Genomic DNA, 144,179 nt, shown 5'->3' with positions numbered 1-144,179 from the left:
CTTTGTGTTACTGTTCTTTCTTTGGAAACTGGTTTTTGTGCTCTACTGTGTGAGATATCACTTTTCTGTTGTCCTCTCAAGCTAGTTAAAGATGCAAGATGTATGTGTTTTAGTTCACAATGCTGTCCTTTGCATTTCTTTTCTTTCATTGGAAACGGGTTAATTTGCTCTTTAATGTGTGAGTTGTCACTTTTCTGTTTTCCTCTCAAGCTAGTTAAGCAGGCGAGACATATTTGTTTTAGTTCACAACGCTATGCTATGAATTTCTCTTCTTACCTTGGAAAAGCATTCATGTGTTCTTCTCTACTTTGTCTGATATATCGTTTTTTTTCTTCTTTTCTTATCTTAATTCAGTAACATTGTTATGTGTTTTCATGTACTTCACATCACTGTGCTTTGATGTTACGTTCTTATCTTGGAAACACATTCATGTGCTCTTATCTACTACCTTAGATGTATCACTTTTTGTTTTCTAAGAACATTGTACTTAATTCCCAATGATCAATTTTCAGTTTTCTTCTCAACTTAGTTCAATAACACTGTTATGTGTTTTCATGTACTTAGTTCACAATACTGTGGTGTGACTTTCTCTTCTTACCTTAGAAACACATTCATGTGCTCTTCTCTACTATGCTAGATATATCCCTGGTTTTTTTTTTTCCTTTTCAACACAGCTCACTAACATTGTTATGTGTTTTCATGTAGTTAGTTCACAAAACTGTGCTTTGACTTTCTGTTCTTACCTTGGAAACAGGTTCCTGTGCTCTTTTCTAACTACGCTAGATATATCACTTTTCTGTTGTCATCTCAACTTAGTTCAGAAACACTGTTATATATTTTCATGTACTTAGTTCACAACAATATGGTTTGACTTTCTGTTCTTACCTTGGAAACATATTCATGTGCTCTTCTCTACCACGCTAGACATATCACTTTTCTGTTTTCATCTAAACTTAGTTCAGTAACACGGTTATGTGTTTTCATATACTTAGTACACAACGCAGTGCTTTGATTTTCAGTTCTTACCTGGGAAACATGTTCATGTGCTCTTCTCTACTGTGCTATATATATCACTCTTCTGTTTTCTTCTCAACTTTGTTCAGTAACACTTTTACGTGTTTTCATGCTGTTGTTTAACTTTCTCTTCTTACCTTGGAAACACATTCATGTGCTCTTCTCTACTATGCTAGATATATTACTTTTTTGTTTTCATCTCAACTTAGTTCAGTAACACTATTACGTGTTCTCATATACTTTGTTCACAACGCTGTGCTTGGAATTTTTCTTCCTACCTTAGAAAGGCATTCATGTGCTCTTTTCTACTTTGCCTGATACATCATTTTTCTCTTTTCTTCTCAACTTAGTTCCGTAACATTGTTACATGTTTTCATGTACTTACTCCACAATGCTGTGATTTGTTCTTACCTTGGAAACATGTTAATGTGCTCTTCTCTATTACCCTAGATATATCAATTTTCAGTTTTCTTCTCAACTTAGTTTAGTAACACTGTTATGTGTTTTCATGTACTTAGTTCACAAAACAGTGCTTTGACTTTCTGTTCTTAACTTGGAAACAGGTTCCTGTGCTCTTTTCTAACTACACTAGATATATCACTTTTTTGTTGTCATCTCAACTTAGTTCAGAAACACTGTTATGTATTTTCATGTACTTAGTTCACAACACTATGCTTTGACTTTCTGTTCTTACCCTGGAAATACGTTCATGGTCTCTTCTCTCCTATGCTAGATTTATCACTTACCTGTTTTCTTATCAACTGCTTTCAGAAACACTGCTACATAGTTTTCTGTACTTAGTTTACAACACTGTCCCTTAGGTTTCTGTTCTTACCTTAGAAACAGGTTCATGTGCTTTTCTCTACTCTGCTAGATATATCACTTTTCTCTTTTCTCCTCAACTTACTTCTGTAAGAATGTTACTTGTTTTCCTGTATTTAGTTCACAACGCTGTCCTTTCCTTTTCTGTTCTTACCTTAGAAACACATTCATGTGCTTTTCTCTACTATGCTAGATATATCCCTTTTTATTTTTCTTCTCAACTGAGTTCAGTAACATTGTTTCGTGTTTTCATGTACTTAGTTCACAAAACTGGGCTTTGACTTTCTGTTCTCACCTTGGAAACATATTCATGTGCTCTTCTCTACCACTCTAGATATATCACTTTTCTGTTTTCATCTCAACTTAGTTCAGAAACACTGTTACATATTTTCATGTACTTAGTCCACAACACTGTCCTTTCTGTTTCTGGTCTTACCTTGGAAACACATTCATATGCTCTTCCCTACCATGCTAGATATATCACTTTTTTGTTGTCATCTCCAATTAGTTCTGTAACACTGTTACGTGTTTTCATGTACTTACTTCACAAAGCTGTGCTTTGACTTTCTCTTCTTACCTTGGAAACACATTCATGTGCTCTTCTATATCTACTATACTAGATATATCCCCCCCTTTTTTTGCTTATCAACTTTGTTCAGTAACATCGTTACATGTTTTAATGTAATTACGTCCCAACACTGTGCTTTGACTCTCTGTTCTTACCTTGGAAACAAGTTCATGTGCTCTTCTCTACTACGCTAGGTATATCGCTTTTCTGTTTTCATATCAACTTAGCTCAGTAACACTGTTAAGTGTTTTCATGTACTTAGTTCACAATGCTGTGCTTTAACGTTCTCTTCTTACTGGAAGACATCTTCCCCAGGTTCAGGATTCCACAGGTAATAGGGTCAGATAACGGGCCTGCTTTTACCACCCAGGTAAGTCACGACTTAGCTAAAGTGTTAGGGACCAATTGGAAATTACATTGTGCTTATCATCCCCAAAGTTCAGGACAGGTAGAAAGAATGAATAGAACCATAAAAGAGACCCTGACTAAATTGACCTTGGAGACTGGCTTAGACTGGGTGGTGCTCCTTCCCTTAACCCTGTTTCGAGCCCGGAACACTCCTTATAGGCTTAAACTAACTCCTTTTGAAATCATGTATGAGTCCTCAGCCCCCTTGGTGGCCACGGGACCTGATTTAGACTTGACTTTGGAATTAGACTGGGCAATTGCTGCGCTACAGACTACACAGAGAATATCTGGTCTCAACTAGCCCTTTATGCTCCAGGCACCACTGACGTTCCCCACCAGTTCCAGCCCAGGGACACTGTCTATGAGCAAAGGCATCGAACCCATTTCCTGGAACCTCACTGGAAGGGGCCATACACTGTGCTCCTGACCACCCCAACTGTGCTAAAGGTGGATGGAGTAACTGCCTGGATGCACACATCCCACATCAAACCAGCTCCCCCTGCCACAGAAGACTACAATGCCTGGAGAGCCATAAAGACCAACAGCCCCCTGAAGCTGAGGCTCCGGAAGGAACAGCCATGATCTGGATCCCTGCAATCAGTGCTCTCCTGACCGTGTGTACCTCAGACTACCACCCCCTTATTCCCCGCACATGCCACAACATCTCAGATGGGAACTTAGAGATCAATACAGGATGACCCTCTCTCACAATTCCAAAATAGCTACTCCCGGAACCTGGTTCCCGGAACTCAGATTAGAACTCTCACGAGTTATATACATATGGATTGGGGAAAAAAATGACAACCACCTATAGGGTAGAGGGTTACAAAGTAGACTTCTATGTATGCCCCAGCAATGTTAGAGGGCCCCCTTGGCAAAAACGTGATTGTGGCACAGTAAATGATTTCTACTGTGGTGCCTGGGGCTGTGAAACTCAGGGCCCATGGTTTGATAAGCCAAAACCAGAGGCCTTAATACATATCAAAAGAGATCCCAGGTATAAGAACATTTGCAGCACAAGGCTTGAGAATGGTCACCTCCCTTAAAGTGTTGTTCTTGATTCCCGGAGGAATGAATTGGCTCCTAGTAACCTTTACTGAATTAGGAAAAACTTAGGATTGGACAAAAGGCCATGATTTTGGCATCAGAGTAAGAGATTCTGGGATCTTGGGCGGGAGCTCTAGAGATCAGGGAGGGATCCTCAGAATTCAATTAGAAGTAACTCCTTTGTCCCTTCAAGGAATGGGACCTGACATAGTCTTAGTATCTCGTAAAGCTTCTCCATGGCCCATCCCTGTACAACCTACCGCTCAGAGGGCAGCTTGCATGTGACTTACTCAGGTTCCTCTAATTCAAGGTACACAGCTGGCTCCAACTAGTACCCCAACCACTGAAGAGGATCCCCTCTGGGACATAATGAAGGGAGCCTATGAGGCTCTAAACAATACAAATTCTAATATGACAAAGTCCTGCTGGCTTTGTTATGGAGTTAATCCTCCTTTCTATGAAGGGGTTGCTCTCAACACATCCCACCTAATCAATTTCACTAGTCCAGATGGCTGGTGCTGGCATCCATCAAAAACCCAGTTGTCCCTACAGTCAGTCGTGGGATCAGGAAATTGTATCGGAAAGGCAGCACCCAGCCACCAGACTCTCTGTTCCTCCTTCTTACATGTCCCAGGTGTTCTAGTGGTTAGGATTCAGCGCTTTCACCACCGGGGCCCAGGTTTGATTCCCGGTCAGGGAACCAAGATGTTAGTCCCAGCAGGAGCCTAATGGGCTCATCAAGGGCTTAACTACCAAAAGAAACACTTAAAAGAGACTCTCAGAGATGGACCAATGCAAATGCATGAGGTTTATTTTGACCATGGTGCAATGGGGTCACCCCTGCTGGTCAGCAAGGAGTGGCACTGGGAGACAAAGGACTTAAGACAAGGCGCAGGAGTTTTCAGGGGTTGCAGTCTTGGCAATTCAGGATTGGATGGGGTATTTAACTTTTAAAATAATTGGTTGGTTCTGGGCACCCTTAGGTCCAGTCAGACCTGTCGTAAATATATATCTGGGGAATATCTGATCTTTAAGTCAGTTTGGAATTTACTGCCACATGAGATATAGCTGCAGTTAAAGGTGGGAGAGTAATTAACTCATCTCGTGTCTGTTCTGAGGAGTGGGGGCTACAGGCTTTGGATCAAAGGTCAGGAGCTATTCAGGAGAAGGATTGAGGCCATTTGGCCCAGTTTCCAAACAAAGTTTATCTGACAGGCACCAGCCGGTGTTTTCTCTCCACTTAGTAGAGATCTCTGCTTGTTCTCTTTCTTATCTCTGCCCTCACTAATGTCAGGAACTTTTACGTTCTTTGGCTCTCTGGGGAAGCACTAAGAGGCTTTAATTAACATGGGCTTAAAACTTGAAAACATAAGTTATAAGGCAATTAAAAGAAACATAGGTTACAAAGTCTGATTCTTTCAGAAACCACTCAACATGTCATTTTCAAGTTCAGAAATATTAGGGATTGAGGGGAAGGTACTTGAAAAAGAGCTGCCTCTTCCTTGGGTGACATGAGATATGCCCTACCTTCAGCACAGAGCTGTATACATGAAGAGGTGTTCATAACTCATCTGAAGTGGGCTGCATTGGTGTTTTCTTTTCTTTTCCTTTTTCTGGGAGTGGTGGTAGAGGGTGGTTTGCTATATAGCCCAGGTTTGGTCTCAGAGTCTCAGTCATTAGCTTCTGATTTTTTTCCATCTCAAACCAAGCAACAGGAAGGTAAGATTTTTCTGCTTTGCATATAAATCACCCCAGTTTTCCATAAGCAAGAGATTCAAGGCAATGAAGTTGGATGAGGTAACCTGCATGTTTTATGAAGGAGACAGGCTCTAGGAACCCATTGGTTTGGAGCTGGGAAAAGCTTTTAACTTTCTCCTTTATGTGACCAGGACCTGAATATACACAGAGTGGCTGGGTCTTTCAAGCCAGACTCTAGAGTCTGGGGCCAGATGCTCAAGCAGGTGGATTCCTTCAGCCATCCCGACAAGGGAAAGAAAACCCAGGCTGTGTTCTTCACCTCCTGTAAGATGGTGGTGAGAGTAGTGGCTTAGCCGTGCTAAACAATAGTCTACATAAACTTTTGAGAAAAGGCCTGAGTATCCAGCTGTGGTCTTTTGAATTAGAATGGTCCCCATAGGTTTGTAGATTTGAATGCTTAGTCATCAGGAGTGGCACTATTAGAAGGTGGGTTAAGTGTCCTCTTGTTGGAAGAAGTGTGTACCTGCAGGTGGGCCCAAGGTAGACAGGCCAGTGTCTGTCCTTCCTGCTGCCTGTAAACAACCAGCTCCTCCAGCACCACGTCTGCCTGTGTGCTGCCATGCTTCCCGCCATGCTGACAATGGTCTAAGCACCCAAAACTGTAACCAGCCCCAGTCAAATGCTTTCCTTTATAAGAACTGCTGTGGGCATGCTGTCTCTTCACTGCAATAGAACACTGACTATGATATTTACAAGGAAATATCATATTTAACCATCATTCACTGACAGCTGTAAAGCTATGGTTGAGCAAAAGGAGCATATGCTAAGAAATTAGCTTTATGACTGGCTTGAAGCTTACTAATAGATCCTACCTTTCAATGTTAGAAGACTGTGAGGAAGCAAGATTGGAAATAATTGTCGAGAGGGTGGGGCCACCAGAGACAATACAGACAGCAGAGCTAAGTCTCCCATAGCTGACGTGTTTGAAACAATAAATGTTTTCAGATGGGGGAGGGAAAAGGGAGAGGAATACTTGCATATACATAATGAGAAAACTAGAAACGGCACCCATATCTAAACAGAAGGTGTGCTTGTTTTGTCCATAGCTTTTGCACTCAGCTTGAAGGCACACACATGCAGTGTCCTCCCTGTGCTGAGGGTTAGACTGTGCTCTGCCATGCAGTGCCTGTGTGGGATTTTCCATTTGTCACTGATGTCATGTTCATGTCAACAAGTTTTGGGTTTTAGATTTTTGGGTTACAGATTCTCAACCTTTACAATAATAGACACAAGAAATTCAGTTTGTATCTGCCTCTAACTGTACGAGAATGGTTGCAAGTAGCTTGATCATCATTAGATATTTTGCAAATGCCAGTTGTCTTTGTAATTAAGAAATTCCAATTAGTTTAGAAAAGAGGAACTCAAGCCTGCCCCTTCACGGGGTTTCTAGGTGCTCTCTGCTCACTGCTGACATCTAGAGTAGCACAGTAATAGCTAATTTTCAAGGGCTGACGAAGCCACTCTTCCTAGTTTCTAAAGGAGTAGATATTATGGGTAACTATGTTTATAAATAAAATTTTAGAGGCTGGAGAGCTGCCTCAGAGGTTAAGAGAGCTCACCGCTCTACTAGAGGGCCCATGTCAGCAGCTCACAGCCATCTATAACCCAAGCTCCAGAACATCTGGCGCCCTCTTCTGGCCATCACAGGGAGCTGCGCATGCCTACAGACATGTTCATTTTAGAAAACCAGATGTCTGCCTGTTAGACTAAGTTATTTGCTGTTGTGTTAGGTGTTGCTTTTTCCATAGCTATGAAAGTAACTGTAAAAAGTTCTGGCTGTGAGTTTTCTTCGGCGGTCTTGAAAATCCTTTCGGGTCAGCACAGGGGCTATTCTCGGGCCCTTTAGAGCCTGCCGGTTTCCTTTTCAGCTTTGAGGCTCTGCTGCCCTCTGGTGTCTCTGTGTGACTCTGTAGGTTCTTCTCTTGGTAAAAATATCCAAAGAATGCAGAGATAACAACACTCTAAGTAAGATGGCAAATACCAGTCCTTTGAGAGCCCCTGCAATGCCAGACCCGTTCTGATTAGAAGTTTTCATTATCCTGAATTTCTTGTTTTTAACTTTTAATTGATTCTTTGTGAATTTCATATCATACTCCCCAATCCCACTCATCTCCCTGGTCCCTCCGTATCCGCCCTCCACCCTTGTAAACCACCCCCCAAAAAAAATAGAAAAGAAAAGAAAATCATGAAAGAAAAAGAATCTTGTCGTGGAAGCTGTAGTGTGGCACACAGCACACCATTCTGTCCACACATCTTTCCTTGCAAATGTTTGTTGCAAGGAATCCTTGGTCTGTTTCAAGGCCTCTGGCTTCTGCTACACTGTCTATACTGGATCTTGACTGGGACTCCTCTCAAATGTCCTGTTGTTGCCCTGTGTCACTGAGATCCTTCCTTGCTCTTCCATCTCTCCATTGCGTACTCTTAGCTTTCCCATCTCTCCATCACACATTTGTCCATCACAGTGGCACCTGTGCAGGTGCTTAATTTTCTTTCTTCTGGCCTCTCCAGGCTGGTGTGGCTGGGGTAGGCACTTGGGTGTCTTTCTTCTGGCCTACGCCTATACTGAATTTCTTATCAGAAGAAACCCTAGAGGCCAAGAAGAGAAAAGAAAAGGTAATGGACTAACACTAGAATGCTTTCTCCTCCTTGTATTCCCCAAGAAAGAAAGGACCAGACTTCCCCTCTCATTTGCTCCAAGCTGGCCTCCTTGGTACTGAGCACCCTCTGGGTCACTGCAAGCTACCTTAGTCTCTTTTGCTCTCATCGGTCTCGCACAGCAGAACCGTGCCAGGTGTAACAGTGGCCTGATGGACGAAACAGACAGAATCACCTGGGAATCCCTCGAAAGGGCAGAATGAAGCACGCTGAACTGCCATCCACAAGCTAGGGAGAGGTGGCCTCTGGCAAAGTGAAATAATTCCTAAGCTCTCCGTGCAGCTATGTGCTGCCTGAGTTCACTCTGGGCACTGCACTTATAGGGCTGGTTTTGGAGTTTTCAAAAATTCCTTGCACTTTTGCCCAGTGTCTTTGCAGAAGGGCCAGAGTTCTACATGGGAGTTTTGTCTTCACACCGTAAATGAGAAAGTCAACGTAATTACCATTCTTTTTGCCCTGTGGGTTTGCTTAGCTTTGGCTCCTTTTGAGTTTTTTCTTTCTTCCCTGTAGTCTGAATGTGACTTCATGAGGCAGGCTTCTCAGCGCTTCTAGTTGGCTTTCTTTTACTGCTGCTGTAGCTTAAATCTGAAATGTTCTCCTGTGCGCTAATAATTTGAACACCTTTTCTCCTCCTCCCTCTGTTCTCCCCCCAATTATCATTTAAAGGATTCTTGTAGTGGTTTAAATAAAAGGAGCCTCCACAGACTCATATATTTGAATTCTTAGTCACAGGGGAGTGACATTACTTGAGAAAGATCTTCTAACCTTCTAGTATGGCCTTGTTGGAGTGCCTGTGGCCCTTGTGGAAAAAAGTGTGTCAATGGGAGCAGACTTTGAGGCTTCAAAGCCCAAGCCAGGCCCAGTGGCTCACTCTCTTTTCCAGCTGCCTGTGGATCCAGATGTAGAACTCTGAAACTGACTGGAAATCTCTGTGATGCATTTCAAGATATAGCAAGGGCTTTGCAAGGAAACCAGCAGCTCAGAAAGTACAAAGTAATAGCAAGAATTGACAGATGTGATTACATGAAACTAAAAATCTTCTCAGAGCAAGGGAAAACATCAGCAGAGAGAAGCAACAGCTGGATGAATGGGAGTGCATCTTCTCAACTGCACATCTGGCAAGGGATTTGTATCTAGACTACATGAAGAAGCTTAAGATCTCAACCACAAGTGGCAGGGGAGACAGCTCAGTTGGTAAAGTGTTTGTACAGCGAGCACAAGGACCTCAAGTAGATGCCCCCAAACCATGTAAAACTCTCCAGGCATGGTGGAATACATTTGCAACACCAGTTCAGGGAAGGGGGCTCACCAGCCAGCCAACCTAGTTCATTAGCAAGCCCAGGCCAGTGAGAGACTCTACATCCAAAATCAAGGTAGACAGCACCCAAGGAATGAAAGCAGAGGTTGACCTATGTTTCCCGGTTATAAGCTCACACATATGTACCTACATACATGTGCAACTCCACATATGTGAACACACATACACATATACACTCTCATATACATATGCGCACTCACACATGCGTGTACACACTCACACAAAATACCACCTCAGATCAATAAACAGACAACTGAACAGAAGACTCCCAAAGGAAAATAAAAATAATTGAATTGTAAATTCTTACGCTTACTTACCAGGCCAAAGTCACATGATATGGCTTTAAGAAATTAAATCAGGCCAGACTGGAGGAGCCACAGCACAACTGAGGCTGTGACAATTTTATTGAGAGCAATCAGATTTTTTTGTACCTTTACCAGAAACAGAATATAATGGCAATTGTCAGGATCAATACAAGTTATAGTTGCCAGGACAGAAAGATGTTCACAAGCTATCCAGAGTAATGTCTAAGACCACACAAGTTGTCCTGCCAAGTTTCCATGCTTCCTTGACCACTGAGGGAACCCACAGAGAGATACAAAGTGGCCTGAATGTGTCACTGCCTGACAGAGGGCATCAGTCTCTCAGGAACTGGAAGGTATTGTGGACTCTAACCTGAAAAACCTATGATACAAGCCTCTCAAGGCAGCTAGGCCAGGACAACTCCATGGTTCCCTGCACTGAATAACATGAAAAATGATCAAAATCCCTAGCAATCAAGGAAATGCTGCTTTAAGACTCCATCTCATGGCAATGGGAAAGGTTATTACTGAGAAAACAAAGGACAGGGGGTGCTGTGAGGCTGTGGACCGCAGAGAACCCTCACACACTGCTGGTGGGAGTGTAAACTGGCGCAGCAACTACACAAATGGGTGTGGAGATTCCTCAAACTAAAAATAGAGCTATCGTATGAGCCAGCTATACCACTCCTGGGAGCTGACAGGCAGAATTCAAGTCAGTAGACATAGGTGTTTGCAGATCCAGCTAGCTTCAGCACGATTCACAACAACTAATACAGTAAACGCCCTCAATGACCATCTGTAGACCAATATGCTCTTTAATTTGGTATCTATAACCAATGAGGTTTTATTCGGATTTAAAGAAAAATGTAATCAGGACATTTTCAGGAAAGCAGATGAACTAGAAACTGTGGTTTAAATAAAATAACCCAGACACTGGAAGACAAGCAATGTGTGTTTTCTCCCTCATACAGACTCACATTTCAGGTGACAAGAAAGGGGCTGTGTGGAGGAGGGATTTCTAAAGGTGGGGTGCAGAAATGAGAGAGTATCGGGAGAGAAATACTCTCTTACACATGGACTTTTCTTTAACACACACACACACACACACACACACACACACACACACACACGAAAGCCAAGGGGGATTATTGCAAGGATGAAGTTAGCCAAAGCAAGGCACAGTGAAAAATGCCACAACAAAGACAATATTATATACCCTGACCAAAAATGTTAACTGAGAAAGTGAATAAAAACATAGCTAAAAGTTAAGAAAATAAAATATTTGAGGAAGCACTAAATCAGTTTTCTCCACATGAAGTGGCCAAAGGATAAGAGTCAGCCTGTTGCGAGACTCCACATTGTGTTAACAAATAGTTCAAATAGTCTGTGTGGAAAGAGACAAAAACTGGAGTGTATTTGAAGCAGCCGACTGCGCTGGGCCAGGAGAGCACTCAATCTGTTCATTCAGGAGACCTGAAGCTTAACCCCTGTGGTAAGCTACAAGTAGTTGATAGGTTTTTTAAGCTGTAGCTAGTACGTCTCGCTGCAGCTCTGTCTGCATACACATGTGCTCTGATCACACTTTGGTTAGGTTCTAGAACCCACTGTATTTCCAGGAAGAGACCTGTTATAACATGTTTGTCTTTCAAGTTTTGTTTTGGTGCCATAACTTCTGCTTGACATTATTGGCTTAAAGGGTTTTGCTTTTTTTTTTTTTTTTACAATGTTAGTAATGATTCAGTGAACATATTTCAAAACCTGAAACTAAATTGCTAACAGACTGGAAATATTATTTCCTCTTTTGTAATCAAACATGAGTAAATCAGCCCAGTAACAAGCTTTTTTTTTTTAATTGGAAAAAAAAGCTAGCCATTTGTATTTATACATTCTACACACACTAATTCAACAAAATCACAAATAAAAAAAATGATTTTTAAAATTATCATTGGGTCTGTGAGATTTCTCAGTGGGTAAAGGTGTCTGTCGACAAGCCTGATGCCTGAGTTCAATCCCTGGAGCCCAGATAGTGGAAGGAGAGAATCCACTCCTGAAAATCACCCTCTGACCTCCACACAGGTATTATGGTATGTGTATACCCACTCACCCACACATAAATACTAAATAAATAACTTTAAAACATTTAAAAACCTATAATTACATGTGATATGAACATGTACAATTTTTTTTTAGTCAGTATTTCTTGAACAGCACAGTACAGAACACCTTTTACACAGTTTCTCCATTGTGTTATATACTTTATCTGGAATTTTATATTTTAAATGAGGAAGCCTGTAACGAGGATGATAACATTCTGTGTAAGGGGCTTGACCAAGCACAGACTCTGCTATCCGCCAGAGGCCTGGAACCAAAACACACAAGTAACAGGGGCAGACTAAGCTTACAAAATAATCTAACCTTTCAGAGGAAAATGAGATCATATTTTAATGAGAACCACAGTTTTAATCATGCAGCAAGCAAAAGACCATATTTAATGCTGATAGTACTCCTGTGAGCTCCAGTTTGCTTCCTAGTGAACCTTCATCTGTTGTGTAAGACAGAGGGTATTTTATTCCAGCTCTCTAGAGCTCCAAGGCTGTCTGCTTTGTTTGTGGCAGAGCTGCGGGAGCAGTAACATAGAACATAGCACAAGAGAACTGGATATGCAGGTTAAAATGGCTGCCTTAACACTTCCTGAGAGATGATAGCTGTAGCTTTGGTAAAGTGTGTAGAGGAAATGTTTTGGTTTAGACATGTAGTCTACACTGTTTTTACAACTATGAGGGGAAAAGTCACCAATTTCATATTTGCCCTCATGGCCAGAAGGACAGAGCCTATCTCCAATGATTAAGGTCTGGCACTTCACCTGCAAATCTAAGATGTTCCTATTTTATTTGGGGGGAGTTTTATGGCTCCTTTTTTAATGATTGGGTTTCAAAACTGGCTTCTTATTGTAGAAACTAGCTATGATCTGAAGTTCTGTCCTCCCTTAACCAAAGTCACAATTCTTTACAAATTCTGGAAGACCTGAGTGTCTGTTATCCATTTGGATTAAACATGTTGCAGTTTCCTATCTGTTACTGTGATTAAAACACCGACAAAAAAGTGTAGAGGAGGAAGGGGTTTCTTTCCATTTCTGTCACAGAGGGAAGTCAGAGCAGCAGGAGCGTGAAGCAGAAATCATGGAGGAACACTGTTTTCTAGCTCACTTGCAGGGCCATGCCTAACTAGTTTTCTTATGCTCCAGGACCAAATGCCTAGGGGATGGTGCCACCCACAGTTGGGCTGGGCCCTTCTACAACAACAAACAACCAAGAAAATCCCCTACAGACATGCCCATAGGCCAATGTGATCTGGGCAATCCTCCCAGTTAGGACTCTCATCTGAGATGAATCTAGACCTTTTCACATTGGCAGTTAATTCTCTGGGTGACAGTCTTCGACAGCGAAGGGCTGAAACTAGCACTTGTTTCCTGGGGACTTACACAAGGGCATCAGGGCTGTGTTTCCCAGGGTCTGCCCCGGCCTGTGTGGACTCAGCACTGAGGCTGAGGCTGGAACAGGTGGAATACAGTCTCCAAGTTGTCTGCATGGTGTTCCACTGTACTCTACATCTCACACCGCCTCTCTACAACATGCCTGGCTCTTGTAGAATTTCCTCATAAACTTGGGGGCTGGTCTCATCTGTCAGTCTTGCAACAAGACCAAGCTAATGGTCAGAAAAGGTAGTTTGGGATGGAGACAAGATATTTGGTTTAAACATGGGCAAATACCAACACTGATTAAAGAGATCAAGTAGTATAGACAGTAATAACTTGGCAATAAGGCAGAAGAAACGTTAGCATCAGTAAGAAATTCAAAACATTGGGAGGAGAGGGGTACTGTAGTGATCATTCCAACTTTCACGTGCATAATTCCAAGCCTAATACTGTTGGCTTGTATATGTGTGTGTTTGTGTCTGTCTGTGTATAAAACAGACACTTAGGTGTATATATTGTAAGGAAAATACATGAACAAATACGTGTAAAAATCATTAGAGTAAAACTCAACACAATTAACCTCCAAATTAATGGGAAAGGAATGAAAAGGGGAAAATAGTACATGAATAAATACCAAAAAGATATAAAAACAAAGCATAAACTGGTGAAAGGAGGAGGATGAATAGTCAGTACTAGGCATTTGCTTCTTTGCATCTTTCTCCTCAAAAGAAAAAACTTCTAGTTTTGTTGACTCCCCTCAATTAATGCATGGAATTTATTTCATTGATTTCTGATAGTATTTATGGTATTTCATATTTTCTAACTTATTTTCCCCTAGGCTAAGTCATGTGCTCAGCCCCAGGAAACCATTCCATCTTTTCTAGTGTAATTGGGAAGAAGCGAACATTTCCCTTGAACTCCTCTACAGAAGTCCCTAGCATTTGTTGGCGATGCAGCACATGAGATGTGTGAACAGACACGTTGGTATATATATTCAGATTGCTGTCCTACGATCAAATAGAACTCTACTGTGACGGGCCACACATTCGTCTTTGCCTTGGCTGTCATTCAGAACACATGAATGACTGACAACAATGGTCTATTTTTCACTCCTGCTGCCTTCCCCTGAGAGTTCCGTAATTCTCACATTCTCAATTTGAGGGTCACAGGACAGAGGTGTCATAAGACAGTTTCCCACAGGGAGCCAGATGCTGCTGCAATCAACGGCATTTCTGTGGGCGCTTCACCCTTCCCACAAAGACTCCATGGAAACAGCTGACAGAGACCCATTTAGATGGCCCCTTCAACATGGCTCCTATTTTTCTTGCTTTAGCCATTAGAACATGAATGAACCTGTAGCAAATAAAACTTAATTTATTCAGATTAGATTCTGTCAGATGGAATCCATTTAAGATTCGCCGGCTATTCCTAAAATGGAGATAAAGAGGGAAGGGAGGCATCAGAATGGAGGAGGACTTCAGGAGTGAAGCAGTCCGTGACTTCCCGACCCGCTGATTCATCTAAATGTCTCAAGTCTTCTTACTGATGCTGTCGAGGATTGTCATCGAGAGCCTGTGGACCATGACGTTAATGTAGGCTGTGCCTATCACAGCTGTTTTCTGTTTTCTCCCTGCATCCACCAAAAGAGACCACAGTCTGGTACAAGTCATCGATCCATCACCATGTGACCAAGCTCCCTTTCTCTACTGGGAAAAGGAGAACGCTGACAAGAGGCTTCAGGGCCGCAACTGGGAGGAAAGTAGTGAATGAGAAGAGGGAAGAGTCCAAAGGCAAAATGTCGGCCTGTTAGTTGGCCTCAGCCTGAGCACTCCTTCCCCCTCAGCTCCATGCCAGCTCCCCCACTCTCACTGTACCTAGCCCTCCCGTTAGCTTATGCAGTTAAGTGTAACATGCCCTTTCACCTCACAGGTAACATCCGATGGTGCCCTCAAATTCTCCTAACAGCGTAGACAGCTGTAACAACCGGCTCTGGTGCTTTGCATGTGACTGTCAACCATCTTAATCCCCAAGATCTGCTTGCTGTCTTTACAAGCATCCACTCACCCGCCCCAAGCGTTGCTGTGCAACCTTGCCTCCCTGATTGGCTGGAGAAAAGGCCTACACATGGGCAGGGCAGAGTGAGGAACGGACCTAAGGTCTGTGCGCTTTGGAGACAGAAAGACAGAGAAGGAAAAAGGAAGGGGCAGAGGGAGAGCCACCGTGGGATCAGTAAAGAATCATGTGGGCTGGCAGAGGTGAGAACGGCATGAAGCGAAGCAGCATGGAGGTGAAGAGCGTGGCCAAATGTTTATGGAGATACTGCATGGGAAATACAGACAGGAATAATTAAAGCAAATGTCATGGGATGTTTGGCTGAGAGATAACAAGGTAATAGTTTGCCCAGTCCCAGGTAAAATAAGGCTTGTTTAAATACAACAGGTATCTGTGTCTTTTATTTGATCTGGTATTGGCTTAATAATAACCACTGTAATAATCATAGGCTTTTAATAATAAAAATTATTAGCTATTTTTATTTATTTTTTACAACAGAAAGCTTTTAAAATTTTTTCTATTTATTCTTCTCTCATATATAACATCCCAACTGCAGTTTCCTCTCCTTCCCCTCCCCCATCCTCTCTCCCCACTTCTATATTTCCTTGGGTCCACCCTCCCCTTCACCTCCCCTCAGAAAAGATCAGGCCTTCCCAGGACATCATCTAAATATGGAGTAAGAAGCTACAATATTCTCACATCGAGGCTGGAGAGGCAACCCAGTAGGAGGAAGGGTTCCAAAGGCAGGCAAAGAGTCAGAGACAGCCCCTGCTCCCCCCATTAGGGACACCAAGATACACAACCATTATCATGTATAAACCTAGGTCAGACCCCACAGGGTCTCTGATCTCCGTGAGCACACTTGAGTCTCAATCAGTCAATTCTGTGGGCCATGACCTTGTGCAAAGCCTCCTCAGTCGCTAGCACACATGTGGCATGTACACACATACAAGTTCCAGCATGGATTTGGAAAGGGCCTCCTGAGGCCCCACCCGCAGCTGAGGAGCTGTGATTAGCAGTTGGGGCAGGAGCGTGAGCACTGGTGGGTCCCCACGGGCTGTGGTTACTCCCTGGCAGGCCCACACGCCAGTGGGAGAACTCACCCACACTGCTACATGTCTGCGACAGTGAGTGGACTCTGGAGCTTAAAAATAAATATAAAATAAGGACATAAAGTTGGGGAAAAGATGTGATGGGCAGGGTGGGAATAACTGGGGAGGAAGAGCGGGGGTGGTTGTGAACAAGATCATTGTATACATATATGAATTTTTCAGAGAACATGACTGCCTAAACACGAGCTGAACAAAGAAAACACCAGCAGAAATGCGAACATGAATAAGAGAAAAAGCATGAGACCTCGGCCATTCACATAGAACGAAAGTAAGGAATGCTGAGGGAATGAGAAGGAGACTTTCCCAGTGAAGGCCGCCCTAACTGGTCATCCAATACCAAACGGCTATCCCCCAAAACACACATATATGTGAGTAGCATTAAATAGGCTGAGAAGGTTTGTATGTACTTATTTATGTATTTAGGAATATATATGTATACACATATATGTGTATAACAACAATTAATGAATTTGCAAGAGAGCAAGGAGAAGTTTATGGGAGGGCTGAAGGAAGTGAATGTGGTGTGATTAAATCATAATCTCAAACAATAAGAGGTAATTTTTTGAAGCTATATGTTAACAACATTATGAAGGAATTAATAAGTGAATAGTATAGTTATTGTTCCTAGACCTAATAAATAAAAGTTTCTAGGAAAAAATATTAACAACAAGGTATTGGGTTGTGCACAATGCTGTTTGCGGTTATGGTGAAAAAGTATTTCTCTCTCTCCGTGTGTGTGTGTGTGCGTGTGTGTGTGTACTCAGGACTTTCTATTATGACTTTCTACCTCGTCACTAGGCAGGTCCATGCCCCCACGAAAACAACTCCCAGAGAACTTGGTAAATAGCGTTAACTAACTTTCCTAGGAGGAGCTGGAAACAGACCTAGAATCATGGTGCGATCAGAAGCCACGGCCCCCTCCCAGCTGCCCGGACGTCACGTTACCAACCAGCGCCGCTGCTGGGCATCTGCCTATTCGTATTCCGCTGCGAACCACATGTGCTCCAAAGCTGCCGGACTTTAACCAGTGTTTTACCCGAACTGCTTCAGCATGGCCACAGACTCTGACAATACCTTTCCCTGGCGTTTCTTTCCTGAGACATCACCAAGGTAATCTTGTTTCTTTTTAAAGTTGACTGAATAAACGTATAAGTACTAGGTAGACTGAGTTGTTTCTTGCTGCAACAAAATCCCCAGCCTAAGCAAACTGCAAATGAAGGCAGTCAACTCTTGCTTGCCCTTCCAGGGCATCGCTCCACCAAGACGGAGATGTCACAGCAGCAGGCGCAGAGAACCACTGCCAGTCGGGGAGGCATGAAGCAGGGTAGAGAGTCTCAGGCCCTCACTCAGGGAGCGGAGTGAACACAAACAGGGACTCAGGAGCACGCATGGGTACACACATCCCCGTGCCCCCAAAGCACACACGCCAGTGTGACCCACTCCTAAGGAGCACATTCGTACACACCCCCCACATCGTCCAAGAGCATTACGTCACTACTGTGAAACCATCTTAGGGTGCAAAGAAAAAAAACAAGGGTGGTGCTAGTGTAAGATTAAACGGTGGCGGGCAGACATCTTCGCACCACCAGGGTCTGAGTGCGCGTGCATGCCCGTGTGTGCGCGTAAGGTTATGGCTCTGGCAGAGTCTTTTATAAATATTCTTATCAGCAATGCATATTGAAATCACTTCCTTTATTCCCTTATTTTTCATTGATTCGCTGTTTCCTCATTTGGGGGCTTGCCAACCGACTCCATTTTGATTCTGACAAGCTTCAGAGTCTTGCAAATCAAAGAACCTCCAGCCAGCAGAAAAGCGTGTGCTGGAAGGCCTGTGTTTCAGAATCCCCAGGGAGATCACAGGAGTCAGGCAAAGCACGGGGAAGCAGCCGAAGGGGGCACAGCTCTGCGCTTTGCAGTCCCCTCGGGCCTCGGCGCTGGTCTGCTGGAAAGGAGATCTGGTGCTGTGCTGGGATCTACCGACAACCGGAGAGCTGAAATGTCTCAAGACATCCCCAAATTCAGAGGATGCCCGCCCCAAGCACTTGAGAAAGGAAGCAGGAAAAGGACAAGTTGCAACAGCCACTGCACTTCCTTCATGCCTCCGTCTGGGGACCAGCAGAAAGCAGCTTGCCTGGGAGAAGAGCCCTGGCAGAGGGAGACGCTTGCCTCAGCCCAGACGCACACAGAGGTAACCTTATTGCTTGCTCTCTCTTTCCACTGCAGGCGTGAACACGGCTTCTCACTTCCCTTCAGTGTTACTGGATGCACACTCCTAGGAGTGCTTTGTGCCTTCTCCTGCCTCTCCCTAGGCTGTAGACAGTTCTTAGGCCTTAAGGTCAGAATTCTAAAAAAATAAAAAACAAAAACCAAAAACCACTCGGGGTGTTCTAGAGGCCTTTTGGATGGTATAGGATACTTCTTGGTTCTGACTCAAATTTGCCCTAGCCAGCAGTGATTATCAATAGACAGCAGAGAGGCCTGGGTCTGCTCCTGGGAGGAGTTCCAAGAAGCTGCCCTGGCCTCCCCACTCCGCCTGGAATGCGGTGTGCTGCCACTTCTGGGTTTAGGCTCTGGGAAGAAAACAAGAGGGTCAGAGGCCTCGGGTTGTGTGTTGACGAAGCCTTTCTGAAGCCTCTTCTGAATGGGGGTCTGGAGGCAGCTTCATCTGGCCTCTGCTTTAGGAAGGACGCCTGAGTTCTCTATCTCCAGGCAGTCCTTCAGCCCAGCCGGAGAACAGTCAGCTGCTGGCGACTCACCCTCCCTCACATCCTGGACCTTTCAAATGGTCGGTTCTGGGTCTGAAACCCTTCCCTGAAATGATGTGTTTTGTTCTAGGGCGCTCAGTCTGTACGTGTGGCTTTGCACTTCCTCAGAAAGGGATAGCTTTCCCCAGCTTTTCTGCAGAAGGATTTATCGGGGGGGGGGGTACCATGGGCTCTGTGAATTCCAGAGGTCACAAGGCAGAAGCACAGGTGGTCATGATGGGCCTCGACTCCGCCGGCAAGACCACCATCCTGTACAAACTGAAAGGAAACCCACTGGTGGAGACCCTACCCACTGTTGGTTTCAATGTAGAGCCTCTTGAGGTTCCTGGACATGTGCCACTGATTCTCTGGGACATTGGGGGACAAACCCAGCTCAGGGCTACCTGGAAGAACTACCTGGAAGGCACGGACATCCTCGTGTATGTGCTAGACAGCACAGATGAAGCCCGCTTGCCTGAGGCAGTGGCTGAGCTCACAGAAGTCTTGGAAGACCCCAACATGGCCAGCATCCCTTTCCTGGTACTGGCCAACAAGCAGGAGGTGCCCAATGCTCTACCGTTGCTTGAAATCAGAAATAGGCTGGGCCTGGAGAGGTTCCAAGACCGTTCCTGGGAGCTCCACGCCTGCAGTGCTCTCACGGGCCAGGGGCTGCAGGAAGCCCTACAGAGCTTGTTGCACTTGCCGCGATCCTGCTGAAATGCAGGATCTGTGACTGCGGGCAGGAGCAGGCAGAAAGGCTTACCCCTGCTGCTATGAACAGCAAGAGCCAACCGATCCTCGGGAAAGTGAAGCTCAAGTTACCACACTAGAAATCATTCTTCTCTTGGACAGAATATTTTCTTCTCAGGACTTATGGCAGTTATGCTGAAAACCAACTGTTCTTCAAGGGAATATAATTATCCTCAAATATACTTCATGTAGCAAGGCCATACCAAGCAACAACGTAACAAAGTTGGTGACATAATAATTGAGAATCAAATGTACAAACTAAAAGAGGTTTTAAAACTGTATCTGAGGGTCACCTGGACCTACTGCTGTCACCAGGAGCGATTCTCCTGCTGGCTTTTGGACAGGAGCCAGTATCACTCTCACAGTATCTGAGCTGGCAGCAGAGAGGGGCTGGTCTGCTCCCACAATGTTACAGAAGTCCACAGGGCCCTGGAGCCTTCTAGAATTTATCCTGCTCTCCAATTCTGTCCAACTCTTCCCTGCCCTACATCCATCTCATGTTGTAAAGATAAATAAATAAGCTAGCACTCCAAGTGGTAGTTTGTCTTTTGTAGCATACATCTTTTCTTAAAGATTAGAAAACCATGCCTGGAAGATGGCTTAGCAGGTAATGCAGATGGCTGCTGAGTCTAAAGACCTGGGTCTGATCCCCAGAGGGAACTGATTCCTGCAAATTGTCCTTTACCTCCACAATGTGCTGTGGTATACATGTTGCGTGTGTGTGTGTGTGTGTGTGTGTGTGTGTGTGTGTGTGTGAGAGAGAGAGAGAGAGAGATACTAGGGCAAGCATGTATCTCTCACCCCAAATGAATAAATATATTTTTAAATGTCTTCAACAGATCAACTTGGGATACAGCTCAGTGCCTGGAATGCACGTGGTTTCGGCTTTTATCTCCAGCATTGGACTGGGGGTGCAGGAACTGTAAAGATCATTGGTACCTGTCTATAATCCCAATGTGTGGGAGTCAGAGATGTGAGGAATACCATGAGTTGAAGTCCAGCAGGAGCTGCAAATAAAAGAACAAAAAGGAGGAGGAGGAGAAAATAGATTAGAAGAGTTGATTTTGATGAAAAACATGTAGAGAGTAAGATTAAATCACATGTGTGTCTCTGTGAGAGTATATCACGTGTGTCTCTGTGAGGGTATCAAATCCCCTGGGACTGGAGTTAACAGACAGTTGTAAGCTACCATGTGGGTGATGGGAATTGAACCCAGGTCTTTTGGAAGAGCAGCCAGTGCTCTAAATGGCTGAGCCTCCTCTTCTATCCAGTCTTAAAACTGATAGTAACTTCAGCCACACATTATTCTCTCTCTCTCTCTCTCTCTGTGTGTGTGTGTGTGTGTGTGTGTGTGAAAAACAAAAATAAACCATTCTCTTTTGTGGAGGCCACACAGCACTGTGGAAAAGACAGTTGAAGCTCTGTGAGTTCCAGGTCAGCCTGGTCTAGAGAGTGAGGCCCTGAGAAAGAAACAGAGGGGGGTGAAAAAGAAATCAAGGAAGAAAGAAGGAAGGAAGAAGGTCAGAAAGATGGCTTGGTGGTTAGAAACACTGGCTGCTCTTCCAGAGGATCCCTGTTCAATTCCCAGCACCTATATGGCAGCTCACAACTTCCTGTAACTCCAGTTCCAGGGAATCTGACACTCTCACACAAACATACATGCAGGCAAAACACCAATGCATTTAAAATAAAAATAAATAATTTTTTTAAAGAAAGAAAGAATGAGAAAGAGAAATGGAAAAAGAAGGATTGATGAAGGAAGAAAGTGAAGAAACAGGACCCGACCAGCAAATAACTGTTCCCTATGGGTTACGGGTTGTAGGTGAGTTGTGATCTGAGGATCCTGGTGACAGCAACAATTCTGTTTCACTACCACAGGGGGACAGGAGGGACAGATTGGGTGTTGCTGCGATGTGTATTATAAAGGCACATTTGTGCGCCATATTGTGAAAAGGAGCCCGGTGTGTGCGTGTTATTAATAGCGTGGCATCTACAAGTTAGAAACGGTTTCTTGTTCTGAGTTAGCCCTCCCAGGCCAAATGCTCCTGAAGGAGTACAAGTTAGATACTGGCAGAAGAGAAGTAGGGTCAACATTTTAGGAAGTGGCAGGGCCCAGGCATTACAAAATGGGGGAAGGGTACAAGGAATGGCAAGAGATACAAAAAGTCTCAGAGATGCTGGCCACCAGACCAGACAGGCAAAACAGACCTCTGGAGTGACTGACTGACGACCTGTCTTTACCCACCTCGCCATCCCCTAACCATAAAGACTGTTGGTAGAGGGATGGTGAAAAGCAGATTTTAGGGTGTTAAACAGCTTCCTTGTCTCTCTGAATAAAGTACTAATTGGCCTTTGTGGTGAGGGATCCACGAAGCTCCACATCTTGCTTGCAAAATGTTTCAGATCATTTTTCTACAGTGTAGGATCTCATGAGTTTTGATCAAACTCTGCAAGACATGAGTGATTCCCAAAAGCTCAGTCCTATTGCAGAACACCGGAGTCCTGAGCTTTTCCACAACAAATAGCTCACATGCAGCCCTCGGGTGAGGAGACAGCCTTGTGTCCCATCCTGCTAACAGTCTACAGCTCCTGGGGTGGCACTGGTAAGACAGGCCCCAGAGCAAGCAATGTCAAAAGCATAAACAAACACATTTGTGGTTTTTTGCAATCTCAGAATTTACCGAGGAAGTTCATAACTGACTGCATCTGTTTCATTGGCTGTAATTTGCCAAGTAGTCCTGATTGCCCTTAATAGCTAATGGCTATTGGCAAACACAGATTCTTCTATGTTTTTTTAAATGTGCATTGATGTCTTGTCTGCATGTGTGTCTGTGTGAGGTTGTCAAATACGCTAGAGCTAGAGTTAACGGACAGTTGTGAGCTACTGGGAATTGAACCCAGGTCTTCCAGAAGAGCAGCCAGCGCTCCTAATGGCTGAGCCTCCTCTTCTATCCAGTCTTAAAGATTGACATTAATTTCAGCCACACATTATATTCTTATGTGCGCACACACACATAACAGCACTGCTACAAAAAGGCTGAAGATGCCTCCAAGAGAAAGCAGAGGCAGAGAGCTGACAAGACAAAAAGAGCCACAGTAGGCTGTTAGGTAAGATATTAAGGCATCCGGGTATGAAGGTTCGAGGTGAGGCACAGGACCTTCAGGCCAGACAACAGTTGGACTGGACTGATGAACTAAGCCCCGAGGAAGCATGTGGAGCTGAAGCGCCAGGCTGGCTGATGTCCTCTGTCTGTCGGTCCTCAGTTTTGTAGCACTCACCCTTCCTTGGTCTGATATGTGCAGCAAGTTCTTGGGTCTGGTTTTTCTGAAAAGGTTTAAATCTCTCCATGTACTCATATGGTTTCAATTTTCATTTTGCCTGTTCGAGACAGAATCTCACTATGCAGCCATCACTGGCATGGAATTCACCGTGTAAATGAGGCTAGCCTTGAACTCTGCCTGCCTCTGCCTCATGAGTGCTGAAATTAAAGGCCACCACAACCAACCCAGATGATTTCAATTCACTTTGAGTTTAGAGCCAGTACTTGTCTCTGCATCTGCAATCAAAGTACAGCCTATAGCTGCTTGTAAATGGAGTCACCCAGGGCAAGGCATGGCTAGAAGCCACACAGTGCGAAGTCCCTTAGAGCAGGTTCTGGGTTCAGTACCTAACACTAACACTGTCTTTTTTTTTTTTTAAATGTGGAGAGAGAAGCCAGGTGATGGTGGTGGACATTTTTAATCTCAGCACTTGAGAGGCAGAGGCAGGTGCATCTCTGAGTTCCAGGCCAGCCTGGGCTGCAGAGTGAATTCTAGGACAGTCAGGGCTACACAGACAAACCCTTTCTTAAAAAAAAAAAGTGTGAAGGAGTGGTGGGAGAGGATTGATTCTCTCTGTTGAATATAAGATACTTCACTCTCCTTATCCTTATTTTTCATACAATATTTATTGGCTTGTCATTTTAAGTTCTTTCTTCGTTCCCTTTTATATTTATACGAATCTTTATAAAAAGCAATGTAGGTGAGCATCCATGTAGCTTTGAGCTGTGGGGGTGTAATTAAGGAAGAAGGGGGACGCCCGGTTTCTATGGAGGAGAGGGAGCCTGACTTAGGTTTCAGCTGCAAACCATCCCTGTCCTCAAGATAGAAGTTTGTTTTCCTTTGAGTAAAGTTCTTTAAGGTCACAGTGGTGGTACCCTCATGTGCCTGAGGAGTCCAGGGTGAACTCTGAATGACAAATGGGTTTCATCAGGCTCTTCTTCTGGGGAACTGACATCATTGCCTTGAGGACACTGTCTTCCTGTCCACCACTGCTAACTCTAGGCCTACTGTGAGCCCAGGCCTAGCTGAATGCTTACTCAAACTTAACAAATTGTCTTGCTCAGTGGGAGTCTTACTCCCATTATGCTAACCCTCCCCGCCACCCCCAGCAACAGCGTCTAGATCTGCAAGCTTTTCCTTTCACTCACAAGGGAAAGAAGGGTGCAAGGCCACAGAGTGTCCTAGAGAACCAAGGAAGGTTTAGAAGGGCTCTGTGTTAGGAAGACCAAGCGTGTTCAGTGGGTGATCAGCAAGTTCTAGGAGTTCTAGGAGTTGCCCTGACCTCAGCCAAGGAAGGCATTCACAGGCACTAAGGCCTGACCCTGGATTCTCTTCCTACAGGGCTCATAAATGCAAAACCAGTGACACTCCCCGCCAGCTAGGTACCCCAGGAAGATTGCTTAGCCCATTTCAGCAGCTATTGGCTCATGGGAAGCTAACAGAAGGTTACTGGGAAGGTTCTTGTGAGAACTGAGAAAATATATTCATCTCATTAACCTGTATTCTTTTAAAGATTTTAAAATGTTTCTATGTACATGTCCATGACTGTGTGTGTATACACGTCATGTGTGTGCAGCTGCCCATGGAGACCTAACGAGGGCTTTCAGACCCTCTGGAGCTGGAGTTATAGGCCACTGTGAGCTGCCAGAAGTGGGTGCTGGGAACCAAACTCAAGTCCTCTGTAAGAACAGCACCAGCTCTTAAGTCATGAGCCATCTCTCCAGCTCACCAATTTATATTCCATGAGCATCTATGTACAAATAATCCCGTTACATACAAAGGACATAAGGATGAAGACACTTAAGCATTTAAAATTCTAGCTCTGAATAATTAACTGCTATTACTCGTGTGATATTACAACGCATTAGAAATGAAAAGTAAAGGATCAGTAAGATGGCTCAGTAGGAAGAATTGCTTAGCACCTCAGGCTGAGCTTCAGAAGCCATGGTAGGAAGGTGAGAACAGCAAGAGTGCCAACACTCAGGCGCACACACTGATGACGATGATGAGTATCATCATCATCTGGTAATCCAACCTTTCCTTGTGAATCACCCCCCTCAACCTTGGAACTCTCTAGAACCCAACTTGTTTTAGAATAAATATGATAAGCTGGAGAGCGGCAGGCATCGTGATCTTATGAGGCACACTGTAAGATTTAGGGGTGAGAGAGAAGTGTTAATGCCATACAACTCAAGGTTACAAACATTTCAGCCCTACATAAGCAGAGGGTATTCTGTTTTCTTTTTTAAACATAGTCTCCATGTAGCTCAGGCTAGCCTCAAACTTGATGTGCTGTCAGTCTTTGTCCTTTTTTTTTAGCATCTTTATCTAGGATGTCTTTAGGGACTTACACATTGTCTCTGAAAGTCATTTTTGCTTTCTCCAGTTGAGTGGAAGTTACTAAGCTTTCAGTCAGCCCTGAAAGGTCTGCCTACTAAGACCCTCTTACTTCCCCTATTTTTTTTTCTTCCTCCCACGGCCCAGACAGAAGAATGGGCATACCACAGAGCGCTCCTATTAGGCAAGATGGGGGTGAAATTCTCCAGGGCAGTCAGATGATGGCTGCTGGAGGGCGTCTGCTGGTTGTTCAGCCACAGCTGGGTCACAAGGCTCTTACACAAGTATGTGGCCTCAACTTGGGCCTGGTTTCATTTAAGCCAGGGATGACTCAGCAGGACACTCCTGTGCAGCTCCACCTCCGGCTCTTTGAAATCAGCCACGTAGATAGTAGCAGAAAAAGGGGCCAGATCTCACTCTGAGGCTGCCATGCCTCTGCGAAGACAAGCACACGGTTATTCATGCCTAACCTAATTTGGGATGGGGGTGGGTTGGGGATGGGTTGTCTTCAAGGAAGTCAAAGAAAGAAAGCTACTGAGGTTTAGCCTAAGTAGTGACATGAATACACACATTTGATTGTGTTCTCTCCCCGAACTTTATTAGTCAGGCAAGAAGGGGAAAGAAAAAGAAAAGAAACAAAATGTCATAAGAGCCAAAAAAGCAGAAGAGGGAAATGATCAGTGAAATCTTGGTGTGTGGAAACAGTTCACAGGACAAAAAAGCCAACACTCAGATGCCCTAAGGCGCGCACACTGCGTCTGTATGTGGGGCTCAGCAGACTTCCCCTGTGGCACACATCGGTGTAAGGGGAGGCAGCATTACCCATCTAATGTGCCCAAACTCGAGAAGTTTCCACCCTGGTTTTGGAGACAGGACACAGAGACATTTAGCAACTTGAGTGAGTCCCACACATCATTTGAACTTCAGAGGCATGTTTCCAGAGACCACACTCTCATACGACACAGAATTTAGATTCCAAAGTTAGGAGCTCTCAGGACTTGCCACAGGAAGAACCAAAGTGTGGTCTGAAAACAGAACTGGTGGAAAGTCTCAATGGAGAGTGGCTGCAGGCCATCCTCTCAACTCATTCTGGCCACAACTGCTCCTCTGTTGCTAAGCAGAATGTTGGTGGTTTCCTCTCTGCCCAGGTGAGCAAAGAGGAAGCACATAGGAAACTGGAGACATAAGAGGAAGTTTGAGAACTGATCAGAGGCTGCTAGGACCTTTCCTACTTAGCCCTCGTGTGTGATGAAAGCACCTGTGCCGCACACCAGGCGTGAGATCCGGACTAGATGAAGGTCGACACTGGCATTTGAAGGTCCCAAGATACTAAGCCCTGAACATATCCATAGAGAGCACACAGTACTGTTCCCTTCTCCCATTTTCATTTTTTTCATACAGAAAAATATATACCTATCAAAATAACATCAAAATTCCCAATAACAATAACATTGAACTCCAACGGATAATATGAGAAGCCCTTTAAAATCCTAGTGACAATGTGAACAGCAAGCCTGAATTATAATCCACATGATAAAATACAGATAAATTCCAAGTCAATACTGACATGGCAATAATTGAGTGGCTAAGCCCATGAAGTTCTACTTCAAGGAAGGCTCTACCTTTCATGAGAATGCCAATTCCTAAGTATAAAAGGAGGGAGAATGGTAACAGAAAATCATCCTGAAATATCCTAGTAATAACTGTTGCAGGTAAGATTCCTCAATGGTGAAAGTTCGTAGATAAACTGGATACCTGTACAATCTCAAAGTTTATTCAACAATACCTACTGTTTGTAGAAATAATTTAGGCCAGGTATTTAGTCTCATCATTTGGGAGGAGAAGGTATGAGGATGAGGAGTTCAAGATATCATCCTTGGCTACATAGCAAGTTTGAGGCTAGCTTAGGCCATGAGGCCTTGTCTAAAAAGCAAGCAAACAAACAACTCCCCAAAACTGTTGCTTTAGGAAATCCACAGACATGACCACTTAGACGCAGTCTGTAACCAATCGGGTATTCAGCATCCAAGTGTAGTGCCAGATGTTTAGTGTAAAAGAGTTTTTAAAAACAACAACAACAACAACAAAAACACATCCTGGCATCGCACTCAACAACTTCAGGGTTTTGCTCAAACAAGCAGTTTAATGGAAGTTAAGAGAAGCAGTTAGGAGGCTGGAGAGATGGCTCAGCAGTTGGGAGCACTGGCTGCTCTTCCAGAGGACCTGGGTTCAATTCCCAGTACCCACTTGGTAGTTTATAACTGTCTGTAACCCCAGTTCCAAGGAATCTGACACCCCAACACAGACATGGATGCAGGAAAAACACCAGTGTACATAAAATAATAATTTTAAAGAGAGAGAAAGAAAGAAGCAGCTAGCTGCAGGGGGCGGGGTTCTGCTGCCCAAGAGGCAGTTCAGCAGAAGCTAAGTTAGCTGTGGCATTTGACCTCCGGGTTTCAAGAATTGAATCCACAGGATTCTCCATTGAGGAGATGAAACTCTAATTAAAACCTAAATTGGCCTCAGCAAGAATACAAGAACACAAAATCTGCACTGTCTTGTCCTGTCACAATGTTATAGTGAGAAAAATGCAGAAACTACTTCAACCATGTGGTTAAGGTCAGAACCACCAGCATCAATAAAAGAAACAGTTTTTACCTCAAAGGAATGAAAGACATGGTTTATTCTGGTGCCAAATATGAGTGACCATGGTCCAAAAACATAAATTTCGGTCTCCCAAAATGCCATGCTCTAGTGAGGTAGCAACTTCATGAACTTCATGATAACAGAACAAAGCCATAAACCAAGACAGTTTTCAAATACATTGATGGATACATCAAATTAGGTGGGTGATAGCAAGCTGGGAAAACTGTTATAGATTTTGGATACACCCTTAGCCCTTCAGCTGGTGGGAAACTAAGTTTTCCTAATACATTTTAAAGGTTTTTATCTGTCAAGATAGTAGGTTTGGATTTATCTGCTAAATCTAAAACAGAACAGAGTAAGGAATGGCTATTTAGTCAGTTAGAGATGGCCCAAAAGAAACTATGGTTAGGTTCTAGACCCATAATATTCAACCTCTCCATCGTGCTGAGGTTCTAATTAGCCAGCTGGCCTCTGTAAACACAGCACCTATCCAGGAATTTTGATTCACTCCAGTAACAAGTCTCATAGGCTTCATACTTCCCTCGTTTGATGTACAGAGAAAGTCACAATGCCTTGGCTGTGTCCTTGCCCCAAATCCAATTTACTCTAACCATGAGGAAAACCTCAGAAAAAAATCCACATGTCATTTTACAGAATGTCAAAGACATGAGAAAGAAAGAAACAAAGACTGAGAACCTTGACCAGATTAGAGGACTCAACAGCTGCACACAATGTAGACTCCTGGAAAAGCAGAGTGACATTTTTGGAGACACTAGTTTGTAGCGTAGGAAAGCACTGGTTTGTAGTGTAGGAAAGCACATGGGAATTAATTTCCTGCTTTGGACAATACACTGTGGCTGTGTGAGATGTCAGCACAAAGGGAGCTGAGTAAAGCCATTGGGCATAACTCTGCACAACCTGATTCTTTCTCTATGAGTCTAATGTCATTTCAAAATAAGAGCACACACACAGCCTAAGGAGAATGATTTTCAGACTACAATTTTATACCCAATCAAAATACGAATCCACTGTGAAGACAGACAGTGACAATTTTCAGATGTGAAAGGTCACTGATGAACCAGCCTGCTTCAATCTTAGCCTTAAACACCATATTATGGTAAAGATAAACTAGGTTTATTCTTGCTTATGATTAAACCTCTGCTTCTCAAGGATTGGGCTATGCTCTACCTTAACCACAAATGGTTCTGTAGTGCCTGTTCCAGGAAATGACAACCATGTCTTTGTTTCAAAAAGTTATAACCATCTTGAAACTGTACCTTTGTTTTAAAGGTTGTTATGACTACATGACCATCTTGCAATCATGTCTTTGTTTCAGGATGTCATTATGACTAACCTGCTTATGTTCTGCTCCTGTAACCCTGCCTATTTCCAAATCTCCCCCATTTGGAACCCCCCTACCCCTTGTCTTCCTCCCTTCCAATGCTGATCTCTTGAACCCCTCCTTAGGAGGAGGCAGCCCAAATTTTAAAACAACAACAACAAAAAAACCTTGTTTTAATTATTTTAGCATGACAATTTGGGTTGTGGCCCTTCTCCTCCCATCTTTGGGGTTAAGAGTCACATGCTCCCATACTTCCTCAGACAAATAAACTAAGGTGAAGAAAGCAATCCAGCTAACACCAAAGTCAATACTAGAGAAAGTCAATGGATTTTCAGAACAATGCTGTGCAGTGATCCAAGGCAATTAGTGTGGATGGAACAGGAGAACTATTGTTTCCTAAATGGCTTCTAATCTATCAAACCCTTACTTATTGAATTATATCAGTACATTTTTCAGTTTGATTTATTTTTAATTTATTTAACTTAATGTAGGTGTGTTTGCTCCCATGTATGGTTGTCTAGCACATGGCTTGTGCCTGCAGAGGCTGGAAGAGGCATCAGGTCCCCTGGAACTGGAGTTGCATATGGTTGATGAGCTGCCACATGGGTGCTGGGAGCCAAACCTGGATCCTGACCAAGATGAGTAGCCAGTTCTCTTCACCATGGAGCCATCGCCCCGGCCACTTTGATTTTTGAGACAGAGTTTCATTCTACAGCACATTCTGTCTCAGTACCCCAAGAGCTGGGACTGTGACTATGAGGCATCAACTAACTCAGGTGACTTTTTTCCAATCCTGGGAATGAACCAAGGGCCTGATACATGTCCCAAGGTTTCAGTTTTGATAGAGTTTGGAGTGAATTATTGATACATAGGTAGAAAACTAAGCAGGAAAAAAAGAGAGGAAATTGTAACCTGTTTTGGAGAAGGTATTGCACTAAAAAGGAGATATAACCCTAAAGCCCTAAGTAGTCGGTTGTTAACATCTGCATAGTCATAAGAAGGTAAACACTAAGTTCTCATTTAACCAAAAACCTATTTTGGGAGGAGGGAAGGGGAGGAGCAAAGTATGTGTAACAGGAGGATGAGGCTTTTCCAGGTAAGAAGTGAGAAGTCACTGCGGTGGCGGGGGTGGGGTGCGTGGAGGAATGGGATGAGGAGTGGGAGTGTTATCCTCAGCTGCAGGGTAAGCAGGGTCTCAGGGTGTCACTCTGGAGTGACAGGATGATGGCTATAAATGTGACCATCTAAGGGGTTCTAATTCCCTTGCAGCCATAGCAAACCGGTAGGGACCAAATGACAGCCAGTGTGAAGAGGGTACAGGCTGAGCAGATGGCCCAGATGGGGCTGGCTCAGGAAGAGATGGGCTCGAGTTCCATATCGGCAGGAGTCAGTCCAACTCCATGCCATTTGGGGTAGAGTGCAGCCACGAGTCAAAGCAGCTGACACCATGATGAGCTAGCAGTGGCCTGGTTTCGTGAAATCTGTGAAGCAGTGCCGACAGATGTGAGTGACTTGGGGCTCCAGGCTTCTGCAAGCTTAGGAGATGCTGGGTGTACTGAGAGAAAGCAGATTTCTCCACCGCAGGACGTATCAGAGCCTTTGGTGTGAGGATGGTCACAGCCACTGCAAGACATGGCTGTAAGTCAGGGGAAATGCTGCTGTGTGGGGCATGACTATGACACTCCATAGGGAACAGGACACTGGCCCAGAGAACGGACAATGCTTTCTAGATGAGGGATGAGGCACTTTAGCAGGATAGGAATCTGGGCTTTTGTTCTGTTTTGCTCCGGTACCAAGCAAGTGCTCTGCCAGCCACTGAGCTGCATCCCCAGATCTGGCTCTTGTATTTTGATGCCCTCACCACAAATCACCAGTGCTTTCTACAGCTAGTGGAGTCTAATTCAGGCGTCAATGTCAACAGACAAATGAGATGAGGTCTGAGACAAGACGAGGGAAATACTACAGAACTACAAACAGAGGCACTTGTGTAAATCTTCGGCCATACGGAAGGGAGGTGGGATCCAGGGACTTCACAGAGCTTTGGTGCTCATGGGCCCACACAAAAGCAAGATCAAACCCACAAGAGGGCTTCATCAGCCTGGAAATGATGGGGACAGCTGTTAGAAAGGGCTATGAAATGCAGGGGTGACTGCCTGTCTCCCACTCACTTTCTTCAAGAGTTCCCTTCAGTTCCCAGGTTCTATGGGACTCTAATGGGGTTTTCTGGGACTGACTCCATCCAGCTGAGGAGGTCCGGCTTGCCTGAAGCAAACACAGACTCCTCGAAGACACTGACCAAGGAGGCGGGCAAGACAGCTCAGTGGGTAAGATCCCAGTCCCAGAAGCCTGAGTGTGGACCCCAGCACACACGCAGAAGAGCAGCCGTGTTTAACAGAAGCAGAATGTGCTCCTAGCAATGGCGCATCTCTGCAGACACACAGGTCTCCTGTTCTCGTCCTCTGCTTCCTAATGTGGCCCCCTCTGAAGGGGCAACTTCCACCCTAACCCTGGGAAACCAGCATGCTTTCATTCCATACTACCGAAATGCGCTGTCCTTCTGACCTTATCCCTCAGTAAAAATTTTAGCCTTGTCCCTTATATTTTCCCTCAATCTTAGCTTCCTAGCCTGGCACAGGAGCCCAAGATCCATGCCCATCAGCCACTTGGTGTACTTATTGGACAGAAATGTGGAAGCCACCCAGGTATTTTGTGGGCAGCACAAAGTGGGAAAGGGAGTCACTGAGACCCTTCAGGGCCTCCAACGCTTGATCATGAGCCAGCTCTTTCTCCCATTTTCTGAACAGGAAAAGGCAAATTCTTCGAGGCTCTGGCCCGGTGTTTCATGAGCACCACTTACCTAGTGTCATTTTGGCAGCAGGTTGCAGTCAGCTGGGATAAGCTGATTGTCATCTGAAATGTTCTTGAAAGATGTCCCCATTTTCAGCACTGGCCTCATCCACTTCCTCTGGGAAGAGGGAAGGTGTCTGAAAATTTGAGGGCCTTCAGCAGCCCCTCTAGATGGTCACTGAGCACTGGGTTTCAATTCTTGATGTAGACATATGATTTGACAAATATGTCCGGTCCATCTGTGTCGGAGCCTGGGTTCTGGGAAGGCAGCTCTGAGCACCTGAGAGGGCACCAGAAGTTCCTTAGTCTTGCTAGTGTCTGTCTGTACTTCAGGGCCGCACAGCAGAAATGGGAGACATCTGCCTGGGCACAGCTCTGCCTCTTGGTGCCCACAGAAGTGATGATGAAGGTGACTCCACTGGGCCAGAGCACCAGAAAGCCTCCGGGAGATAGGTCCCCCTCTTGGTCCCATCACTGCCAGTTTCTATGAACTATGTGGCCTGTGGCTGTTCTTCAGATACAGTTATGCTGGTGAGCCCAGCTAGGGAAACTCAGAGGAGCCAGGTTCCAGGAGGAAGGCTCCCACAGTTAGGAATTCCTCCTCCAGACCAAGTCCCTTGGTCTTCTCCTGGCTGAAACAGGGAGCCACTGTCCCCTCTCCTCCTTGTGGCTGCTCTGAGATATCCCTGCTCACACAGTGAAGATGGAGTATAGTCACGCCTGCTCCATGGGCATGACTGCATGAGCCAGAACAGGCAAGCCCAGTGTGGTAAGGGGTTTTCAAAGTGCTCATCCTCACAGGAGCACATGCTAAGCACTGTACCAGCCATTTTGGAGGACGCTGAGAGCCAGGGAACACAGCTCTTGCAGGGTCTCCCTGGCAGAGCAGTTCCAACCTGGTCCTGATGAGCACACAGCTAGGCTCCAGCTCTGGAAAGCAAAGCTTCAGATCCCATCTTTAATGCCCATGGCATCTGGCAGGTATCTCAGCTCTCACTGACAAGTTCTTTGGCAGGATAAGATAATCGTCCCTGGGGTTCATGGGATTAATTGAGGGCTAGACAATGCAGTGAACAGACGTGCTTTAAAGAGGACTAGCTCTGTGCCTAGCACTAACGACGGTCAGTCTTTCCTTAGATGCCTGCTAGCTTGGCATCCCAAAGCTACCACTTCCTCCCACCCCCCATTTACGAACTACAGAAGAAATGGAAAAGGCAAATGAACAGATGAGTGTGTGGCTTTTATAATGGACACACAAACTCAAACCCAACAGCCCACAGGGTGTGGGGCAAAAGGCCCATCATCTGGAGATTTTTGAACTCAGACCTTGCAAGAACCAATGTCCTCAGATCTTGCTGTTCTTCCCCCTCCCCAGCCTTGCCTTTAAAACCCCAGATGCTAAAAATACCCTGGCCACCTGCTGCCCTAGGAGACAGTAAATCATTGGCCTTCTAGCACTAGAATCCCAGCCAGGCCTGGTTCAAGGTGGCCTCAGGCACAAACCCATGGGGTTAAGTTTCCTTTTTTCCCACCCAGGCTGCTACCAGCAGCTTTCCCTACTGCCTAGGAGGCTAGAAGCGGGAGGGCAATGCACAAAGCCAGCAGGACCAGCTTGAACTTTCTGGAGCCAAGATGCCAACTGGGTGTGGGGTAATCTGGGTAGGGCTGCGGGGGGAGGGGAGGGGAGGCTCCAGGGAAAGAGAGCGGATGGGGCCTCAAAAGCAACAGCTCTACTATATTAGAATAAAGCCAGTACAACCACAACTTGGCACTCCATGCTGTCTTGTTATGCCGCAGCCACCAGATGTCGCTGTAAACAAGCGACACAAGTCTATGTGGTGCCGGCCCTGGACAGGAAGTGAATTAATGGAGACAGCTCTTGCTTGCACTGGGCACTCAGCGGCACGTGGGAGAATGTGCTAACTGCTTCCAGTTCTAATTAAATCTCTCCCCCACCTTCCCCTCCCTCCGCCCCCAACCCTAAACCAAAACACAACCAAGAAATGTCAAAAGATCAAGTAACTTTCATTCTTAACACAGGACCACAGGTAAGAAATGAGAGGCAAAGAGAACTTTTAATGGACTTGACAGCAAAAGGCTTGATCAACAAAGATACTTGCGGGGCATGAGAAAGCAAGCGCAGATTATATTTCACCATGTGGGGTCGCCTGAGAGCTTTCTGGAAAGCCGCGTCCTTATGAATCACCGCTGTCACAGCAAGCGCTGGGGTATGCTCTGATCCTAGCAGTCCCGAGCCAGAGACTGCAGATCCCTGATCTCAAGGCCAGCCTGGCCTACAGAGCAAGTTCCAGGACAGCCAGGGCTACACAGAGAAAGCCTGTCTCAAAAACCAGCAACAATAAAAACACAAGTAGCTGCTATCACTCAACGGCATGGTCCAATCAGTAAAATATAAAAATAGAACAGTGTATAAGCACCAAGCAAGTGATGAAGTTAGGTGCTATTTAAGTGTAATGAGTAGATCCACACGATTAGAAATTACTTGCTGTGGTTTGAATGAGAATAGCCCCCACGGGCTCATCTGTTTGAATGCTTGGTCTCTAGTTGGTGGAACTATTTGGGTTAGGTGTGGAGGAGCTAGGTCACTGGAGCTGGCTTTAAGGTTTCAAAAGTCCAGGCTATTCCCGGTGTTTTCTTTCCGCCTCATCTGGACCAAGATGCAAGCTCTCAACTCCTGCCCCAGCACCAGGCCCGCCTCCCTGCCTCTCACCAAGTTTCCAAGCATAATGATCATGGACCGGGAGCCCCCAACTAAGTGCTTCCTTTTATACTTTGGCTTGGTCATGGTGTTTTGTCATGGCGATAGAAAAGCAGCTGAGGCACACAGGTTAACTTTTTTTTTTTAATGCATAGCGCCCCTCCCCCCTTCAACTGTGTGATTTACAAGAACTTTCATGCTCTTGGGAACACACCTAATGTTTGTGCAAGACCCACTGTTGGAGTAGAACGATCACATTGTTTTTATTTCGGTTCTGGAGGCACAGTCCTGTTTTGTGGCCCAGTTGGAGCCTTAATGGCACGGGCGTTTTACCACATCTTGCTGAGAGGAACACTTTTTAGTGGACTTTGGCCTAGTTCACTGGTCCTCTAATCCTCGAGTGCCTGTTTCCTTGTAGATAAACAGGACTTCTTAAGATCCCTTTAAGCAAAACAAATCTAGTATTCCATGTGTGGCCTTGGAAGGCTCTTGGGTAGCTGGAAAGGTAGGTATACAAAAATTACTACTGAATGCTACCCAGGGCCATGTAAGCGACAGAGACAAAGGCTTGAGAAGTGGACAAGGTATGGCTTCAGGGGGAGAAGGGCTTGAACCAGGACCTAACTTTGCCACATGATGGGCATGGCTGGAGCCTCTCTTTCAAGGTTGGAAAGAGGCCATCTAAATTCTTTAAAGTAAAGCCTGCCTGCTCTGCATTGCATAAACATCCGAGGAAATGGGCCTCACAAGTCAAGGACAACTGCTACCAACCAGCCTCTGCTGTGGGCACACACTCCTCAAGAGTGAAGGCCTTTACATCCTAGCCACAGTTATATCATGTGAAACCTGAAGGGCTGTGGCCTGCAAAACTGAAAACTGTTGACAAAGGAGAGAGAATGGTAAAGTCCCAAAACCCACACAGGAAAATCTCTAGGAAACTGAAAGCAAGTTTGTCATAGTGATTCTGACCAGCCATAGCCTCTCCGCTCTGTCTTCACTGAGGCAGGGACTTGCTGTGTTACCCATCTGCTCCCAAAATACTGGGCTCAAAAGATGCTTCTGACTCAGCCTCTTGAGGAGTTGAAACCACAGACATGTGTTACTAATACCCAGATTTTTTTTTTCTTTTGGCTCTTTCAATTTTCCATTCTCAGCTTTGCACATCTATCAATTTTAGTTACGGGTTAGGGCTGGAAACGAGAGTTTGAGACCCATTAGGGCAGTGCTCTACCACTATGATCAAGAGCTCATCCATGAAGCATAATACACTAAACTGGCTTGACTATTACCGTCTAAGAATTAACCAATAGATGTGACTGTTTCCTCCAGGGAAGCGGGGGATTTGGGGAAATGAATTATGTCTGGGAACTGCAGGGATGTTCAGGTGTACTTCATGAAGAAGAGGCAGACTCTCCGAGAAAGAGTGGGTGGGGGAGGCCAGTGCACTTGTCCACTTATGCCTGGAAGGCTCTGCCTACTGCTTTAGGGCATTTAGAGTCAAGGAAGTTGGCAGTTCACCTGTTCATTCCAGTACTGCCCAATATTGGAGCCTTGTCCAATATTTCTTTATAAATTATTTCTTGTTAGAGCCTTTGTTACAAACCCAAAACAGGCACATGTATTTTAATGACAACTTTGTGGTTGTTTTTGAAACTGTGTTCCACACTGTAGCACAGGCTGACCCCAAACTTCTGGAGATACTCGTGCCTGTTTCTTCCAGAGGGCTGAGATTACAGGTGCCACTACACCACAGTTATAATGAAAAACACCGGGTTATTTTTCAAGCCTTGTATTAGCCAGGGCTCTCTAGAGGAAAAGAACCAACACAGAGAATCAATTGATAAGTCCATCGTTTATATAAATTAATCAATTCAGTAAATCAGCTAGTGTTAAAACAGCAACACTCAGTCCTTGAGGCCAGGTGCCTCAGCAGATCCAGCCTGGTGCTGAGAACCTAAAAGATTCCCGGAGAGCTGCTGGTGCTTTGTTGATGGAAACCTGGAACCACTGGTTCTGGTATCAGTGAAGAATCAGCAGCAGTAACAGGGGATCAACCAGTACAGACAGAAGGCTAGGCTGAAAGGCCAGTGACCTTCCCTCTGCCAGAAAGTGCTGCTGCTATTCAGGGGTGGGTCTTCACATGTTAGTCAAGGCAATCAGGCCAAGTCTTCAGGTGAGGCCCCCTACCCAGGTGATTCGAATTTCTGGCGAGCTCACAGTCAACCAGTTACAACAAACTTTTGTGTTTGCATTCTGGTCTCTCAGCAAGGTTTTATAATTTTCACACCTCAACGTGTAAGCTGTTTTTAGAATACAGGTATTATTGCCACTCAGAATTAGTGGAGCCAAGGCAAATACAAGGGCATGGTACCACCTGGATTCTTAGATGAATCATGAAGGCATCTGCTCAAGGCTTTCTGGAAGGAAGGAGTTTACAAGAGAAATTTAGAGTCCTAATAATGGCAGGCAGGAGCAGCCTCTTTCTGGATTCCTAACACCATTCATGAATTCAGTCTGAGTAGCCTTAATCTAACAGGTGAATTCAGTCTGAGTAGCCTTAATCTAACAGGTGGCTCATCCTAGGTTTTCAGATTAGGATGTGTGCTGTGCAGCCCCAGGCACTATCCCTAAGCATTTCTGGTCAAGGATCCTTACATGTTTCATGTAAGTTTCACTTACATGTTAGTGAAATTGAGACATAAAATCACCCACTGAATTCTCTCAGCATGGTCTTTCCTCCTGCGGTGTTTTAAGGAGCAGGTTTATTTTCTCTGGCTTTAGCAGGGAACTGTATGTATTCACCATAGTGTGAACCTTTGTTTCCAAACATTCATGCTGAAAAATAGCCGCCATTTCTGGTGTCCGTATCAGACATTTTGTGAGGTTTGTGTCTAGGGTCAAATGTCTGGGTTACAAGGTACAGCTTTTAGGGATGACTTCCAAACCAGAGTGAACTCTGCCAGGGAGGCGTGGCATGCTCCACAAGCCGCCGCTGGAACCACTCTCACTTAGTCTGTCTTCTGGCTGACCCCTGCACAAGTGCCTCCCAAAGCAGCAGAAAGCCACCTTTGAGGAACTGGTGAGATGGCTAAGTGGGTAAAGGTTCCTGCCACCAAGCCTGATGCCAGGGGTTCAATTCCTGGGACCCACACAGGGGACAGAACTGAATCCAGCAAGTTGGCTGACCTCTGCGCATATGTGCGCACGCACGCACGCGCGCGCGCGCACACACACACACACACACACACACACACACACACACACAGTGTACAGTATCACTCCAGGTGCCACCATTGTTTCCTGCTGGGTCCACAAATTTGAAAAAAATCTGTCAAACAGAATCAATTCCTTTACTTCTAGGTCTACAACACTAACCCAAAGAGACCACTGAGAAGAAGAAAAGCTGAAGCAACATGTTTCTTTTCTTTTCGATAAGAACTTATACTACTCCTTAGCGTGCGTGGCCCACACCACTCATTTAGCTACATGGCATAACAAGTACGCGCGCCTGCGAGCGTCTAATTAAATATGATCTTATTATAAGTGAAAACTTACCCACCACCCTCCTGTAGGGTCGAGGGTGCAATTCAGGGCCTTGTGAATGCTGGGCAAGCACCCCACTAACGAATCACACCCAACTTCTCGATTTTTATTAACATTTACTCAACAAAAACAAACAGCAAAGTTTGGTACCTTCCAGCCCATCCGTAATGGCTGTTTGAAAACTCTGTAAAAAGGAAGCTTAGATGGAAATGTGATGTCAATCCTGACGGGTAGAGCAGAGCCTCAGAATGGATTGTTCCGAGACTTTACTCACACTTTTTCTCTAAAGCAGCCCCTTGGTAAAGTGCCTTCTTCAGTTCTATCCACGACTGCCACAGTAGTACTCCTGGGATCAGAACCCACAGGCCATTGAAAAACACCAAATAGACCCAAAAGTAGAGCCAGCTCTTGGTGTTGAGGTTGGGACTTCCAACAAGCCACTCAGGGAAGAAGGTCATCCAGCCACCATAGAGTTCACACACGCACAGGGAGATCTGTACGAAATGCCTGTGGAGAGAAGAGATGACATGACACAGGTGCAGCCTGGGACTCTGAATTATGGCATCTTCTCTTTAGGGCAGCACCCACAGTCTCTACTACAGAAACTTGTGGGCTCCTGTGTGGTGCTTCTTTGATGTGTCAACTCAGCCTGGACAGTGAAGACGCCATCTTTCACAGCAGAAGCAACACTGCTCTTTCTAGCAGCGTTCTAACAGTGTTCCATAAGGATGCTGGGTACCTGCACTATTCTCAGCAGGACTTAGTGAGGTCCCCTCTCACCTGAAAAGAGACTTGGGAATGAATCTTGTCCCAGCCTGTTTTCTTAAAGGGTACTGTGGAGAGAAACCGAAACACACAGACAAAGGGTCACTGCTCCTACCTCTCACAGTCACGCAAAGGGCATCAAAATTTGAGACCATATACATGTAACTCTGTAATGTGGCTGCTATTGTGGCCATAGAGGCAAAGCAATGTCAAAGAAGTTAAAAACATGCTTACTGCTAATTCCCTTTAAAAGTGATGGAGGGAGGGGATTAAAGCTGGCAGGGCTCCCTTGTCTGAGGATTCAGGAAAGAGCTTTAGAACCTGTCCTGAAATTTGACACGAAGCGTTTATCTTGAGGGTAAATGTGCCTGCAGCCACATCCAAACGTCACTCCGGGCGCTGGGCAGCTGCTGTCTCCCCTTTCCCACTAGACAGGAATGGACTTACCTGTAATATTTCTCCTTGACTATGGCATAAATGAGGACCAGTGCCAGAAACCCGTCCAGGACAACAGTCAGGATTTCCAAAGACACGATGGTTGGATCAAAATACAGCCATCTCGCGTCAGCCTTGCCATATTCTTTCCCTAAAGACAAAATACGCATGCTTCGTCTCTCAACTGGCAAACATTTTCTGTTGTTAAGATTTTAGGCAGTGTAGAAACTAATGAGCAGCATTATGACAACTTCAGACAACCATATCAGTGTATTCTGGTCATGCTCACCATCCATTATCTTTCCAGTCCCCTTTTCTGCTGCTGCTCTCTCTCTCTTTTTTTTTCACTAAATAGCAACTTTTTACTTTCATGCCATATATATAGCTTTCAATCTATATTAAAATCTGTATCAGAAATGTGTATTTTGCCATTTATTGGTTGAATGATTTAGTTCTGGAATTTGTCATTTTTTAGTTCATTACTATTATCTAATCTTTTTATTGATTCTTTGTGAGTTTCATACACACCTGGATCCCCTCATCTCCTTTATATGTGCCCTCCACCCTACAATCTTCCCAGTGCCTGTGAAGGGCAGAGGGAAGCCTAGGACTAATGTGTGCCGTGCCCTTGAAATAAGACAGAACAGCTGTTCTACTTGCCAAACACAGTTTCCAAACACAGCCACGCATGTGCACCCCACGCTTGGCGCTCTTCACTACAAGCTGCAGGATTTTAAAGTAGTTCAACATTGTCAAATTTTGCAAATACAATATCTAATAATGACTGTTGAAGAGCCTGGGGAGATAGCTTAGTTGGTAAAACTCTGGCTCTGCTAGCAGGAGGACCTGAGTTCAATCCCAGGCCCTCATGTAAACCGTCAGGCTGGAAACACACATTTGCAGTCTCAGCACTGGTAAGAAGGGAACATGAGGACACCTGAAGTTGGCTGGCTCAAAAATTAGCCTAATTGGTGAGTTCCAGGCCAGTGAGAGACCTCAAATGGCAGGAGCTAGATGCCATTCCTGAGGACACCTGAGGTTGTCCTCCACACACACACACACACACCCTCACATGTGATGGGAGTGTTAACTGTCTACTTGACACGATATAGGATCACCTGGGAGACAGGCTTTTGGGCATGTCTTGAGTGGGTGGGGGGTCTGTTTTGCTATCGCTAGTTGATGTGGGAAGGCCTGCCCACTGTGGGTGGCACCATTCCCTGGGTAGGCAACCCTGGGCCGTATGGGAGCTGAGAGCAAACTAAGCATCTGGATGCACGCACCCGCTGCTCTCTGCTCCCAAGGATGGTTGTGATGGGACCAGCTCTTGAGAACTCATCCCACAGCGACTTCCCTGTCACAATGGACTGTCCCCTTCAACTGTGAACTGGAACAAACCCTTTCTCTTTAGATTACTTTTGTCAGGACATTTTATCCCAGAAACAGGAAAATAAAATAAAATATACATGTATAAAAACAAACAGGGGGAAAAAAGGTAGGAAAGATGGCTCAGTGGGTAAAGGAACCTATTGCCAAGCCCCAGATCTGTGTTCCATCCCAAGGACCCACATGATGAAGAAAACTGACCTCCCACAGGTGGTTCACACGTGCGCGCGCGAGCGCGCACACACACACTCACACACACACTTAATTTTTAAAAATTAATGATCTTTTTGAATGCATTATACCTCTTTACGTAAACATTCTCTATGTGTAATTTAGATGTGGAAAATTAAGAAGATATTCCCTAAAAATTCCTTTTGTGGGACTGGAGAGATGGCTCAGTGGCTAAAGGCCCTTGCCACTATTCAGATCACCCAGCATCAACGTGGTAGCTCACAACCATCCGGAGCTCTTGTCCCACATGATCTGATGACCATGCAGTACACATGCATGCACTCAGAAAAAAACATTCATCCGCATGAAAATTAATCAATCTGAAAACACATTTTGTGGCTGGGCATAGTGGCACCCACCTCTAATCCCAGCAACTCAGGAGGAAGGGGAAGGCAGCTCTCTGAGAGACCCTGTCTCAAAACAAAACAAAACAAACCCACCATATTTTGTGATTTTTTTTTAAATGTTTGTTTCACCTTACTAGAGAGAAGACATTTGTCACATTGCCCAGGCCAGCCTTGAACTTCAGCTATTCCTGACTTTGCCTCCTGAAAGCCCTCAATGTGCTTACTGAGGACAGCTGAAGGTCTAGGATGGTGCATCCTGGACTTCAAGTAAACAGCACGGGCAGTGTTGGCAGCATTAGCGGCCCGCCCCTGCAGGTAAAAACTGGACAGCAGTGTACCCAAGAACCTTTCCAGAGCCACCTCAGAATGTTTCCTCTAGAATAAGCCACGAGTCAGGAAGACTTTCCCTAGAAAGTCGTCCATCCACTTAGAGGCCATTTTTATTCCATTACTTTAAAAAGATTTACTTGGGTGGGGGGAGGGGAGAGAGAGAGAAAGAGAGAGAGCATATATGTAGATAACCCCAAATGTGGGCTGGGTACACTGGAACTGGAGGTATGGGTAATTGTGAACTGCCTAGTAGAAGCGCTGGGAACTGAACTCGGGTCCTCAGTAAGTGCAGCGAGTGCTCTGAAACACTGATCTATCCCTCCAACCCCTAATTATTTTATTAAGTTTTATGGAATGCCTTCTGAATTCGTATGTGACCCTGAAACAGTGGCCAGGGTACTCTATATGGTTTCTATTTTAGTGTAAGTGCTGCCAAAGTGAGGACCCTGGTTATTTTTTTTTTTTAACTCATAAAAGTAGTACATGCTGATCTCAAACTCTCAAACGATGAGGGTAAGAGAGTGGACACTCCTTCCCCTCTGTCCTTTCAAATGTGCTCTTGTGTTATATGAGAAGGTGCAACTGTTTAGAAATGAACCCTAATGCCTAACTGGAAGCTCTTGTCTCACGGTGGCCAGAGAAAGGATCCCTTGGGACTAGTGACTAAGATCTCTCTAGAGAGGCTATCCTGAGAGAAAGGCCACACAGGGGAAGACTCTCCTTGCAAGGCCACACACACCATTCGACTTTGGCAAGTCACCTGCCATCTTTAGACATAACTATAGTAATTGAAAAGTAAGGCAATACTGAAAAGAAAAATTCCCTAATTATAAATGTATAATCGAGGTAAAATGAACCAACTGAGCTATCCAAAATCTAGGGAAATCATTTACATAAAATGTCAGTTCTTTAGGAGGAAAGAGGTTAGTGAATTCTTAGACATTAGAAACAGGACTAACCCCATGCCACCACCTCTCTTCATTTTTTAAAAAAAGGATTATTTTTTTATTTTATGTGTCTATCAGGAGGGGAGCATCCAGTTTAAACTCCTGTGGTGTGCTTTCTTTGTTTTACAGTGTTGCATGGGGGCTCACACACGTTAAACAAGTGCTCCTCCACTGGGCCACACCCCGCTGTATGCACACTGGCTAATATATAGCTTTGCTGAGACATAATTCACCTGGCATACAATTCCAATTTTAGTACATTCACAGATTTGAATAGACACAATCTAACTGAGAACTTTTCAAAAGAGAAACCCATACCCATCAGCAGTCATCCACTTTCCCTTCCACATCCCCGTTCCCATCCCCAGCCCTAGGCAACCACTAATTTGTTCTCTGTCTCTCTAGATTCGCCTGTTCTGGACAGGACATGTAAATGGAATCACACAATATGTGATGTAGACATTCAGCTAATTGACAGCCATTTTTGCAATTAATCTCCCCAGACATTTCAAATGCAAATAGTTTTTAATTACTTACATAAAGATGCAATCCAGCCTCGGGAATCTGCAACATTTCCTACTACAGACAAGTAGACAAAAGCGCCTTCCTAGAGAACAGAAAGGGAGACAGGCTGCGCTTAGCCTCAACACCACAGGGTGGCATGGCAGACCTGAGGCACTGCACAGCAGCAGCCCCCATTTGCCCCTGTAAGCTGTCCACATTTCGGCCAGTGGCCTAGAGGACCATACCGCCTTTCCCAGAATGGGAAACACATGGCCAAACCTTATAATAAAGATTATTTTTTGAGAATTGGCATTAGAAAATCAGAGGTGTGTTCTTATATAGAAAAATAAAGTGAGTTAAAATGTTGTTCTAGGAGAGTAATAGACTGTTGTACAGAATAAAATGTATCTCTAGATTATCCCAAAGATCTTAAATTTTGGAGAAGAACCTCAAAGCAGTTTATTCTTTTAACCTTAAAAATAAAACACAGTAAAGGTCTACAGCAGAGTTGAGCCCCTTTCTAGGCTGCATAAGGGCAGATTTAGGAAGGCTTTAACCACTTATAGGCTTTGTTTTGGCATTTAGTGATGAAAATGTCTGCAGGTATCTTAGTTTTCCCCCATTATGGAAGTGTTTCTTTGCCTAAACTTCCAAAAATCAGACAGCTAGAACTCATGGTATGTCTGAGGTGACACTGGTTCCCTTGACTAATTTTTACTATAGGTCAATAGCTTTTCTTCTCCACCACCCCACAACAGCTTCATACGACCCTAAAGCTCTCTGCCTCCGTTCTCCTCACCTTGGTACTATGTTTCACCACTTCTGGGGGTTCCCTACTTCTTTACATTGTTCACTCTGTGACACTATTCATTTGTACCAGTCCTACCAGCAGTAAATCTGGGGCTTACTCTATGAAGCTCTCTTCTTGTGCAGATACACACACACACACACACACACACACACACACACACAAAACTGAGAGGCCTAGAGATGATTAGTAGACTAGCTGGGGGAGGCAGGGAATGCATTAGGATAGCAGTTCTCAACCTGTGGGTCACACTCCTTTGGGGCCAAATATCCCTTTCATAGGGGTTGCTCAAGATCTCCAGAAAACACAGATATTTACATTACAATTCCCAACAGTAGCAAAATCACAGTTTGGAGTACCAAGAAGATAACTATGGTTGGGGCGGCTACACTGCGAGGGGCCATAGGAGGGCTCCAGCATTGGGGAGGCTGAGAACCACCGAATCAGAAGGCAGAGGCGAGAGGACCAGGGTGGCAGCCCAGCCACATCTATGTGCTGAGCTTTAGGGGAGTCTGGGACGCATGAGATCTGTCTCCAATAACCAAAGATTAGCAGACTCCATCAACTCCTACAGCCAGGCTGTGACAGTATACTGTCATGAAGCGGCCACTGAGGCCAAGGGAAATGCCTACAGAAGCCACTGCGGCTGCTCTGCCAGCAAGCCCTCCACGTGCTAGGTAACAGCTGCTATTGTTATTGCTGCTGCTGTTTTACAATAGTCATTTTGTGGGTGCGAAGCGGCATCTTGTGGACTTTGACTTGCAATTCCATAATGACTGGTAACGCTGAATCTCTCTGCATATGCTGCCTGACCATCTGGAGATTTTTTTTCACAGAGATGTCTATCCCTTGTCCATCTTCGAATCATTTCAACTTTTTGTTAATGTAAAAGCATACATATTGCTGCTTGGCACTCATCTTAGCCAGCTTTCTGTTCCTGTAACCGAATAAGCTGGGTGCTTTGTGAAGGAGGTTTATTTAGCTCACCGTCAGTTCTGGAGGTTCAAGAACACCACTTGGGCTCTGACAGTCTTCTGGCTACAGCTCAGCACAACGATGGGAGCATGCATGAAGCAGGGAGATCACATGGGGAGACAGGAGGCCAGAGTGGAGAGGGGTCAGGAGTCGGGTGCTCTTTGAAAACAACTCTTCTCAGTAGAGCTACTCCACATCCTTGAGAGCATGAGCTCCTTCCTCAGCCATGTGGCTGAATGCCTTGAAACAGAACAAAACTTGCATCTCAAGTTGCCCTCATCTTAATATGGCCATGAGACCACAGTACCAACAGCAAGGCTTGGGGGACACACACTCAGAACACATAAGGGCCGTAATGGGCAGGATGAACAAGCGGTTATGACAAATTGAGAGCTTTTGGTAAAGTAAGAGAGGGCTCACTACCATAAGAACAAAATGCCAGCCCATACTGGGAGAGGGGGTCTTCAGCAAATCTTGAGTTCCTTATTGCCCAGGAATGCTATCTTTGCTATTTAAAACCCTAGTGCTCAGGACTCCGTCTTCTCTGCTCAGGACTCCGTCTAGACCCCAGTGCATCCTCCCACCCCCCGCCGTGGCCCCTCCAGACCTGTGCAGAGTCTGTCAGCTACACAGCAACTTGTTCTCCATTCATGTCCCCCACTAGTAAAGCTCCGTTAGGGAGAACCATACACACTTGGCGAGCTCCACAGACAGCTGCAGGCTGCACCTCCTGACTGTGTGCAATCATTGTTTTTGTGGGTTTGTTGCTTTTCCATAGCAGACTTGGAATGGGTCCAGAGGCACGGTAAGGGCTGACCACTGGCTACATGGAGGCTATGCCTGTGTGGAGCTGCTGACATGGGGAGGTCTGATGGGTCAGTGTAGACTTGCCGCTGTCTCAACAGCAACTCTTATTCTGGTGGTAAAATGGGTTTTTAGAGGGACACGGGTCTGTGCTAACTTGTCACTGCTGTGACAAGATACCAGCCATTAACAGAAAGAGTGAATGGGCTCATGGTTCCTGAGTTACTACTTTAACTGCGCAAGGAAGGAAGCTCCCATCAGTGTGGCCAGAAGTTCAGGAAGAGGGCGGCTGAGCTTTTTTCCTTGCTTCTTTCCCTCTCTATTCAGCTGGGCTCCATCTACTGGATGGAGCTACCCACATGCAGGCTGGGTCTTTCACCCTCAGGCAATCCCTTCTGTAAACCTCTCACCCAGAGGCCTGTTTTGCTGATCCCCAGGCCTTTCTCAATCTAATCAAATTGACACTTGGGATGAAATAGCCGGAGCCTTGCACCTGGTCTGAAAGAGGCAACAAAGCAGATCCACAGACACCTGACTTCTCTCTTCACACAGAATTCAGACTATTAGTAACTGTGTGGGTCTTCCCTCAGAGCCACAGTGAGAGCCATAGGCCCGCTATTACCTCAAAGCAACTCTAAGGGCTGGCAACCCTTCCATGCAACCACACACTTGGCCCCCAACCCATTAGCCAGCTTTTCATTACCACAGCAGCACATCTGAGAAGGGCTGACTTCAGAGAAAAAAAAAAAAAGAGTTATTCAGCACACCATTTCAGATGGCTTGGCCTATGGTGGATGGAGAATGGTGGGCTGTATGTGGAGAAAGAATCACATCTCAAACCAGGCGTGGTCCTTCTATAGCAATCCTCTTGCATGAACTGTCAAGAAGGTCCCATGAGGGCTACACTAGCCAATGGCCCAAGAACTTCCCATTAGATGTCACCTCTTCCAGATGGTATCTCTGGAAGATTCCGTGACTTGAGCCTGGCCTATTCTGACCCTGAAAGAACTTGGAAGAAACACAAATAAGTAGACACTGTCCCACTGGCAGCAGTTATCCTAATGACTACATGATAAATTTGGCAAGACTCAGAAGACCAGTGACCCTGCTTCTAAAGAGCCCTGGGGGACCCTGAACCAAGTCTGCTCTAACCATGCTGGAACGACAACAGAAACCATCTAGTGTTATTTCCCAGCGGTCAACACTGTCTGTTAAAGGAAACCTACCGTGTTCCTGACATGAATTCACTCTGTGGTAAGGAACCGTGAAGTTCATTTTCTCTTACCCTTTTAAGTTTCTTTAGGCTCTGAAGCATGAATTTTTACACGGACCTTCTCATAACCAACAGACACATGGCCCATATCCACCCTTCCGGATTAATATCCAGGGTATATGGAGAACTTAAAAATAACCACAAGACTAAACACAATTTTAACACCAAAACCAAAACCAACCAACCAGCAACAACAACAAAAACAAGTTAATAAATCAGTCAGCAAGTGGACAAATGAGTTGAACATTTCTCAAAGAAAGTACAAAGGGCCATACTCATGAAGAAATTTTCAGCACCTTTAGCCAGCAGGGATAAGGAGATCCAAACTACACTGAAATTCTCTATCACATCAGTTGGTATAGCTAGCACACTAAAAACAGGCTGGAGAGAAGGTCAGAGGTTAAGAGCGCTGGCTGCTCTTCCAGAGGTCCTGAGTTCAATTCCCAGCCAGCACATGGTGGCTCCCAGCCATCTGTGATGAGATCTGGCGCCCTCTTCTCTGTGTAGGCATGTGCAGGAAAAGCACCCATGTACATGAAATACATTTTAAAAATAGAGAACACAGGTGGACACGGTGGTGGAACACATGACCGCAGAACCTGGGAGGCTGAGGCAGGCAGGAGGATCGCCAACTCCTGGCCAGTCTGCACCACATAATACAGCCTGTCCCAGAAAGCAGGCTGACACAATGACTTACCAGGTCAAGGCGTTTTCTGAATGAGCCGGGTGACCTGTTTTACTCCCAGAACCCAATCAAAACAGAAAGAGAACCAGGCCCACAAAGTTGTCCTCAGACTTCAAAACAAGCACCTCGGTACATGCAGCAATAATAATGAGACACAAATGGGAACAATAACGAAAACTCCAAATGAAAAACTACTACTGTAGAAGCTTCTTAAAACATAAATATATAAAAGAAATTTAAATGGAGTCGGCATATAATGCAGAAGACAATATCCCAATAAGACATCATATGCTACCACGTAAAAACCTAGTAGTAGAAATAGGGGACTCACAGAGTCATCAAGCTCTCCAGGCCACCGCCAGTGCGTTGGCCACCACCTGCAACCTTATAGTAAGGTCTTATTCAGGAGATGCCACAAACTTATGGCACAGAACACGAAGACATGTAGCTGGTGCCCAGCTGGAAGATTCACCCCACTAGCTAGTGTGCAAAATGCACACTACCGAAGGAGAAAAGCATTCCATGTCACCATCGATAAAACCAGGGAGAAGGCACATCAAGTTGAGTGGGTAGAGTTGGGGGCTGGAGGATACAGGAGGACTTGGGGGACAGGAAAGAATATTATAAAAATATAGTGTGTGAAACTCCCAAAGGGAGAGAAACAGAACCCAAACCAAACCAGACCAGACCACATCACCCATGCCCGCCACACCCTGCACAGCGTAGTCCTATAAGCAGGACTGGAGCAATGAGGGAATGAAGAAAGAACAGACACTCACATCCGGGAGTATGATGCTTTCTGCACACTCCGTCAACATTCACACATGGACCACAGGAAGGCTCTGCTAATTCCCTGAGCCTGACCAGGGAGGACTTTGCCATGGGCCTGGGGCATTGGAGTCCTCGACACAGCCATGCCAGTAATATACATTCACTTCCTCTACTCCCCATACGTGCCCATGTGTGGAAATGTTCATCCTGTCTCTGGCTCTCGATGGTACATGGTAGACAAGTTTTCCCTTTATGTCTAATAAGGTCTGGAGAAAGTTACCAAGACATTTATTCCAAATTTGCTTATTTAAAAAAAAAAAATGAAGGTTCTGGATTATCAAGTTATTTGGCCTGAAAAATAGGATATTTCCTATTGCAAGGTTACAACAGGAGTGAGCTAACTCCATCTAACAGAGCAGCTAGCAAAGTCACTTTAAAAATGACCATGTACAGGGCAGATGAAATCATGACGTCCCATTTCACTTTTCTCTTCAGGTATTCCAGACTTGTGGGGTTTAACAATGTATTTTATAGATTTCTAGAGACTTTCCCTGACCAAGTCACTGTGATCTAGGATTAAGTAACAATTTTACAGGAAATGATGCATGTACTCCTTTCAATCCTCAAAGAGACAATTAGCAGGGGAAATGGCTTTACAGAAACTATAAAAACAAGTAGCACAAAATGAGGCTAACCTCTATGTAAATGCATTTTGGACTTTAAAGTATTTGAGGAAGACTCAGAAAACAATGTAGCCCTGAGTATTGAGAGTGGCGACTGAGGAGAGGTGAGAGTGGACCCACGTGGGAGTGAACCCTACCGACACGTTACTAGTTTCTGGTCTGAGCCATGTGTCTCAGTCTGACCATGCTGGGGTTTTCCCTGTTGTGGCAACAGCTTGCACTGCTAGGCAGCCCCTCCTCCCAGGCTCTGCTGACTTTGGGTAGGTCCACTGCCAGCCGCCTCTCTCTGCTGATGTGATCACCCTCCTTTGATGTAGCCATTCCCAGCTCCAGCAGAGGGATGTCATGCGGCATTCCCAGTGGATCTCGATAGTTCCTGTGGAGCCACAGTGCCACTCACACTAGTTCTGCTGTACCGACAACACTGGATTAGCACTGGATTTAGGTCGTGAGAACATCTGTCCATTGGAGGGAAATCCTCATTTCTGCTGAGACAGCTGACAGGTTAAGGACAGGTTAAGGACTAGGGGCCAAGCCTTGGGCTCACTGTGATTGGACATGGAGCTTACGGCTGTCTGGTGCAAGAACAGAATAAAAAGGGCGGAGGGGAGTTGTTGAGGGATGCAGGCAGAGGGCACTGCAATCTTTGAGGCTGGAGAAGTGCCAGGCACCCTATGTCCTTGCAGCCCTGCTCCAAGAATCTGGGAATCATCTTGAAGCTTGTCACCAAGCAGACTCTCAGTTAACCCCAGGGTGATTTGTGTGCATGATCAAGTTCAAGAAACACTGTAATCACAGATGGTATTTAATTCTTATAACAGTTTGTTGTTTAGAGGCAGGGTTTTGACTTGCGGCTGGAGTTAGCCTCTCCAAATCTTCCTGTCTCAGCCAAGCACTGAGATTTTAAGTGTGAGCCACAGCACTCCTGGGTTCACAGCAACCCTCTGACGAGAACAACTTCCTGAATGAGCTAGTTAGCTCCAACTATCTACATGATGGAGCCCTTAGTCATCTAAAGGAGGAACTGCCCAGATAAGTTTGGCCTGTGAACATGCCTGTAAGGCACTGTCTTGACTGGTGGCTGATGCGGAAAAAGCCCAGCAATAAGCAGGAGGTGCCGTCCTGCCCGGCAGGAGGTGCCGTCCTGCCCGGCAGGCGGGGAAGATGTATCGGAAAGCTAGCTGACCACGTGCCCCCTGTGAGCTAGCACAGCAGCCTTCCACCATGGTTCTTACTTTTTGTTCCTGCTTGACTTGCCTCAACGATGGCCTGTGGCCTGGAGGCAGAAGGTGAAATAAGCCCTTTCCTCTCCTTCTGCTTTCTGTCAGAGTAACACAGCAGCAAACTAAGACAATGGATAAGGAAACTGAGGCAGGACTTTCCATCCTTCCTTCTCTTCCTCATGACAGGAAGGGTTTACTGTGGGAGGCTCCTGCCTATGGCTTCCTAGTGGGGGAGGGCAGCGTGGGGATTCAAGTGTACCTCTGTTGTACCCCACACCTCGTATCACATTCTTCCCTCCACCCCTAGAGAGTGCCCACTCAAAGAGTGAAGGAATAGTTAGTAACTGACTCTGGGTTTATTTTATGTTTTGGTTTTTTATTTCAATACAGAGTCTCACTTTGTAGCTCTGACTATCTTGGAACTCACTATGTAGCCCAGGCTGGCCTTGAACTCACAGAGATCTATCTGCCCGTGCTTCCCAAGTGCTGGGACTAAATGTATATGCCACTAAACCCAGCTGACCCTGTGTTTAAAGAGGAAGCTGCAGCAGGCAGGAGGGGGAGGATGACAAGAGTGACAGCTAGCAACCTTCAAGCACAGGCTCTCACTGCCCTTACCAAGGCATCCTGGGTGATGAGAAGCCATCAGAGGCCGACTGCAACTTCACATCACAAGGACTTCTTCAAAGAGTGCTGCTCCGGCCAGGGGAGGTGGTGCTGACTGAATGCTGTCAAGCAAATGAAGGGACCCTGTGTCTGTATGGGCAGTCAGGAAGATTTTTGTTTCCAGAGCCAATGGGCCCACTAGGAACTTGACTATTCCTTATCGCCAGCTGCTATCCCCTTCTTCGTTCATTACATTTAATTATGTGTTCTTTGCATGTGTGCCACAGTATACCTGGGAAGTCAGAGGGCAATTTGTGGAAGGTGATTATCTCCTTCTACCATGTGGGTCCTGGGGAGTAAACTCAGTCTTCAAGCTTGGTAGCCAGTGCCTTTACCTGCTAAGCCATCTTAGCAGGCCCCGGCTATCACTGTCCGCGCAGCAGCTGGCACTCCGGACGCACATCTGTGTGGTGTACGCTATGCCTGCCATGGGCACCCACGTTGTCCTATGACAGCTTTCCTAGTTCCTTTTCCATCGCCATGACAAAACAACATGACCAAGGCAACTTATAAAAGAAGGCATTTAATCTGGGGGTTTGCAGTGCCAGAGGGTTAGAGTCCATGTCCCTCATGGTGGGGGGCATGGCAGCAGACAGGCATGGTGCCTGAGCAGTAGCTGAGAGATTACATCTGGACCCATAAGCACAAGGCAGACAGAGAGCTAACTGAAAATGATGTGGGTTTTTGAAACTTAAAACCCTCCAGTGACACACCTCCAACAAGGCCACACCTCCTAATCCTTTCTAAACAGTTCTTCCAAATGAGGACCAAATATTCAGATATATGAGCCTATGGGGGCTAATCTCAGTCAAACCACAACAGCTATGGGAGGCCACACCTTTGGCTAAGGATGATAGGACCAGAGACGGGAATAGAACATACCAACTTTAGAGGTGGTAAATCCCAGACTGGCCGCCATATGGAAGCAGCCACCTCTAAGAATTAGCGGGTCAATGACATTTTCGCCCTCTGCAATAGAGACTGAGAAGCAGGGGGAAGACGTCATAGGTATCCAGGGAGGTGGCTGAGTGGGTAAACGCATTTGCTGCCAAGCCTGAATAGTTTGCTCCCTTGGTTCGCATGGTAAAAGAAGAGAACTCACTCTTGCACACTGTCCTCTGACCCCCACCTGCCCACTGTGGCATGCACACACCCTTCCAAATAGTGAATGAGTGAATATAATAACAAAGAAAAAGAAGCCGTGGCTAGCTAAGATCCAATCAGCATGAGCACAAGCGTGCTCATGCACACACCAATAATAAAACGAAATGAATAAAATAAATTTGGTTTAACGTTATGAAGAATCAAAGAGGGATTGAGATATTTCACTCATATCGTCTCCATTACGAGAGACAGATGAAAAACACTGTGGCATTACAAGTTTGGGAAGCTGCATGTTGTGGAATGGTCTATAAACAGCACACAGGCTGAGGCAGGGGCAAATGAGTTTGACGCTAACCCGGGCTGCACAGCTGGCTACAGAGCCAGGGCCCACCATGTCTGAAAACAAAACCACAGGGATACTATTGTTTGCTTTGTTGTTGTTTGTGTGTTTTCTTCCTGTGAAGATGTGTCTCCTAGGAATGTCAGAAGCTGTACCTATAGTCTCATCAGCATGACTACCTAACCGTGAGATGATTAAATACAAGGACATGCTTATGTGGACAGGGAAAGCCCACACAGCCTCAACCCCGCACAAAGATCAGGCAACTGAGAAATGCTGAGAGGGGGAGAAATCACCTTCCCCAGGAAAGAGCACACACCAAGTGGTCAGCCCCAAAATCATCCACAAAAGGAAATGTATTTAGTAATTATATGTATGTATGTGCACAGATATGCCGGTAACAACAGCTAATAAAAAGGAGACCATGAATTTAGCGATATATGGGATGGTTTGAGGGCAGGAAAGGGAAGGTGGTAATGATGTAATTATAAATTTCTAAGACAAACAAAACAAAACAAAACAGTAAAAGCCATTATTTTATCCTTACGTCTATGGTGTTTTGCCTGCATGTCTGTATACCTCGTGCCTGGTGCACAGAGAGGCTGAGAGAAGGCATCGAATCCTTTCAAACTGGAGTTAAAATGGTTGTGAGCTGCCATGTGGGTGCTGAGAATTGAACCTGGGTTGTCAGCTCAACAAGTGCTCTTAATTGCTGAGCCATCTTTCTAGCTTGTTTATTTTGGCAGAGACAGGGTTTCATGTAGCCAAGAGTGGCCTCGAACTTGCTGTGTAGCAGAAGGATGGCCTTGAACCTCTGATCCTCATGCTTCAGCTTCCCACCTGCTCAGATTGCAGATTGGCACCACGCCCAGCAGAGCAAGCAACATTTCTGAAGAACTTATACTTCGTTGTATAAAAAAGGCTAGATATGAGGTGTATTCATTTGGTCCCAGCACTCAGGAGGCAGAGGCAGGTAGAGCCCTGTGAGTTCAAGGCCAGGCTGCCCTACATAGCAAGTTCTAGGCCAACCAGGACTACATAGTGAGATCCTGCCTCAAATTAAAAAAAAGGGGGGGGAGGGGGATTTTGGGTCAGTGACAGCAAAAAGACTGAAATGAGTTTTAAAATGGTTGTGATAGCAGGGGCCACGGGAGTGGATCTAGCTCAGAGGTCCGAGAGAACCATCTGTGCAGATACCTTCTGCTGTTGGGAGCTTTAGTGTGGGTCTAAGGCTCCCAGCAACCAGTGTGAAAATAGAAACCCATGCTGTTTTTCCTACCAGAGGGCCATGTAAGCTATTTTGGAGGGAGAAACTAAGATTTTCTTAACATTTACCTGTGAGAGATTTTTCATGAGTGTCACCCAGTGAGTAGCACTACTAGTCACTGTTCACAAACTCTGCTACTTCGTAAGCTCTGAGAGGACCAGGGCCATGCACTGTGTCTGTCCAGGACAGCACAGGACACCCACAGTATTTGTGCATTAAAAGAACAGCATTCTGATACTTGACAGCAGAGAGCCATTGCTAGGTGACACAGTCTTGTTCATGATGTTGGAGACAGCTAAATTCTAGTTGGCCAAAGGGCTGCCAGGCTAGACAATAAAATCTGACAGAATCACTGAGTGCTCTCCTCGGAGCTGGCAACTTAGCAGCTGTGCTTTACAGCCAAAGCCTTGCACCAACCAGGCCGCCCAATACCATAAGGCACGCAGAGTCATTTATTAGACCTTGCTATCTAAACGGGAAAAAGATGGCAGTGCAGAAAAGTTCAGGGGAGACAGACGCCAGTGACAGACTGAGGAAAAAGGCAACCTAGGGAGCCAATCATTTATCAATGGGTAGAAGAACAAAGTTTAGTCTAACAAAGCTTAGACTAACATTCCAGCAGCAGGTGAGAGAGAGCTGCTGGTGGCAACTTTAAAATGTAAAACCTAAGCACGCAGACAGACGTTAAGGAGTATACACATTGCAAATGAAACCCAGGCTCCCTGTGACAAGCGTCCTTTATCCCGAAGAACAAGTCTAAACAGAGCATTGCAGGAATATTTATACTAGTTACGAAAGCCGTGGACTCTGATCAAAGGACAAGAGGTGAGATCTGAGTCAATCCCCGGGATGGGTGGGTGCCAAGCAGACAGCAAGGGCTCTCCCCACTTTGTGCTTGTCCTCACCCTTCCCTTTTCCTCTTGCTCACACCTCCCAACTCCAACAGACTTAGCCCTTTTCTGTCTTTGCTCTACCTTACTCCTGTACTCCTCCTCCAACTCTGCTGCTCTTTTCTCTTGCTTCTGTTGCTTCTCACCCGCACCCTTCAATCCCATTCTCACCCCCCAATCCCACACTCACCCCTCAGTTCCACATCGCCCCCCAACCCCACACTCAGTCCTCAACCCCATACTAACCTTTCAGTCCCACCTTACCCGTCAGGCCCATACTCTTACACAGCCCAGGCCACGCCCACAATTGAGAGCTGCCTCCCACACCACCCCCCACATTCATGCCCGGAGGCTCCTCTCCCATGTGATTCCAGGCTTTGTGACAGAGGACGCTCACACTACCAAAGTCTCTCTACCTATCCTCCTTGGCTGGCCTGGAACTCACTACGCAGATAACTCTGGCCTTGACCTTGGGCCAATCATCCTGCGTCTGGCTCCGAAGTGCTGGGACTCCAGGTGTACACTATCACATCTGGTTTCGATGTGGTATGGGGGATGAGCTCAGGGCTTCATGCATGATAGGGAAGCATTCTGCTAACTAAGTTTCTAGCTCACGGGGACTTCATAGCACAGGTGCAAATGAAGCACAGAAAATCAGTGGCAACTGGTGACACCCAGCAAGGCCTATCTGTAGACTTGTCCTGGCCTCTCTTCCCACTTCCTTTCTGAACCAGAGCTCTCATCTGCTATCAGAGGCAGAGGCCAGACCAGAGCTTGATGGTCAGCTTCAAGACAGAGAGGCCAGGCAACGGTAGGTATGCTCACTCGGCTTCTCTGGCCCAGCTTAGAGAAGAGAATCTCTAGTTTCTAATTCATGCCATGGAGAGAAAAAGGAGCCTGTGGACTGAGGGCAGAAGGTCAGAAAGATAGACATTGCTTCTGGGGCCTCAGGACCCCACCACTACAATTTCTCATTTTTCTCATGTTTATCTTTCCTGCTCTGAAGCCATTCCCAAGCTGCTTTGGGGACAAGGCAAAAGCCCTGATTGTTCCAGTCATTAGGAAATAGTAAAAGCAAAGGGAGTTATAAGCCTGAACGAATGGCCAAAACCCAAAACATGGTATATGTCACAATATCAGCCACACCGCCCTTCTGCAAATCCTTCCCACTACATCACGACCTGCCACCGCGCACCTCATATTCCCTCCGCCCTCAGAGCCTGCCCAGATCACCCACAGCTTCCTTGTCCGACCCGTTAGACTCTCCCCATACCTAGGCAGGAACTACTGCCGCAGCTTCTGGCCTTCTTCAGAAAGCTGTGCTTAGGCTGCAGGACACCCTGTGCCCACCCCGCCCGCGGTGACAGGAGAAAGTCAGGGGCCAAGGCAAAATATTCACGCATGCAGCCATGCCCTGTGGAAAGCCCACTGCTGGGACCCAAGGTGACCAACTTGTATTAGCCTTTCCATGACTGTGACACATATCTTGGGCCACTTGAGAAAGCTTTCTCTTTAGTTCCCAATGTTGGGCAGGGTGTGGCTGAGCAGAGCAGATCAGAGCACGGGCAGGTGGCTAAGAAGCAGAGAATGTGCCTGTGAATGCTGGCACTCCAGCTTCTTCCTGTGTGCCCTCTTACTCCAGTCCCCAACCTCTGGGATGGCACCACCTCATTCAGGGCAGGCCTTTCCTAGTTATCCCCTCCAGAGATGCTGTCATAGACACACACAAAGGTGAACTCTACTCCAGACACTTCCAAATCCAGTCAGGCAGACCACCAAGATAGCTTAGCACACTCTGGTTGAACCCTGGAGGTGACTTGCCTGTGGAAATGGATGAAACCATTTGGATGGGTGGATCCAATGGATGGATCTTTAAGGTGAGTTGCTCTTGGGGGTGCATGGTTTGAACTTCTGTCCAAAGGCAAGCTCTGAGTTTGGTGGCAGAGAGCAAACTTGGAAGGTTTAGAGACGTAATAAAGGCAGGTCAGGTGCTGAGCGTGCGGGACTGTCAGCACTCCTCAAGGCTATACTCTGCAGTGTCAACTCAGCCAGTAGTTTTGGATACCCTTGCAGCAAACTGCTAACCAAAGGTAAGTCAGGCACATCTGTTCCTTACAGGCCTCACTGCTAATTCAAGTGTACCCCCTCCCCAACCCCGATCTCTGAGGCTGGTGTCCAAAGACACTGGTGAAAGCAGTTAGTAACAGAGAGAGAGAGAAAAAAAAGTTCATCAATGTGGGCTCATTAGAGCTTGTAGGATATAGCCAATTTCTGAGAGGTTAAAGTGTCAACCAAGTGGCTTGTGGTGCTTGTCAGTGGTCATTTCCATGTATGGAGAAAAGTACACCTTAATAGGAGATCACAAAGGAGCTTGGCACAGCAGGCAAGCAAAGGCTCTTAACAGGCATGTCCTTCAGATCAGAAGCAGGGGTAAGAGCAATTCCTCACATCAGACCAGGGCCTTAGGGTACTATTGAATGGAGACATGTGCATGCTCCCTGTATCTGTGCTTGAAAACTCAACTTAAACTGGGTGGTGGACGTACAAATACATGTTTTGAGGATTTTATATTTCTGGAATGTTATGGCTAGATATTTTCCGTTAAGTGGGACCTCGGTTTGACTTGCTTTTGAGACAGGGCCTCATGTAGCCCAGGTTTGCCTTGAATCACTATGTAACCAAAGAGGGCTTTGAATTTCTCATCTTTCTGCCCCTCCCTCCCAAGTGCTGGGGTGACAGATCCATACACAGTGCCTGCCTGTTTTACTGCCCTTGTTCTTTGGGGGATTACAAACTTAAGTGGGAGCTTAAAAAATCAAGTCTTTAAACAGAGGCTTTGAGGGAAATGGCCTTGCTCTCCTGCCTCCATACACTAACTGTTAGGAAATAAGGGCTCTCATTTGGGGCAGACACCTGGCATTGGCACTCATTTAACTGGCAATACTCACAAACCTAAACGAGTGACAAACATCGTGTTTTCTTTTTATTTCAAGATCATGCACATTAATTGGCTGAAGGTATGTTCAGATGTAGGGTAGGTCAGATTTTATCAAAAAAGTATTTAAGAATATTTTTTTAAAAGCCAGGGAAGGGAGTAGACATCAGGAGAACTGCCTATTTGTAGTCACACTGGCTATACATAAAGCAAGGTGAGAGGCCGGGGGAACGGCTCAGGGATAAAGGCACTTCTGCCAAATCCAAGGACCTGATTTGATCCCCCAAAGCTAGTGAGTTTGGGGGAAGGACAGAATGGATTCTGCAAGATGTCCACTAATGTCCATTCGCAGTGCTATGGCAGATGCATGCCTGCCCACTGCCAAGTAAATAAAAAAATTAAAATTATTCACTTTATTTTTATGTAAATTTTAAGGCCAGGTCATGGTCAACCTTGACCGTCAACTATCAAGCACCATGGAAACAAATCCCAGTCAGGGATTATCTGTACCAGGTTAACTGAGGTAAAAAGACTTTCTCCAGATGTGGGTGGTATCATTCCATCAGCTGGGGCCGTGTGGACTAAAGGAGAAAGTATCTATGCTTTCTCCTTCCTGACTGTAGACCCTGTGTACAGCTGCCTCCTGCTCTTGTCACTTCTTCCCCGCCACAATGGAATACAGCCCCTTCACCATGAGTCTGAGCAAACCTTTCCTTTCTCACGTTTCTTTCGTTGGGATTTGGCTGCAGCAATAATTCAAGTAACTAAACAGAATCTTGGTAAACGTGACTGTTCTTGGGCCTTTGGAATTAAATTTTAACAATGTGAACAGTTTGAAACTTTGGGTTAGAAAAGCCCTAGAATATTCTAAGAAAAGTTTAGCAGGACATTCCGGTAAAAGTTTGGAAGATAAGGATACTGAGAAAAATGAAGACAATGGAAACCTGGCTCAAGAGATTCAAGAGGAGAAGAAGACCTCTACTGAGAACTGGGCTAGAGGCCCTAACAGTCTGGCATAGAATCTGGTAAAACTATAGCTCTTCGCGCCTATATTATAAAAAAAGGAAAGTCAGAAATAGCTTAAATAAATAACTTAATGATGCACCTCAAGAGTCTGAAAAAAAATAGGAATAAACCAAAATTCAAAACAGTAGGTGAGGAGACGGAATTAAAACCTGGACAGAAATTAATAAAAAGAACAATAATAACAACAACAAAAAATCAAAACAGAAAATTGATCCTTAGAAAAGATTAACATGATTGACAAACCTTTTGCCAAATTAATCAAAAGATAGAAGACCTAAATTAATAAAATTAAAGATGAAAAGGAAGATAACAGACATCAAAGAATACTGTGTGGGCATATCTTAAAAATAATACTCTACAAAATTAGGAAACCAGAAGAAATGGATTTGTAGATCTGTCTGGCCCACCCAAGTTAAACCAAGATGAGGAGGGCGGGCGGACGTGAGGAAGAGAGGGAGCAAAGTCCTCCAGCAGTTCTCAGGGGAGGCATATTCCAGAAGACCAGGCAGCACCGGCAGGGCGCTTGCTTTGAACGGGGGAGTCAGCCAGTGCCCAAGGCTACGCTACGTTCTCCCCTCCGCAGGCCTCCAGCCCTTCTCTCCCTGAGGGATACCGAGGCGGGCGGCGACCCTTACCAGCACGAAGTGTACCAGCGTGTCGTAGCAGAGCCAGGCGAGCACGGCACGCTCTACCGCGCTCCGCCCACGGCCCAGGCGCAGACCCAGGGCGCATCCCGCGGCCAGCAGAGCCGAGCACAGAAAAAGCAAGGAGCAGGCCGCAGGACCCAGGCGCCAAGGCTCGCCCATGGCTCCAGCACACCCTGGCGAGCCGGTAGTCGGCTCCAGCCTCCCGGGGGCGGGGCTTCCTGGGGGCGGGGCCTCCCGGGGACGGGGCCTCCTGGGGGCGGGGCACAGATCTTCATAGTTACTACGGACCTTTCGACCCTTGTCTCCCGCTTGAGACTGCCTAGCCATGTAGCTCAGACTAAAATGGGAATCAGTACGAAGCCCACGCTGGTCGAATTCAAGGTTATCCTCCTGCCTTGACCGCCTGAGGGTAGCGACCATAGGCAGGCTTACAATGGCCCCACACCTCGGGGCTTTTAAATCCTACGCAGTTGATTGACCCTACTTGTAATACTTAACTTTCAAAAGTCAAATTCTGTTTTCCTCTCCGGGGACGTGCTCAAAAGCACAGCACTTGCCTAACAAGCACTAGATTCCTAGGTTCCGAGTCTGCGGGGTTGGGGGTAGATTCTGGGAAAGGGAAAGGCAGTTGTTTAATGGCATTCCAACTTTGTAACAGATATTTCTGCAGGTTGGCTTCATGGCAGTGTAACACGCTGAGAACTGCTGAGCTATGGTTGGCTAGGATGAATTTTGTTAGGTGCACCTTACCGACACGGAAAAGATTGCTGGTACAAGTTCAAAACACTCCCCTCAGTCACTCCTGTTATTTGTGGCAGATAACACCTGCAGAAATCATCTCTTCGCTCCCTTGCTGTAGAATATAACTGCAGAAGAGCAGGGGCTGTGACGGGCCTGTTTGGTGTGGGATCCTTGGCACCTATTACAAGACCTGGCATAGAACAACTGTCCAAGCCAAGAACTGCTGACTAAGGGCGCAGAGCCAATCCTGCCAGTCCAGTAACACGAAACTACAGTGTATTTCTCCACCACATTTCTCAATTCTTTTTGTGAATTTGGCACGATCCAAAATGAGCTAAGACTGCCCTCCAAGCGTGCCTATGAAGGGTTCTCTAGATTAGGTTAGTTAAGATGGGAAGGCATGCCTTACCTGTGGACTTCTCCCATAGCGTGGGTCCTGGGCTGAAGGAGAGAAGCAAGGCCTCACTCTGCCTTCTGTGGATGAATGTCCCTAGATGCCACCCGCTTCTGCCACCATGACTGCCCTGCCATTGTGGTCCGTACCCACCAACTGGGCGCTAAAGCAACCCCCTTCTCTCTCAGATTGCCTCTGTGCGTGTACTTTTATCACAGCAACAAGAAAAGCAATATGCTCTTGCTAACTAAGCTGTCCTCCACTAGATGAAAAGCTTAGATGATGGGGCTCAAGAGATGGCTCCTGCCTTTTCAGAGGGTCTAAGCTCAGTTCCCACCTCATCAGCCACCTGTAACTCCTGCTTCAAGGGATCCCACACCATAGCACTCACATACATATGTACACGGTGTAAAAAAAATAAAAAAAATTAATAGATTAAGTCTTCGTTAGACACCCTGCCCCTGCTCTTTCATACTTTCTGGCTCTGCCTTCACCATCACACTGCAATAGCTCCTTCTGATGACTTCCTAATCAGTTCTTCTGATGTTTCAAACCAGCCTAGCTGACTTTGCGTATCTAGGTGTGATTCTTTCTGGTGTCTCATGTTAATTCCATTCTCTCAGATTTAGAATCACCCAGAAACCCCACATCTGCCTCAATTCTTCACTGTACCAGGCATCAGCAACCTAGTTTGTCTAGTTGCCATGCACTTCATCTTTTACCTGAGTGTTACACCCTCTATCGTGACCAATAACCTTACCAGTTGTCCTTATTACACATTAGCCTTTTTCTGTGTGAACATCTTGCATGCATCTATGTGAGTGGGTTAGGGTTAGGTATCTGTCTTGTCACTCTGGGAGGCCAGAAAAGGGCACTGGATGCACTGGAGATGGAGTTAATAACAGCTATAAACTGGCAATTGAGTTCTGGCAAACAAACCAGGTCTTCTGCAAGAGTAGTAATTGTGCTTAACTCTGAGCCATCGAAGACTCCAGTTCCAAATACCAATCTTCTACCATGCTTCTTGTGCGCCAATTTCCCATTGCTCACAGAACGCCAAAATACTATGGGTGACTACCAGGCTGTGGCATCTGCCCCTAGCTTTCAGTCTCTCCTTAGATGTATTCATCCTTCTCTCCACTAGTCGTCTTTGATCACAGCCTTTCACTCCCTTCTATGCTTCCCACAATGCCTGCATAAATACTTTTAACACCTCCAGGCTTTTCAACCAACTTGCCCAATTAATCCCTGCTTTTGCAGCACCATCAGCTTCATGGTTTGGAGAAAATACAGCCTAAAGGATGCTTCTTCACCAGGCCAACAGGACTACACAGTAGCAAAAGCACAGCTGCTGCGTGGGAACACTCGTGAGCACCAGCACTTTTCTGAGCACGCCCATACCTGCCATTTCTCCTATGCCCTAACAATATCTGCCAACGGATGCTCAATAAACATTTCAATGGTTCGAAAGGCTTAGTCAAAACTATTCATAAAAAAGACAAATGACAAGACACAGAGGAAAACTGAAAGTTTCGAGGAAAACTGACAGTTTCGAGGAAAACTGGACTGAGATAAAATGCTTTATTTAACGGTTCTAGAATTTGTACTCAGGACACAGAGATTACTACTTAAGCTCTCTACTTCTCTCCTGCATTGCTTAATAAACTTGTAAGCTTTCTGAGGGAAATAATTCCTCATGTACCTTAGGATGTGAAGAACATGAAAACATTTTCAAAACTATACTCTCACTTTTGGGGCCAACATTAACTCAACTAAAATTGCCAAAAAAGCACTGAGAATAGCCTACAGTTGACACAACAAATGGGAGAGCACTGCCTCAGCTGGGCCTTTTCTACAGGAGTGAATTTAGGTGTATGGTGTATGGTGATGAAGTCTGGTCCCCCAGCAGACATTGAGAATTTGTATAGGAGTGTTCAGCTGTCTGGACTGGAAGAGGATGAGATTCTACTACAATCTAGTGAGCACAACTCACAGATGAAGCTAACCATCTCACAGTACACAGGAAATGGCCTGCAGAACAGTCGATTACCCAACACCTAGAAACAGGCCAATGATTTGCGGTATCTGTTGAACAAATCAACCATGGGGACAGACTGTATCCCACATCCCTTTTCCCGAATAACCCTCTTCTCTATACACTTCTGAGAGTCATCCTGTCCCAGTCTTTTGCTTACATGAAAAATCTCCTTTCAAGCTTCAAGGTCCATGAGCACTCTCTTGATCAGTTATCTTTAAGAATCAGCTTAACAAATAGAAATTATACTCGCCCCCATCACAAGTGTTAAAAGTTTTCCAGAGGGTTAAAAACCTAATCATAGGTCAAAAAGAGTGTTAAAAAATGAGCTATCATGGAGAGGACAATGCCACCCGAATCCAGGTACTCTTAGCTTACCTGTAGCGATGAACGCCCTGAAAAGGGCGCACATCTGAGGGAAATAATGCACTGATTTCTTCAACACTGACTTCTTTGTTCACTTTTTGAGACAGGCTTCTCTGTGTAGACTTGGCTGGCCTAGAACTCACAGATATCTACCTGCCTCTGCCTCTCAAGTACTAAAAGTAAAGGCTTGCACCACTGCCATCTAAATGACTACTAAATGACTACTACTATTACTTTGTTTTTTGTTTTTTCAAGACAGGGATTCTCTATATAACCACTCTGGCTGTCCTGGAAACTACTTTGTAGACCAAGCTGGCCTCAAACTCATAGAGAACCCCTGGCTCTGCCTCCAGCGTGCTGGGATTAAAGGCCTGGGCCACCACACATGGCTACAATGACATTTTTCTAAAAAGTAATTTGAAGTGGCAGTATACAGAAGAATTATTTCCATACTCAAAAATCTGGCTGTTCCTTTGCTCTTCCAATTAATCCAAGATTTCACTCAAAGCTACAGGTCCACGTTGAAAGCAAAGGCTTTCAGGTTTACTTCAATTACTAATTTCTGTTACAATTACATGCTTTCAAAGACTAGGCAGACCTTAAAATCTGAATGGCTGCTTCATTTCATCAAAATATAATCACACCATGTTGTCAAATAACTGCTTGGTTTTGTTTTTTAAATTACAGTATTTCAGTACACAGAGATTAGCAGAAATGGAGTGATGAACCTATGAGCTGACGATTGCCAGGCACCACCAGAAACCAGGAAGGAATCCTTTCCAGGCCGAGGAGAAAGCCCAGAGCAGGCAGCCCCTCAACTTGACTTCTGAAGCCTCTAGTTTACTGGGCCTGTCATGACAGCTTAGGAAATTACACGCATGATGGTACATCTTACTTGCCACAAAACATTTTCTAGAGTAGCTACTGCTTAGTCATTGTTTGTTATGGAAGAAAGGAAGCAGCAAAACAGTTGACAGTCAAACATGCTTTCCCACCACAGTGGCTGGCACCTCCAGCTAATTCCAAACTTATATTTAACCACACAAAAACAAACCTAAACAATTATTTTCAGAAAGAAGTCTTCAATGTTTTATCATATTTGATAGCAGCTTTTTTTTATTGGTTACAAAACCTAAGCCCATATACAAAATTAGGAACACGTTTAGATGCCTCTTTTGAAAGAACATTTTAGTCTTTTTTAAACTGAGTTTTTTAAAAAATAAAAATAAAAACAATGCAATTTTAAAACACTGTTTTGAAAACTTAAAAGTGCAGCAATACACTCAGTTTCCTTTATCTACGAAATGGTGTGATTCCAATTCAAAACTGGTAAGGTCACAGCAAACCGAATCAAGCAGATGCACATGAGTCTGCACTACTTGACAGTAACGTTACTTAAAGGTTAGTTTGCACTTAAGACTCAAGGAAATAGGAATCATCACAGTAGAGGCCCAATTTTAATCTTAATATGTGCAAATTTTAGAAGGTAACTGTCAGTTAAGTAGGGAGAGTCCAGAAGAAACTAAACTGAAAGGGGGACAATTCACAATATCAAGAAGATTTGGACTTTAAGGGTTTCACCAAAGTTTGTGACCTTAATTCATTCTGACTTTGTTATTCCTACTTTTAGTGAACACTACACGGTTTCAAAATTTAGACAAGTGTTTGAACAGGATGCAGTTACCATATGAAGCTTTAACTCAAAATTTGGGTAAAGAAAAAAGGCACAATGAACTTCAACTCAATTTTATGTGCACAAGAGTTGAAAAATCTGAGCCACCTTAAAGAGAAATTGATTCTAAAATTTATAAAACCTATAAATAATCAGAGGCCAAACCACTATATTAAAACAGATTCTCTAGCAAGTAAAAATCTTGCAGTTTAAACATACGCTTGTATGCACTGTAGATACAAGCCGACACTCACTCTTTAAAGTGGCTCCTCCTGGCGAACACACATATTTGTAATGAAGCACACCGGCATGTGCTGTCTATCGGTGAAAACACCCCAGCTGATTCAAAGCTCTGATGGCATCTGTCTCATCTTCATCACAGTGAACACCCCATCTGAAAACTAGCTTAGTTTACATTTCTATCCCTTCACGTCAATGCATTGGGAAATTATACCCAGGGAACAAGAGCAACAAAACCATTTCTGTGACAGCACAAATTAGTTTAAAAAATTTCAAATCCATATTCATTCACTAATAACTGGGTCAGACAATTTGCCAAAAGCAATGACTCTACATAGTAATAGCAGATTTTGCAGAGCTAAAGATCACTGCAAATCAGGCTGAGTTAAATAACTGCAGATCGTTCCTCTACACAGACCCTTGGTCTTATCTTTTAACATGTGCGGATGCTCTGAGTGGGATCTGAACAGTCCCAGTGCTCAAGAATGAAGTCTTGTAACACTTCTAAATAGTTGCTGGTTGGTTGCCGCCCCATTATCAAAAGTACTGGTTACTAAGTAAAAAATGTCTTAAGACTAAATTACAGTAAACATGAACGCTCCACAGTTCAAACCCAGTATAAATCAACCATATCCAATTATCAAATTAAACCAAAAAATAAAATTAACCCCTGGAAGCTGAAAGCAAGACTTAGTCTTAAAACATCACTAATGAGTATTTCAGACCTTTTCCATTCTTGTTTTGACTTATTTATTTACGTAGTTTTTTTGTGTTTTTTTTTTTTTAGTCAGGGACTCTTGCTTTCAACTTAACAGAAGTTCAAGTCTGTAACAGGTTGCAGCTCAGGTAGAGACCATGCACAGCATTTGATTATTCAAAACAGCAGGAACACACAGGCTGAAGTGAGTGGTCAAACAGGATTTGCTGTTCTCAAAAATTAAGTATAATGGCAAAAGCATTACCACTGATATCTAAAGCTCTTCCTCCAACCCTGGCTTCTGAGGCAGATAATAAACACATCAATTAATGGTAGGTAAAGTACAGTTTTAAAAAACTTATCTTTTTAATGAACAACCAAGTTTCTTGTTTCTAAGTTACTTTTTTTCGTGTCAGTTTCACCAATGAAAATCATTTGGTTTGTACTTTAATTCTTCCACATAAGAATATGAAAATATGTTTATGGAGGACAATGATGGAGGCTCAGGTCACACTGCACCTCTGTAGTCTTCCAACATGAATATGCATCATACCAAAGTGTCTTGATCCACAGCGCACCTTTTTCCAAAGGAGTATCAGTGGGCAGCTGATACACCACCACTATGGAATATGCTAACTGGAGACTGCAGTTGTCAGCATGTGGCACCAGGGAACATGGAAAAAATAGGGTAGTTGAGATTGTTAAGGAGAATTCTAAAACAGTTTAGGAAATCATGCATATGCATTTACAGTCCATGTGAGAGTGACTTTTGGCAACTGCAAAATGACTGAGACATGGCTTGCTTTAGAAGCATCAAAACGAAGAGGCAAGAGTGCTGGGAGCCTTCTGTTGCTTGCTGTCTTATCGCTTGGTGGCCATCTGGTGGTGTTTCATATTGAAGAAAAGATGCTGCACTTAATTGACCTTAGAAATTAAATTCTTTTGTTTGAAGGTTGGCTGTTGGGTCAAAATTGTAAGTACCGCCTTGTGTTGCTTCAGGAATGAGGCTAGGATCTTCATCAATCTATAAAAATAAAGAAAAAATTCTGAATGAATGCTTTACTGTACTAGCTAAAATACCTAGGTAAATCAGTAACAATTTTGTAGAGAAATTAAACAAATACAATTGAATATGCATTTAAAAAAACTACCTCTTAGGTTCCTGTATCTGCAGATGTACTTAACCTCTCTGAACACCATTTCTACAATTATTTTTTTCTTCCCAGTTAACAGATTTAAAATGTAACATGAATGGTTTTATAACTTTCCTTACACCGAAGTTCTGAATTAAGTATTTAAGAAAAGTCATTAATGGAGTATCTAACAAACAAACAAACAAAAAAAAAAAAAAAACAGTACAAACTCAATGCACATTAATAATGGGAAAACTCTTGGTAAATGGCCATTATATACAAAAGTTTCAATCTACATTCAGACATCTGTATTTTAGTATTTACTTACATCATCACCAGAGAAATACTGATCTATGATTTCAAATGCTAATTTATATATATCTTCATTTTCATGTTGCTGCAAAACTTCAATTTTCTCCAAACCTGACAAAATATGAAAATAATTAAGGTGCTATTAATCTGCACAATCTAATTATAGAAACACTCTATGAACCTCAGAATATGCTCTATCTTCTCTCAAAGATGGCAGTCTAAAAAAGCAGATAAAAACTTAACCAGCAGCCCATTAATTCCTTTCTCCTTAAAAATATTTGAGATTCCCCTAGTCTCTGAAGTAACAGCAAAACCCAAACACAAACAACTACCAAAACATTCCATCTGACAGAGACGGGATAGAGTTTGTTTCTGGATGCATGACAAGTTAGTGCCAGTACAAGACCTGAAAACCTTCCAGAATGTTTCATTGTAGTCATAATAGCTCATATGGTATCTTTTATCTTCTACTGTTCTCTAAGTGTTATTTCACATGACTGTGAAACTTAAGTTTTTAGAACTTAATGGAAGCTTTACATAAAAAAAACCATTGTATTTGAAAAACGAATAGGTTATGTTGTATAGGTTTAAGGAGCAGACAAAGCGAGTTTCAGAGCACTAATCACTGGTGTGCGTTCCAGTTTTATGAAGCAAGGCCTAGTTTAAGGAGCAGACAAAGCGAGTTTCAGAGCACTAATCACTGGTGTGCGTTCCAGTTTTATGAAGCAAGCCTAGGTGGTCAAGTCGGACTTGAACTTGCAATCCTCTGGCTTTATTGAGTGCTGCACATAGGTGCACACACTTGGGCTCAATTCAGAGTATCTTTTATATTTCCAATGTGCCATGTACTTCATGTACCAGATGTACAAGTTTTAAATCTTAGTATTCAATCTGAAGATATCTTTCTAAAAAACGTGTGAAAGTTGATTTTTTTAAAACATAACATACAAATCAGAAAAATGGAAAAAATAGGTATCAACAATAATAAATGCAAAATGCTTTATAAGATATGATATTACAAATTGCAATTATTACTCCAACAGAACAAACATAGTTTTAAACACTGAAGAGAAAGAATTTTCGAACTTATTCAAATTTCTAGGTTAAGTTATAAGCCAGACTAATATCTTAAATACAAGCTATCTTAACCTAAGTATGAGCATGAATTCATAGTAAGATAACCTCCATGATACCTTTGTTTTTACTGATCTGTGATGGCTATTGCATTTATTTTCTCTAATGTGTAAGCTTGGTAAACTATCCATATAGTTAACAAAAATGAAAACAAACAAAGCATTAAAGTATAGTATAAAAAAAAAACTTCTGTTTTTGTTTTTTCTTTTTCAGGCAGGGTTTCTTTGTGTATCCTTGGCTGTCTGTTCTGGACTCACTTTGTAGACCAGGCTGTCCTGGAACTCACAGAGATCCACCTGCCTCTGCCTGCGGGAATGCCGGGATTAAAGGTTTGCATCACCACGCCTGGCATAAAAAAACTTCTTAATGTCTGGACACTTTAGTACATTTTCAACAGGTATTGTTTTAAAACAGAATGTTTAAATACATGTTTCAATATGTCCTTACCAGAAGTGACCGTATTTAGTAAATTCTGCCCTATTAACTTCAACATGCTTCTGTAGCAATCCTAACAGCCTCTCCAACTTACAGAATTCAAACAGGATGCATATAGTCGGGCAACTTCCCAAAGTGGGGTCCACCAGTCCCATGGAAATATGTGTAACAAGAAAAAATGTGTTTGCTGGCCAGAGTTTGAGAAGTGCTAGGTTAAACAAGCTTTTTCCTATTCTTGTGGTCCACAAGGCCTTTAACATGCTCCTGTACACTGTGACATCAAGAGGGATGCTGTGCTCTGGTCTTTGTATAGCTGCTGGAGGGCTTTAAGAACCATTAGCAAAGAAGTGGGGCCACTGAAGGTTCAGAACTGGGAATCTGGCTCTTAGAAGGGTTGTAAAACTTTTGTAGAACTCTCCTTAGTTTCATCTTACAACAATAAGTTATTGCAGAGCACTGAATTTGTTCCTGAATCTCTCTTTGATTTATTCTCTCTTGCTGCATCCAGCCATGAGGACTTTACTAGGAGTAAAGTCTTAGCATGCACATGCATGTGGAGTATAGTTCCAGTGTGTGTGTGTGTGCGCGCACACACACACACACACACACAGTGTATACATATATAGATATACTATACTAGTCCCTCTGAGGTCAGAGAAACGAGTATTATTTTAGAACTCCAATGTTCAAGTACTAACCTCCACATTCTTCTATTATTTCAGCTATTGTGCTTGCTTCATCACCAGCCATTATCAGGATGTTTTTCAGACCATCTAGAACCACCTGAACCACTTGAGAATCTTTTACGGACAGTAAGTTACAGAATGGTGGTATTACATTCTGTTGTACGAGGTACTCCACCTAGACGATACAAGAGAAGAAATACTTTTATGTATATAATTCTCTTTTCCCTCTAAACAGTACAGAGATGAAAACCTTCAGTAACTTCTAAAAACAAGACAAAAATGGCCTTGCTGAAATTAGTAAAGGTAAGAACTTAAAATTTTTTCAAACTCACTTGATCTTTTCTGCCACTTATCGTTAAGTTGCTAATTGCCCAAGCAGCTTCCTTTTGTGTGCCAAAGTCCCCCTGAAGAGTAAAAACAAATTCACAAAATGAATTCTTTATCAAAATCATCTAGCTTGCAATAAATTAAGTTAATAATGAATTTCATAATATGACCAACCTTTGCAAGCTGATGAATAATCATAGGGATTAACCCAGCATCTATTACAGCTTGAACTTGCTGCTGATTGCCTGCTGTAATGTTGGAAAGGAACCATACTGCTTCCTGTAGGACAAAATGTGGGCCACTTTTATTGGAAAAACTACATTGAAGACCTCCCTTTTTAGTTACTTACTATCATTTTATGTGAGTCTGGTGTTTGTATATAAGTAAAGGCACGTGCACATGCATGACATGGTGCAGATGTGTAGGTCAGAGGATTTCAGACTCAGATTTGGTTCTGTCCATCTTGTGATTCCAGAGATCCAACTCAGGTTGTCAGGCTTACACAGCAAGCATTTTTCCCTGCTATTTAGCCAGGTCAGACTTCCCATTTAAGTAAAAAGCAAGGGAGCTTCCATTCATAATGCTTGTGTGTCCACATAACCCAGTATTTATTGAATAATCTGTAAGCCTACTATTAAGCTATGCATTATTCTAAGTAGAAATGACACAACAGCAAATAAAAGAGCCCCAAATCTTTAGCCACAGAATTATATTAGCTTCTTTTGAAAAGCAGGCCTGAAGAATAAAATTTCCAAATTTTCAAAAGGAAACTAAAGCAAGGACTTTAGCAGTGACCAACATGTCAATGTCTTCCTTAACATATTCACAATAGCCATGAGGTGAAATTAAGTCCAGTGTCATTCAACAAGTAAATGAGAAAAACATGGTCTATACATCCAACAGAATGACTTAAAAAGCCATAAAAGCACACTGAGTCAGGGCTTAGGAGGGGCTCAGTTGGTAGAGTGTTTGCCATACAAGCAGGAACCCCTGCTTGTATGACTGGCTCTACAGCTCCCATGTACAAGCTAGGCTCAGTGGCATGTATCTGTAGGAGGCAGAGACAAAAAGACCTGTAGTGTTCAGCAAGAAACCCTGCTTCAAAATACAAGGTGAGGGTGCTGGAGAGATGGCTTCACGGGAAAGAGCACGCACGGCTCCTGTCTAAAACCAGACCCCAGCTTCTAGTAGCTACTGGGCCACTTATCAGCACCTGTGCCTCCAGGACAAAGAGGGCGGCGGCCGCCAGCCTTCACAGGCATCTGCACTCATATGCACACCCACCCACGCATACACAGAAGTAAAATAACAAAAGTAATTTTCAAAAGTATAATGTAGAGAGCAACTGCGGAAGGCACCTGATGCTGACCCTGGTCTTTCGCCTCACACGCATAAACATGCACACACATAGTTCTAATACATTCTATTATGTGAACGGACTTTGAAAACTGCTTAATTACCTACTATCCTTTAATAATAAATGTGTATATATATTCAAAACTTTCAAAGGAATATATTTCTATGATCTTTGAAAGGAGGTGTGACACCCTAGTCTATTCTAATTTAGTAGATTAAATTATCTGTTTATTTTGTAAATGCCAGTTATTTTAGTGGGAGATTTTATATGTATTTTTTTTTTATTTGCTTACTGGTTACTAATTGAATGATTACTGATACTGCTCAACCTATTAAAACATAAACAGCCTGAAATATTCATTATTCTGTGATGAGAGTAAGACTACAAGAAACAGAAGTGAAAACAATTATAACAGATTCACCTAAAACTATTCTCATCTTGAGTGCCGTTGACTCTGACTGAGAAAACACATGGTAGCTGCGATAAGGAGACAGTCACAGACAGAAGGCGAAATAGCAAGGCCTTTACCTTATTTATTTTCTCTTTTGGGTGAGACAAGAGGTTTGGGAAGTGGGAGAGGACGTCACAGTTGAGAACCACCTGGGTCTGCTCGTCAGTGCCCGTCACTATGTTCCCGACTGCTCTGAGTGCTGCAGTCTAGAGATGGAAGAATAGGCTTTAAGAATATTTATAATCAAAGTGTTGTTTCTCTGTATTTTTCATAACTCTGAGAGAATGTGAGGAACAAATCATCAACATTTATTTCATCCCTACAACAGAGCCATAAGGAAACCAAGTAATGATTTTTTGTTTGTTTTTTGAGACAGGGTTTCTCCATATGTCTCTAGCTGTCCTGCACTCTTTTTGTAGTCTTGGCTGGCCTTGAACTCAAGAGATCCACTGGCTTATGCCTCCCGAGTTCTGGGACTGAAGGTATGCGGCATCAAGCCTTGCTCCAAGCAATGACTCTTAAACAATAATTTCTTGTGGAAAGTTATGGAACTCCACAAAAAACTCATGTAAATATTTGCTAAAAAGGTTTTTAGATAGTGAAAACTAAAAATCGTAACGTCCCATCTTTAAAACATTTGTTACTATTCACTACTAAGCTGGCATAACAAACTCTAGTACCATCCTGAATCAGCATGATTTGCTTTTCTCATTTAACATATAGTCTTGCATTTAATATATGTAATGTCATCCTGGGTCATCATTTATTTGTAGAAAACACTGGCAGAAAAACATGATGAGCAGAACTAACAACAACCACTCCTAGTCAGAGCAGAGTCAAAAGGTATGCATTGGGGACACTTAAAGGAGAGGTAGACTGGAGACTTCAGTGAGGGAAAAAAAAGGTCCTGTAATAGAAGCAGATGAAGGAAGAGCCAGTGCATCAAAAAGAAGAGGATGAAAGACAAACCTAACAATACAGCAGAAGGGGATGAAGGAGAACACAGGTATCAGACATGCACCATACTGTCTCCCAACAGGATACTGGAAAAAAAGCAATTTGTAGAGATCATCAGTTTTATTTCTGTCTGGTTCAAATGACAATAGAACACATGCAGATCTATGTTTAATGGCTGATATAAGTAAAACACTGAAGAATTGGGCAAATAAACAAATGGGTTTAGGAGATGAGCTACAACAATCCTGAAGTACATGCTGTTGGACTTAACTGAAGGCTGGTTATAGAAAGTTGGTCATAAAAATAATTTAATATGAGAAAAAATGAAAATACTTACTTGAACTTTCACTTCCTGGTGGCTCAGAAGGGGCACGAGGAATGGTACAACCCCTGAATCAATAACCATCTGTATCTGCTCATTTCCTCCATCTGTCAAGTATGACAGAGCCCAAACAGTGTCTACAAGAATCTACAGGAAGTAAAGACAGGAAAAAGATGTTCCAGTAGTTGTAGCAGAAAAACACTCCTCTGTTTTAACTTAGTGGCAAGGCGTCCTTGCATTGACAGATATAAACCCTATCTCTCTAAGTGCTTACCTGCGGCCACCCTTCAGAAACATGAGACAGAAGTCTGGGATGCTTCTTTTCCAGTTTCTGACTTTATGTACCAGATAGATTTAAAAAAAAAAAAAAAAGCTAGCAAGACAGCTTCACAAGCAAAGAGCTTACAAGCTAGCCTGGTGAGCTGAGTTCAATCACTGAAAGCCACATAAAGATGGCAGGAAACAATCAACTAAACAAAGTCATCCTCTGACCTCTATACAGGTGCAGAGCTCATACATATGCATAACACATAAAAATAACAATAATAATAATACATAGAATATTAAGCAAGCAGAAAAATTTCCCCAGGGCCAAAAATTAGGTATCAAAGTAATTGTGATCTATTTCATTTACAGCACTAGGTCAAACACTGTGCTGCTTCAAGTCTAGAAGACCCCAATGATAACCATGCATCTGTTTCACTGGTTTTCAGCGTTCAGTGAGGGACCTGCACACAGTGGAGTGCTCACTCCTGCACCCCAATAACCACCGCAAACACCTATCTTCACAGAGAGATCTTCTTTGAGACGCAGGATATGAGTGAAGGCAGGCAGAAAATAGCAGGGACGGGCCTTGCCGGTGTGCTTTCTAAGAGAAAAGGGGGTAGGCATTCTGTGTTAGAATGGACTAAGATGTGGTGGTATGTTCTGCTTGGGCATATTACAAAATGCCTTCTTTCCTTTACTATTACTTTGGAAAGAAAAGTTTTACTAAAACTGTTTTAGTGTGAATACAGAATACTTTTATTAATTACGGCTTTATTTTGGAAAATTCTTGAGTTTTAAATCAAATGTTTGCTAATACCTTCTAAAATAAGGTAATATTTAGAAACAGTTGTGATCAGCAGGCTTACAGACATTTCTGGGGTATTTACATTTGAAGATTCCTTATTAATGAACTGCATTTACCTAAATCTAACTAAAAACTGCAGCATTATTCTGTTATTTTCATTATATAGTGTTAACAAGCTTAGCTACAAACAAATAAGATACTGAAGCTTTTTATTAAAGAAAAAAAGTAGAGTTGAAGAAAAATGGGCATAGAGGTGGAAAATGCCACCACAAAGGCAAATGACTTAGGCTACAGGTGCAAAAAGAGAGATGAAACACACACAAATTAACTTCACTGACCAGCACACAGGAACAAGGAGTAAAGCAAAGGCATTTCAAAAGATTTAAGTATACAAGTGGCTACCAGAACAAAGCATTAGAAGAGACAGTGCATAGGCAGCATGATGAGACCTTAACAAAAAGAGTGGCTTATAAAATTTTAGAATTTTATAAATATTAGTATTTTTAAAAACACTACAGCAGTCCCCTCTAAATTTGTGGGGACAAGTTCTAAGACCCTACATGGATGCCTGAGATAGCATGCATGAATATATATTAGATGTGTGTGTGTGTGTGTGTGTGTGTGTGTGTGTGTGTTCTTTTCATGGAGAGTGGGGGGGATTCAAGACAGAGTTTCTCTGTGTAGTATGGTAGTCCTAAAATTTGCTCCATAGACCAAGTTGGCCTCAAACTCACAAATCTGCCTGGCTCTGCCTCATCAGTGCCGAGATTAAAGATGCGTGCCACTACCAACTGGTTACAATGGTTTTTTATACATACCTCTCTGTGACAGTTCAATATACAAATTAGGCAGATTAAAAGGTTAACAATAATTAATGATAAACACAAATTACAGCCTTATGCTATAAAATTATTTAAAATATATTAATAATTTTTCTGCCATTTTTCATTCAACATTTTAAGACTGTAGATGACTTTGTTAAGTGAAATCACAAAAAAAGAATGCTGTCCTTAATCACTCCATGGATCAAGAAATCTGCATCTCTACTGACAGAAAGATTAAAAACAAAAACTACATCTATCTGATTTAAACTTACTCTACAACCAGAGAGACAGACACAGAAAAACTATATTCCAGCACTCATTACAAAAAAAAAAAAAAAAAAAAAAAAAAGCTTCTCGTCCCATCAGGAGGCAGATCCCAAACTGAGAGTACTCACATTTATGTCTGTGTGGTATATGAGGACACATAAAGCTGGCAAAATCTGTGGAGAGAAGATAAATAGTAACATGAGAGTTGCTGGACATGTCTGTAAAAGCAAATTGTGACACAAAAAGCTGCAATTACTTAAAACATAATGGGAAATTTTTTAAACATCTATTAGATGAATGAAAGTTAATAAATTTAATCTGAAAAACCAAAAAGCACATTTCAAATGTCTAATTAAAAGACCCAAATAAATCTGACAGAGACTAATGTACCTTAAAAGAAAGTAAATTATTTCCAGAAATACCATTCATGACATAAAATGAGCAGAATGGAGATGTTAGCACAGTTATACATTATTGATAGCTCAGAGAAATTACTGTCCACAGTTATCATTGTCTAAATTTTCAATCATTAATCTGCTTGAGTAAAACAATAGCTTTAGTCAAGAAAATTATAGCCAGTGTAAGGTATAAGGTTTGTTTCTTGACCCTGGGCCTATCAGATCTTTTTACAAATCTAGAACAAACAAAAAATGGCTACTAGGGACTCATACTAAGTATCAGTGCCATAACAAAGGTATAGCCACTGGTTAAAGACACAGATCATAAAGATACAGTCACTCACTCTCTACATGTCCAGAATAAAGGTTTTATAGAATTTTTTTAAAATTCAAAGTATAAAGTATACCCCATTTCTAAGAGTATCACCTTTCTCAGGTATCAACAGAATGCAAGTTCAATTTGCATATTTCTTAGCATTAAATCCATAAGGCAGTACAGAAAAACTGTTTTTCTTCTTTCTTATTTGAATTTGTTTTCTCTTCATGAAAACAGTCATTAGTCATTAAAAAATAAGCATTAGAATGGACTGACATTCTTTTTGCTACTAAACAACACTCAACTTTGACAGATGGTGTGTTATACTTAAAAGTAGAAGAACCTTCATTCTTTCAACAAAAAATTCAGTAATGCTCATCATATTCCCTGTGCACAAATACCTAAAGCATAAACAGGGAAAGAAACCATCTCGCCTTTATAATTCTGCATTTACCTCCTGAACTGTCTCCATAGGCGGTGGGGGGTCTTTATTCCTGCAGAGATTGACAATGACCCATGTGACGTTCCGAAGGAAGGTGATGGGAATGGAGGGATTGATGAAGGACAGAAGAGGTTTGACAACTCCCAGTGATATGACATAATCTCTACATTGAGGACCATCACCTACAGAAATGAAAATTGTATTTAAAAAAAAATTACAGTCAGGATGAGAAAGTCTGGAATGTGTGCAATGGCTCATGTCGGGACACTGATGCTCTATGTTTCCTCACCATCAGTCAGACATCAAGCATTGTTGCTTCCCACAATTCCGATTTGGGAAACACAAATTTAACCACCACTGACATAAATTATATATCTCTTTATACCTTTTACACTGAAGTACTATCTTAGAAGAGCTTATGAATACAGTCAACTCACATGAAATTCAGAGGAAACATAGTGTGTAATGGCTATGCCAATGTGGGAAAAAAGTTAATTGAAGATTCTCAACTAAAGCCTTTTCAAACCTAAATTCAACTCACCTATAATGTTTCCCAAAGCCCACACTGCTTGTTCACAAACATTCTGATGTGGGGAATGGAGGAGTCGCAGAAAAAGTGGAACTGCATCTGTATGTAAGGAAAATTGGGTTATCTAATGTATTCACTGATTTCAACACAAGTAAGTTAATAAAATATGCAATAATCAGATACACACTATAGTTGCCCAATTACAGGTCATTGCATGAATACATAAAAACAACTAATTTCAGTATTTTAGCTTGTTAACACTTGAGCAATACAGCATCAAAACAACCTAAAGCAAGCCACCATGCCATCAACTTAAAACAAAACAAACAAAATAAAAAAACAAAAGGCAAAACAAAATCTTCCCTATAACTGATTTTTTTAAAGTTCCTATCCCAAACATAATACATTAACCAGAACCAATTACTCATAAGATTTACTAAATAATTTACATTGCAGAAATTTTCTGTTTAAGATAGAATTTTGTTTGTTTGTTTGCTTTTGAGACAGGGTTTCTCTGTGTACCCTTGGTAGTCCTGGACTCGCTCTGTAGACCAGGCTGGCCTCACACTCACAGAGCTTCACCTGCCTCTGCCGCCCGAGTGTTAGGATTACAGGCAAGTGCCACCACGCCTGGCTGAGATTTACTAAATAATTTAAAGTAATCATATATTGTATTCTTTTTAAAAAATATGTATGGGTGTTTTGCTTATATATATGTCTGTGCAACAAAAGTCTGTGGACGCCAGACGAGGTATCTGATTTCCTAGAATTAGAGTTGGCTGTGAGCTACCATGTGTGCTGGGAATGAAAACTGTGAATCCATTTCTCTAGTCCCTAAATTTTATCTATTTATTTGTTTGTTTGTTTGTTTATTTCATTTATTTATTTATTTGTTATGTATGCAATGTTCTGTCTGCATGTACACTTGGATGCCAGAAGAGGGCACCCGATCTCATTATAGATGGTTGTGAACCACTATGTGGTTCTGGGACTTGAACTCAGGACCTCTAGAATAGCATCCAGTGCTCTTAACCTCTGTGCCATCTCTCCAGTCCCCACCCCTAATTTTCTTACTCTATCATTATATACTTATAACACAACCACAACCTAAGTTCACTTTTTCTTAAACTTCTACTCTGTGCTATTCTAGGATATTTAGCTCTACCTGTATACTACCTAGATACTTTACCTGGCCTTTTTTTAAAACAAGTAATTCTTAACTTTCACAGACTGTATCACTGCAAGCATATAACATACTACATTTTAGCTCTTTTGCAGAACTACAGTCACTAAATCTAGCTTGACATGTTCATCACCTGTCAAACAGCTCTCCTATATCTGGCAATCACTATCTACTTACTCTTCTGTTATTCAGTACCCCAAACCCAGGCAATCTATTTACCGATTTATATATTCTAGACATTTCAGAGAGATTAAATCATACTGCATGTGATTTTTTTTAATGTATGACTTCTTTCATTCTGTGACTTTCAAGTTCACCCATCATGCCACTCAATGCTTTTCTAGACTGTTAACTAAAACCCATACATCTTATGAACCCTTAATAAGGAACTGTGAGACTATGACTGACGCTACTGTGAACATCATCTATCGGCCAGTGGATTCATGCTTTCTTTCCCATTGCATCTAGGAACAGAACTGCGGACAGATGGTACACGCAAGTGTAACTTTAAAAAACAATATTCAAAGCATTCTGTATTTCCACCACTGATAAATTCTCCTTACAATAGAAGCAATGAAAATAAACTGCTGTAGTTAACCTTACCTCCTAGTTTCTACTAAAAGCTTGTTCACAACTACAAGTAACATCAAACTGAAAGTTTCTAGTAGCTGTGGTAACTATAGCCACAAAAATCATAGTAACTCATCTTGAAATAAGCAAGATGTGGGATATACATCTTTAACCCCAGCCCTCAGGAGGCAGGAGCAGGCTGATCTCTGTGAGTTTAAGGTCAGCAAAGGCTACATAGTGAGGACCTGTCCCACAGGTTAAAAAAAAAAAAAAAAAAAAAAAATGTAAGCAGTGTATGTGAGCCAGGTGCAATACACACCTGTAATTCCAGCACTCAGGATGCTGAAGCAGAAGTATTCTGAGTTTAATGTCAGGATGGAACTATACAGAAAGCTCAAAGAACAGACCTGGTTACACAGCAAGACCCTCTCCATCAGCCTCTCACCGAAACAAGTATATGCCATAATGAAAGGACTAAGATACTCATCACACTTAGAAGGTATTAAAAACAAGACATTCAAAATCCTGTTATTAGGGGATGGTCTTTATGCCCAAAGATAAAAGTCTGTTCTCTTTTTGGTTCCAAAATTAGAATTGTTTCTAACAGTTTAATAATACAAAAATGATTAAAAAATTAAAGTAACATAAAAATGTATATTGTAACTTTAAAATATTCTATAAAATTCAGTCTTTAGCATAAAAAAACTATAAATCATTAAAAACAGAAGATTCAACTTACTAGACTGTACAACAGCTTGAGTCTGTGCAGAAGTTCCTGATGCTATATTAGTTAGTGCCCAAGCAGCTTCAAACTGTAATGAAGGACTGTTTAAAAAAAAAAAAAAAAAAAAAAAAAAAAGTCTTTTAGACATGTAACTACCACCTTAACTTATAAGCCTCAACCATCTTACTTGGTCCTTGAATTTTACCTTGCTAAATATATCCATCACCACTGGACATATCTACTTCACCATCTGAATGCTTCTCAGAGCCAGTCACTACAGACCTGTACTCTTCATGTCAACTGATAGGTGCAGCACTTAGCCAAACACATACCTTGACTTTTCCTTGCCTAAAGACAACTACTGAAAGAGTCATGACAATTTTACCTCCTGAATATTCCTTGCAGTTACAGAGTAACCCACTGTCGCTGCACTAGCCACTGCTCACACAATCTCACTTTAATCCCAGCTAGAGCCTCTACACTAGTCTTAAAACTGGGACCCACCAGAGTACACTATACCATCTGGGTTACATTACAAACTAGCTCTTATAAGCCTGAGTAATTCTGCAGACAAAGCATATGATTTGAGACAGTCAGGATGGACCTAACAAAAAAAGTAGAAGGTGAACTTGCTTTCCTAAACTGGACTTTAAATGGTAGGCACTGACAATCTATATTAAAAAGGATATCATAAGTAAAATAATAATATGTATGAATGATAAACAGATCAAGAAAGCTGAAGTTAAAGATGCACAAAAATGAAGCTATACACAAATGTTGGAGGATAGAAGCACAGTCTATTTCAAATTCTGTGCTTCAAAACTTGGAATTTATTCTACTAAGAAGAGGCGTAAAGCCAGGTGTGGTAACACACACTTTTAATCCCAGCATTTGGGAGGCCAAGAGAAGAAGGTAGATATGTCTTCATGAGTTGAAGGATAGCCTGATCTATATAGTAAGTTCCAGGACAGCCAGGGCTATACAGTGAGGACGCTGTCTCCAGAAAAAGACAGACAGACAGGGAGGGAGAGGGAGAGAGAGGACAGGGAGAGGGAGAAGAAAAGGGAGGGATGGAGGAAGGGAGGGAAGTAGGAAGGGAAAGAGAACAAAAGAGAGAAAAAAAAGAAAGGCAGAAGAAAGAAAAAGTAATGAAAAAGTAAGTAAGGGAATAAAGCCAGGTGCAGGCCTGAAATTTTAGATAAAAAGCAAGTGAAGGACTGCCTGGGCCACAGAGCAAATGCAAAGACCCATCTCAAAAGCAAAAGTAATGGCTGGAGACACAGTCCAGTGTCCGAATAACTACCTGCCCTGTATCAGGATCTGGTGGAGGGGTGGGAGGGTAGGAAGTGGAGTCAATGGCATGTAAATTAGATAAAAGGGGTTATGGCTAGTATAGAAGAAATCTGTTAAAAAGGAGTAACAGATAGATGAATATACTGTCAGAAAGAACACTGGAGTAGGAAGGCATATCACCAGCAAAAACTAAAATGAACAGAAAACCAGGCAGTAAGAAAAATATATATGTAAGCCCTGAAAAAAGTAAGGAAAACAAACGATCAAATTTAGTAGCAGTACAAATGGAAAATTCACATACATGTCATCAGAAAGAGCAAGTAGAAAATGGAGTAGACAAGAACTGACATGATCAATTCTGCAGAAGGCAGGGGATGAGAGAGAGGCATGAAAGGCAGACTGGGGGTTATGGGACATGTAAAGGATGGTGAAATAGGAGTGACAAATGATATATACTTCCACAGACTGGAGGTGGGAAGTGTTAATAAGCTATTAAGGAGTCTTGACAAAATATTGGAAATGGCGGCCATGAATGGAGAAATGGGAAGATACAAAAAATAAAACTGCAAGGCCAAGGATGTTTTCTAAAAAGTCATGTGAGAAAAAAAAAAAAAAAAAAAAAAGGCAAAGAATGTTTTCAAAAAAAAAATGTAAAAAAAAAAAAAAAAAAAAAGAGGTTAAGATATAAAAACAGCCAAATGCAGTAAACAAACAATAAAGAATATGTTGTATAAATTATGTACATTTCCTTATAATCACCTAGTTTTTACAGATGGAATGCTGAGGCTCAAAAACCAGTTGGGTTCTGTTCAACACCAAGTCTAGATTTAGACCAGGGTCTATATGGCTCTCAATGCACCTTAACACAGCTTTCCATGAGAAACTGTTTAAAGCACTGGCAATTTTCTATTTATGCCATACCTTGGGTGATGGTTCTGGAACTATTGGTTAAGTTGTTTACATTTTGTCCTATGTTTTGTTTCAGAAACATCCACACAAATAAATCTATGCCAAAGACTGGAATGAACAGACAGGAGTGGGAGGACTAGAGAACAAAAAAAGAGGTCTTACTGGTGAATGTAAGATGGAACTTAATCTTTTAAACAGATGGAATAACATTTATCTTTACTCAAATGAATCCTGCTCTGGAGACTATATGGCAGTTTTTAAGGTGTTAAGTATAGTAAATATATTTTGATCCCAAAGAGACTTTCCAGACTCACAGCAAAGTTAATAATACCCCTTAGGATCACTTAAGGCTATGTACTTAGCCTGCTTCCCTACTGTGTGCTTAGCCCATTTAAATTTAACTCACCTTACGAGAACAACATAACCAATCTTACTATGCCTTGGATTTTCCATGCAATCATCATTTACAAACTAAGCTAATGCATAACTTTAATTTTAGATTATATATTCTTCCATGGCCCTGACCCAGAATTGCGCGCACACGCGTGTCTGTGTGTGTGTGTGTGTGTGTGTGTGTGTATCACATGTGTTGTGATCATCACTTGATGAAAATATCTAAGAGGATGGAAGCAACGTTCTACAACTAACATCCACCATAAATATTGGAAACAACTTGTGGACACAGCTTGGTAATGTGCTTGCAGTGCTGTTTGCTGGGGTCAGCTGGGAACAGTAAAGCTACTTCTTCCTTTGTAAACCTGTTGATGATTTCTGCAGAGAATTCCTCATCCCCTTTCCAATGCCTGTGTTCTGTGCTGTTTCATCAATACAGAGCAAAGCCCTTTGTTAGGGACGGACAAAGCCCTTTGTTAGGATGGATAGATTCAGACACATATACACCAGACAGGCAACAGGAACCATTGAGACACACACAACAGGCAGGTTACAGATAGGCCAAGTAACCACAGTGCACAGATGGAAGACAGAGGGAAAGCAATGGAAATTTAAAATTCAGGCTTACTCTTGGTCAAATTAATCTAAAAGAAAGTGGCTTTGTTTTCATTCCTTAATGCACCATCAGTGCATTTAGTGTTTGGTGAGGTGATCTTGAATGCATTAACAGACACAGTTAGGCCTAGAGGGAGAGGGAGAACTAAAGCTCGCGTGGAAGTACAAGGTGTTCTTTAAATACAAAAGCCCTTAGTGGCAACATTTACACACCCGCTATGTTTATTTAATCAACTAAAACTTTCATGGATATTTAGCAAAATATCTGCTTTAAGTCTGTATGTTCTAGATGTAAAAACAGTACTCATTTTTAAGAGTTTTGGGCTTCAGACCAAAGTTAATTCAAACTGATGACGTTTAATGCACAGTGCTGAGAAATGTCTATACACAAATGGAAACAGGGGCAGAATGGAATAGGGACAGAAGCTCCCCAAGATGCCAAGGATCACCTGCTCCTTGTCTTTTGGGTAAGCAGAGAGTGCATTCACAGAATATGGGACAGCTAACCAAGGCTGGAGTGCTATTAGAGACTACCCAGAGGATCAGTGATCAGCTGGACTAGTCCCCCGGTCAGAAAGAGTCACATGGTTCTGGAAACCATTCATGCTGACTTGTCATGAGGCTAATCTATATATAGACTCAGGCAAACAGTGACTCAAATACTACTTGTAATGTTTAAATACTATCACAGAGTAAGAAAATTATATGGAAATGTACGATAACTTAAAAAGCATAGGGCTAGGAATATAACTCAGTGGCAGAGCACTTGCTTTGAATGCTTCAGCCCTAGGTTTGAGCTATGGTACCTCAAAAATAAAACAAATCCAAACTTAGCAAACACAAAACTCCACTGAACACTTTGGTAAAATATCAATTTTAAATTTTAAGTTAACTGAAAAAAGTGAGTAGGCAAGTACAAACTTACTTATCATCTCTTTCTAGACATTTAACTAGAATTGGTAAAATCCCGGATTTTATTAGGTCATCAATTGGTGGATTTCTGTCACTGGATAATAGTTTCCTGTAAACAATAAAAGTAAAAGTTGATTGTTATGGCTTCCAAACTCTGAACATAAATATACTATAGTACCCCACTTGTACATGAATAGCCATGGCACCTGAGGGAGGTGCAGCTTAGCTCTTACCTTGCTGCCTGGACGGCACTCAACTGGACTACTGGGTTATCACTTGTGGCGTTCTGCAACAACAAGTGTGTATTTCAGACATTAAAAAAGAAATAAAAACCATTTAAAAACATTTCATAATTAGCAAATTAACATACCTGCAATATAGCTTCTAGTGTTACATTTTGCTTAAAAAGAAAGAAAAACAGTTCAGTAGAGAATATTAACAAAACTACTTATTCGTCTATCTGGTTATGAATTAAAATGCCTTGTAATTATCATTACCATTTTTTACCTAAATTTAAAATACTGTTCCCCTGGTTATAACAAAAATATAACAAAGGCACATTTGAAAAACATGGATAACTTACTGCTTTAAAATCAGCATCAACATCTGAATCTTCTAAGCTTTCTTCTTGGGGAACATTTCTTTTTTTCAGTAAGTGTTCGTCTCTTTTATTCTGAAAGGTAATCGAGAAATGCTTAAGAGCCCCTGAAGGCTGTTGTTAATGAAAGTGTCTTTGGTGTCAGAATCAGCGATGAACTGGTCTAAGTCCCCTGCTCGTGGGTCACTCATTGAGCACCGGCTGCTGGGACCCACACTGTGAGAGTTTGCCTAGGGTATGGTCTAGGCATGCAAGAAGCCACCACTGCTAACGGCGGCCCGGAGCAGTTTACTAAAGGCGGCAGGGCTTCAGGGTCAATATCAATGCCTCTCTGCAAGCTGGAGGTCAGGGAATACACATTTACTAATGGCCCTGACGTCAGTACACGCTGAGCCTGAACTTTCCCTCACCTAAGTTCCTATACTACACCACCACCATTACTGGGACTACACCCACGTACTGCTGCACCCTCATTACTGCGGCTGTAACTATTCACTGCCCCGCACCACCGTAAGCGTCAGCACTGCCGCCGCGACAGCCGCCCCAGCCCTGCCGCTATTATCAGATCGTTAGCATCGGGGCCTGAGCCACAACACGCTGCGTGCATACATTCGGGGGTTCTTCTCACTTCCACACTTTCCCGGCTTCGGGTGGTCAGGCTTGTGCCTCCAGTAGCTGCACATGTACTGTCGACCATCTTGCCAGCTCGGAGTAAACTCATGCTACCTGAATTTTACAAACAAGAATTCTTCCCATATTATATTTTATAGCACCTAAATTCTCAACTTAAAATCTGAATATACTTCTAGGGCTCAATATCTGTGAATGTATTTGATTACAACAAAGTTATTAAAGAGGCTGGCAAAACTAGGATCAAAGAGAAAACTGAAACTACATACACGTGTGCATTCCATCAACTTTTGTTCTGTGTACAGGCCGGCACATTTCAACACAATGATGTCTATTTAGTCCTTAGCTTATTCCCATCTTTATAACATACTCTTCCTTAATAACTACACAGACAACCAACACTAGGTATCTTTTAAGCTACAATATCTCACAAATGGCAAAGCCACTGATTTTTATGTACCTCAAGTGGCTTCACCACAATAGGTACTGATGTACTAACATATAGCAAAAAGAAAATGGGGGATGACGTTCTTTGGTTTTTTTATTTGGTGTGAGCTGGTTACTAGGGACTGAACCTGGGGCTTTGCACATGCTGAGCAAGCACTCTACTACTAAGCCAAACACATAGCCTTCAGAAGGCCTTCTTGTTCAAATAACAGTATGTATTACCAGCAGTAAAGGAAAAACTCATTCTGTGTGGTTCCTGGTCTAATGCAGGGGAAAACAATATCCCTGCATTATCTGGCATTATTCCTGACTAAACCAAAGAAAATAACTTGTGGAAACTCAGACAAAACCTAAAACCCTAATCTATCATGGGGGGTGGAGGGACATATGCTTCAAACATGCAGTCACTAAAACTGAGAAAGCCTGGAGAACAGTTCCACAACAAAAGGCAGGGCCTATCTTGGATAGGATCTTTGACTTACAATTTGCAAATTCTGAGTTTGACTCTACTGATTAGATGATATAATCCTACATTAGTTTGATGCACTGTTGCATAAATTTCCTTTTATGAAATACGAGCTGATATACTAAAGGCAATAGGAAATTGTATTGTTACCTGTATCTGGTTAAAAGAAAAATATGTGCATAATATATAAATTAAAAAGGAAACAAAGCAAATGTGGAAAAATGTTAACAATCCAAGGAAGCTGGGTGCCACAAGAGTGTAGAGCATTTTTTGTATTATTCTTACAACTTTAACTTTCAAACTACAAATCTGAAATTGTTTCCAAAAAGTTGGTTTATTCATTTTGGAAGTTTAAACAAATCAACTTTCAGCACAACTATCACCCTGGATCGATTTTTTGTCAACTCAACACAAGCTAGAGACTCTCAGTTAACAAAATAATCCCTCCATAAGATCTGTCTGGAGGCAAGTCTATGGAGCATTGTCTTGACTGATGTTTGATTTCAGAGGATCCAGGTCATTGCTAGCAATGCTATCCCTAGGCTGCTGATCTTGGGGGCTCTAAGAAAGCAGGATTAGCAAGTCACACAAGGCACAAGCCAGTAAGTAAACATTACTCCTCCAATGTTTCTGCTTCAGTTGCTGCTGACTTTCCTAGATGACTGACTATAAACTAGAAGATGAAATAACCCCCTTTCCCCAAAGCTTAAGGTTCTCCATACACACACACACACACACACACACACACACACGCACACACACACACAGACATTCCCCAAACTACCCTTACACTGATCCCTTCCAGTTCCATCCTGGTTTACTCTGGCTTCTTAGTACCTGAAAAGTTAAGCTCCAAAGCCTTTTAGAAATCATCATTCCTCTTTCTCTTCCAGTATAAACATATACTACCCAATCTTAGGACAGCACTTGGTCGTCATATACAACCATGTATCTACTTTGGTAGGTATACCTTTAACTAGTTAGAAAGAATATCCTTGCTATTTTTTTTTTAAATTTTGGGGAACAATGTCTCAATAGATTGCCCTGACTGGCCTATCCCTACCAGACTCACCAAGATGCACCTGTCTCTGCTTTCCCAGTGCCAAGATAAAGGTATGGGACACCACACTGGGCAGAAAGCAGCTTTCTATTCCTAAGTTGTTACATTTTTTTTTCAATCACAAATGAATAGTTTCATTAAATTATTTAATCAATTTCCCATTTTTCTCTGCAAATGTGATAAAATAACCCATCTTTCAATGTTAAACTACCCTTTTAATTCCTAAACACACATTTTATAAAGTATAAATTATTAGACTCAGGTTATTAAGATTTCATTTAGGATTTTTCTTCCTCTCTTTCCCCATGTAGAACTGGCTGACAAGCATCTTCTGTGGATCTGTCTCATCTGGTACTCATCTGGTGATGTTTTTTTTTTCTTGTTTCATAAAAAGAACTGCAAAGTGTTCTCTCTTTTCTTAATCTGAAATCAGTTAATAAACTGGAATTACCTGCTTCTTTGAATGTCTGCTGGTAATCACCTGTAAGAATACTATTTTTGTCTTGCAAAAAAAAAAAAGATAGGAAAACTACAGAAGTTTTTAGCTACTGACTAGTTTTAGGACTCACCAGGTTTTTCCTATCTTCCTGAATCAGAAGATGGTAATTCACACCCAAACTGCCCATTTCACTGAAGTGTGGGTGGTTTCTTGCTAAATGGCATCTCCCTTCCCATTTCCACACCTGTAGTAAGTAGTGTATTCTGTACTGACCAGAGGTGGAGCTGTGCAACTTGCCTTGTCAATGGAACGTTAAACAAAAAAGCTTGAAAACACTTAGCTGGTGGAGACCATCCTCTCCTGCTGAAACCAATGTCAACACTGAACAGCAGACATCCAGACATACACAGATAACTCCACATCATTAATTACTAACCCCAGATCTACTGAAGTCATATGCAAGCAACCACTCTCAGGTCAGACAATAAATAAAATGACTACTGTTTTAAAGCACTTATTTCAACTGGTACACTCATTTTGTTAAATCTATGCTGTATTTAAATTAAGTTCTCAGAATTTAGAATCTGAGAACTAAAATTTTAGAATTCCTCATATTTGTTAATTCGGCATGCCTTAACTTTTTAAAATATAGCACCACTAACAACATTCTCATGTTCTGAGGTTCTGTTGTGAGATGAGATCTTGTTGATGCTCAAATTATATTTAGGAGTTTTTAAAAAACTTTCACAATCAACAAGTTTTTCTATCTTATTCACTAATGTTTTTTTCTTTGTTTTTGTTGTTACTAATGTTTTTCAGATAGTCTCTCTACATAGCCCCAGCTAGCCTAGAACTCACTGTGTGCAACAGACTAGGCTCACATTTGTGGTGATCTTCCTGCTCTCTAAGAGTATGATTATAAAAATATATCACCAAGTCTAACTTACTAATTTCTGTTAACTGCACTGATATTAAAGAAAATGGCCTTGTATAACACTCAAATAATTTTTTAGGCTTATCAGTACTTCCACCTTCTCAACCCCTGAATGGCCATTTCCCCCAGGAATCATGTGATCTTTTTAGGTTATCAGTAACCAAGAGGTAGTAAGTAGGCACTCTGGAGGCCAAGGCAGGCAGATCTCTAAGTTCCAGGCCAGCCTGGTCTACACACTGAGTTCTATGATACCCAGCCATATTCAGAGACCATCTCAAAACAGAAAAGAGAAGAAAAGAAGAGGGGAGGGGAGGGGAGGGGAGGGGAGAGAAGAGAAGGAAGGAAGAGAAAAACAGATACAGAGACATACATATTCATACAGATAGTCCATTCAAACACAAAATTGTGGGGCTCTGATGGATAAAGTTGACAGCCATCTATGTGCAGCCTGTCTATAATGATCGATCCCTTTGTCAGGGGGTTCCAAGAGTTTCCCCTGGGTGGTTATAGGTTTTGTAAGGAGCATCACATAGCCCTCAGGCAGATTACAGGCCAGAACCTTCCCTGATAAGGAAATTACTCTAGCAAGCATCTAGAAATTCCTAGAAATGCCCCATCTTGCCAAAGGATCTTAGTCCAGCAAGTGACTTTCAATTGTGCATGGAGATCCACCCCTCCACTGGATAATTAAGTACTGTATTTTCCTTCTTGTGATAGGACCAGAAATTATCCCTGACCCCTACTAATCAAACACATTCATCCCCAAAATGCCTTCCTCTGCCCAGGGTTTATATCACCCTTGATTTCACATGAATAAAGGCACATGCTTTCTCACCTCAAGACTGTCTAAGATTTGTCATTTATCCTTTGCTGGGCCCCGTCTCAGTGGGCCTGCCCTCCAGCCCACTGAGCCTGGGCCTCATCAGGCCTGAGTCTTGGCTGCAAGCCAACCAGGCATGGGCTTTGGCCTGCAGTTCTGCTGTGCTTAGCACAGCAGCTTAACCAAGAGCTGTAACACCCTGGTACTGCCACAGGCTTTGGAACGCCTGTGCTTCCATTGTCACCAGAGACCTCATGCTAAACTGTAACACTGTGAAAAATCTTTTCCACACCCTGGCTCAGTGCACCCCATCCTCACCCTAAAGCACGCTACCTGCCCCCGAGAGAAATGGAACTGCCCCCTGCACACCCCTACCCCATTCTCCTTCTGGAAGCCAGGCACCCAAGGGAAGGAGAACCACGCAAAATAGAGAACTCCAGTCTATAAGAGAAAGATCTGTGAGGAGGCAGGTGGAGGGCTAGGCAAGCATTCTGAGACAAGCGCCACCCAACAGAACACCACTGGGTTTGTTTTGTGCTGGCCATTCACTGCTGGGCAGGGGCCTCCACTCAGTGCGCTTTCTACACCCTGTGGGGTCCTCTGGAGAAAACTAAGCTTTTCTTCGCAAGCAGTTAACTGTCCAGTTGTGGGTTTCTGAATTTGTTGCCAATTACTACCAATTTCTCTAGTCATGGCTGATGAAGGTACAGAAGAATGTCGTTAGAAGCCAATTTATCGTCGCGTTCCTTGAGCAGAACAGTGGTATTTGATATTCCCCTGGGCCCACAGCCGACCAAGCTCCGTACTTTTGGCCACCTTGACAATGAGCATGGCTCCATCTCATGGAGTAGGCCTCAAATTCCCTCACATGGTTGGTTACTCCCACAACTTTCGTGTCGCTGTTGCACCAGTGCATCATTCAGGCAGGTCACTGCTGTAGACTGAAGGTTACAGTAGGGTTGGTATATGCCTTCCTCCTCTGCTAACATACAGAGTACTTTCCAGTACCATAGGGATGAAGGTTCCAGATAGGGACCAGCTCGATTCCTGTGTGTTCAATGAGTTGAGTAGGTGTTGCCTTTAGTAACAGAGCCTCACCATCAGTTTGTAGAGCGCAACCAATAGCCTTGGAAATGGCATGGGTTGTTTGGTGTCCTTTACCCAACAACTCAATTAGATGTAACCCATTTCCAGCAAAGGAGGATTCATTTGGTTCCAAGAATTGTCTAGTTGGAGCTTTGTATCCCCTGTTACTTAGTGATACCATTTAGGTTTCATTCCTAAATGCACATGTTAAGAAGCTTCTAATGTAGGAGTTTTCCATATAACACCTCAAATTGTTCTTAGTTTAGCAGTCCCTCCTCTCCCATTCTCTTCCTTGACCCTGGTACCTTCCCCACATTTGATATTCCCAATCCAGTCTCCCCACTTCTTTCTTTAATGTCTAAAAGTTTTTATTATATAACTCTTCCACCTGGTTAGTCATGCCCCAAAACAAAACAAAAAATTTGAAACTATTGTGAAAAGTATTGTCTCTGATTTATTTCTCAGTCAATTTGCCATTTTTTTGTTTGTTTGTTTGTTTGTTTTTAAAATGTTTTTTCCAAAACAGGGTTTCTCTGCCTTTGCTGTCCTGGACTGAACTCGCTTTGTAGACCAGACTGGCTTTGAATTTAGTAATCTGCCTGCCTCTGCTTCCCTGAGTGCTGGGATTAAAGGCATGCCTGGCTTCTATTTGCCATTTGTACGTTGAAAGGCTACTGATCAGTGTGTTAGTTTTTCTATGTATTTGCTGAAAGTATTTATCAGCTGTAGAAGTTTTTTTTTTTTTTTTTTTGGTCAGGTTTTAGGGTCATTTATGTATACAATCATATCATCTGAATAGACAAATTCTTGGACTTTTTTTCCTATTTGAATCCCCTTGATATCTTTCAGTTGTCTATTTTGAATAGGAATAGAAAGCATGGACAACCTTGAGTTTGTCCTGATTTTAGTGGAAGACTTCAGGTTGATGTTGGCTTACTCTAAATCACCTTTATTATGTTAAGGCCTGTCCCTTATATCTCTAGTCTCCAGGAATTTAATCATGACAGATGTTGGGTTTTGTCAACCCCCCTTTTCTGCATCTAAATGAGGTGATCATGTAGTTTTTCTTCAAATCTATTTGTATGGTGGATTACATGTATTGATTTATGTATATTGAACCATCACTATATCTCTGGGTTGAAGTATACTTGATCATGGTAGATGACCTTAATGATGTATTTTTGGATTTGATCTGCAAATATTTTATGCAGAATTTTTACATCTATGTTCATAACAGAAACTGATCTGTAATTCTTTGTTGGGACTTTAGATGGTTTATGTTGGCTACTGGCCTGCCAGACTCCCTTTGTTTACTTTGCATACTTTGTATACTTTGTAGATGAAGATGTTGCAGGAAAGTGTCTGGGACCCTGCTGAGAAGCTTCAGCAACAAGCCCAGGTTGCCTCTGGGATATCCCTGCATCTTTCCCTGAGTACCCCCTCTTCAGCCCTTCAGCTCCCCTAAGGTGCCAGACCCTGTGGCCCCTGAAAGGGGTGCTGCTGGCCTCTACACCTCCAGATAGCAACCTCAGAACTCCAGAGTGGCTGAAGCTAAATCTCTACAGCCCTGGCACCTGAGATCAGATGCCTGAAGAAACTGATAAGCTGAAGTCAGCAGCACCGAGGCCTCAGTTATGGCTGCTGCTGCTAGGAACTCAAGGGGAGGGAGGCATGTCCAACTGGAGCTAGTCTGTGAGCTCCCACCAACTTTATGGCAGCAATGTATAAACCAGCCATTCCTCTGAGGCTGACACTGCCAGCCAGAGACTGGGACTAGGAATCTGACCCCTTAGTATAAATTTAGTTTAGTTAAGGAAAGTGGTTTTGTTTAGCTGAGAGTTCAAGACTGTAAAGCCCTTGAAGCATGAGTTAGTTAACCGGCCTCTCCCCCAAACCTCTCTAACTGTCAAACTGGCAATTCCAGACTCTTAACAGTCAACAGAAATTTCTAGCACCTCAGTAGGACTCTTCCCAGATTTATGCTAATTTTAGGTGAAAAGGCTGAACAAAAACCCACCAATCCCTCAACTTCCCTCAAACTCAGGACTTGAAATCCCACCAATCCTCAATCTGATAATTTCTGCCCTAGAAAGCTCCACCCCTAAAAATCCTATTAAAAACTGTTTGCTCCGTTCACTGCTGTCTTCTCCTGGGAGCAGAGGCAGCCACTCCTGGATTCTTTCCTCCTCCCCTGGATTCATCCCTCCAATAAACCTCTTTTAAGAGATTTACTGCCTGGTGTGACTTGGAAGAAGTCCAGAAGAGAAGAAGGAAAAAAGGAGTTGAGGCTCCTAAGCTCCCCAGGTGTTGGGGATGCCCTCCCCTGGGAGCTGCAACATCTCTGCTAATGAGTCCTCTCAGAGCTGGGTGGTTCCTGGGCTCCCATGTCTAAGGATACCCTTCCTTTGAGACACTGCCCCACCCCAGAGCTAGGATACCTTCCCAAGCCTTGGAGTTGTGGGTTTCCTGGACACCTCCCCACCTGCTCAGGATGGCCAAGAGTTTAGGTAAAAACAAACAAAAGGCAAATGCTCCTTCTTTTTCCTATATTGTGGAATAATTAGGAGTATTGGTGCTAATTATTCTTTGAAATATCTGGTAGAATTCTGCACTCATCTGGCCCTGGGCTTGTTTTGGTTAGGAGACTTTAATTTCTGCTATTTCACGAGGGCTTTTAAGTCAAAGTTGCTTATCTGAGCTGGATTTGACTTTGGTAGGTGCTATGCACGAAAATTTGTATCCATATCTTTTAGGTTTTCTAACTGCGGAATACGTTCTTTTAAGTATATCATAACTCTGTATTTCCTTTGTTTTTTTTTTTTGTTTTGTTTTTCTTCCTTTTCAGCTCTAATTTTCTCAAAAAGTCAATTCTTCATTGATTTTTTTTTTTTTTGCAAGGTTTTTGTTTCTTTTTTATTGATTTCAGCTCTGAGTTTATTTCTTGCCATCTATTACTTTTGGTTCAGGAATGTTTTCTTTTTCATTCAATTCTAAAGTTTGTTGTTTTTTTTTTTTTTTTTTTTTTTAATAATTTCTGTCTTGATCCAGTTTTAATGTTTCTGTTGTTAATATCCACCTTTAAACCTTGGTGGTCAGACAGGATGTAAAAATGTTATTCAGGTTGTTTTTTTTTTTTTTTTTTTTTTTTTTTTTGAAACTTGATTTGTGTCTTAAGCATGTGGTAAATGTTGGAGAAAGGTCCATGAGCCACTGAAAAGCTATACTCCTTAGTATCTGGATGAAATGTTCTGTAAACACCTGCTACGTCCATTTGATTTATGATATCATTTGGCTCTATTACTCCTTTTTAGATATCGTCTAGGTGAGTGGTCCTTTGGTCACTGTGTGAGGGTCAGTGTGATCTTAGCTGTAGTAGCGTTTCACTTACGACTGCATGCTATACACACATAGGAGTCTGGGCAGGCATCTATGGTATCTTAAGAGTTTGTAGAATACCCTTCTAAAAGCATCTGGCTTTTAGAGTCTCCATTGAGAAGTTAAGTGTTACTGTAACGGCTTTGCCTTTGTATGTTACTTAGTCCTTTCCCCTTGCCGATTTTAGTATTTTTTTTTCTTTGTTCTGTATGTTTGGTATTTTAATAATTATATCATGTGGAATTCTTTTTCTGGACCATTCTATTTGTTGTGCTACATCCTTCTGTTAACTTGACAGGGACCTGCTTTGTTTTAGAAAAAATTTCTCTATTATTTTGTTGAAAATATTTTATGTGCTTTTCACCTGGGTTCCTTTTCCATCTTTTATTCCTATTATTTGTAGATTTGATCTGTTTATAATGCCCCAGATTTTCTGGATGTAAAAACATTTAACAATTTCTTCAACTGAGGTATCCAATCCTTCTATCTCCAACGCCTGAAATTCTATTCTCTCTTCAATTTTCTTGTACTCTTTTAAGACTTAACTGTGAGATTTTTTTTTTTGTTTGTTTGTTTGACTTCCTAAATTTTACATTGCTAGTTTTATCCCAGTTTTGGTTTTCTTTATTGTTCCTCATTTGTACTTTCATGCCTTGAATTGATTCCATTATTTCATTTCACTGTGCTTTCAGAGTTCACTGAAGAATTTATTAATATCTGCTTTAACATCCTTGAACATGTCCATAAATTGCTATTTTGAAGCCCTAGTTTTGTGCTTCGGCTATATTGCATTTCTCAGGGCCCAATGTAATAGGGTTACTGGGTTCTGGTGGTAGCATATTGTCTTGGCCATTAATGTGTGAGTTTCTGCACTGGTGTCTAGGCATCTTGAGTTCTGGATGACTATGATTCTAGGTATTTGTATCTATCTGGTCTTGTCTTTGTTGGGTGGGTGTTCCATTATCAGTTCCCTCTCTAGATCTTAGGATCATGTGGTAGCTATGGGTTTCCTGGAAAAGAATACAAGTCCCTGCCAGGTGTAGCCAATGGGTGTCCTGGGTAGAACATGCTTCTAGGTATCAGGGGCTAAAAGAAAGCAATGAAGATGAGATAGAAGTAGGGAAGGGATCTGAAAGGGTCCACAGGGAGGACAGCTGGTTCTGCTATGAGGTTTGTTGGAGATCTCTAGGAGTGGGGTCAGAAAGGGAAGAATAACCCTTATATGCTGTCTCCTATAGGGCTGGGGGTGAGATTGAAATTTTTTGAATGGAGGACAGGAAGAAGAGTACAGATCACCTACCTGATGTACAGACCATCATAGTAGAGAGTGCCTCCAGACATGCTGGCTGACACAAAGGGATGAGGTAAGAGAGGAAGGCTGAGTCCACTACTAAGTTCTATAGAGTTCCGAGGAAATGGAGGCAAAAGAAGGATCATAGGACCCTTAAGTGGTTTGCTACAGGGCTGGGGATGAGACTAGAGAGCTGGAAAGAGAGAATAGGAAGGAGAACAAAGACTGCCTACTTGATTCCTAGGCTACTGCGCCCAGCAGATTCCCAGACAGAGAAAGCCTTTGGGTATTGGGGGTTAACACAAAGGCATGGGGTAATGAAGGGTTGGGTATGGGTATCTGAAGAGTTCCCCGGGAATGAAAAGAAAAAGCTTCGTTCATTATTTTTACATCTATGGAGATCAGGGCTATTGATCTGTAGTTGTCTTTTCTTGTTCTGCCTGGTTTGGGTGTTAGAGCGATACTGGCTTCTGAGAAGGAGTTTGAGAGTACTCCTTCTGTTTCTAGTCTTTTGAATAGCTTAACACTGGCTGCAGATACTCACTGCAAATGTCGTAGCATTCTCTTGTGACTCCATCTGGCCCTGGACTGTTTTTTTTTTTTGTTTGTTGGTTTTTGTGTTTTTTTTGTTTTTTTTTGTTGTTGTTTGTTTTTTTTGTTTTAAACTGGCTTTATATTATTACTCCTCATCTGTTATGGGTCTGTATAGGTTGCTGACTTCTTGGCTTAATTTCAGTGGTTTGGCTGAGTCTTGAGATTTAACCATGTCTTTTAGGTTTTCTAATTTAATGAAATATAAGTTTTTAAAGTATTCCCTTATAATATTCTGAATTTCTTTGGTGTCTGTTGTATTGCTTCCTTGTTCCTTTCTGATTCTGTTAATCTGGGTCCTCTATTACTTTTGGTTAGTTAAGGCAAGGGTCTGTCAATCTTATTATCTTTTCAAAGGATCAGCTCTTAGATTTGTTGATTCTTTGTTTCTATTACATGTATTAATTTCTGCTCTAATTTTTAGACTGGTTTTGGATTTGGTTTGTTCTTGTTTTTCCACATTTGTGACCTGCATCATTAAGTCATTTATTTGTGTTTTTTCCGATTTCTTTTTTGTTTGTTTTGTTTTTCCAGACAGGGTTTCTTTGTGTAGCCTTGGTTGTCCTGGACTCACTTTGAAGAATAGTCTGGCCTTGAATTCACAGATATCCGCCTGCCTCTGCTTCCCTGAGTGCTGGAATTACAGGAATATGTCACAACACCTGGCTCTAATTTCTTAATACTGAAACTAATACTGAAACTTAGAACTATAAACTGTCTATATAAGACTACTTTCAGTGTGACCCTGAGATTGTGTTGTGTTTACTTTTTCATTTAGCTACAAAAAATTCTTTTTTCATTTCTTCATTCACCTATTCATCATTCAATGAGCATCTTAATATCCATAAGTTTGTGCCTTTGTTAGAGATTTGTTTGCTACGTATTTCTAGAACAGACCACATTCTGGAACATGAACAATTTTTTTTATTAATTCAAAAAGATTGAAAATACTTCCAGGATGTGGTCTATTCTGAAAACCATTTGAGTAGAATGTGTATTTTTGGTTTTTGTGTAGGTTTCTCTGTATTAAGTCCACTTAATGTATGGTGTTGGGAGACCAAAAGATTCATGACCTGAGCAGAACATTTTGGGGGCTCGTTTGGGATACCAAGACTCCAGGAACCTGACCTGGAGGGTTTTATGCCGGCCATAAGTGTCTAAATGTCTCTGTGTAATGTCTGTATGTGCAGTACTTTCTGTTCTCTATTCTGAAAATTCCTCAGAGCTCGGGATGTCAATATCTGGGTAGCAAGACATGATCAAGGTGGTCACACTGGTGGTCACAGCTGCTGAAGTTCAGGGGGACGCCCCTAGCTTCATCAGTATTTTCAGTATTTTGGTGGGTAATTTCTCAGCTCCGGAAGGCCTGCTCTCACAGGCCCAGACTGCCTGGTCCCAGTGAGCACCACTTGGTGTCTCCTGGGGCACCAGGACCCATGCCTCCTGCACCCAATGCAGGAGGAATCAGTATGTTCGGCCTGCCCCAAAAGAGTCAGTTTTGGTCCCGGGAAATCTGGCCAGCTGGTGTTTTTTTGTCTCCATGTCTCTGTGCAGTATTTGTTTGTATCTACCTTCTGTTTTCTGTTCTGAAAGGCCTCATGAAACTTGTTTAAAATGTGTATGTGTGCCTATGTGTTTATAAGGTTTACAAATTTTAACTTCTGTCTCCAGTCTGAATTTGTCTCAGCAGATTTTCACCTGTTTGACTCTGTTCTGGGATCAGCCATGGACTGCAAGCTGAAATCTGGACTTCCTGGAAACTGACATGATTGCTCCCTGTCTCTTCGGGTGGATCAACTAACCAGGTGCTTGTGACTGCCCCATTGCCCAGCCTTTGACTGGCATTTCAGCCTCGGTCCAATGATCAGCACTGAAGAAGCTCCAGAAGATGGATCTTGGCCCAAATCCCACCAAGCAGGCTGAAATGCTAAGTCAAAAGGGGCTGGCTCCCTGGCATTAGCTATTATCTTGGGTATCTGCTTAGTTGAAATGGAAACTAATATTGCAGCAACTGGGCCAAAAGCCTAGAGAGACACTAGAAAAAAAGGATAATAGTTCTCTTTGGCTTACTACCCCTATATCCACCCTGAAGGGACCCCTACTCATTTTGATTTTTATCTTTGGGCCTTGTATTTTCAACTGCTTAACAGCTCTCATAAAGAAATGTGTGAGAGCAATACACTAATGGTACTCAGATCCCATTATAAAAAGGTAAATCTATAGGATAGCAGGGGTCATATCTGGAAGACCCAAGATTGGGGCTTCAAATGATCATGAGAAAGGGGAAAATGAGAGACCAAAAGATTAAAAATTAGCAGCTATTATTAATTAAGGCCTGATCTAGGTAGGTAAAGAAGTACAGTAATGCCCTGAGGGGAAGGGCCACCTCACTGCATTCTTTCCCCACCCACTAGAGAGACAGTTGCTAGGAAACTGGCCCACCCCCCTAGGGAGGAACACCAGATCATTAATGGTCTGGGAACCTTCCTATAGCCAATCAATTCAAAATGTAGCATTTTGACCAATAGGTGCTTGCCAGGCAGGAATTGCCCCTGCCTTGGGCATGCTGGGATGAACCAGAATCTTTAAATCATCCAACGAACCTGGGCACGGCACTCTCGGCTCCCACTGCTTCGGCGATGGGAGTGTGAAGTGTGTGGACCCAAGCTGCAGCTTGTAATTTACAATAAAAAGAACCTCATGTATTTACAGCGGAGTCTGTTCATTCCTGGTCTTTTGAGGTTCCTGAACTGGGCAGAACAGTGTCAATTAATTCTGATGTTTCTCTATTTATTCTGTCCAGATGATCCGTCTATGGAAAAAAGTGGGGTACCAAAATCACCTATTGACAACATCACTATTAATGATGTTAAATTACGCCTGTAAATCCAGTAGGTGACTTCTTTATCTCTTCTGATTAGTTTTAACTTGAAATCTATTTTGTTAGTCATTAGGACACAGACATCTGCCTGCTAAATGGTCCCATCTGATTGGTACTGTTGTCTATCCTTTTAATGTAAGGCTATGCCTACCTTTAAGGCTAAGATGTGTAACAACAGATGGATGGGATTTTGTTTCTTTATCCATTTATTCAGCCTGTCTTTTTTTTTTATTTAATTTTATTTATATATTTATTTATTATAATTTATTCATTTTGTATTCCTTCTGCAGCCCTCTCCCTTGTCTCCTCCCAGTCCCACCCGCCCTCTCTCCCCTCCCCTGTGTCCTTTCCCCAGTCTCCTGATAAGGGAGGACCTCTTCCCCTTCTATCTGACCCTAGCTTATCAGGTCTCATCAAGGCCAGCTGCATACTCCTTCTCTGTGGCCTGGCAAGGCTGCCACCCCCAGTGGGAGGTGATCAGAGAGTGCCACTGAGTTCATGTCAGAGACAGCCCCTCTCTACCCCTTACCAGGGAACCTACTAGGCTTCCTTTGAAAAGGAGGTCTAGATCCTCTCCATGCATGGCCCTTAGTTGGGGTATCAGTCTCTACAGGACCCCCTGGGCCCAGGTATTTTGGTTCTGTTCTCCTTGCGGAGCTCCTGTCCCCTCCAGGCCCTTCTATCTCCCTGTTCTTCCATAAGGATTCTGGCACTCTGCCCAAAGTTTGGCCAGTATCTCTGATACCCAAGTGGGTAGAGTCTTTCAGCTGTCCTCTGTGGAAGGCTCCTGTCCTCTCCTACTTCGGATGTCTACCCTGTTTGCCCTTCTGAATGAGGATTAAGCATCTTCCCTAGGGTCTTCCTTGTTGTTTGGCTTCAGGGAGCACCTGTGTCTTTTAAAAAAGGGGAACTGAGGCCATTGATATGTAAAAGTTATCACTACAATATGTATGTTAATTATGGTCATTGTATTGTTGATTTTTGGTGTTTTTCCTGTTCTCAGTAGTACTTTTTGTTTAAATAATATGGTTTTGTATCTTTCCAGTCTCTCTGCTGTGTTCCTCTCTTCACCCCTAGTATTGTTTCCTGTATGTTCAAATCTTTTTAGGATTTTTATATCATAAAAGAATTTTCTTTTTCCTTCAACTTATGGCAGATAGTTTCGCTGGCTATATTAGTCTGGATGGTCAACACAGTCTTTTAGGACTGGAAAGAGCTCCAGGCTCTTCTGGTTTTCAAAGTTTCTGCTGAGAAACCAGCTGTTATCCTGATGGGTTTTTCTTTATGTGTGACTTGTGTTATGTTTTTCTCTTTTAGCTTTCAATATACTTTCTTTGTTCTGTGTATGTAGTGTTTTAAATATAATATGCCACAGTGATTTTCATTACTGATCTTGTCTAGTTGGGGTTCTGTGTGCTTATTGTGTCTGTATGGATGTATCTTTCCTCAGTTTGGGCAAGTTTTCGTCCATGATTTTGTTGAAGTTGTAGTCTATATCATAAATTTTGAATTGATTCTTCTCCCTCAACTACAACTCTGATTCAAAGACTTACTTTTTCCTACATTTCCTGATTGTCCCAATATTTCCTTTGGTTCTTCTAAATTTTTTTAATTCCTTACTTGATTTAGATCCTCTACTTTATCTACCATTCCTGATATCCTATCTTCTACAAGTCCTGATTCTTTCTTCTGCTTGAGTCATTGTACTTTTAGGCTTTCCTTGAGTTTCCTAGTTGAGTTATTAAGTTTTTCAATTCCACTGTCATCTCAGCTTGAGTACTCTTTAATATTTTGATCTCCTTATTGAATATTGCATCCTCCAGTCTTGGACTGTCTTTGTCATTTCCATAAGGATTGTATTTGTGCTTCCGTGAGCATCACTCAAGCATTTATTTTCCTGAAGTTTTTCTCCTTAATTTTATTGAGCTGTTTCTTTGAATCTTTGTTAAACTGCTCGAACTTTCTGATAAAGTTTCTGATCATTCTTTAAAATCTATATCCTGGCTTCATCTAGGTAATTCTCATTGGCAAACATTTCTATGGGACTGGTAACTTTTGAAGAAAAGATGGCTTGATCTGCCATGTTGATATTTTTACAATGAGCATGTGAACTTTTTTGTTAGTTCTGAATCTAATTTGGACAGAAAATGTTGGGGCAGAAAAGAGGATGTGTGGGCAGGATGGGCCTAGAGGTTGGAAATGACTTGGGTAAAATCAAATTAGACAAAATGAGGGGACTGGGCTGGTGTATAAGACGTGCCCTGGTCCATGCATACAGTGTAGGTTGCAAAGTTGGATGTGGTGTTGAAAGAGCCTATGGGTTGGGGAATAGGTGGGAGGATCCTAGAAGAAGCCTAGAGATCAGTGTGGCATAGGCAGGTGAGGCCAGACTGACCAGGGAGTTCAGCTAGACTCACCTGGCTGGATCCTGGAAAAGGAAATGGTAGTTCTGGCTGGATAAAGGAAGAGGCTGGGGTACTGGATGGAAGAAATAGGTTAATCTGTTGGGTTAGGAGAAGGTGTGGATAGGAAGGCCATAGATACTCAACCACAGCTCCTTTCTTTATAGATTATGGTTTTGTAGCTCATTCTTAAGTATAGGTCTGGTCCTAAACTCTGAACATTTTCTTCATGTTTTTCTTTTTTTTCCTACAAGTTTAATGCTTTTGTATTTCATGTTTAAATCTATTATATGAGTATTTTTTTTTGCATATAGCATGAAGTCTGGATTCAGATACTCTTTTTTTTTAATGTATTATTATGTGTATAGATGTTTTGCTTGCATGCACATCTGTGTTATGTGTCTGGTTCCCACAGAGACCAGAAGAGGGCATCAGATACTCTTAGACTGGAGTTACAGATGGTTGTGAGCCACCTTGTGGGTGCTGGGACTCAAGACCCTCTGGAAGAGCAGCCAGTGCTCTTAACCACTAAGCCATCTTTCCAGCTTCCTGAGGTACTGTATGGATGTTAAACTGTTTGATGCCTCTTAATAAAAAGGGTATCCTTCTTCCAATGAAATGGTTTTGTACTGTTACCAAAAATCAGCTGGGGAGTAAGGCTACAGCTTGGTGGTAGAGGCTTAACATGTGCTACATAGGTTCAATTCACAAAAACAAATAAAACCGTAAATAAGCAAGCAAGCAATTTGTTAGGGCCCTGCTTCTGAATTTGGGTCTATTTCTAAGTTTTTACCACTATATACCCTAAGGTTCTACACTGAGCAAAGCATTTCCTTGTTTTCTTTTTCTTTTTGGCTATCGTAGACTATATTTTAAAATAAGCTTTTATGTCTTCAAAAGTTCTTGCTAAGATTTTTAAATAGAAAATGTATTAAACCAATAGATCAATATGCGATAGCATCTTTACTATATTGAGGTTTCCCCATCTATAAATATAGTATATTTAACTGTATTAGTAACTGAAATGCTACTATCATTAACATTTCATAGTTTTCAGTATACAGATCTTAGAAATGTTTTTATTTTGTATTTATGTGTGTGTACTCCAGTACATGTGTGGAGGTCAAAAGAAAATTCATAGGAGTTGGTTTTCTCTTTCTACCATGTGTGTTCTGAAGAAAACACCTGAGCCATCAGACTTGCCAACAAATGCCTTTACTCACTATGCCATCTTGCAGGGTAACTACAAATAATTGTTTTTAATTTTGCTTCTGCATGTTGTTATCATGCTATGATTTTTATGAACTAAACTTTCATGCTTACTAAATCCATTTACAGACTAGATGTCTAGACCTTCTAATATTATTATTATTGTTGTTATTTTTAAAGATATGGTCTCATCTATTCCCAGGCTGGACCTTAAACCCGTTATGTAGCAGAGAAAGGCTTTGAATCCCTGATCCTCCTGTGTGTAGGTGCTAGGATGACTGGTTAACGTGGTGCTGGGATAGAATAAGAGGCTTTTCACATGCTACTAAGCACTCCACTTCCAACTGATCTACATTCTCAGTCCCAGAAGCGTCACAAGCTTGTCACAAACAAGGTATCCCTTCCTTCCTTCCTTCTCTTCTGGCATGGACTATAATTTCCAACAGTATAAAAATGAACAACAAAGAATGGATCCTCTTGACTTACCTCCAAATCTTAGGAGAAAACTTTCAGTGTGTCACCATTAAGTATGAAAGTTGTGGTGTTCTTTATCAAAATGTGGTAATTCCTCTCATTCCTAATGTCATTTAATCAGGAGTAACATGCTTTGTAACATGCCATGCCCAAACTAACCAATATCTTATGATTTTTCTTGTCTATCTTGCAAATGTAGAGAAAGTACCAGGCAAGGTTGTTGTGGTCTGAATGTCCTCTGTAGGCTCATACATGTGAATGCTTAGAGAGTGGCAACTGTTTGAAAGGATTAGGACTTGTGGCCTACTTGGAGTAGGTGTGGCTTCAGTGGAAGAAATGTCTCACTGGGGGTGGTCTTTGTGGTTTGAAAAGCCCAAGCCCGGCCTACTGGCTCTCTCTTCTACCCGCTGCTTCCAGACTGGATGTAGAACTGTTGCGTTCTGCAGCTTATCTGCTTGTGTGCATGCTTCCTCCCTTGATGACTCTCTGAACTGCAAGCCAGCTCCAATTAAATGCTTTCTCTTTGAAGAGTTTTCATCATCATGGTGTCCCTTCACAGCATAGAACACTCAATAAGACAGTTGTTTTCTTCTGTTTGGGGGTTTTCTGAGACAGGTGTCCCACAAACTCAGGCTAGTATTGAACTTATGGCAATTCTGTCTCGAACTTCTCAGTACTGGAATCACAGCCATGAACTACCACACCCACTTCAAGTATTGTATTTGTGAGTAGAGGGTATGTGTACATGCCATAGTGCTCAGGTACTATGTGTAGAGGTCAAACAAGCTGTGGGAGCTAGTTCTCTCTTTCCACATATGGGTTCTGGGAATCAAACTAAGGTTGTCAAACTTGTGGAAGTGCCTTTACTTGCTGAGCCACCTCACTGGCCCACAGCATAGAATATTTTTTAAAAGAAGTATTTTAAGAAGTCAAAGAACCAATTGAAATAAATACCGAATCTGATTAGCCAAACAAGTCATTTTAGTGGTTTCTTAAAGTAAGACCTTAACTTCTCTATTAACTTACTTCCTGGTCACCAGGAACAGGTAAGTTTAATATAATATATCAAAGTGGGAAATACCGGTAACAAGCTTTAAGCTTACCTCAATTTACAAAGTATTGAACACTTTACAAAACATTGAACACTTACACTCAAACATACTACAGCATAACGGTTAATACTTTGTCATTTTTCACCTAGTGACTATAGATGACCCTGAACTCAATCTTCCTGTCTCTACCTCCCAAGAGCTGAGATCACAGGAGTGAGGTGTCACATCCCTAGCCAGAATAGTGTCATAATGGTTTCCTTAAATAATATTCCCCTTACCTTCCGGAGCTCAACTGTCACTTCATTTCTGTGTCTTCGCATTGTCTAAAAAGAAAAATAAAATAACTTTAGTATAAAGATATTAATACTGCTAATATGCAAACTGATGTCTCTTTAGAACCAACTTAATCTTTTCTAACAACTTTTTGAGGTTTCATTATGTGTGTGTGTGTGTGTGTGTGTGTATCACATATATGTTTGCCTGAATGTATCTCTGTGTACAACAAGCATTCAGTCCCCATGGAAGTCAAAAAAAGGCACTAGATTGCCTAGGACTAGAGTTACAGAAGGGTATGAGCTACTGTCTGAGTGCTAGGAATTGAACCTGGATCCAATTTCTTAAGTACTGAGCCATCTCTTCAGACCCCCCAATTTAGTCTTAAATCTACAATTAAAACTAAGACAGGTGTGGTGCTGCATCCCTGTCATCCCAGCACTTGGGGAGACAGAGATTGGCAGATTTCTGTGAGTTCAAGGCCAGCCTGGTCTACAAAGCAAGTCCAGGACAGCCAAGGCTACACAGAGAAACCCTGTCTTAAAAAACCAAAAATAAATAAATAAATATAGATATATAAAATTAAGAGCCGACTCATGTATTTATAATTACTGTTTGTTTTTGAGACAAGGTATCACTACACAGGTCTTAAATTCAAACTCCTCCTACTTCAGCCTCCTTCCAAGTGCTAAGATCACAAGCACACACCCCTGCATCTACCTGACCAATTCCTTTCAAATAATTAACTATAATTAGCTAAAAAGCTGACAGTGGCTTTTGCACCAGGTTTTTTGTTGTTTACTACTACTACTACTATTATTATTATTATTATTATTATTATTATTATTATTATTATTATTATTTTGGTGGTGGTGGTTGTGTGTGTGTGTGTGTGTGTGTGTGTGTGTGTGTGTAGAGTTATATCCTCTCTTTTGCATATTTTGTATAGGAAATCTAAATTGCCTCACTTTCTCCTATCTTATCTCCTGGCAAGTAACAAAGCAAAATGACCATCTGTAATAACTTTGGGTCCTAAGCAACAAGGTACCACTAAATTCTCAAAGAAGAATTTGAATACAGAATCAACAATGTCTATATCCTCATCCATAAGCTACCTCATTCTTCAAGTAAACTACAGTGTTGCTTACGTCAGTCAGATGAGGCTTATAACCAATGAATTCTATCTCTTAACTACTCACATTTTAAAGTAATACACAATTTGCTTTCTGATTACATCTTTGTCATTTATGAGTAGCTGCCACATGCTTCTGCTACCATGCTTTTCCTCAATCCATGATTCAAAATAAATTCTGACCACTTCTACTTCTTTGAGGTACTTGATCATTGTTACTTTAACAATTCATATGGTATAAACAGGCTGTTGGAATTAGTCTGCAGGAGGAATGTAACAGAATTTAGAAATTAACACTAAAGAACAATCAGCCATTCTGTTAGAAGCCTGGGAAATTAGAAACTAGAATGCCAACAGAAATAGACAATGGACACTGTATTCATGAAGTTCCATAGGGGAACAAAGATTCTACAGGAACTGGGCTATTCATGTTACAGTCTGGCAAAATAAAACAAATAAAATAAAAATAAAAAGGCTACATTCTGCCTGTGATCTGGAAATTTTAGAGAGGCTAAATTCAAAGGTATCGAAGTCATCTGTTTAGAGAAGAAATTTTCAAGACATCCTAGCATTGTATTCAGGCTATTTCATAAATGGTGCTCACTGCCTTTAGCCTGGTTTACAGCAACAATATGAGAAGAAAACAGAGCGGAAGTAATGGAAAAGAATTTGATGAGGAAAGGGGTGTTAAATTTATAGTGATAGACCAAGATACTACACGTGCACAGGAGATTAGGGCAATAAAGATGAAATGTACATTATACTGACACAATAAACATGACTTTTTCTCAGCCTTAAGAGTTGGCTCATGGGTCCAGAGTGTTTGCTGAATTTCAAGAGGTTGAAGTTTAGTTCTAGCATGCTCACAACCACCTGTTAACTCTAGATCCAAGAAATGCCACACCCTCTTCTGGTTTCTGAAGGTACCTACAAACCCATGGTGCCTTAATGAAGAGATCCCATCCATCAAAGGTTCCACATTGTAAAACTGAAGATCTGTTGGAAAAAATTTAACTTCTAAGCAGAGTGACTGGAAAACAAGAATATGTCTGTAAGAGTTCTCTGCTCAAAAAATGGCTGCCTAAAGAAGTCTACTGCTGAGTTTAGCTTTGAAGACCTGTCGCCACGACAACCATGGTCCAAGAAGGGCTTGGCTACACCTCCAACAGCAGTACTTGGTAGCAGAATCTATATGGAACCAATTTTGCAGGCATGAAAAAGACAAGGGTTCAAGGGTCATGAAGACTTATGCCAACATTTCAGAAGAGGGCAGGCAATGTGTGGCAGGGTTAGATTCAGTACAGGGAGAATCTGTAAGGCCACTGTATAAACCGAAGGTAAATCCTAAATTGCATGACAACTCCAACATGCTGAAATGTCAGAGACACAGGATATCTACAAAGGAAAGCTTGTCCAAGAGAGGCTATGAGTGTTGCAGGGAACAGAGCTCAAGAATATTGCAAGCCAATATTTCCTATGGGTATAGATGTGAAAACTCTTAGCCAAAAAAAAAAAAAAAAAAAATCACCAAATAATATTCAATATATAGTAGTTCTTCCATAGCATGAGTTTTACTTTTCAAGTATTTAGTTACCCACTGTCAACTACAGTCTAAAAATATTAAATGGGTCTAGGATGATGGGTTAGTGGGTACGAGTGTTGGCTGCATAAGCATGAGGCCTTGAAATTAAAACCCCAGATCTCACTCCCGACACAGACAGACACACACATACACCCTGGAAATGGCCATGGCATGTTGAAGCTCCCGCATTAGGAGGTGGAGATAGGCTAGGCCCAGCCAACTTAATAGCCAGTCTAGCTGAAATGAGGAGTTTCAGGTTTGATGACTCTGCTTCGAGCAGACAGTGCCGAGCAGTGCATGTTAAGTCCTCCTCTGGCCCTTCCTCCTATGCCAATAAGCACACCTGCCTACACAAATGCATGTATCTACACCATGTATTCCCAGCAGCAGCATGATCCAAGGCCGCCTCAGGCCTATCACACAAATCATCCCGGTCTGGCCGTTACTCAACGCCATGTTAGCCATCACATTAGCTGCGGCGGCACTGTACTGTATCCCGATGCTCTATCCCAACGCCCAATGGCCTTCGCTGCCCTCACCTCACCTCACCCACTCTCATCATGGAGGCAATGGACCGGCCTCAGATCATCACCACAGGAATAAGGACAGTATTAGCGATGTTGGAAAAGAGGCCAGTCACATAAACGTTATTATACCACACTGCCATAATTGTTTTTAGCTATTGTTAATCGCTTATTGCTCATATGAAGTTAAACTCAAATCATCCGTACATCTATGTAGGGGTAAAGTAAGTTATATACAAAGCATAATACTATCCGTGGTTTCAGGCATCAGTAAAGATCTTAGAACAGTTCCTGCAGGCATACAGGGACATACTGTACAAAACAATACATATATACTATGACCAAATAAACTTTATTCTAGAATCCAAGACTGGTTCTGTATTTGAAAACTAATCATTGTGAACCATAAATTAACAAAAAGATCAAGTATTTGACAAATGCTATTCCCAGTCAGCATAGTGGCACACACCTTCAATCCCAGCAATTCTATGGAGTCAGAAGCACACTACTCTCTGGGAGTTCTAGGCCGGCCCCGGCTAAGATCAAAACCCTGCCTTAAAAAAACAAAACTGCTAACCCCACTCATAATGAAATCCTTCAGAAAAATAGCAAAAGGAAACTTCAAACACAAGGCAAAAAGGCTCTTAACATACCTGAGAGCACAAGTGTGAATATTTTCCTCCTAAGACTGAGAACAAGACAAAGATTTCACTTTCACAGTTCTTAATATTATAATGCAGGACTTTTTGGCATTAAGATAAGGTAAGAAAAGGAAGTAAACACACATAAATCAGAATGCAACAACAGAAAAAAACCAAAACAGTCTCTATTTGCAGCTATATAGAAAAGCCCAAAGAACCTATCAAAAGTTTCTGGATCTAACTAAGCTCAATGAGGTCACAAAATAGAAAAACAGAAATATAAAAATACACCTCCACATTAGCAATAAAAATATAGACAGTGAAGTTTAAGATGCAGAGTTTTAACCTTTAAAAAAATTTACATAACGAGGATTGTACAAGTAACAACTTACTGGAGACTCACAGAAATACGTTTTAAGTGGCAATAAAAACACATTCCTGCACCCAAAGGTAGATGTTTATATGCTAAGCCTGACAAAGTTGGGCCATAAACACCGGGCATGAACCTTTCTCAAAAAAATTAACATGTATGATGTTAAGAAAAGCCAAGTTTGTCTTCTGACCCCCAAACTGTGCACAATTCCCTCTCCCCTCCCCTGCTCTTTCATATGCTTACACACATAGCAACTTTATTTTAAAATGAATCCAGTGAAATTATATATATAGAGAAGCATCTAATGTTCACATTATCAGTAGCCTCAACATGGTGAAGAAGTCAGTTCTTCCCATACTCATATATAAGTTCATAAAACAATTCCTATCAAAATCCCTGGGACTGTCCTGTGGCCAGACAGAAAAGCTTGTGAGGACTCCTGATGTTGGCAAGATGAAGAAGTTTCATACATTGTTGGGAAATATAAAACAGAACAATAATTCAAAACCATTTTGACATTAAACATGTAACTACCACCGGACCCAGAAACCGAACTTCTAAGCATTCTAGTAGAATCAACTTTATTTTCACAAGAAACCTATATTCCTATGTTTACGACAGCTTTATCCCTATTAGTCAAAGCTTGGCAACAAACCAATTAGCTTCCACAGCTTAAACTGTGATACAACTATACTGTGGGACATGTTCTGAGCCAGCGACAATGTGTGTAACAGGTCGGGAGATTGAAGGGCTTCAGGCTATTGGCATGATTTGGTAAGTGTTCCCCAAAGGACCACAGCCTGTAATATTACTGCAAGTTAGAAGTCTTAACAAGCAAAGTCTAGTGGGGGAAAGTATGACTATTACTCTCTGTAACAATTCTTTGCTTATTCGCTGCCATGAATGAACAGGTCTCCCTCCATCATATATCCTCACTATGGTATACTACGTTGCCGCAGGCCCAAATGGCCATGAACTTCAACTCTGAAATCATAAGCTAAATAACTCTTTGCTTCTGGAAGTTCATTATCTGAGGTACTTTGTCACGGTATAGGAAAACTGTTTAAAAACAGACTTCAAACTCTTACCAATTAATCTCATCTACAATCCTTGTGGTATGAAATCTGGTCATTGAGGTGTGGCCGGGTAGCTGGTAAAGCACTAACTGTTTGCAGTGCTGCAGTGGGCACCAAATCCCCTTTTCCCAGGTGGCTGTGCATTTGTATTAACTGAGCTGCCAAGGTACATGTATAAGGAAAGCAGCATCCACACTGGTGAACTGCGTGAGAGAAACTGCAATCAACTCCGGTGAGCACCAGCCAGTAAGCTGAGTGTTCATGTACAACAGAAAGCCAAAGGATGGGCAAACTTTAACCCAGCTCTTCCTTCTCTGCCTGTGAGCACAGCTCCCATCCAAACTAATTTCCCGATTCAGTTTGGCTTTGTATACTATATATGGACACAAAACTGCCCTCTCCAGCAGTCACAGGTAGGAAACGATTGCTCTGTGCTATATTGTGCTGATGCCCATTAAAGACTGCCACCAAGCAGACATTCATGTTTCACGGCATATTCATGACAAAGCTACCTCTGAAGAGCAATGAAAGCCATAATGCAATGAGGCATTAACCTCCTAAAAGAACATGTTATCTTCAAATTCAGAATTGTAACAAAGAAGAAATGACAGAATTCCAATGACATCACAACTAAGTAAACTAAAGGGTCCAGGCAATGATTACTAGTGATTTCTAATATCACAAACAGAATCTGCTATTATATACCTCACCAAAGATTTACATCCCACACTCCTATATTGAGGTTTGCATATCAAATAAATCTTAAGAGACCTGTAACTAAAAGAGATAATGCATCTTGACAGCTACCACCACTTAGTAATAAAAAGACAAGTGACACGATTAAAGTATTACAGATATGTTAAATAATCAATTCTCCAAAGAAGGGAGACAATGACCATAAAACCTATCTGAAAAATGTACGTTCATCTGAGATGCTGCCCACAGGATGGCTAATTTTTAAAAGGACATCTAGTGCTTCAGCTCAGTGGTAGAGCACTTGCTTACCATGTACAAACCAAGGACCATTCCTGTAGATAACCTAGAACCTCTGCTCTGATGGGTATTTACCTTTGAAAGGGAGTAGCTATAGGACAAGACAGGAAAATACAACTAGCTTATTGGTTCTAGTTTTGAAATTAGGTATTGGATTCATTAAAATCTATTCTTTCTTTCTATCTATCTATCTATCTATCTATCTATCTATCCATCCATCCATCCATCCATCCATCCATCCATCCATCCAGCTATCAAGACAGGGTTTTTCTGGGTAGCCTTGGCTGCCCTGGAACTCACTCTGTAAATAGGCTGTCTTCATACTCACAGAGATCTGGCTACTTCTGCCCCCCAAGTGCTGGGATTAAAGGTGCATACTTCAAGAATTTTGTCTATGCTACCCATTTTTGTGTATGAAGTATCAAATGGTTTTTAAGTGTTTAAAGGGAAAAAATTAGCACTACTAACATACCACCATGGATTTTACATTGAGCACTTTGCTACGGGCTAGGCTGGAAAAGTTCAGTGGTAGAGAGCACTTACCTAGCACATGCAATTGCCCTGGCTCAACACCCAGTACCAAAAGGTCCCCAAAACAAATGCATAAAGAATTGTGACCCACTTATGCTTTTACCCAGTAACAACAACCTACAGGCATCAAAATACAAAGTAACAGTGGTAGGCAGGCATTATAATTCAATTCGGATGGGTCCTCTAGTAAGGGAAGTGGGGACTGCATCAGACCAACTCACTTGCCAGCTTTTTGATCACTTCTCCCAGGAGGGACTGTCTTAAGGCCACAGGGGACTTGCTCAGTCCTAATGCAACTTGATGAGCTGGGCAGGATGGGAAAGGAAGCTCCACTTTTCTGAGGAAAATGGGAGGGGGACTGAAGGGAGGATGGGAATGAGAGGGGAGGAAGGATGGGGCTAAAACAAAGATGCAAAGTGAATGGAATAAAAAAAATAAAATAAAAATAATTCAATTCAGAGTATAGTCCTAAACAAACAAACAAACAACAACAACCCCCACTGATACGCTTCTCCAGTGTTACCTTCCTGTGCTACACTTTAGTCTATCCCAGAATCCTATGGATTATTAGAACAGACTACTGGCTCCAATCCAGACTGTTTCTCAAGCACCAAGTCTGGGGCACTATAAAAAAAACAAAAACAAACAAACAAACAAAAAAAACCTTTATTTTTAAAAATATCTTAGTACCCAAAACAAATCAAACAAAGTAAATAAATACATAAAATATATCCAATACTGGAAGTATAAAATTTAATGTGAAGCTCCACAGATCCCATTGCAAATGTCTATTATAACTGTTCATTTAGTGGTATAGACTTTGTTCTGGTAATTTTCCATGTGTAATGTTTTTATTTGAAAGTTTTTTATCATAAAGTTCATGAAATTTAAAAACAATAAGGATTTAAAAAGCAAAATAAAAATGATCTCAAGTAAAGATGCTGTTATTGCTATTTAAGGAACCACACATATAACTGCTGCTCCAGGTTAACACACAAAATACGTAACATAGTCATCACCAAATTACAGATCATCAAAATCCTACTGAAGTTTTCCACTAAGAAAAACCAAACAAATTATTCAACAGACTAAGTGTACATGTACTAGACAAACACATTAATGCACTGCCCTAGGATAACATTATCTGCTCTGGAGTCAGCCTGGGTCAGTAACCCTTGATCTCCCACATGTATAAGCTTTAGTATTTGGGGAAAGCTACAGGGGTGTATCTCCCTCTGTCTCTCTCCATCTCTCCCCCCTTTCTTCCCCTTCCCTTCCATTTCTTTTCCCAAGAAGGTAGCTCATAAGGTTCCTAAGACCTATCAATCAGGTTATAGCAAAAGTTAATACCAGAAGCAGTGCCTGTGGCATGCTGAAAGCTTCCAATAAATATTAGCTATGATTATTGTAGTGGTCACCACTTACGCTCCCAACATTCCACCTGTCATGGCCACTGTGTCTTCTATCCCCACACACTTCAACACGATCTACCAACATCGTGTGTTCACTCTCATTTCTGACACCATCTCCCTTATATGCACGAAGTACTGTCAAGTGGCTTAGCTTAGTTTTCTTTTCTGATCAAATCCTGATTATATTACTGGTGTCCTCAACAACTATTCAAACAGCCTGTTCAAGAGGCTGACCAGACACAGACTTCCACTCTTCCCCTGAAATTTTAATTTATTATGACTCAAGAATCTGTGGCAATGTTTTTCCTCAAAAACCAGCTACAGGCTGGGAATGGTGGTACAAGCCTTTAATCCAGCACTCAGGAAGGCAGAGCCGGAAGGATCACAAGTTCAAAGCCAGCCTGAACTACAGAGTGAAACCTTGTCTCAAAACCCAAGCAACCACCTGTAATTCCAGGCAGAGCCAAGGCAGGGCGACTGCTAGAAGTCTGAGGCCACAGTAAGATGCTATTTAAAAACGTAACAGAAAAAAATGACCTAAAGAGTGTCATTCCAATGACAATGAATTTTGCATATTTTGTATTTCATTCGCAAACTCGTGTGTTCAACAGATGACATTAAATGGGTAATTTTCTACTAAATACTACTGAACACTGTTGACTTTGTAAAGTCCCTGTCCTTAGAAGCAGCACTGAACTTCTCTAAATAATATTTAAGGTGTTGTCAATTTCCTGTTAATTAGCCATGTGGCAGATTGGCCTACAAAGGTAAAGATTACCTGACTCCCTTACTGAGTTCCTCCCAGTCTGTCAGATGTGTCCTGTCGGCCTTTTTTACAGTTTCCATACATCAGTACCTGTAATTCTGTACTTCTATCTTGTTGCTATGGCAAAAAGTTGGTGCTGGATTATTTCCATTCTAACTCCAAAAGCTGGGCTGCTAAGTACCTCAATTAAAAAAGAAATTACTCCATTTCCATTAAGTGTTACAAATTCTAGGTCTTTAGCCTCAGTTAAAGTCCTAACGTTCACTGTTGGGAAATCTTTGCGGACTTTCTTGATTCAATTTTGCACAAAAGCCACTTTTCTCAAGCTCCTTTCTTCTATCCTCCTCCTTCATAGCAGAAGCCTAGGTCCCTATGACTCTCTCAAGATTTATTTTTAATTGTGTGTACATGTGACATGTGTGTGGGAGGCAGGTTCATTGATGGGCACAGGGGCCTGGGGAGGCCAAAGGCATTAGATATCCCTAAAACAGCTAGTTATAAAAGCCACTCAGTGTGAGTGTACGGTCTTCTGCAAGAGCAGCACGTGCTCCTAACCAATGGGCCATCTCTGTAGCCTCAAAGCCTCATTTTGAGCAAACAGATATGGCAATTACTTCAACTAACTTCCTATCAGGCACCCTAAATCTCCTCCCCATTCTCCTTCCCAAACATCCTGTTTTCTTTCCTCCTACCAAAACAGAGGGAGCAATCCTCCAAATCTAATACCCTCTCTTGTTGCCTTATCAGTTACCCCTTCTCCTTTGACATCTTTATCCCCCATCATCCTAAGGACACCCCAATTTCTTTCATTAAAAACATAATTTTTCTCCAATTTTCTGATTACTGTCCTTGTTAGTCAAACTGTTTACAAAACCATACCTACACTGCCTTTTATTTCACTATTCCCAAAATTCCACTGGCACTATTCTTGCTAAGATCTTCAGCAACCTTGCATGAGGATTATAATCCTTACTTGGGTTGCATGTCTGCAGAACTGTGTTCAAATCACTCACTCATTAGTTTTCATTTCCTTAACTTTCATTAATACCACACACCTGACTTTCTTCCCTTTTCGTTTTTCTCCTCTATCCATCCAGGTTGCTCTTCCCTAAACTGTGTCTAAAGCCTATAGGCCCTAAAAATCCACTCCAGATTATCTACATACCATCTACCTCCCAATAATCATGGACTATGTGAATGTTTCCTGATGACTTCTGAATTGTGCAGTTATACATAAGTTTTCCAGGCAGTTTATAAACAACCCGTGTTAGGAAACATTTAGATAATTTTCTGATAAATGAAAACATTTGTCTCTATAGAGTTTAATCAATGTCAAAATATGAAAACTTTAATTCCTTTGAAATATAATTCATATACCATATACATCATCCATTAAAATACCTAAATTTAGTGCTGGTTAGTACTTTGCTGAGTTGAATTGCCACCACAATAAATTTCAGGACATTCCTATCACTACATAAAGAAACCTTCTATCCTTTAACAGTCTGCATGTCATTAAACCAAGAATCTACTTTGGGGGCTCTTCAGATTTATAAATACAGAGAAGATCTCAGGTCTTCTGAATCCACACTCGAATCATCCCTTCAAGTGCAGCTTCCTTTATATAAAGTGCTATTTATGTAAACATATTTTGGAGTACTCCACAAGTCCAACAACCTAAGAAATTTAGGTCCATAGTTTTCTACTGAGCTAACTAAACGACCTCCTAGACCATCACCCAGAAATGGCCACAAATCCCTTGGTATTTCCAATTGAACTCCTCATTTTTCTCTCATCTATTCTGCCCTATCTGTAAGTAACAAAAGTGGGATATCACACTATCTAAAAAGTGTCTCTGAGAAGTGTTAAACATTAGTAACAGTACATGGCACTTTTACAAAGTAGGTAGTTATCGATGTTTATTGTCCCCTCTACAACTTACATTTCCAATTTCAGACCCCATTTCTTCTGTCCATTAAGCATTTGGTCTTAGTGGTTTTATTTTTAATTCTTAGCCCACCTGCCTGATCTATTTCAGTTTCAATGCCTGCATATTTTTTAGGTTTAATTTTTTTATATTTTTTAATTTTTTTATATTTTTTAGGTTTAATTTTTTTTGATTTATGAGCCTGGTATAGCCTGTGTTCTCTGCTTGTCCTAATGAGATTATGTAAAAATTGAAACGTTTAGCCCCCAGACGTAATTAGACCAAAAGGCAAAGGATATAAAACCTAAATTTTAAAAAATGCATCATATTCTGATGATATAATAATGCAACACATAATAACGTAGCACATATCTGATGCTCACTCCATAATAAAAGGGACAAAAAAATTTCTGTCATCTACTGCCAAGGTAGCTACTGTGATGTTGACCTCACAAAGTATACTGGCTAGTTTTTATGTCAGCTTGACACAATGAGTAAAATAAATTTATAGACCAGTAATGTATCTATTTGTCATAAGTGTTAATGTACTTTCTGTAACTGTACATACTATGCTTTATCCAACTTGCAGGATGCTGGGTTTACTAACACCAGCCAGCATCACAATCTGTCTTAGCGTCATACCTCTTGTACCTTACATTGACAATGCTGGAGGCACTGTGTGGTGGCACATGCCGTTAATCCTAGCACTTAGGAGACAGGTTAATCTCTTCAAAGTTCGAGATTATTCTGGTCTACACAGTAAATTCCAGGCCAGCCTAGACTACACAGTGAGACTGTGCCTCAAAAGAGGCAAAGAGAGAGAGAATATAGAACAATGCTGCTTTGGGCTGGAGACAGCTCAGCTGTTAGCAGTTTGCCACCATGAATGAGGCTGTGGGTTCAAGCCTCAGCACTGACTAGTAAGTGCTGATCTTACTTGCTTCTCACAGTCTAACATCCTGCCTTAGTTTTATGAGAAATGACTACAGTCCAAACAGATATTCTGCTGCGCCTTCTTAGGGTCTACTGAATCAGTGTTTGTCTTCTTCAGGGCAGTCCAACATCTACAGCAGTCACTAAGCTCCGGCACTGGCTTTTCACGTTGGGTCCCCTCATTAGAGACGGCGACCGGCAACCTGCTCCTGGAACACGCCACCACTCACAGCCTGGCATCCATGCTGCGTGCACACATGCTGGCCAGCTGCACTCGCACACATACGGCAGGTTGGTAAGATTTGGTGGGTCTTACACGAGCACTCTCTTCTCAGGATTCCCACTGTTCTGTCTCTAGTTTATAGTTCAAGCCAACAATACTGTGTACTCTGTAAGGAACTCCTAGACAAAACCCCACCAATTTATAATTTCACCAAATAACCGTTTGTTTTTTAAGAAGAGGACCCACTCAAGGTTAAACATGCTTTTTAATCCTCCAGTGCATTACAACATTTTAAAGAAATATATTTTGGTAACTCTGGGAAAATATAATCAGGTGGAATGAGAACTCCATACACTACTTTGACTTCATAAACTGAAATGCCTGTATTATCGGTTGTCTTAGTTAGGGTTACTTTTGCAGTGACACCATGACCAAAAGGCAGGTTGGGGAGGGAAATTTTTGTTTGTTTGTCTTACACTTCTGCACTGTAGTCTATCACCGAAGGAAGTCAGGGCAGGAACGTAACAGGATGGGAATCTAGAGACAGGAGCTTATACAGAGGCCATGGAGAGGCAATGATTACTGGCTTGCTCGGCCTGCTTTCTTATAGAACTTAGGACCATCGCCCAGGGATGGCACCACCCACGATGGGCTGGGTGCACTTCCATCAATCTCATTCTAAAAGAGCTAACTGTAACACTCTGTAGAAAACTTTCCACACCCTAGCCTAGCACACAGGCCTCTCCTTAAAGCGTTCTAGCCACGGTGGGTTTCCTGGGAGAGACCCAGAACCTCATTTCTGTCCTGAAGCCTGGGCTTCCAGCATGGCATTCAGCCTGGTGGAAACCAGCAGCCCTGTGCCACACCCCGCAATAGTGTGGCTCTGGGGAAATCAGATGACAGTAGCATCCTGGGGACTACCCAGCTCCCCAACTCCCCACCCCACACCCCAGGTTTGCAGCCCCTCCAAACAAAGAATGGACCACCCACCTACCCCCCCCCGCTAGACAGAAAACGACACTTTCCTAGCTTTTAGGTATAAACAGAAATAAAATCATGGGTCAACACTCTGATTAACACCTTGAAAAAGCTATTCCTAAATGGTTAACAATCCTGCTACAAGTGTATGACAGTTCTAATTTCTCCATCTTCCTAAAGCTCACTATTATCCTACTGTGCTGCTGTTTTTCTTTGCTAGTTGGGAATAACATTCATGATCTTTGTGTGTGTGCGTGCTGGCCATTTCCATGGGAATGACCTATTCAAATCTATCACTCTTTAACTGACTGGTTGCTGCTGTATTGCTGCACTGCACTTTTTAGGTAGTCTAGACAACAAGACAAATCAGCAGGTAAAAGCACTTGCCCACAAGTCTCATGACCTGAGTTCAATCCCTAGATCATACAAGGTGGCCAGAGAAAAGACTTCCAAAAGATGACCTCTGATCTCCACACATATGTGGGAATATACACACACACACACGCAAAATTATATTTCACATACATGCTGTGTGTGTGTGTGTGTGTGGAATACAAGAACAGTTTGTGTTTCAAAATCACCAGGGAAATGTGTTCGAAGTAGGTAGTTAGAAATAAAATAGTTACAAACTATAATTGTTTTAAAATGTACATGGAAGATCAACTTGTTAATTTTTTTTTTTTATTTCTTTGAAAGTTTCAAAAAACAAAATTGACTTCTGCTTTTCTGCAACTAGGAACAATGCCGCCAACTGGTTAAGTGGGTGACAACCTTTTCTCTAGGCCTAAGTTTCACCTTTGTGACAAAAGAAAAGAAAGGTTGGAACCATTAACCTACCAATGTTTCTAGGTCCTTTTTTTTTTTTTTAATAATTCAACTAAATATGAAGTATACACTTTGAATTTGGTTTACAATTCTAGCAATATAAGTGAAATAAAATATGACTGTCATAAGTTTATAACAACATAGAAAAATAACACGATAGTACAAGCGACCCTCAAACTACAACTGTTATCTGGGCGAAGCCATCATGTGTGACAGCAGCTCAGCGCAAAGGTATTAAATGCAGCTAGCCCAGGGCAGAATGGCCGAGCAACCACATATCATCAGCGGAAGAAGATTAACTTGAAATATTGAAGTATGTATATTTTCAAATCGTCAGAAAGTTGAAAAACTATAAATTAGAAAACTGAAATATTTTAAGTCAAAAAACAGCTTCTGCATTTACTTCAGCTAAACCCCTCATTCTAGTAAGTTCCTATGTTGCATTCCCCAAAACCTTTTTCCTTCAAACATCATCTTCTTTTAAAACATTCTCTACACACAGCCCAGCTTTTTAAATTGTGGGTTGGGACCCTATATGAAGTCTTGTACCTGAATTTCTCTCAGGTAACAGGAAATATAAGCAATAATAAAAGGCTTTCAAATGTGCAACAAAAAAAAAAATTAACTAAAAATGTTTTTAAAAGTACAAGGTGTTTCTAGGCTTGCTCAGCCATGTCAAATCATGATTTTATTGCACCCTTAGTTCAAAACATGTATGCACTTTGTAACACACTCCATGAAATATTAAGTGCCTGAAACACGCTTGGCTCAGATTCCAGAGCATTATATGTTATAAACTGTAGAGTTTATGCATGGCTTCTGCTCTTGTAGAGAAACAGAAAAGGGGCTGAAGAGATTGCTCAGTGGTAAGAGCACTTGTTGCTCTTGCAGAGGACACAGCACCCACATGGCAGCTCACAACCGTCTATTACTCTAGTCCCTGGAATCCAATACCTCCTTCTCACCTCTGCAGGTACCAGGTACACATAGTGCAAAATTTGGGCAAAACACTCATATACATAAAAAATGTTTGAATTAAAAATTAAATCCAAGCCAAATAGTGGTGGTGCACGCCTTTAATCCTAGCACCCAGAAGCAGAGACAGGCAGATTTCACAGCATACCCCAGGCTACACAGAGAAACTTTATCTCAAAATACAGAAACAAAATGGAACAAACAAAAAATAAAATAAAAAAAAATCAGAAAATAAAATTGTTGTTTGAGGGGCCAGTGAGACAGCTCACTAGGTAAAGGCATTTACTGCCAAGCCTGACCCGAGTCCGATCCCAGGACCCACACTTCAGTAAGCTGTTCTCTGACCTGCATAGACATGCAGAAATAAATAAAGAAATAAACCTACCTTTTTTTTTTTTTTTTTTTTTTTTAATTGAAAATTGCTGAATGAACTGCTGGTCTGTGTTTCCTAACAAGGCTTCAAATGATTTTGGCTCAGGATTTAAATTTTCCAACAGTTTCTGAACAGCTTTAAACATACTTCTACCATTTTATGCTACATTATTTATGTGAAGTGTTACTCTCAGCATTGATGATCTACCTCATTAATATGCACAATTACCTTGTCTTTACAATATGGTATTGCATGTATACCAAAGAACTGACTTAAATTTCTTTATGACTATCAATAAATATTTATTTTTATACCTCTTTTACATAGTATACGCCTGGAAATGTAAAAGCCCTGCTCCAGAAAGAATGTTGTCAAAGAAAGACAACAGAAGCCATCAGACTGAGTAGTTACCTCCCTGCTGTAGAGGATGTTCCTGTCTTTCTGTGTCTTTCCACCTGAGGCCCCTTCATGTCCCACTCACAGTTCCTCCTGATCAGAGGCTCTTTCAATTTTAACCTGTAATAAATCCTACTACTCTAAACAAATGAGAAGAAAAACCCTACTCTTTCTTTTTTTTTTTTTTTTTTTACCATGGCTGCTCCTTCCCATTACCACTAGGTATTTAAAGTAAGGTCAAACTAAACTAGTTCAGCTCCCTGGCAACACACAGAACCCAGCCACCACCACTCTCCCAGTTTTCCATTTCTTACTGGTCCAGAAGTGCCAAGCAATTGGCTTATACTTTCAATGCTCATCAGACATCTCCTCCAACGCAGTGACCTTCCAACAACTCCCTTCCAGGGAGCTCTTTGCCCTAATGTTCTGCATCTCTGAATTGCAGCTAAACTTCCAACAGACCCATTCTTCAGCTACATTTCCCCTTAGTCTTTAAAATGGTACACCCTGGAGGCTCTTTCCTTTCCGTGTCCTTTTTCCTTCACTATTATTAAAGTCCCCATCAACATTATCATCCTCTTTAAAAAATGACATTTATTTATTTACAAAAGAGATCCAGGTAATTGAACTCAGGCCATTAGGCTTGGCAACAATGCTAAGCCAGTGGGTCTCAACCCACTGTGGCCCTTTATTATCAATAGAGTTCGTTGTGTGTGGTGACCCTCAGCCGTAACACTATTTCGTTGCTGCTTCCTGACTGTGATTTTGCTACTGCTATGAGGCATAATGGAAACCCCTGATACGCAGGGCACCTGCTATGCAAACTTCTAAGGGAGCTGCAATCCACAGGGTGAGAACCGCTGTGCTAGGCCATCTCCTTGGCCCTTACATTATCATCTTAACCACCCTCTCAGTGCTTTTAACTACTTGTGAAGCCTCACTTCTGGTCACCACCTTATTTTATAAGCACAGCTGGATAAACAGAGCAACATGCCTATTCACTTAACAACTGTCTACTGTTCCTTTTGTGTTCGAGGCAGAGTTGAGCAGCCACAGCAGATGTACATGTAAATTATCTTGGCTTCAAAGATTATGGCTCTTTACAGAAAAGGCCTGTCAACCTGTTCTACAATGTAGAGTACAGCAAATAAACAGTCCTAATAATGTTTTCTCCTTTTAAGTCCCGATGCCAATGATATTTCAAGTGTAGGCATTCCATAAAATTCGAAGGGATTTCTAACTATATTACTCACGATGTGTCTTTTTGCTCTCACCATCACCAACACACCAAACAACAGTAGCACCAAAGAACAGTATACACAAATCCCTCTACTTATTACCCAGGAGAAGAGGGTTTCCACAATCTAGCATCTAGTCCCTCCCTATCCTCTCAACTTTCTAACCATTCCACATTTAAGAAATACTCCATTATTTTAGTTCCCTAAATATACTATGTTGCCTCTTCCAGGCCCACCCAACACTTACCACCAACTGACACACCTGTGTTTAGCTATCTTGAACTTGAGCACAATCGTCTTCATGAAGCCTTCCCTGACTTGCCCAGGTCAGCTTATATAGTTGCTTTCCCTTAGGGCCCAGAGTACTGAGAACACATTTCCATTAAAGTATTTCTTTGCTTTCTATAGTCCCTGTACTAATCTTTTTCTTCAAGCAAGAACCCTGAAGCAGAGTAGGAGAGCTATTAAAGGGGTAGGCTGTCCCTCCTTAAATCCGGAACTAAATGCTGGTCTTGTCCCTTCTTAGTTTCACATTCTTAAGCAATTTACCTATTTCATTTTCCTTATCCATGCAACAGAACACTTGCGACAATTAAGAGTATTCATACAAACTGTGTGTTCTGCTCACATTTAAGTGCTCCACAATTGTAATCGTTATCTTCCATGGTTTCTCCCTCAAACTCTGTTCAGAATTCAAACAGCTAAGGCCTAAGTGGAAGAACCACAGAAAGCTACTTCAGCACACATTTTCACCAGCATACTTGATACTTCTATAGGGACATTTAGATTCCAAAACTGTCTTTACACTAACTCACTTCAAGTGAAATAACTTGTTAACATTCAGTGCTGTGTCCTTCAATTCCACACAAAGCAAGACACTGATCACCTAAGAATGTTACAAACAAACCTGAGTTAACTTAGCAAGGAAAAAAGCAAAGGCATGGAGGCAGAAGAATATACTAGGAAGATACAGAGCAGTCTCCAGAACTAAGATACTCTGAAGACTATTAAAACACAGGAATGAAAGCAGTCCCCATAGATGTAACATGGCAGGGACTAAAGCACAGCTTCCTTACCAAGACCTCCAAGAGAGGTCCCACTCAAATACCTAGGATCGGCCAGGTGACTGAATGAGTAAAATCACTTGTCACACGGCACGGCAACCCCAGTGTATACAAAGGCAATGCTTGACCCTATGCAAACTGTCTTTCCATGTGCCCTGCCGCTGTCCAGTGCTGTTCACTCCATCAGGAGTACCCAATGCATGTGTACTGCAGTATTTCCAACATATGATGTGCTAACACACAAAAACACACTCTACCCCAAATAAATAAAGCTTTCCAATTTTCTTCAAAAGACAGAAACACGAGGAACAGAGGTTGATTGGTCTAATTTGTGTGAGGTGAAAAAGGTGAGGCACTTTAATTAAACAAAAGAGACAGAAGCACCCAGACTGAAAAAAATCCCACCAAGAACAAAGCTAGTAATGGTGGTAAACACCTCTAATCCCATATTGTAGGAGGTAAAGGAAAGAAGATCACAAGATTAAGCTCAGTCAAAGCTACCTAACAGCACCTTCTCAAAACACACACACACAACCTACTAAAAGACATCCGATGACAGGAAAGTAGCTTCCAAAGGCCAAATCAAAGTATTGTTACCAAAAAGGTATAATAAATGTAAGGCCACTGTTTCAACTGTTTGCAAATGCTAAGCCTTAAAGGCTATCCTTCCAGAACTGTTTCAAGCACAACCTATTCCACTGCCTCAGATATGGTCAAGCATCATCTTTGTCTACACTCCAACAGCACACTGCAATTAGGAGCTTAGCACACGACACTGAATTATTAAGCATAAGCCTAGCAAAGTCTCCCTGCTAAAACTCCCTACATCGAAAAATTTTTTTCATAGTTCCTTTTTGAAATTCATTTTTCTTTTACGTGCATTGTTTTGCCTGCATGTATCTGAGCACCACATACATGCAGGGGCTGAAGAGATCAGAAGAGGGCACCAGACTCCTTACATGTGAGGGCACTAAGACTTGAGAGTCCCCATGTGGGTGCAGGGAATCACACTGAGGTCCTCCGGAATGGCAGCCAGTGCTTCCTACCACTGGCCATCTCTCCAATCCCTCATATTGACAAACTTTATGACCAAACTCCCTTCCTGGAACACAGGAAAACATTCAATGTTATTGAATCTGTTTTCTAATCACTACAGTCTGTGAATCAAATTAAAAAAAAAAAAGAAAAGGCTACTACAGAAAAACATGCTGACAATATCAGAAAGAACAGCAAATTCAGTCCCCCAAAAGTGATGAACAAAAACCTCACAGATCTAATAATAATAATAATAATAATAATAATAATAATAATAATAATAATAATAATAAACCTTATCTAAGAAACCCGGGGCATTACTTATAAAAAGGAAACCCTAATATCCATAAGAACCAAGAAAAAGAAATTATATCGTAAGAGGGCAGAGGACATAAGACATTTTAAAAACATGGCATTCTAAAGAAAAGAAAACTTGGTAGACAAGGAATTCCGAGACAGTTCAGTCATTCCCTTTCTCTGCTCTGACAGCGCCTTGCAAAGGTTGATGTTACAGCCTGGCAAGCTCCACACTAAAATCGTGCTCAGCATTGGTCTTACCGAAATGCCATAGATTTGGGGGCGGGGGATCATATTTTTCAGCCTTCTAATCTTTATTTCAAGATAATTGATTCCATATTATCACTGACACGGTGAGGCTATGGCAAAACCACAGAAGGATAGTTACATCAGTCTTACAATTTTACTATCCCCTTCCCTTCAAGATAAAAGAACTGACATGGAAGCCAAACCTTGTATAAGCAATGGTGCCAGTTACACAAGACAATATCACTGATTCTGAAGCTAGGCTTTCTAGAAACATACTTTGTAACTCCTTTACTTGATAGCAAAAGTTACTTTTTTCTCCTTCAAGAGTTGTCCACTATGTTCTAACTAACCAAAATAACTAAAGTTCATTTCAACAAATACAGTAACTTTCATATTTGTGACCTCTGATCAAATAATATCTTCAGCATATATTCTGAAACACATTGCATCGATTAAAATTTTTGATTAAAAGAATGCTGACATCTCTAGGGCCATACCCAAGGGACCTGACAAAGCAGATATCGGGCATCTGTGAAGCCACCTACAGACCCCCTGTGCATGCTCTGGGTCACTTTATAAGAGAGGCTCTCTCTCTTTCTTCTGCCCTACCCAGAGACAGTCTCTGTGACCCCTTCTCCCTTCCCTTACCCCCTTCCCTTAATAAACCCCCCACGTGGGAAAAAATGCTGAACTGGGAGTGCTGGTAAACACCTGTAATCCTACACTCAGGAAACGGGCAGGAGGATCAGAAGTCTAAGGCCAGCCTTAGCTACATAGAGAGCTTGAAGGCCAATGTGATTCATGTAAGTCTTGTCACAAATTTAATCTGAAGCTGATCAACCCTGTAAATTTAATGTCCAGTTTATAGAAGACCCTAAGGATGGTGCATAAGGAACAAATTAAACTACACCACAGAGGAAAGATATTTCTGTGTGCAGGACCTTATATCAGGCTCAGCCATATGAAACTGCTGACACTTGTTTTGAACCACAAAAGAGAAAGTTTCCCATGGTGCATTGCAATGTAAGAACACTGACCTGATTTTTTTTTTAACCAATTAAGGACACTTTTAAATAGTAGGAAAATACAAGGGTGTACACATTTGGAGGAAGGAGTATCACAAAGTTCTAGGCCTGCCTGGGCTACACAACAAAGCTTTGTTTCAAAAAACAGAACAAAACAAAACAAAAAACAAAAACAACAAAACCAGTAAGGCTGAGAATGTAGCTCAGTTGGCAAAGTACTTGCCCAGCATGCTGGAAGCCCTGGATTTGATACCCAGCACTGGACACAGTAGTACCTACAGGAATACCAGGACTTCAAGGTCATCCTTGGCTATACAACCAGTTCAAAGCCAACCTGGGTAGATACATGAGGACCCTACCTAAAACAAAAAAGGCAAAAATATATAAATAAAACTGTGGGCAGACAACACCCAAAACATAGGTGATAACCAAGTATTCACTGAGAGAATAAACAGACCTGTGGTTCTCAACCTTCCTAATGTTGTGACTCTTTAATACATTTCCTCATGCTGTGCTGACCCCAACCATAAAATTATTTTGTTGCCCCTTCATAAATGTAATCTTGTTACTATTATGAATTGTGATGTAAATATCTGTTTTCCAATAGTCTTGGGCCACCCCTGTGAAAAGGTCGTTCAACAATCCCAAAAGAGATCATGACCCACAGGATGATAATCACTGGAACAGACAAAATGCAGTACATATATACAATGGAATTTTATCAAGGAAGAAACAGCTTATACATGCTATAATATGAATGAACCTTGAAGACATTATATATAGTGGAAATAAGCCAGCCTCCATATGAATCTTAATCCACTAAACACAAGCCTTAATCTCCTAACACTTTGCCTGTCACAGTAAAATGTTTGGATTTTATTTTCAAAGTAAAAGGGAAAGACAGTACAGGATCAACAATCTCAGTTTAAAAATGTACTATGCCTTGCCTTTGTTGGTTGTCTGAAGGCATGCACCTGGTACACTAACATACATGAAAGAAAAACACCCACATGCATAACATTAATTAAATACACACACATACATACACAACACTTTGGGGGAAATGACGGTACCAGTGATATCTAGTATGAGTGTATTCATTAGACTATTGTAGTGTTTGCTTTGTCCCAACCATATTGTGATGCAGACATTAAAGGTCTAGAGTCGGTGCCCTCAAACAAACCTCATAATCCAGTTGGGAGAACAGACAAAACACAATTCAGTACATTACCACACTACGATTACAAAGATTCTCTCAGGAGCAAAGGAAAGTACCTTGATCTACAGTATTTAAGAGGTAGGAATTAGCCAATCAACAGGAGGCAGAGAAGGATATTTCAGTCAGCGAGACAGCCCTGAGAATAGAAACAGCCCTGGCAAAGCCAGGAGAGCAGGATTCCAGATTATATATAAGCCTATAAGAAGTTCAGTTTTATAGAGTTTAACAGGATGAAAGAGGAGAGGGGTAGTAGTGAAAAAAAGCATCAGCTTGCTGAAAGATCCTAGTGAACTACAGCAAGGTACCACTTTTGAGGGAAATTTTTATACTGCCAGGTGACAGGCAATAAGGCTTCAAGTACAGGGAAACAGAGTTAGAACAAATAGGCGAGGCTAAAATCCAGACACTACAGAGATTGAAACTACACTGACTGGCATCTGACTGAAGGTGAAGGTGAGGAAGGAGTCCAAGCAGGCTCTCGGGTTTCAAAAACAGTCACAGCTAGGGCAATGCGAACACAAAGGCAGAAAGAACATGGCTCTAACACTCATTGAGGATGAGAAGTTGCTGAGGTGCCCGTGTGAACCCTTCCAGCAGATGACTAAAATAGATTTCACTCATGCTCTTGCCACCCCCTCCCCACCTCAGCGAAGACACGGTTACAGCTAAAGGAACTGCTGGTGTGAACAACAAAACTTCTTCATAGAGGAAGACTCACAGGCAGAATCCCAACACATGCCTACACTCAATGGATAGGCAGTAGAGTTAGCAAAGCCAACCAAATACAAGAGTGAAGGGACTAGGAAAAGCCTATGCCTCAGCACGAAATTAAAAAAAAAAAAAAAAAACAAAAAAAAAACTAGTGCCTGACATATGACATAGAGATTTCTGAAAAAAAGAAGTCACATTCTGCAAATTTAGTAAGAGAAAAAGTATCAGGAAGGTTAGAGCAGTAAGAACCTTCAAGGCACTAAATGTGGTTAAACAGAGCTAAAAAAAAGAATGGGTGAATGCCAAAAACACTTTGTATTCAATTGCTATTATTTAGAAAAGCTAAGTATCAATGTGCTAGTAAAAATAAACAAACTAGAATGAATTTTATATTCATCTTTCTTCTAGCTCACATTCAAGTATGAGTTTGTTCACCTTATAAAGGTACATTACAGCAAAAGACTGGGTTTGATCCAAAAGAAATTATTATTATCTCAAAATAAGAGCCTGAAGATCTGGCTCCCTGGTTAAAGGCTCTGTTTTTGCGGAGGATGAGAGTTCAGTTTCCAGCACCCATGTGAGACAGTTCGCAACAACCTGTAACTCTTAACTCCAGGGCAGCCAATGCCCTTCTATGGATTCTAAGGGCATCTGCACTTACGTACACACAGACACACAAACATGCGCACAATCTTTTTAAATTTTTTAAATCTTTTTTAAAAGCGTATATAAAAATCCTTCAATAATATTTTATTTTTCATCCCTAAATATATAGTTTTAAAAAGTATATCCTTTCTTGTCCCTTTTCTCAAAGAGTATGTATGAAATTTTACCAACCAATCACTAAATGGTTGCGGTACTACAAGGTCTCTCTGCCCTTACTGGGCATCTCAATAGAGCCCATACTTTAAAACTATACATGTAGACTGTTGAACATCACAGCATTCTATCCCAACCAAGTGAAAAGAAACTCACTTAGCAAAGTATGAAAGTGGCAAGTGATAGTACAGAACATAGGTCAGCCATCAAAGACCACATGGGGATCTTCTAAAGAGTGTTTTAATTAGAATGACCATATGGCAGAATCATAATCTTATTCATTATAGAGGTACATGAAGGAGTCTAAGTGATTAGTGTATAAGAGTGAGCCCAACTCACAGCCAGGGGTATGCATACAACAGAACTGCTTGTAGAGAGCCACTTACCAATAGAATGTATAAAGATAAAGAAAATAAACAATCTTGGAAATGTTAACTGATTTGCAAACTAAAAATGTGTTTTATCCTTGGTACTAAATCTAAAGGATAAATGTTCCAGTGTTTGTTAACCCAACAATATCGATTATCTTTTTTTTTTTTTTCTTTTTTGGTAAAATCAACTCTCTGCTAATAAGAATGAAACTGCAGGAGTGGAAAAAAAGGGGGGGCAAATAAATTCAATGACAGATTGTACATAGTTTATTAGGAATGTTTTAAAGCACTGAAATAAGAATTTTATGCTATAGTTGAGATTTCTTCACTACTCTCCTGGCATGCCCTCAGGCATGCCTCACTCATGTCAAGCTGCACTCCCTTCAATGGAGTGAGCAGAGTGGGCAAGAGCTCTGGTTTAGAGTCACAGTTCTAGGACATAAGCCCAGGCTCAGTCCCTTACCATGCTGTGACTTAAAGCTACTGACGAGTGGCAGTCCTCGGGTTTCATCCACAGCAAACAGAAAACTGTAATAGTGCCTGCTTTCATAGGATGACCATGGACAAATAAATAATCCATATAAAGTACTTATCATCATAAACATGCATTAAGTATTCAGGTTTCTGTCTTAGTTGCTGTTCTACTGCTGTGATGAGACATCATGACCAAAGCAATTTATAGAAGAAAGCTTTTAATTGGGGGCTTCCTTACAGTTGCAGAAAGTTAGACCATGACCATCAGGGACAAGAGGGCAGAGGCAGGCAGGCACTGAAACAGTAGCTGAGAGCTCACATCTGATTCCCAAGTTGCAGGCAGAAGAAAGAAAATGTAACGAAGTCTGATGTGGGCTTTTGAAACCTTGAAGCCCACCAAGCGACACAGTGACACACATCCAACAGGGCCTCTAAATCCTTTCTTAACAGTTATACCATTCTCATTCAAACCACCAGTTTAATTTGTTATTATTTATTAATGAAAGAAAAAAGTCCTATCCAAGCCATCCAGGTAGCTCAGTGGGTACTGCCACAATCCTGGCAACCTCAGTGTGATCGCTACCCATGGAAGAAAAGAACCAATTCCTAAAAGCTGTCCTCTGACTCCCACCACTACACTGTGGCACATGCACAAAAATAGACAAAAAGTCAGCCAGATGGTGGCGGCGTACACCCAATTCAAGGCCAGCCTATTCTATAGAGTCAGCTCCAAAACAGCCAAGGCTACACAGAGAAATCATGTCTTAAAAAACAAAAAACAAACAAAACACCATATTCTTGAGGTTATGCATACCCACATAAACAGGACAAGGTTAACTTGGGTTCCAGTTACCTGAACATCTATTTTATAATCATTCACTAAGCAGAATATTTTGTTTTGCACACCTTCCTATATCTGAAAAGAGGTAACAACTTTCTTTTTAAAAAAAAGCTTACGGATCAATGCCTTACCTGAAATTGTCTGGTACTGAGACATAAATTCAGACCCATTTCCTCTTTACTTGTCTCTTCAGGTATAAAAATATGATTCCCTTACCTAAGCTTCAACTTACTATCAATGATAACTTAGCCCCTGCCTACCTCCACCTGTACACTCAGGCTCACTTTATCTTTGTGACCTTAAAACGAAAAAGGATGAACTAGAGGAGGAAGATTAAGAGGAAGAAAAAAGAAGAGAATCATCAAGTCCTAATTTCAAGTTATAACTGTTATGTCCAGTATCCATTTTTGGAAAATGTTATGAGACACTTCTCATAACACTAAATAAATTTGAGATTTCCTTACTACGAAAAACCTTCCAAGGGACACTGCCACAAGGCGGACCAACAGAGGCCATCTGCAAGTCTCCAATTTGTTCCCTAATGTAATCAGGTCTCACTTGCACCTGTGGATTTATTCACTAATTTCTCACCTCCCCAACTCAATTTGATACATATTTCCTGTAAGATCTACCACTTTATTTTGTCTCTCCAAAGCCCCCTTTTGAAGTCAATCTAGACAGAAGGCTCTAAGATGGAAGCAACTCTCTACTCACCCTCAGTGTTACCTTATTTTTCTTGTTGATCAGCTGGCTGCATGATTTAAATGTTTTCTTTTGTCTAAACTATTTGTAGGAAAGAAACAATATCAAACACCCTAATAACCACAACTTAATTACAGAGCCGAAGTGCAGTATGACTCAAATGCAACACAGCCTTTGGGAAAAACTAAATTTGATATGGCACCATGTCTTAGTTCTGTCTAAACCCACAAGAACCTTAGATTAGACCTGATCCCAGGTACCCTTCAGGGAAATTTCTGGCACCCCTTCCCAATCCCTCAGTAAAAAGTCCTATTGCATTTCTAGGAACTTTTCAGTTAGTGATCCTCAAATTTCAAATGCCTCCCACCTTCTCCTGCCCTTTCCCTTCCCCAGTTAATTCCCTTTCACTTCATCTAATTATTTTTTGAGGCAAGGTGTCATATAGCCCAGGATGACCTTGAACTCCTAACTTCCTGACTCCATGGCCTAAGTGCTGGGATTACTGACTCATTCCCATTTACCCATTAGGAATCAACCAGATTTCATCATTGTTTGGAAGCCAACTCCCCTGACCCGGAGTAGGGTTTTCTTACACAGGCTGTAAGCTCAAGGTACAGACTGAATCTTCTTAGGCTTTTTTGAATGAGCAAGGCCAAGCACTACAAGCACTTAATAGTTGCTTTAGCAAATGAATGTTCATACATGACCAACACATTACATAAATGCTGAGATTCTGTGTCAAAGTACTTTTTTTTCTCTAGTAAAGTAAGGACAATACCACACCTAACTCATAAGGATTAAATGAAGTATCAAGCTCTTGTTATAGTATAGTGTCTGCCATACAGAACTACCATTTGAATGCCTTATCTCATGTCCTAGTTATACTGACATATATTTAAAAACGTACAGTTGTGAACAAAATCCAGCAGAATGGCTTAGCAATTACATTGTCTTTTTCATGTGCCCCCAAGCCACTGGTTACCTTTAAATAAGCAGAAGTATCTGCTGTGGCTCTATTACATGTAAAAGTCCTCACTAGGTATCATTAAACAAACAGGACACAATATTCAAAGTGAATCATGACAAAAACTTACAGCAACATCCAGAAGGGGAAAGAATGTACACAAACTATTCAAGTTTTGCTTACAGTAATAAAAGACAAACTCAAGAAAAATTACTGGTGGGACTGGGTACGGTGGCCCATGCCTGCAATCTTAGCACTTGGGAGCTGAGGCAGGAGGATTATTCTGTGTGCTTAACCAGCCTGCCCTGCAGTAAGAAACTGTCTCAAAAAGAAAACAAAACAAAAAACATGAGAGATTACTGGTGGAACACACACACACTCTCTCGGAAAAATTATTGGTGAAAAAAGATCAAAACTAAGTCTTACCAAAAACACAAGAGGCCGATGGCTATTCCAGTTACAAGGTTTCACTTCTGTTTGGAAGTAGTTCTCAAAACAAAAAAAAAAAAAACTTAAATGTGATCAGGACACAGAGAGAGAATCTGCAGTCTCCCTCAAATGGGAATTCCACAGATATTCCCCCAGGTTTTTCCCAATTCATACTTAATTTTGTAGCTCTGAGAAATGGCCCAACTTCATCTGCCCCTCTACCAAACCAAACCCTGTATTTAAGCCTCTTACCAAAAATTATAGGACTATACAAATCCTATTAACTACTACGAGAATAGAGAAGCGGGTATGGACTTAAAAACTATTTCCCCTATCGAATCCAGAGCTGGAGTCCCAGTTAAGTTTGAGCTGTTACACTTGATTGGTTTTAGTATGAGCAGAGAGACCTCTAGCGCTACCTCAATAAGCAGAGTTTGCAAACAGTGGCTGCTAATGTCACCTTAATGAGACAATGGCAACATGCTGAATAGCAGTGAACTGAGTGACCACAATGAATGTTTACAGTTTTGCAACCACTTGGAAAATCCCAGCTTGGTGGCATGCGGCATACACAAGGACACAGGAATCTATGTATCCAATTTATTTCTCCAAAAGCAGGTCAAAGAAATTGTTTTCCTATTATTTACACTTCCAAGATGAGCTTAAAAAAAAAAAGAAATCCTAGGATCAGTGGTCTGCAGAACCTCTGTCTAAAGCTGCAACACAATGGATGGTAAACTATTGTCCACCTTTAGCTCTCTCCCAATGCCAGCAGTCACAGGGGCATGAGCGGCAAAAGCTCAGGAAGGCTGGTCCAAAGGACAGCCCTGGAACGTTGGAAAATGGTCCCGGCGCATCCTACCCTCCCCCATCCACCACCCCCAAACAAGTCAGTTACCCGGCTGGTCCCCACCCCCCTCTGAGGGCTGCCACCGCCCGCCTGGGCGCGGGGACCGAGGCTCCGTGTGCGGCGGCGCGGGAGGCTGCAGCGGCTGGCGGACACGAGCGGCGGCCGGGCCCGGCAGTGCGGTCGGCACGCGGGGCGCCGGCCTCCCGGTCCTCCTCCCGCGCGGCCGCGGACCCCGCCTCGGCTCCACAGCCATGTCCCTCCGACACCAGGCCGCGCCCGCGCGCCCGGCGGGCCCCGAAGCCCGCGCTGGCCGCTCAGACAGCGGCTGCCGCCGGGCCGCGGCGCCCCGAGGCGGCGGCCGACTCCGACCGACCGCCAGCGGCCGCGGCCCCCGCCCTCCCCTCCCAGCCGCCCGGCCCGGCCAGCCGCGGGGCGCACTCGCCTCCACATCGCGGCCCTTGTTCTTGAAGCTCTTGATGCGGTGGTTCTCCAAGCCGGGATTCTCGGCCATGGCGGCGCGCGGCTCCGGCGGCGGCGGCGGCGGCGGCGGCTCCTGCGGCGGCGGCGGCGGCGAGGAGTCGAGCGGGAGGGGACGGAGGGGGAGGAGCGCGCGCTCCGTGACGCCTGGAGCGCGAGGTGGCCGCGGCGCGGGGGCGGCGCTGAGGAGCGGCGCGCGCCGGGGCACACCGAGCTGTGGCCTGCCGGCCGTCACGGGGACCCTGCCCTCACCCCTCCGTGGGGCCTCCCCACGGCCACCAGGCACGCGCTAGAAATGGAGCCCGACCTAGCAGCTTTTACCGCCCCCCGTAGAGCGGGGCGGAGCGCGGAAACTACGCTTCCCAGCATGCCTGGCGCGGGTCAGAGCCGCGCCGTGGGAGGACGAGAAGCATGCCGGGACGGCTGTGCGCGCGCTTTCGGCGCAGCGCTGACTGAGCGCGGGCTCGAAGCCCCACCTCCGGGCGGGGTTGCGGGCGGGACTTCTCTGGCGACGGGGCGCGCCTTGCCCCCTACAGCTTGGAAAATTAGAAAAAGAAGGCCACACTCGCTTTGCCCTTCTGGCTTCCTTAGGGTCTCCTCAAATGGCAGCCACTCTCAAACCCTGTTCTCTTGCTCTGCTTAGGTTTTATAAATAGCACGTTTGTTTCCACCGCAGGTAGATGTGAATGTGATGTGTGTGTGTTTATGCTTGCTTCCTGTGCCGCTATCAAGCTCAATGAGAGCAGAGACTTTGTTGATCTCGAGAATCTCTCAGATCAAAACAGTACCTACTAAGTTTTCATCGAAAAAAAAAAGAGCAAACATAGCGTGCTAGCAGCCCCTGATTTCTCCCAAGCATCCTTGTACAACCGAAACTTTGGCAGCCCCACTTTACCTGTGACCCTACGCCTCTTAGTCCTTCTTGACACACAATCTAACCCTTTAGCATCATGTTGGAACAATTTTTGTTGTTTTTGTTGGTTGGGTTGTTTGTTTTTGCTGCTGCAAACTGTAGAGTTTATTTGTTTATATATGAGAATGTTGCATTTCAGAATTATCTTAGGGTTTCTGTTGCTGTGAAGACAACTCTTATAAAAGGAAAGCATTTAATTGGGGCTGGCTTACAGTTCAGAGGTTTAGTTCATTACCATCGTGGCAGGAAGTATGGCAGCATGAAGGCAAACATTGTGCTGGGAAAGAAGCTGAGAGTACCACATCTTGGGTTCTCAGACAACAAGCAGCAGGAGCCTGACGTTCACATAGGGCATAACTATTGCGAGCAAGACCTCAAAGCCTGCCCCCAGAGCACACACGTCCTTCAGCAAGGCCATAGGTCCTAATAGCGCCAATCCCAATGGACCAATCGTTCAAACACGTAAGTCTCTCCAGGCCAAATCTATTCAAACTACAAGAATCTCATGTAGATAAAAGCTCGGGTACGGTGTCATCCTACATATATTCAAAATGAGCCAAGTTAGAGTTTGGTAGAAATATACCATAAAGAATTCAGTTAAGATAATCTTTAAAAAAAGGAACCTAAAAGAAGCTGAAGTCATTCGTTAGGAACTGAAAGGCTTTTGGTGGCTAAGCTATCCCTTGCATTTGTTTCGTGAATGACTGGTTGTGGCCAGTTGATAAATACAGGCCTATGTAAGGGATTTAGACCATGTTTGCCCTATTGCTGTATGGTCTACTGATGCCAGAAGAACTTTCTTTGTGAAAATATAAAGCTGCATTCTTTTTTTTTTCTATGTTTTGTTTTTTTTTATTTTAAAAAAAACTATTTTAATTTTGTTCCTTAACTCCTTCCACTTCCCCTTTTTTTCTTTCTATTTATAAAATAAATTAATTCACATTTTTCATTGGACTTCAAAACTTTGATCCTGGTCTGACCATTAATTTGAAGGAGACAAAAACAAAAGCAAAGCAAAACAAACCCTCAGCTATCACTTAACATAAATATAATGGCTCAATCTTCAGTGGTAGAACTTTTTGTTTGCCTCTCTTGATTGCCTTAGTTGACTGGAAGAAAAATGTGTGCTTTTGCTAGTTTCCTTTATAATTTGGCAGGTATTCTTCTGTGAGATCGCCTGATGCTCTCTGCCACCTCTCTTCAAGTAGCATCAGACAATGAGGACATGTTCAGCCAATCCCAGGCAAATAGAACAGCATGATTGTGCCCCCCCCCATCCCACTTCTTCTTTGCCAGAAGAGACAGGTGATAAAGCAAGCAATGACGAAAAGCATGGCAGACACTGACAAAGAGGCTCCAGGCTCAGAGGCTCCAGGATCATGGAAAATGATTTTTCTAACATGCCAATTCCTCAGGCCCCTAATGTTTGTGAGTCTCCAAGAAACAGCCCTTTCCCTCCTGGGACTCCCAGCCAGCAGGATGAAATGAAAGTCATGTTTAAGTGCTTAAAGGCCATGAAACAGGCTAACAAGCTTAAATTAAAAATATAACTCCAGAAACTGACAAATGTACTTCCTTATAATTACCTAGAAATCTGGGTTTAAATTTAAGTTAACTGACTTCTTAAAACCCTGTTTCAGACTGTAACTGCAAAAGACCTGGATGTTGACCCAATGAGCAGCCCAAAAACAATGTTTGCTGTGGGCATTTTATCTTCATTGTCAACTAACCTGGACTTAGAATCACCTAGGAAATTGGTAAGGCACACCTCTGAGTGTGCCTGGGAGGGTTTGTCCAGAGAGACTTAACTGAGAAGGAAAGAGACAGACTCAACTGATGGCAACATCCTCCTGCTGGGAGTCCCAGGAGGGAAAGAACAAGAAGGAAGAGGAAGAGGAGGAGGAGGAGGAGGAGGAGGAGGAGGAGGAGGAGGAGGAGGAGGAGGAGGAGGAGGAGGAGGAGGAAGGCTACCCAGCACCTGCATTTCCCATTTTTTCTGTTTCCTGGGTGCTGTAATGAGAAAAGCTCTTTCTCATGACACACTCCATGGATACCATGATGCTTTGGACAGGCTCATGGTGCCAAGTGGCTGAGGACTGAAGTCTCTGAAATCATGAACCAATTTTTTTTCTCCCTATAAGTTGTTTGGTCATAATGACAAGAAGAGTTCTCCTTTCTTCCATCTTGGATGCATCCTACAATGGAATAGACTTTAAGAATGTGTGTAAGTCCCATCCACAACGTGCTAGTCCTGTTCACTCACTCCCAAAGCTCTAACTACAATCCCTGTACCCTGCTATGGTTTGAATGTGAGGTACCTCACCCCTGGCCTGGTGACATTTGGCAAGTGGTTGTATTATACTGACTTCGTGAGTGAATCAGTATAGTGATGAATTTGAATGTTTAATCGACTGTTCGATGATGGTAGTACAGGAAAGTGTAACTCACTTAAAGGAAATGGGTTACTGGGGCTATGACTAAACAATATGTCATATCCTTGGTGTCTCTCCACCCCTTCTCCCTCCTCCTCCATCCCTCTCTCCCTTTATGGCTAGCCTAAGGTGAAGTGACTTGCCCCCTCACATACTCTAGCAGCCTCCGTTCAGGCCCACGAATGGCCCCTGAAAACATGAGCCAAAATAAGATTTTCCTTTCTTGGGTATTTGTAAAGGTGATAAAAAAAAAAAAAAAAAAAAACCTAATACATCATCTCATTGTTTGAGCACTACTCAGGCACAGGACATAGAATTGGTATGCTATGTCCCCAGGAAGATAGGCCCAGGCAGGAAGCCCAGGAAGACTCTAAGAACAGGGTTGACTATTTGAGCAAGGAATCCTAGGGCCCTGGTAAACCAAAGACTGCTCTAGAGCTGTATAATCCCTCTCCCATGGGGAGGGCTGCCACCAAAGAGAATTAAAGAAATGTCATGGAAAAACAGATTCCATAGCAGGGTCCCTTCTTGCTCAAGTTTAACTTGCTTGTTTTTATTCTTTGCCATTATCCTTGATGACTGAAGCATCTGCATGCAAGGTACCCTGGTCCTGTCTCTTACCATCCTTAATTTCATCAGGTTTCTACCACATTTAACCCCCAACACCTGGAGTTCTTCAACTCTGGTAAATAACCACCTACAAGACCTGGTACTTCTCACTGCTAATAATTCTCCCCTACTCTCCTGCCTCACTCTTGTCCAGAAACTGGTCTTGATGACATTTCTTTATGGTGTATTTGTTTTCTTAACTTATTTGAGCATGAAAACCAAAAGAAAGAAAGAAAGAAAGAAAAAAGGCTGCTTAACTCTTTTCACTATAAACTTATTTCTTTCTCTCATACTATTTGAAGAAATAAATGATCTACCACGTGGGAGGCTACCTAAAGAACTAAAAGAACAGTGCTATGTACATTTCGCTTTTTTCCAAGCATTATGTACTCTGCAATTAATATCACCAACATATTGATAATCACCGAGTAAAATAGATAATGAAGGTTTTTCTGTAGTTTTGCCTGCCTAACATCTAACTTTGAGACCCATCTCCTTTCAAATTATGTAGCTTAAATGACTTTGATGAGGATAAAATGTTACTTTTTTTCTCTGGCTACTCTTCCCTCTTTGGTCAGATATGCCTCATGTCAGATCAGCTATAAAACAGGAAATGGGACCATCTATGCAGTCTCCAAGGGCAGCTATTACCTACCTATGGCTAAATATGTTTAAATTAGCTAAGATTAAATTTCTCCTCAAAGATACTACATTCATTTCAAGGGCTCACTAGCCTCCATATTATTTTGTCCACCATATTGGGCAGCGGAGCTGTTGAACATTCTCACAGACTCTCTATGCTTGCCCTAGAGGTACTTGGCACATGAATCTGGTCAAAGGCCCTAGAGGAAAACATACTACTGCTGCCTTGCTAAATGGACATGTTGTCAATGTGCCTTCTACATATTTATATTTATACACATAGACTAGTGGCTGTCCTTGGCCTTTGCCAATACAGCTTCTCTCTTCAGTGATTAGCAAATAATGCGAAGACTCATTACTGGTCCAAGTGCTAAGAGTAAATGAGTGTTGAGTGTTCATACCTAAATGGGACATTGAAGATAAAGAGAAGAAATTTGTAAGAGCTAGATGTTGAAAACTTCTGTGAAATGCTGCCTTCTGGACATGATATGATCACTATACCCATGAACTCACTGCAGCTGTGGCTACCTCTACACGATCAAGCCAACATTCCAAAAGGAGGCAGCAACCAGATTCAGTGTCTTGTTTTGTTTTAAAGAGAGACAGAGAAGACATGAATCAGGGTGAGGTATTGGGGGTGCTTGCAGGCAGTAAGGGGGAGAGTTGGAGGTTGCTACGATAAAGATTCATTGTTTATACGCATAAAGAATAAATAAAAGGTATTCTATATGAAACTGTTGAGATTCAAATTAGACATGAACTTTATCTTCAGACCCTCACTGTTCAGCAGACTCTGTTGGACACACACACACTAAATTACATTTAAAATGTCTTAAAATTGAGCATGGTGGTACATGGCTGCAACCCCAGCACCCTGGTAGTGGAGGCAGAAAGATCATGGCTTTGGGGCCAGGCTATGCTGTGGTACAAGACTGCTTTTTTTTTTTTTAAGGTTAATGAGTTGATTAATTGAATGATAATAGAGTATCTACAAACTTTTTTTTCTTTCTTCTGTCAGAGGAAAATGAATTGTCTCAGAGAAGCTTTATATTCCATGCTTAAGTCTATTAATTGACCCAGAAGATTCTTGACTCCCTAAACATTCCTGACATTTAATTCTGGAACATGTTTAGCAAATATCTGTACTCACATAGAGGAAATCTGTCAGCTGTCTAGGTTTGATTTTCAGAGCACTGAGGCAAAAACTCATGCCACTGCCCCCCATCTCCTCCTCACATTTAGCTCAGAAAGAAAACCCATATAAATTATCTGTCAACTTATCCATTCCTTCAGATCAGCATCAAAAGCTGGGAGGGAAGGGTGAGAACATTGTGGATCAAGTGCTCAACTAGCATGCCCAGAAGCAGGACACACTCTAGTTGAGAATGCCAGTAGCCCGCACCAAAAGAAGGGCAGATCCAATCAACCCTTATGATGGTCCCCACCTCAAGCAAACAAACAAGGGAAATCATAAGTGACCTGAAGCTCATGATAAGAAGCTCATAGAACTGCTAAAGTCACATGTAGATGGTCTGCCATCCCCTGAGTCAAGGCTTTGCTTCTGTTTCTGTGTATTTTCATATTCAAGATGGCTACGGGAGGATTTCCTCCCCAACCCCCGGACACAAAATGTTTGTGGTAGAAAGGAAAGCAAGCAGAAACATACCAGCCTGGTTAGTTTTTATTGCCAGCTTGCCACAACGTAGGAGTCACCTGAGAAGAAGATACATTAATTGAAGAAATGCCTCCCTAGTTGCTAGCATTAAAATTTTGTTCCAACATACCAAACTTCAAGCAACACATCCTGGACCAAGACATGCACACATAAAGAGAGTGTCTTAGTGAGGGTTACTGTTGTTGTGATGAAACACTGTGACCAAAGCAAGTCGGAGAGGAAAGGGTTTATTTAGCTTACACTTTCACGTTGTAGTCCATCATTGAAAGAAGCCAGGAGAAGAATTCAAACAGGGCAGAAGCTGCTGCAGAGTCCATGGAGTGGTGCTACTTACTGGCTTGCTCATTTTGCCTTGCTCAGCCTGCTTTCTCATAGAATTTAGGACCACAAACCCAGGGATGGCGCCACCCACAATAGGCTGGCCCCTCCCCCATCAATCACTGATTAAGAAAATGCCTTACAGCTGTATCTTATGGAGACATTTTCTCACTTGAGTTTCCCTCCGTTCTGATAACTCTAGCTTATGTCGAATTGACGTAAAACAAGCCAGCACAGAAAGAAATTCAGAAACAGAGGCAGAGAGACTTGCCTGTAGGCCAGTTGATGAAGGTGATTTCTCAGCTGAGATTCCTTCTTCCCAGATGATTATAACTTGTGTCAAGTTGACAAAAACTAACCAGTACACTTTCTTCAGCCAGTTCTTATCCTTAGAGTTGTTCCTCATGATCACAGGCGTATTGTCATGGCTATAAAAATTATGCTCACATATACATACATCTCAAGGGAGGAAGGACTACATGTCTCCTTAACCCCCCTCCCAACACAGAAAAACCTTTCCCAGAAACATGACAAAAGTTGTACATATAAATTCATCAACTGGGGTTGGGCTACATGCTCATACAATAATAATAATAATAATGATGATGATGATGATGATGATGATGTAATTATTATTATGGCATTGTTTAGTTCTAGAGTGGAGAATTGGGTTCTGGCCAGAAGGATGAAAGTTGAAGAGAGAATATCTGCTGGGAAGGGAATAATAATAGATACTTTTGCCTGCTCTGACCAAAATACGTGATAGAAGACTGATTAGAACCACAGTTTCAGTGGATTTTAGTGGATCTTTGCAGGGAAGGGTGGGATAGCCCAGTGTAGAGTCGATGGAGCCTGTGGCAGAAGCTCTTCACGTATCTATACATCAGGAAGCAGCAAGAAAGACAGTATCCAGGGGCTAAAGATAACCTTCAAATACCTTCCTCTTGTGGCAAATATCTGCCAGCTAGGGCCCACATTCTAGAGTTTTCATAACTTTTCAAAAATAATGCCTTGAGTTCAGTGCCCACATTCAAAACATAAATATGAACGGTCATTCTCTACCACATGGAGCAGCTACAGACTTCTACGCTCTGCAAGGGAAAATGTCCATCTGTCATTCAGACATGCTCTTCAAGGTAGGTCAATAGCAGCCAACAGAATTATTCAGGAAGGCTTCATAGAACCCATCCCTTCCTGCAACTCCTGTGGGATCAAGGCAGAAGATACCAGCACTCTTTCCTAATAGGAGACCCAGAAATGCCTTTCCCACCATTTCTGCACATATAGTCTGTGTACTGGTGAATTTTACCTTCAACTTGACACAACCTAAGAGAGCCTTAATGAGGAATTATCTAGATCAGGTTGGCTTTTGTGCATGTCTATGGGGAGAGTGTCTTGACTGATAATTGATGTTGTAAGGCCTAACCCACTGTGGCAGCACCTTTCCTTAGACAGAGGTCCTGAACAACATAAAAATGTAAAAGAGAGCCAAGAGCAAGCAAGCAAAGATGCATTTATTCAAGCTTCGCTGTTGACTATGGATGTGGTGTGGCTGGGGGTTTAAGTTCCTGCCTTAATGCCTCCAAAATAATGTACTGTAACCTGGAATTACGAGCCATATAAGCCCTTTGGAGTGTTCTGAGTGAGGTTGGTTGACCCTCATAGGCTCACATACTTGCATGCTTGGTCTCCGGTCGGTAAGCTGCCTGGGAGGATTAGGAGGTGTGGCTTTGTTGGAAGAGATGTGTCACTAGGCATGCTCTCTGCCTGCTTCAGTATCAAGATGTAACTCTCAGCTACTTCTCTGGCATCATGGCAGCCCACATGCCACAATGTTCCCCAGCGTGATGATCATGTGCTATGATGATCACCAAGTCACCCTCTGAATAAGCAAGCTTTCAATTAAATGATTTCTTTAGTAAGAGTTTCTCTGGCCATTATGTCTCTTCACAGCAATAGAAGAGAGAGGAAGGCACCTGCCTGCATTATGCTGCTTCTTGTCAAGATTTTTTATCATGGCATCAGAGATGATCTAGAGCAATCTATCAGGCTGAGAATTATCCCATACAGAAGACCCACGGAGCAGAGGTACTTGAAGTATTAAGGTATTAAGGAGTCCTGGCTCTGGTGTTGCACGTCTTTAACCCCAGCACTAAGGAAACAAAGGCAGGTGGATCTCTGTGATTTGAGGTCAGCCTAATCTACATAGAGAGTTCCAGACCAGCCAAGGCTACCTAGTTTCTGTCTTAAAAACAAAAACCAACCAAATAATGAACTCTGAGCAGTGAGACAGTGCTTGGTGCACAAGCATGAGGACCCGAATTTGACCCTCAAAACCCACATTAAGGAAACAAAGCAATAAAAACAACAGCACCAAATGCCTGGCACAGTGATGTACCTATAATCCCAGAGCTGGGGAGGGAGGAGAAGGCAAGAGGATTAATGGAGCTGATGGCCAGCTAGTCTAGTGGAATCAAGAAGGCCCAAATTCAGTAAGAGAATCGGTCTCAAAAATAAAGTGGAGAGTAATTTAGGAAGACATCGTATGCTAACATCTGGTCTCCACATGTTCATACACACTCATCTGCAAATACAACACACACACACACACACACACACACACACACACACCCCTAGTAGATTGTAGATGACTATTTGTACACAGACTGCCTGGATTCAATGACCCTGCAATCAAAACAAACCAACCTTATCATTGGCCAAAAGAAAAAAGAATGGGCTGAAACTACACCAGAAAGGGGATACTTTCCTGACCTTGTGGTAACTAAAACTCATCCTCAGGCCTAAGGAGGAATGCAATTTGTGTCGTTGGCTGTCTTGGAAAGCTAAAATAGATCAGCACTTTCAGCACTCAGCAGCAGACACATGCCTATGTCTGTCTGGATGAATAAGCATAAAATGTCAAGCATTGGTTATGAAGCCATCAAGGAGGACAGAGACTGTGTCCCTCTGCAGCAGATACCTGGGAACTTGGCCCTGCCACAGCAAGGGGTCTCAGGCCAAAGGGTTTGATAAACAAATATTTTTGCCTCGATGTGTTAAGTGCTATTATGAGCATGTGACCAGAGGCTGTGGGCATGCTAGGGGCAAGAGGGTAGATATCAGGAAAGCCCCACATTAGGTCATCTTAAGTTTGTGGACAGCGCAGTCACACAGGTTCAAAACAAGAATCCTGAGTCATGATGAAAGAGCTAGCAGGAATTCAGAAACTCCATCAGATAAGGCAGGGTAAGGGATAAGGCTTGGAATATTGTCTCTTAAGATGGCTTGGGGGTTGGGGAATGGCAGTTTCAGTGTTTTTTTGAGCCTGTTTTATGAAGCAGTGGTCGCTCGTGGCTTGATGTATGTTATTTCAGATAATCTAGTAACTTACATACATTATGTAATTTAAAGCTCACGTTAACTATGTTCTGTTCCTTCTTCTGACCTCTATGGATGCCAGGAATGCAGTTGGTATAGATACATACTTTCACATACAACGCTCATAAAATAAAATATTTTTTTTAAATTCGGTGTGTCTAGCTTTTGAGCTGTAATAATGTATCAGTGAAGGAAACAGATTAGGAAGTATATGCCACCCTACTCTGCTCACTGGGCTGGATTCCCTGGAACTTGGACTGGAACATGGAAATGATCGACATAGCCCACTGGCCACTTGGAGCTGTCCAGGCAGCATTTCCAGGTAGAAACTCCAGTTCATAGAGCCCTGCTCACAGTTACGCAAATACCAGCCTTCTAGGCACAGGGTCCCCTGGGAAACTGATGCACAGTGAGTTTGAGGCCCTTGCTGCTCAGTACAACCCCTTCCCTGGCATCTTCCTGCCCTCCACAGAGAAAGATCCTGGGGGCCCTAAAAGTCAGACACACCAGAAGGACATGCTGTGGACAGTAAAAGAGTGATTTTGGGCTAAAGCAATTGTCTTTTTTTTTTTTTAAATCAGGCTTTAATTTAATCTACTAATTTCTTAAATTAACTTCATTTTTAAAAAATATTTTTCTTTACTTATTTATTTATTTTTGAGACAGGGTTTCTCAGTTGTAGCCTTTGATGTCCTGGACTCACTTTGTAGACCAGGCTGGCCTTGTACTTACAGAAATCCGCCTGCCTCTGCCTCCCAGAGTGCTGGGATTATAGGTGTGCACCACTATGCCCAGCCTCCTTTACTTTTGAAAATTGGAATATAATCACATCATTTCTCCCTTCCTTTTTCATCCCTCCAAACCTTCCCATATCCTCCCCTTTGTTCTCTTTCAAATTCAAAGCCTCTCTTTTCCTTAATTGTTGTTACATACATATATGTATGTGTACAGACATACATATTCCTAAATACAGAAATACAATCTACCTATTCAATCTGGACAAATGTTACTGTATGTTTGCAGGGCTGACTATTTGGTATTTGGTATTGGATAACTGATCGGTGTGCTCTTTCTTGGGGAAGACTGTCTTTCTCTCACTCTCAGCATCCCTTAGTTGCTTATAGTTCTTTGTGTAGGGTTGAGGCCTTATGGGCTCTTCACCCATCCATATTAGCATATCTGTTGTCCTTGTTCAGCTCATGTTTAGGCAATCACAGTGATAAGAATGTGTAGGCATAACTTCTGACATTACTAGAAAACAGGAACTCACAGCAATCTTTCTCATCTTCTGGCTCTTTCAATCTTTCTGTCCCTTCTTCCAAAATGTTCCCTGAGCCTTAGGTACAGAAGTAGTTTTGTAGATATATCTATTGAGACTGGACTCTGCATTTTGATTACTTGTGGTTTTCTGTAGTAGTCTCTGTTGCAAAGAGACAGTTCCCTGATGAGGCTTACACTTATTTGTGGGAGTAAGGACAAATGTTTATAGGATGTTGTTAGGGATTGTGTTTGTTTAGTAAAGTGGTGGTGTGGGTTCTCCTCCAGAATGCATGACTTCACTAGCTAATTAGCTAGGTTTCCAGCACTGGTCATGGTTTCCCCCTTGTTGGGCAGACCTTAAGTCCAATTAGAGAGCTATTGGTTACCCCCAAGGTAGGCATGCCACTACCACACCCTTAGAGTTATTGTGCCATGCTGGTCAGTAAGGGCAATACTAATAACTTGTAATTTGGGGGAGTCTCTTGAATAACCCTGACCAACAATTCGAAAGAAGGCTTCTCATGCCTGATGTCGAGGTTTGTTTGTTTTTGTTTTTGTTTTTGTTTTCTTAGCTGTTCTATGGCTCATAGTCAGCCCAGATGAGAAAAGTTCATTTATATTTATACATAGAATTACTTATATTTTAGGCTTTTTTAAGATAGTTAATGGTACTGTTTCTTTCTTCCCTCCTGTTTTTATCCTCCTCCAATCCCTAATTAGAATCCCCCTTTTGTCTCATATCCCTGATCAGGTAACTTGTACGCTGCTATTGTCCTCCCCCCCCTACTGTCCCAGCCATGGTCCCTCGTTACTTCCCTAGTTTCAGTAGCTACTCCAGGATATGTACCCTAAATGAAGATTTGGAGCTAGGAATTTCTGGTGAGGAAGAACATTTAGTGTTGTCTTTCTGGGTCTAGGTTACCTCACTCGCTATAATCTGTTCTTGTTCTATCCGTTGATCTGCAAAGTTT

At 42.4% G+C, this 144,179-nt stretch overlaps 3 protein-coding genes across 3 annotated transcripts; 1 reads left to right on the top strand and 2 right to left on the bottom strand.

The window, feature by feature from the left end:
• The first annotated feature begins 15,977 nt into the window (after nt 1-15,977).
• On the top strand, nt 15,978-20,797 carry Arl11 (ADP ribosylation factor like GTPase 11). Its single transcript, XM_055617437.1, has 2 exons — nt 15,978-18,719; nt 19,367-20,797. Exon 2 carries the CDS (start codon nt 19,462-19,464, stop codon nt 19,990-19,992), a length of 531 nt encoding a protein of 176 aa, XP_055473412.1. The 5' UTR covers nt 15,978-18,719; nt 19,367-19,461; the 3' UTR covers nt 19,993-20,797.
• An 18,068-nt stretch (nt 20,798-38,865) lies between these two features.
• Ebpl (EBP like) lies at nt 38,866-60,021 on the bottom strand. Its single transcript, XM_055617427.1, has 4 exons — nt 59,811-60,021; nt 43,759-43,828; nt 39,993-40,131; nt 38,866-39,287 (listed from the first exon to the last, which is right to left on the bottom strand). Exons 1-4 carry the CDS (start codon nt 59,979-59,981, stop codon nt 39,047-39,049), a joined length of 621 nt encoding a protein of 206 aa, XP_055473402.1. The 5' UTR covers nt 59,982-60,021; the 3' UTR covers nt 38,866-39,046.
• A 4,423-nt stretch (nt 60,022-64,444) lies between these two features.
• On the bottom strand, nt 64,445-132,294 carry Kpna3 (karyopherin subunit alpha 3). Its single transcript, XM_055617417.1, has 17 exons — nt 131,947-132,294; nt 103,562-103,606; nt 84,112-84,201; nt 83,899-83,928; nt 83,762-83,814; nt 83,542-83,637; nt 79,422-79,507; nt 76,942-77,028; nt 76,413-76,582; nt 75,373-75,417; nt 73,097-73,228; nt 71,880-72,008; nt 70,169-70,273; nt 70,000-70,071; nt 69,680-69,842; nt 67,429-67,523; nt 64,445-66,991 (listed from the first exon to the last, which is right to left on the bottom strand). The coding sequence occupies exons 1-17, from the start codon at nt 132,013-132,015 to the stop codon at nt 66,893-66,895; spliced, it is 1,566 nt and encodes a 521-aa protein (XP_055473392.1). The 5' UTR covers nt 132,016-132,294; the 3' UTR covers nt 64,445-66,892.
• Between the last annotated feature and the right edge of the window lie 11,885 nt (nt 132,295-144,179).

This window comes from Psammomys obesus, unplaced genomic scaffold (assembly GCF_907164565.1).
Source record: "Psammomys obesus unplaced genomic scaffold, mPsaObe1.curated_primary_1811, whole genome shotgun sequence".
Lineage (NCBI taxonomy): Eukaryota > Metazoa > Chordata > Mammalia > Rodentia > Muridae > Psammomys > Psammomys obesus.
This window is presented reverse-complemented; position numbering and strand designations above follow the sequence as displayed.

Coding starts and splice junctions, on each gene's coding strand:
- Ebpl (XM_055617427.1), bottom strand. CDS start 59,981: ATGGGCGAGCCTTGGCGCCTGGGTCCTGCGGCCTGCTCCTTGCTTTTT. Junction 40,132..43,758: donor AGGCTGGATTGCATCTTTAT/GTAAGTAATTAA, acceptor TTTTGTCTTTAG/GGAAAGAATATGGCAAGGCT. Junction 39,288..39,992: donor GTCAAGGAGAAATATTACAG/GTAAGTCCATTC, acceptor TTCTCTCCACAG/GCATTTCGTACAGATCTCCC.
- Arl11 (XM_055617437.1), top strand. CDS start 19,462: ATGGGCTCTGTGAATTCCAGAGGTCACAAGGCAGAAGCACAGGTGGTC.
- Kpna3 (XM_055617417.1), bottom strand. CDS start 132,015: ATGGCCGAGAATCCCGGCTTGGAGAACCACCGCATCAAGAGCTTCAAG. Junction 84,202..103,561: donor TGACAGTTGAGCTCCGGAAG/GTAAGGGGAATA, acceptor ATTACCTTTCAG/AATAAAAGAGACGAACACTT. Junction 83,815..83,898: donor CACTAGAAGCTATATTGCAG/GTATGTTAATTT, acceptor TTGTTGTTGCAG/AACGCCACAAGTGATAACCC.